The following is a 144,179-nucleotide window of genomic DNA, read 5'->3' on the forward strand; positions in this document are numbered from 1 at the left end:
TAGACACATCAAGTGAACAAATTATAAGATGTGATATTTTGATGAATAAAGAGAAATAAAAAATATAATTAAAATGCCAGACAGAAGAATGACATAAGCAAGAAACAAAGTCATAAAATAAAATAATGTGGGGGCCAGCTCCATGGCGCAGTAGTTTAATCCTCCGCCTGTGGCGCCAGCATACCATATGGGCGCCGGTTCTAGTCCAGCTCTCTGCTGTGGCCTGGGAAAGCAGTAGAAGATGGCCCAAGTCCTTGGGCCCCTGCACCCATGTGGGAGACCAGGAAGAAGCACCTGGCTCCTGGCTTCAGATCAGCACAGCTCCAGCCGTTGCAGCCATTTGGGGATTGAACCAACGGAAGGAAGACCTTACTCTCTGTCTCTCCCTCTCACTGTCTGTAACTCTACCTGTCAAATAAATAAATGAAATCTTAAAAAATAAAATAAAATAATGTGTTCAAGAAACTGAATATCTACATAGGCCATGGTACTATGGTTATCAGGGGGAAAATGGGGATAAGGCTGGAGGGAAAAAAATGAGGGATAAGGCTGGACAAAGAGGTTGGGAGTTTGTATCTCAGGATTCACCAAATTCATCTGCTTAGAGAACCAGAAATTATTTGTAAGCAGAGTAAAAGTATAATCAACTTGTATTTTAGAAAGTTCACTCATTTTGTCAAAAGCATGGAGGTCAGTTTGGAGAGGACCAAGACTGGTGGCAAGATCAGCAAGAAGACTGGTATCATAATCCAGGTAAAGGTGATGACGAGGACTGAAGGCAGAGACAGTGAGAACAGAAAGAGGAATGACTTTTGTTTAAGCTATTTATATAGCATTTGTCATGTGTCTGACACTGCTCTTGGTGCCTTAATATATTTATCCATTTAATGATTATTGATTTGTACTCATTTGAAAAGCACAGTGAGAGAGAGAGAGCCTCAAAGCCATACTGTACTATTGAAACATTATTATCTTTATTTTACAGATACATAAAGTGAGGTAGAGAAGTCAGATAACTGCCCAAGACTGTAGTGCTAACAGTAACGATATGAACCAAGACTGAACCCAGGCAGTCTGTTTCAAAATCTGTATTCATAATCACTGCTCAGTTAAATCAACAGAATCCTTACACTCATGAGATAACAGAAAGAATAAAAAGGTAAATGCTGGCTCTGTTCCCTCACAGACACTTTCTGGCTACTGCTGTATATCATACCCAAGGTTCTGAGTAAATAAAAACCCTTGCCTTCATCGTACCAGGCAGTCAGTTACAGCTGGGAGCAGAATGAGAGGCAACACAGAGATTGAGATAATGCTGGGCAAGAAAGTAAGGCCCAGAGAGTTTCCAAGATGGCAGATTAGGGAGAGAGCTTACTGCTCTAGTCTAGGGGAAGATAGTTTAAGAAAAGTGGAGAGAAGCCGGCGCCGTGGCTCAATAGGCTAATCCTCCACCTTGCGGCGCCGGCACACCGGGTTCTAGTCCCGGTCGGGGCGCCGGATTCTGTCCCGGTTGCCCCTCTTCCAGGCCAGCTCTCTGTTATGGCCAGGGAGTGCAGTGGAGGATGGCCCAGGTGCTTGGGCCCTGCACCCCATGGGAGACCAGGAAAAAGCACCTGGATCCTGGCTCCTGCCATCGGATCAGCGCGGTGCGCCGGCTGCAGCGGCGGCCATTGGAGGGTGAACCAACGGCAAAGGAAGACCTTTCTCTCTCTGTCTCTCTCTCTCACTGTCCACTCTGCCTGTCAAAAATAAAAAAAAAAAAAAAAAAAGAAAAAAAAAAAAAAAGAAAAGTGGAGAGAATGTAATCTCAGAGAAGAGTTAGGGAGAAAACTCCAGAGGAAACTCCACACAAATTAGAGAACATTGTGGACCTGGATGGTGTAGACACACACAACTTAGGACCCCAGCAGCTGAGAGCCTCAGCACCAGCTTTGGAGTGAGCTGAGACCAGAGTGTGGCAGCCCAAATCTTTGGAAATAAAGCTGTGGAAAGAGTTTTGCGGGAGTCTGGCTTGCAGCCCTGTGGGGGACAGTATACCTGCCAACCTAAAGGGAAAAAAAGGAGAGATGTTTCTCCCTCCCCGATCACTCAGCACTGGCATCCTGTATCTAGCAGAGAGAAGGCGGACGCCATTCTGGACATAAGTAAGAGCTGCATCAACTCGTGTCAGCACCCCCAGCAACCAGCAAGAGGAGATGCCTGAGTCTGGCTGGGAGAACTGATGGAGGCTGGGTGCTCATGGCTATGGGAGGCTTGTGTGCTGGGACTGTGAAAACACTGTGGCTGTGTGGGAGGGCACAGGGTGTGGCTGGGACTTTGAGCAATCACTGTGATGGTTCCACACACACAGGGCTCCCTGATACCCTGGTGAGGGTCACTGATATGGGATCCATGCTCAGACCGAGGACTGCGCAGATCTTTGTGTGGTTCTTGTGACAGCACAGATGAACACTTTACCCATAGGGGCTAACCCCCAGGCACTGGTCTCCTTTGAGGAGAGCAGATGAGCGTGAGACTATACCAACAGACCAGAACAAACTTCCCCTCTGATTAAAAAATAAAAGTAGATTTATACACCCCACTTGGGTGTCACCTCAGACACTCCATTCTCCCTAGAGCACTGAACAGAGCTCCCTGACCATACCCAGCACATGCCTCCGGGTATTCACTGAAAGAATGGACACTCCACTAAGGCACAGAGGCATAGTCCAAAGATAAAAGCCATCAAAGGGGGGAAAAAAAGTATTTCCACAAATACCTAATAATAAATGCAGCAATTCAAGAAACAAGAATAAGGAAGACAACATGATGCTCCCAAAAAAACACAACACTGCAATACTAGAATGTGAACATGAAGAAGTTGAAGAAATGCTAGAAAAAGAATGCAAGACATTGATTGCAGGATCACTTAGAAGTAATCAGAAACAAATCCATGAACCAAAGAAATCCATACATGACATGAATGAAAAATGTTCCCATGAAATTAAGACTTTAAGGAGAAATCAAAACAAAATATTAGAAATGAAGAATTCAACAGAACAAATTTTAAAAATGTGGTGGAAAGCCTTAACAACAAACTCAATGAGGCAGAAGAAAGAATACCCAAGTTAGAAGAAAAATCTCTGGAAATTTTATAGTCAGATCAAAACAAAAGAAGAAATAAAAAAAAAAACTAAAAAAGAGTGTTGGAGATTTGAGAAAATATACGGGTCTTAGGAGTTCTTAAAGGCATGGAAAGAGAGAATGGATTAGAAGACATTCCTAGTGAAAGAATTACAGAAAACTTGCCTAATTTGGAGAAAGAAATGGACATGTAAATACAGGAAACACATAGAACTCCTAACAGACATGACCAGAAAAGATCTTTATCACCACACATTGTGTCAAAAAGACACACAGAGGAAACATCATCCACATTCATGGGCCAAAGAATTAATATCATCAAAATATCCATACTACCATAAGCAATTGACAGATTCAATGTGATACTAATCAAAATACTAAGGACATTCTTCTCAGATATAGGAAAAATGATGCTGAAATTCATATGGAAACGCATGAGACTCCAAATAGCTAAGGCAATCTTGTACAACAAAAATAAAGCCGAAGGCATTATCATACCAGATTTCAAGACAAACTACAGGGCAGCAATAATCAAAACAGCCTGGTACTGGCACAAAAACAGATAGACAGAACAATGGAAAAAAAATAGAAACGCCAGAAATCAACCCGCACATCTACAACCAATTTATCTTTGACAAAGGAGCTAAAATCAATTCCTGGAGCAAGAACAATCTCTTCAATAAATGATGCTAGGAAAACTGGATCTCCACATGCAAGAAGTATGAAGCAAGACCCCTACCTTATACCTTACATAAAAATCCACTCAAAATGGATTAAAAAGACCTAAATCTATAACCCAATACCATCAAATTATTAGACAACATTGGGGAAACCATGCAAGACATTAGCATAGGCAAAGAATTCTTGGAAAAGACCCCAGAGGCACAAGCAATCAAAGCCAAAATTCACAAATGGGATTACACCAAACTGAGAAGCTTCTGTACCACAAAGAAACATTTAGCAAAGTGAAAAGGCAACTGACAAAATGGGAGACATTATTTGTGAATTATGCAACTGATAAAGGATTAACAACCAGAATATATAAAGAGCTCAAGAAACTCAACAACAAAACAAACAACCAGTTAAGAAATGGCAGAGGACCTAAATGGGCATTTTTCTTTTTTTGTCTTTTTTTTTTTTTTTAAGATTTATTTTATTTATTTGAAAGATAGAGTTACAAAGAGGGGTAGAGACACAGAGAGAGGTCTTCCATCCACTGGTTCACTCCCCAGATGGCTGCAACAGCTGGAGCTGCGCCGATTCAAAGAAAGGAGCCAGGAGCTTCCTCCAGGTCTCCCACGTGGGTGCAAGGGCCCAAGGACTTAGGCCATCTTTTACTGCTTTCCCAGGCCATAGCAGAGAGCTGGATCAGAAGAAGAGCAGCTGGGACTAGAACCGGCACCCATACAGGATGCCGGCGCCTCAGGCCAGGGCTTTAACCTGCTGCGACACAGCCAGCCCCAAAATGGGCATTTTTCAAAAGAAGAAATCCAAATGGCCAAAAAGCACTTGAAAAAATGCTCAGGATCACTAGCTATCAGAGAAATGCAAATCAAAACCACTATGTGGTTTCACCTTACCCCTGTTAGAATAGCTTTTATACAGAAATCAACAAAAAACAAATGCTTCCAAGAATGTGGGGGAAAAGGTACCCTAATCCACTGTTGGTGGGAATGTAAACTGGTATAGCCACTGTGAAAGACAGTATGCAGATACCTCCGAAATCTGAATACAGACCTACCATATGACCTACCCATCCCACTCCTGGAAATTTACCCAAGAGAAATGAAATCAGCATATGAAAGTTATCTGTACCCTATGTTTATTGTAGCTCAATTCTCAATAGCTAAGATATGGAATCAACCCAAATGCCCATCAACTGAAGACTGGATAAAGGTAGTTACAGGTATATACATCATAGAATACTGCACAGCAGTAAAAATTAAAAAAAAAAAAAATCCTGTCATTTGCAACAAAATGGATAAAACCGGAATATATCATACTTAGTGAAACAAGCTAGTCCCAAAAGGAAAAATACCATATGTACTCTCTGATCTGTGATAACTAATAGAGCACCTAAAAGATAATCCATAGAAGTGAAATTAACACTTCAAGATGCAATGATTTTGAACAGCCTTTGTCTGACTGTTGAGAAACAGTTTCTTTTTTCATACAATTTGTTGAACTCTTAGTAGAGTTAATCATATGTGTATATAGCTAATTGAAAACAGATCTTAGTAAAAAATAAGAATAGAAATAGGAGAGAGAGGAGGAAGAGGGGTGGGAGTCTGGGTTGAAGGGTGGGTACAGTGCAAAGAATCACTATACTCCTAAAGTTGTATGTATGAAAAGCATGAAGGTTGTATTCCTTAAATAAAAGGTTTCTGGGGAAAAATTTTAAGGAAAATAAGCTGTCTTCCTAGAGTTAAATTATCAAATCTTTATTATATCCCAGATTTGGGGGGAGGGAGAAGTTTCTCCTTGTAGAAAGGAAGGCCTCCAAAATATTAAAATTTAAGAAGTAACAATATTGAGGGATTTTGCACTATTTAAGAAACAAAGCATTATTTTCATGTGGAGACGCAGTTGGGTCAGTGAACAAATCCTAGAAGTAAAAAATTAAAAGGAAAAAGGATATGACAGAATACTCCAACTGCATTGAAGATTGGTGACGCCAAAGTCCATCTAAACATTAGGTTCAGCTACCTTCTTTATTCTGATTCATGCTCAAAAAAGGACCTTCCAAATACGATCTGGATTGCCAGATTGCTCTGCCTCAGGAAGAGGATATCACTCCTTAACTCCAGCATTTAATATATCCCACAACAGAATTACACAAAAGTTATCATCCCCTATCCCCTACAAGAGTCTCTGTTCAAAACAAATTGGTCTTTTTATTGCCCTGAATCAAACACACACTACTACAAACGATTTTATTAGGCTTCTTCTTTTCTAATCACACAAAATTCAAGTTGGGCTCAAATCTACCTCCTTTATAATATCATTCTTGGGTTTTCCAGTTCACCATGGTCATGACCCACATCCAACTTTCTTCTGCATCCTGTGTCATTCCTGTTACTTAATCATACAAGGTTTGTTTTCTTATTTCAAGTTTTCATATATTTTACTTTGCAAATGAAAACATAGGTCTTCAATGACAGGGACCTCAAACATTGGATTCTTATACTTTTTTATCTCCTCCAAAGGACCTACCCAATGCTGACAACAAATAGAGGCTAAATAAATATATGGTGAATTAACTTCCTTTACATAATTCCTAACCTACTCATATCGATGTGGGCAAGCTTATCTAGATAACTTTAAGTTCATGAGCTGGAAGCTGCACCTCCTTTGCTGTGTGTTGCCATGTTCAGCTACCTGTCAATCAGGGGACCCCGCCCCAAGAAGTATTTCCTCTTATCCATGATGTGTGGGTGGTCCCATGTAAACACTTTCATTTTTAGAAACTCATAAAAAAGTAAGGTAAAACAGAAATTCACTTTCTCTTCCTCATGGACTCGGGATGAGCAGAGCAAGGTATGGTAATTTCCTTTACTTAGCCCACTTTCCCTAAATAAAGCTCTATGAGCCTATGTATTTTTCTCACTTTGTAAATAAAGTTTATCACACTGCATACCATGTTTGGGCCTGTACTTAGAATTCTCTAAGTAAAAGGCAAGAGTCTGGAAAATTAATTTCGGTCCAATCTAGCCCACAACAATGTAACAACACTACAGCCTTATACTGATGTAACTTTATTACAATTTTATGTAGTCTTTCCAAATATACTTTATATATCCATATATACATACACAAGGATATATGTGTATTGAGATATATATCTGCATACATATATAAATACATATATAAATATGTGTATATACAAACACATAAGCATACACACACACACACACACACACAGACCTACAATCTGTTTTTCCAGTCACTCAGCTATGTGTTACTGAAATATTTCATTGGGTTTTACCTGGTTATGATGGGATCTGCAGCATGATTTGGGCCCCATCGCCCCAAAAGCCCCCGGCCAACCAATCCTGTCCGTCCTGCAGGATTTCTAGAAAAAAATAATAAAATCAATTATATGTGTTTGTTTTCTTTTTTAAAAAGTTATCTTATTTATATTTGAAAGGCTGAGTGATAAAGAAGAGGGAAAGACAGAGATCGTCCATCAGCTGGTTCATTCTCCAAATGGCTGTAGTGACCAGGGATGGGCCTGCCTAAGCCAGGAGCCAGGAACTTCATCCTCGTCTCCCACACGGGTGGAAGGAGCCCAGCCACTTGGGCCATCTTCCACTGCTTTCCTTGGTTGCATTAGCAGGGAGCTTGATCAGAAGCAGAGCAGTCAGGATTCAGAGCTCATAAGCCGCCTGCGACACGGGCTTAACCCACTGCACCACAACGTGGCCCCTATTCATCTTCTTGAATCCAGCTTGCTATAGCCCAAAAGATAGTGCAAACAATAAGAGGGAAATACTCCCTCACAAATCTAGTGGCACTACCACATCTGGCACTGAAATCTCCCACTTCATTATACTATTACTCTATTACTCCATTCTTCTGTGCATGTTTTAAGCTACGGGCATTACCCAGGAGGAAGATCTCATTTCCAAAATGGTTCTACAATAAAATAATTTGTTTCCATTTTCACTTATATTCCCCAATTCAAATTAGAACCTTACTGGACACTTAGAATTCTCTGTTACCTAATCATCTATATCTGTACCTATCATCTCTTTCTCCATCTTTCAAAATATCCACACTTCACTTCCCTTTCACCCCCTCCTATTCCACTTTCTCATTAAGGCAATTTTTGCTAAAATTTTGTTATATTTTCCCTCAATGGATTTTGGATTTTTATTATCAGTTAATATGTGTATTTTATAGCATATAAAGCATTAGTATTATTATTTCACAGATTTCAAGCATAATAAAATCCCACTTTAAAAAAATACCAACGTATTATTTAAACTTACGCTACAACCAGCATTAAAATATGTATCAGCGGGGGCAGGCACTGTGGCGTAGTGGGTTAAACCTCCACCTGGAGTGCCAGCATCCCACATGGGTGCCAGTTGTGTCCCAGCTACTCCTCTGATCTAGCTTTCCGCTATGGCCTGGGAAAGTGGTTGGGAATGGCCCCTGCACCCACGTGGGAGATCAAAGGGAAGCTCCTGGCTCCTGGCTTTGGATAGGCCCAGCTCTGGTCGTTGGGACCATCTGGGGAGTGAAATCAGCAGATAGAAGACCATTCTCTGTCTTTCCCTCTCTCTCTCTGTAACTCTACCTCTCAAATAAATAAGTCAAATCTTAAACAAAATTTTATCAGATAAACATCAACACTCATAACTGAGCAATTTTATTCCAATCAAAATTCTTTAAATGTTCAGCTTTACATTATGGCTTAATCTCTATATAATGCTGTTATCTTGCCAGCATTGTGGCGTAGCAGGTAAAACCACTCACTGCAGTACTGACATCCCATTTGGGTGCCAGTTCAAGACCCAGCTGCTCTACTTCCAATCCAGCTCTCTGTTATGGCCTGGGAAAGCAGTGAAAGATGGCCAAGTGCCGGCGTGGGAGACCCAGAAGAAGCACCTGGCTCCTGGTTTCAGATAGGCCCAGCTTCAGCTGTTGAAGCCATTAGGGGAGTGAATCACTGGATGGAAGATCTCTCTCTGCCTCTCTCTCCACCTCAGCCTCTGACTCTGAAACTCTGCCTTTCAAATAAATAAATAAATTTCTTTTTTTTTAAGATTTATTTTTATTTATTCGAAAGACAGAGTTACAGAGAGAGGTAGAGACAGAGAGAGGTCTTCCATCCACAGGTCCACTCCCCAGATGGCCGCAATGGCCAGAGCTGTGCCAATCCAAAACCAGGAGCCAGGAGTCTCTTTCAGGTCTCTCATGGGCCATCTTCTATTACTTTCCCAGACCACAGCAGAGAGCTGGATCGGAAGAGGAGCAGCCAGGACTAGAACTGGCGCCCATATGGGATGCCAGCGCTTCAGGCCAGGGCTTTAAACCACTGTGCCAAAGCGCCAGCCGCCACCCCCCCCCCTTTTTTTTAAAGATTTATTTTTATTTATTTGAAAGACAGTTACAGAGAGAGGTAGAGACAGAGAGGATAAATAAATCTTAAAAACAAAAAAGCTGTATCTTTTGTTCTTTCAGAACATGAAAGTAAATTAAAAACTTGTCAAAATTACCCTTTTAGCCATTTCTTTTTATACTGTTCTTCCCTGAGAGTGTTATCAAAACAGGGTAACTTTTTATACCATTTTATAATGGATCCACAAGACTTGCAAACAGAGACAGAAATACCTGGGCTAGCTGACAATTCTTTTCAAATTCACAGGAGAGGAAGGGTAGCTAACAACCATTTTATTCCATGTAATTGCATAATCCCAAACACAAATGATCAAAGCCAAAATTGAGATTATTCATTTTTACAGATCCTCAATCCTATAAGGTATAAGCTTAAAATTGCAGAACATACTTTTATACTATCCTATAGTCTAAAGCTTAGCAAGAGTCGGCTTCCAAACTGATGCTGATGTTTAAACCCCAAAGTAGTAAGTTAATGGTACTAAGAGGGTGGAAAATTCTTTTGTTAGTAGCTGAACCCAGAGGAAGGTCCTTAAGTCATGAGGGGCATGCCCCTGGAAGGCAGTTCTCATGACAGAGTTTGTTATAAAAGCCTTAGTGGGGCTCAGCGGCTCTCTCAGCTTCCCGGCTTGCCTGCTCACTTGCTCCACACTCCACCACTGCCACTCTCATCAAAGGCCAAACCAATGGGCCTTGCTGGTCTAGGACTTGAACCCCTGAAACTGCAAGCTAACGAAACCTTTTCTCTTCATAAAATCAGCTTCTCACAGATATCTGTTGTAGCACTGAAAAGCTGACCAATATACCTGATAAATGGAGAAAGTTGATTACAGAGAGAGAAATGAAGACAACATATAGAGCAAAGCAGAAGTGAAACAGAGTCCTGGTGGATGTCCAGTTCTGCTCTTTCTAAAGTTACCAGCATTTATGCTTTGAGTCCCTGAGACAATCCTATAGCCTCAAAACAAACTCCACTTTTTCCCCAGGCAAGCTGGCATTGCATTTGCTAGTCACATCTAAATTCTCTTGGACAATGTCGGACACATACAAGCACTCCAGAAATGTGACCTTCTCTATATTTTGAAGACCATTATTATAAAAGACTCAATTCCCAGTACCTACCTAGGTCTTCCATTTTGAATCTCATACAGGCCATTCTTGCTCTTTCTCTCAACATGCCCATCCTTTTCATTAAATTTGGGAGAAAAGTTAGTTTCACTGCAATGAGAATACCAATGCAAAATTAAGAAATGAATCAACACCATAAATAGCTTAATATTGTGAGTCAATTTGTTATTCATAATAAACAGTGTCCCTGAAACAGTAAAAAATTTTAGGGGCTAGTTTTCACTTACAAATCCATTTTATTCCTTCAAAACAGTTTCTAAGCAAAGAAAAACCTTTTTAACCAAAACACTTTACAACAAAAGGAAGTGTATTATTATTATTGACCATATTAATCTCTCTAAGAAAGATTACTGGCTAAAGAACTGGAGCTCCTCCCAAATACTACAAAAAAAGTCTACACTGTCTATGTGCACAATAGGGAAATTATTGGTTTCCATGTGATTTCAAAAATAATATTCTTTCTGCTATCTTGATGTTTCTACTGTTCCAAAGTAATTTCAGTTTCTTCAAATGTACACTGATTAATATTTTTATCAAGGTGAACTCCAAACAGAGGATTCAAACACTGCATAATAATTATGTAGATTAAAGAGACATAATGTATGCTAGAAATGTTCAAGATCTTTGTAAAGGATGTATTAATGTTAATAAAAAGGCTTGACTTACATGGTGAAAGAAATTCAATTCTTAAAAAATAATCTTTTATTTTATTTTTATTCATTTTATTTAAAATAAAGAAAAATAAGAAAATGTATTCAATCTTCTATTTAAACCATTCGGAACCACTATCAATTTTAACTGTGCATAATGTTATGTATAATAGATGCAGAAATATGTACATTCTAAAATGGGGGAAATGGAGCTCCTTTAAAATCAATAATTTATCTATAGGTTATTATCATGATTATTTAAAAATCCAAATGCTTTCACAAAGTTAAAAACACAGCTTTGGACAGAATAAGGAAATCACGGGTCAAATCAAATCAACTGCATGGTGAAGTTCAACAGTCTCATAAACTAATATTGGATCTATCCAACCAGCAACTTTTTTTTTTTACTTAACAGGCTAAATAATGCTTTGAGAGGACTATCATTTACAATAGGCATACCCATTGTAAATCAAACTTATAAAAGTGTTCTAGAACTAAGGTGAAGAGAGTAGTTAAGAGAATGAATTCTGAAATCAGACCTAGTTCAAGCCCAAGTCCCCATCTACTACCTCTGTGATCACAGGCAACGGACAAACTAAAACAACCCTATCTGGTGTCTAGAATGGTTAAAAGAATAAAATGATGTTTACAAAAAGCATTTAGTATCTAGCTCATAGTCAATACATAAAAACCTCTAGTATTATTCATTATTAAAAGGAGCATAAAGGGGTGGGAGAAATGGACAGATGCTGGTAAAAGAGTACCAGTTTCAGTTATACAGGAAGAATAAGTTCTAAAGATCTAATGTACAGCAGGTGACTACAGTTAACAATAGTATATTATGCCCTTGAAACTTGCTAAGAGTATCTCTTAAATGTTCTCACCAAACACACAAAAAAAACTATGTGAGGTGATGGATGTTAACTGCCTCGATATTGATTGTGGTAATCATTTCACAACATATATCAAAACATGCAATTGTGGTTATACCTTGAATATACACATTTTTGTGAATTATACTTCAATAAAGCTAAGAAAAATAAAAGGAACGGAAAGTGTGATTCAATGCAGAATTTCCATGAATTCAGTCAAAGCATTTTGGCTTGAGTTTCTCTTCCCACTCACTCTCGTGTTCTCTGCTTCCCCTGTATCTATCCCTTGTCTGTTTTTTCACATTGATCTAATTTCATCATCATCCTAATCTGGAAAAATTTCTAAAAATATTTTCACTACTTCAAATACAAGTCTAGCTATATTGGGAAATAATCACAAAAGATATTCTATTGGTAACCCAAACAGGACTCATGAAAACAGAAACCACCAGCTGTTATTTCATGGCAAAATAGATTTCAAATCAAAATAATTTATGTATTTGAAAGGACCTTCCTAAAACTTCTAAAAGAATAAACAAATATGACTGGTTTAGCTTTGACAAGAATTCAAGTAAATATGGAAACTAAATTATAACAAAGTCAAATGTAAATAAAAATGACTTTAAGGAGTCAAAATGATAATTTATAAATTCATCCACCACTTTGTCTAAATGGCTTATGACTGGTAAAGTCGATTTATCTGCTCACCTGATCTGAGGATCTGCCCACATGGGTCCAGCCAGGACAGAGACTGCAGTGTACTCCACAGGGTTATAGTCCTGCCACTCAACTAGCCAGCCCACTTTCTCATTGGGAACCTGGCTTCGTTCAACTTTTGAACCTGGGTAAGGAGATGTTCGGGCCTTGCTGTGGGAATTTCCTTTGATACATTTAGAACCAGACATGATGTTGCAATTAAGATGAATCCAATAGGATGAAAATGAGTTTCTGGGGGGTAGAGAGGAAAAAAAATGTTTTACATAAATGCCAAGAATATACTAATTTAAAAACCTTACTCAGAAGCATATTTCTCAATTTCAAAAACTTTTAAAAGTCAGAAAATTCAAATTTGATGCACTTGGTACAAAGGTCCAATATTCGAGAGAGATTATTTTCAACTACAAAAAATATTTAAATATAGCTAAATTTTATTCACTGAAGGCAACTCAGCAAACTTATTTAAGTTTACATTTGTGTTATCTGTTAGGGAAAGGGAAGTTTACTATAAAAATTTAATAGTAAAAATATAAAAGATAACTTTAAGTCTATGTGAAAGAGATTGGCTTCTTTCATTTAGTCATATCATTTAAGTATGCTCCTTCTCTTCATAGCTTGGTAGCACATTTCTGGATCTGCTAAATTATTAAACAGTGGTAAAATTCTTTGATACTGTTCCTTTTGTCTCTCTCAGGAGCCTTTGCAACAGATACCAGGGATTCGACCCAAATTGGTTGCTTTAACTTGGCTTTTTCTTCCAAGCCAAGTACACAATATCTGGTTCTGAATTCACCTGCTTCACCTAGGGTTCCAGCATTAAAAAATAAAGAATAACTGCCAAGCAACTTTACATTACTCTGGTGGCTGCCAACAAAAAATACCATTAATGACTTCCAGAGAGCACATGCGACAAAAGGAACCAAAACTCCACAGCAAGAAACCAGGACTCCACCAATGAATGACAGACTTTAATCAACTTCAGGAAGATGGGAACTCAGTGGAATCATACTGACTGACAATCAAAACCGAACAAAGTAGAGAGAGGCCTTTCTTGCAAGGGAAGCCCTGAGAGGTGGCGAGCTGGAAGTGAGTAGACGCTAACCACAGAAACCACTCCGGCGTCCTACCCAGCACGAATCCAGAAGTTAGCCCAGGACAGCTACTGAGAACTCTGGTGTCAGAGCACATAGCAGAAACGCACGCTGAGTAATTTCACAAGTCACATGAAGGAAAACAAGTAAGAGAAGCTGCTCCAGCACTGCACCAAGGCCTGAGACAAAAGCGGGGTTCCCAGCTTGCCCATCTGGTATCTGCTCACACAATCCTCAACTGCAACCTTCCAGGCGAGGTGATGGAGCACCAAGAGGCAAAATTCAATAAGAAATGCCTAGTTACAGTAATCAAAACAAATAACTAGATCATCAGAGTTAAATTTTTTTTTAAAGTAACAGAACGACAAAGGAACAAAAGTAAAAAGAACAAGTGACCGAAAGCAAGCAGATTAGTTCTGGAAACCTTGTAAGTTATACTCTAATTATCATTTTATACATCCAAAAGGTTTTTTTATACCTATAAAATAAGGAAACGCTAATGTACCTAGCGCTCTGTTTACTGACTCAAAGAACAAACACTCGAGCTGGAGAGATGAGAAGTAGGAGGCAGTGTGAGGCACCATAAATCCCTCAACTTATCTAGAGTAAGCAAATATAAAAAAAAGGCAGACGAATATCATATTAAAAACAAACACATTACCTACCCTGAAAATAGAGGCGGGAGAGACAGGGATGGTTATTTTATTTTTTGTTTTACATCATTTATACTGCTCAATTTTTTAAAAAATGCATGCAGGTATATATTTTAATGTTTTTATTACTAACCAGAACGAACGCACACGGGGCCACACCATCCCCAAACAAATGTCACTTGAACCCTAGTGATAACGTTGGGAGCTTATGGACGACACCAAATTTTAAAATCAGAAGTCAAGAACGGACCCTGCCACTACTTTCCTCCAAAGGAAGATCAAACGTTCTGGTGCCATTTGGAAACTGTATATTATCATAAAATAAAATTGCGAGGCGCGAATAAACCCCCGGAGTCCGCTTTGCCCAGCCCAAAGCGTCGGGGAAATACCTGTACGCTGGGCAGCCCGTGGACCTGACAGCCACAGAGGCCAAGGCCACAGAGAGAGACACCGTGGCTAGAGCCTTTCCCAGGAAACGTCCGGCCATCAGCGCCCCGCAGGCGGCTTCGTGGATCCGAGTAGCTCTCTATCGGGACTCAGCTCTCGCCCTCCCCACAGCCCGGACCCCCGAAAACTTGAGGGCACTAGGACCGGGCCGCCCTCCCGTACCCTTAAGCAACTACGTCTAACTGTAAATACACACAGAACCAACAGTCCTCCCAAAATAGCAACCCCACGCCACCCCAGTGCGATGATGAAAACCAGACCAGCAGGTGAAGCTTCAGCGACCAGCGCCCAGGTCCCGTGACGGCCTCAGCGCGTGAAGGCGCTTTACGGCAGCGCAGCAAAGCAAAAGTCGTGCCGACTTCCCTGTCCGCGCAGGCACGTTGGGTCCGAGGCAGAGAGATGTGGAACCAGCGCTAGAGAAAAGGGGACGTGTAGGAGAAGAGGAACTGCAAAAGGGCGAAGATTAAGGAAAGGGATTTCAGAGAAGTTTATAGCTCTGTGTTTTAACGACAGGCGGGGTTATAGACCGACGCAAGTCGTGGTCTTAGCTGGAACTGTGGGTCCGGGAAGAAGACGTCGAGGAGGGAATTGAAACCCCTGTATCGCTTCCTTTTGTACCCAGTTCGCCGCAGTTGCCAGTTTGCATAGAGCTTTGCTGGCTGTGGCCCTTGGGAACCCGTGGAGGAGTAAAGACTGTGAAATAGGCGCACAGTCTTGAGCAGAAGCGGAGGGCAACACCCTGGTACGCCAAACTCGAGAGGCGAAATTAGCCAAGCCACCAGAGAGAGTTGGAAACCCAGGTTGTCCAATGCAGTTTGTAATCTTTCATCTTTTATGTTCATGATCTTGTTAATGTTTAACTTTTTAAGTACCTAATTCACACGTTGACTATCTTGAAATCCAGATTAATCGAGGTTTAACAACCGTTCTGAAAACTAACCTCAGCACAAAACGTGGCTGTACGCTGGCCCGGCTTGCAGCAGCCACCGTTAAGACGTCTGCCTGAAAACAAGCGCACTACCAGGAGAATGTGCTGTTTGCCCCACCCCACCCCCACCCCCACCCCTGGTGATAGGCCGGTGAGCCTCTTAGAGCAGATACTTCAAAAAGCTTGCACTTACAAATGCTTTCCCCACCGTTTGGTAATTATCTACCATCCAACACTGCCATGACAGGAGCGCCAGCTTTGTGCAATCAGACATTTTAGGGACATAACTCTGCTTCCAGTCCCTGTGGAAAAGGGGCGCCTCACTGCTTCTTGCACCATTGCGTTCTATAATAGTCTATTTCCCTTCTGTCTAGATGCTAATGAAACCCAGATTGCTTAGTCGCATCCATCAACCCCCTCTAAGAGCCTTCTCTGCTTCTCCCTTAGCTTACAACAGCCTTTAAAAAGTCTCCAGCCTTTTGTTTGCGGGCAATGGAATTGAGTTCATACAGAACTCTGACTATTGCAGTAGCATTACTAGACAGAATCTGTCCTTACTTGGTCAATGTCAAATTTGTTTGTTTCTGACTGCTCTTTTAGGTGAGGAAGTACACAGTTGAGTATCCCTTGTCTGAAATGCTTGAGACCAGAAATGTTTCAGGGTTTTTTTTTGTTTGTTTGTTTGTTTTTTTACTATTTTCAAATATATGAGATATGGGAATGAGACTCAGGGTTAAATATGAAGTATATTTGTATGCACATAGCCTGAAGGTAACTTTATATAATATTTTAATGTGCCTGCATTTGGACTGCAACGTAACTCATGAAGTCAGGTATGGAATTTTCCATTTGTGAAACTGATCATGTCAGCACTCGAAAGTTTCAGATTTTATATTTTTGGATAGGGATGCTTGAGCTGTGTTAAAATATACATTTTAAATATAATTGGCTCCCTCTGATCAGATAAGTTTTGTTCTTAATGTTGACAGCCATTCATCATTACTTAAATGTATTTGGTAGGCTCTGTTTGCAAAGTTAAGCTTTTCCAAAGTCTGCACATAAATTAATTCAACAGAGAGAAAAGGAGTAAGGCAGGGAGTTGCAAAACCTTTGGTCAAAGAAAAATGAAACCTTAAAGTTTGTTTGCAAATCAACCTCTTACTAAAATTAATTCACTAAACTGAGGGAGCAGTACAACTGATCCCAGTGGGTCCCTGATCGTGAGACACAAATCATTTATGACCTGTAGAGATACAGACGTTTATTTTCATGTTTGGTCTTCTTATTTTGAGAGATTTTTCAGGAACCCCAGTCCTTGAGCAAAGGTAATACTCACTTGACTGAAGCCTACTTTGCCATTATCAAAATTCTCCATGGGGCACTGGGCATTTGACTGAACAGTTAAGATGCTGGTTGGGATGCCACCTCACACATCTGTGTGTCTCGGTTTGTGTTTCTTCTCTACTTTCAATTCCAATCTTCTGCTGAAGCAGACACTCCATTGCTTTGCCAAACACCCTGGCACCAAGCCTTTAGCACACAGGCCTTTGAGGAACACTCAAACTAATATCCAAGCCATAGTCGTCTCTGAAATAATAAAGAGCTTGACTGGGGCTGGCGCTGTGGCGCAGTAGGTTAATCCTCTGCCTGCAGCGCTGGCATCTCATATGGGCGCTGGTTCTAGTCCCAGCTGCTCCTCTTCTGATCCAGCTCTCTGCTATGGCCTGGAAAGCAGTAAAAGATGGCCCAAGCCCTTGAGCCCCTGCACCCGTGTGGGAGACCTGGAAGAAGCTCCTGGCTCCTGGCTTCAGATTGGCCCAGCTCCGTCCATTGTGGCCATTTGGGGAGTGAACCAGTGGATGGAAGACCTCTGTCTCTTTCTCTGTGTGTGTGTGTGTGTGTGTGTCTGTCTGTCTGTCTGTCTGTCTCTCTGTCTCTCCCTCTCCCTACCCTCACTGGCTGTAACTGTACTTCTCAAACAAATTAAAAGAAAAGAGCATGACCATGATAAGGAACTGAAAGGTCAATGCACTGAAGCATAGTAAACCACAGGAGTGGTAATCTGCAATGAGGGCGCTGGGGTGCTCCAGTACTATGGCCACAGCTGGCTTTTTCCCAACACTCATTCTTTCTTCCTCATAGGAATATACCTGATTTTAAAATGTACACCCCCAGCCCCCCTGGCTCCCTACAGCTAAAGAAGCCAAGTGGTCTTTTCCTGGTCAATGAGATGAAAATGGGAGTCAGTAGGGTGGGTCTGCTTCTTTTTTTTTTTTTTAAGAGTTTTTTTGAAAGAGTCAGGGAGAGACAGAGAGAGAGAGATGGGGGGGGGGGGTAATCTTCCATCTGCTGGTTCACTTTCCAGATGGTCACAATGGCCAGGACTGGGTCAGCCTGAAGCCAGGAGCATCAACCAGGTCTCCCACATGGGTATCAGGGGACCAAATACTTGGGCCATCTTCTGCTGCATTTCCCAGGCCATTAGCAGGGTGCTGGATCACAAGTAGAACAGCCAGGACACAAGCTGAACCAGCACTCATATGGGATGCTGGTGTCACAGGCAGCGGCTTTACCTGATACGCCACAATGCTGGCCCTAGTGTTGGTCTTACTGCTTCATTTCACAGGCATGATTTGCCTTGGTCATTTTGCCACCCTCCTTGATTCCTGCTTGAAAGGAGGGCACATTTCGTAGATCAGGAGCAGTTCTCTTGAGATCATAATGACTAAGAGCCATTATGTGGATGGCTGGGTATGGTGCAAGGAGACTGGGTCTTATGGCTTCTTCAAAAAGTTGCACCAGCCACAGACACAGCGTCTCTGGAGTATTGAGGAAATAAACTGCTCTTTGGCTAAGTCACTATGTAAAAATTTTGTCACAAGAGCCAGATGGACAGGTATTTGGCACCGCATTTAAGATGCCACTTGGGTATTTCAGGCATGGAAAGCCAAGACACTGTGGCAAAAAAAAAAAAAAAAAAACTAAATGAAAGATCTCTGCGAGTGCGATCCCAGTGGAAAGAACAAGTCATCAAAGAAGGAGGTACCTTTCTCTGAAGGGAGGAGAGAACTTCCACTTTGACTATGACCTTCTCTAAATAGGATCAGAGTCAGCAAACTCAAAAGGCCTCCATAGCCTTGGCAACTCATGACAAGAGCCTAGGGTGATTACTGATGCCATAAACAAGAGTGTCAATTTGTTAAGTCAACAACAGGAGTCACTGTGCACTTACTCCTCATGTAGGATCTCTGTCCTTAGTGTGCTATACATTGTGATTTAATGCTATAACTAGTACTCAGACAGTATTTTTCACTTTGTGTTTCTGTGTGGGTGCAAACTGTTGAAAGCTTTACTTAATGTATGCTAAATTGATCTTCTGTATATAAAGAGAATTGAAAATGAATCTGATGTGAATGGAAGGGGAGAGGGAGCGGGAGAGGGGAGGGTTGCTGGTGGGAGGGAAGTTATGGGGGGGAAAAAGCCACTGTAATCCGTAAGCTGTACTTTGGAAATTTATATTCATTAAATAAAAGTTAAAAAAAAAAAAAAGATGCCACTTGGGATTCCTGTATTCAATATCAGAGTACCTGGGTTCACAGCCCAAAGTTCAGGCAGGCCCCATTCCACTCCCAATTCCAGCTTCTTGCTAAGGCACATCCTGAGAGGCAGTAGGTGATGGTTTACATACTTGGATTCCCACACATGGGAGACCCAGATGTGTTTCTGCCTCCTGGCCCCGCTCTGACTTGCTTACATTTGGGGATTAACAGCAGACAGGAGCAGATGCACTCTCTCTCCCGCTCTTGCCCTCGCTCTAACTTTGTTTCTATATCTTTCAAATAAATAAAGGCAATTTAAAATCTTTCAAAAAGAGACAAACAGATAAGGCCTTCTGGAGTGGTGAGGATTTTGTCACAAGCGTGATGAGAAGCCACTAACGCTCCATCCACCAAACTGTGTCCTTCCCAATGCAGAGAAGTGGGTATTATAAAGGTTGAGACTGGATAAGCGGCAGCCCCTGAGTAGGGGTTGGAGTGGGAAGTCAGGTGGCTAATGACTAATTCCTGACTCTCAGTACTGTCATTTCCCTCCCGCACTGAATCAGCTGGATCAGAAGGAGCTTTCTTCCCCCTCTGTCTTCCCCATGGCAAGGATTTTCTTCTTATCATTTGTGTTCTTTCAGTTAGGGCATCGTTCATAGCTACTCTTGCTTCCTAATGAGTTAATGCATGCTGAAAGAATCTTTGAAACCATTTCTCACATAACAAAGCCTGGCTTTCAAGATCAATTCCTCAGTAGAAACTCAAAAATCCCATTTGACAGTTACCTCTTTGTTCTAATTCATATCTGTCCTTCCCACTGAAACACTGAAACTATTATCCCAGTGGCTGCCATGCCCCAGGGAAATAAGATAACTCAAAATATTTTTTTAAAAGTCTAAAATATTTCAAAAACATAAAAACATTATCCTCATAAAAATTTTCAGCTTGACCATGTAATCAGGGCAAATTGTATAACTTCCCCAAGCCCATTTCCTCACCTGTAGAATGAAGAGATACAATACTCCACATCATACACCTACCAGATTAAAAGTGAAAACTTTTGTAAAATGTAACAAAGTCATAATAGTTATTCTTTTCAACCATTTCCAATAAGGCATTCACTACTTGCTATGTACTTTACACATTTTGCAGCATTTCCTAATGCCAATTATACTCACCCAGGAGGATGAGTACAATTGTCCTTAATTTAGACGGGAGGACTCAGGTTCAGAAAAGTTAATTTGCACAAGTTCACACAGCCTAAGACTTCTTAGAACCAGGTGTGTCAGTGTTCTGTGGCTGCTGTATGCATTACCACCAGTGAGTACTTTAATTAAAACAGCAGAAATGTATTCTCTCCCAGTTTCAGACCAGACGTCTGAAATCAATTTCAGTAAGCCAAAATCAAGATGTAAGTGGGACTGCGCTCCCTGGAGCCTCTAGGAGACAATCAGTTATTTGCCTCTTGTAGCTTCTGGTGGCTGACAGCATTCCATGGCTTGTGGCCACATCACGTAATTCTCTGCCTCTGTGGTCACATTGCCTTCCCATTTGTGTCACATCTTGCTTTGGATCTCTTTTTTAAGAACACTTAAAGGTGATCTCACTATCTCAGAATCCTTGCTACATCTGCAAAGAGCCTTATTCCATATTAGGTCACATTTACAGGTGCTGAGGACTGGAGGCTAATATCTTTTGGAGTCATTACTTGCTATACCAGTCTTCAAATTTATGTTTGGATGATTATAAAACTCAAATTGTTAGCCATGCAACTGCTCACTGAATATTTATCAAATGCTGGCCATGTGTAAGTACTGTGGTAGCTATTTTACATGCAATGGTGAATAAAGCTAATCACCATTGTTTAAGTGGAGGCTGCCTGCATGAACCTCCAAAGTTGGCTGGGGAGGCAAACATTGGTAAAAAATAATCACATTAGTGCCGGCGCCGTGGCTCACTAGGCTAATCCTCCGCCTTGCGGCGCCGGCACACTGGGTTCTAGTCCCAGTCGGGGCACCGGATTCTGTCCCGGTTGCCCCTCTTCCAGGCCAGCTCTCTCAGCTGTGTCCCGGGAGTGCAGTGGAGGATGGCCCAAGTGCTTGGGCCCTGCACCCCGTGGGAGACCAGGATAAGTACCTGGCTCCTGCCATTGGATCAGCACGGTGCAGCGGCCATTGGAGGGTGAACCAATGGCAAAGGAAGACCTTTCTCTCTGTCTCTCTCTCTCTCTTACTGTCCACTCTGCCTGTCCAAATTAAAAAAAAAATCACATTGGCAAATAAATATCAAGTCACAACTACAATCCATATTATTAAGGGAGGTTCATAGGGCTCTGAAAATTTATAATAGGGAGATTTGGTCAAGTCTGAGAAAGATTCACACAAGGGGCGTAAGAATCACTAGACATAAAATAGAAAGGAAACATTCATGATAGCAAGACGTCTAGTGCATGCAAGTGTCTAGAAAATCAAGTTCCAGGGCCGGCGCTGTGGCGTGGCAGGTAAAATCACTGCCTGCAGTGCCAAAATCCCATATGGGCTCTGGTTCAAGTTCCAGCTGCTCTACTTCTGATCCAGCTCTCTGCAATGGCCTGGGAAAGCAGTAAATCGCCCACATACTTGGGCCCCTGCACCCACCTGGGAGACCCGGAAGAAGCTCATGGTTCCTGGCTTCAGATCGGCGCAGCTCTGTCCATTGAGGCCAGTTGGGGAGTGAACCAGCAGATGGAAGACCTCTCTCTCTCTCTCTCTCTCTCTCTCTCTCTGCCTCTCCTTCTCTCTCTGTGTTACTCTGACTTTCAATTAAATAGATAAATCTTTAAAAAAAAGAGAGAGAGAGAAAAAAAAATCAAGTTCCCTCTTTTCACTTCCCTCCCTTCTTTGGGGAATCTACCATACAGCGTGGTGTTTTTCCATTAGATGTAGAACTTCTACAGTGGGGCCATGTACAACTACTTAGGTTTTCCTAAGAGTCTTCCTAATTCACACTCTATGCAACAGGCCATGTAATATCAGCTGGGAGCTGACTCCAACTTCCAGCTTAAGTAATTGGATTCCTGTCAACCACATGGAGAACCGAGATGGAGTGATCAGCTCCCAGCTTCAGTTCCCCAGCTGTTGCCAGCTTTTGGGGAACAAAGCAGCAGGTAGGAGCTCTCTGTCTTTGCCTCTTTAAAAAAAAGAAGAGAGGGCTGGCATTGTGGTGTAGCGGGTAAAGCCACCGCCTGGAGCGCCGGCATCCCACATAGGCACCGGTTTGAGATCTGGCTGCTCCACTTCCAATCCAGCTCTGTGGCCTGGGAAAGCATAGAAGATTGCCCAAGCCCTTGGGCCCCTGCACTCACCTGGGAGACCCGGAAGAAGCTCCTGGCTCCTGGCTTCGGATGGGCATAGCTCCAGCCCCTGCAGCCAACTGGGGAGTAGACCAGCAGATGCAAGACCTCTCTCTTTTGCCTGTGAATGAAATTGCATGCCTTTTCTCCCACTTAATCTTTGTCAGCTTATTTCAGCCAGGGGAAATTTCCCTTTGTCTCTGCAAATGGCAGAGAACTATTTGCATTTAGGAAACCATCTCCTTGCCTGTTATTTGGCCCAAGTAAATATCAAGTTCTTGATCCTGTGAAGTCAAGGGTTCCTGTGACCTAAGCAGGCTGCATTAACTGAATCATGTAGTTAGAATAGCATTCAGGGCCGGCGCCGCGGCTCACTAGGCTAATCCTCCGCCTTGCGGCGCCGGCACACTGGGTTCTAGTCCCGGTCGGGGCACCGGATTCTGTCCCGGTTGCCCCTCTTCCAGGCCAGCTCTCTCAGCTGTGTCCCGGGAGTGCAGTGGAGGATGGCCCAAGTGCTTGGGCCCTGCACCCCATGGGAGACCAGGAGAAGCACCTGGCTCCTGCCTTCGGATCAGCGTGGTGCACTGGCCGCAGCTCGCCGGCCGCGGCGGCCATTGGAGGAGGGTGAACCAACGGCAAAGGAAGACCTTTCTCTCTGTCTCTCTCTCTCTCTCACTGTCCACTCTGCCTGTCCAAAAAAAAAAAAAAAATAGCATTCAGTAGACTCAAGGAAGAACTTTCAAATAACTATCCAGGGGCCGGTGCTGTGGTGCAACAGGTTAACGCCCTAGCCTGGAAGTGCTGTTATCCCAGATGGGCACTGGTTCTAGTCCTGGCTGCTCTCTGCTCTGGCCTGGAAAAGCAGTGGAAGATGGCCCACGTCCTTGGGCCCCTGCACCTGCGTGGGAGACCTGGAAGAAACTCTTGGCTCCTGGCTCTGGATTGGTGCAGCTCCGGCCATTGCAACCGATTGGGGAGCGAACCAGCAGATGGAAGACCTCTCTCTCTCTCTCTCATTCTCTCTCTGCCTCTCCTCTCTCTGTGTAACTCTGACTTTCTAATAAATAAATAAATCTTTAAAAAATAACTATCCAAACTCTGTAAGGTTAATAAGACTTCTTGGGTTCATTTCTTGTTTCTTCTCATGCATTTGTGTCCAAGAGATATCGTTTATGTCTACTGTTTATACATCTATAAGGACTTGAGTTCTGTGTTCACTTTCTGTGGAGTTGTGATGATGAGTGCAGGATTGAATGCCAGCAGAGAGGCAAGCAGAGACTATACCATGTACAATTTTGTGAAAAAGGATAAGGAGTTTGGATTGTATTCAAAGTGCAAGGTAGGAAGGTAGACATTAGCCTATGTGTGTGAGGGTCCCAAGAACAAAAACGTTAAGTTTGTTCAGCCAAAGGAGGGAAGAAATGTAGAGCTTGCCTTAGAAGCAGCAAGCGTTTACACATCAGAAGTCTTTGCCATGTCCCATAATCTTGTAGAAGGGGCCCCTGTTAGGAAAAGGGGCACAGAATAGAGAGGAGGCAGTGTAAGAATTTACAGCCAGATCAAATTTATTCAGAGAAAATAAATTCACAGAGGTGGGTGACCAACTGAGTGCACATTGACAGAACACATGGCAGAAGGCCCCGACCCTCAGGAGCTGGGCCCTTTTATAGTTTAGGAGAGCTAAGGATGGGGGTGGGGTAGGGGACAGCAGGCTGAGGGGAATTCCTGGAACTGGTCTTTCCAGCAACTGGTCTTTCAGATGGCTGTAGGGGGTGGGGTATGAAGGCAATAGGATGTGAGACTCAATTGAAATTCAAGGGCAAGGAATAAATTCCAATGTTTATCTTTTGGGCTATGATCGAGAATGGCTGAGGTTTATGTCTTTGTTCCTTCATCCCCTCCTTTTCAGGGGACACCTCAGGGAACTCTTCCCAGCCTGCACCAGGGAAAATATTAGGTCCAATAACTCTGAGATGATAAAGTCCCAGCAGGAATTCTGGTAGCTTTGGGATCCGCAAGGAGGGAAGGCCTACACTTCCGGGAATGGTGAGGCCTACTTCCGGGGAAGAAAGTCCTTGTCAAGGTCCCTGCGGGTGCCTAAAGGTCAACCAATGAGGATCAGACCCGCCTCAACCTTTAACCCCCATGCCTTGAATCTATAAAAGGAGCTCTCCCAATTTCTGACGCGTGACTTCTCCGGCCCCTGCTCTGTTGCTCTGTTGGGACCGGGGAACCTCGCCCAGGAGCGGAACCCCAATAAAAGCCTGTGAATTAATTGATTCATCTGCCTGGGAAGATTTGTTACGCACCGGACACCTTGCAAATTCCATAAGTTTTATGCCCAGAAAACCCTCTGTCCAGCAATATCCCAGAGGGAGATGGGATAAGAAACACCCATAAAAACTCCAACCTGAATGCAACTTGGGCTCTCAGTTCTTTGCTGAGATGCCTGCAAGGGTTACCAAGTGTATTCTCTTCTTTAAACTTCGCTAGCATGCTTACTGCCAATCTCTGTCTCAAATCTGAGATTCTTTGATGGGAAAACAAGGACCTATGTTCCAGCTATCTTTAGAAGCATACTTTTGGTGAGGTAGCCAGGAGAGATCAAGAGTGGTAATAAGTCTGAGCAACATCACCTACAGGCTTGAGGAATGCTCTGAGTCTACCTACGTCCATCCTTTCTCCTGCTTTGTCAACCTTATTCAATGGCTGTCGCAGGCTCTATTCACCGTACCCACATAGGCACAGGTCCAGCCATTAAATGCCTTTAGGGTGCTCACAGCAAGACACCTGTGGAAGGGTAAACTGAAAGTGAAATGAGGAAGGTCACATTAGGCACCCCACTAGCCTCAAGACAACATCCACTCTCCATAGGCACACTGTGAAACCACACACTTCCCTGAAGCCAGTCCCATCAGCAGTATCTCACAAGAGATACTTTTGTTCAGTAGGTGAGCCCAACATCTGGTCTCGGTCTGCCCTAAGATCTTTACTTACTAATTTTTACTAAAGGAAGCCATATGCTTCATTTCCCCCGTCTGCTTTGCCACTCTTTCAAAAAAAAAAAAAAAAAGCACATAAATAAGACCAAATGTCTGCTAATAACAATAGATAGAATTAAAAAGGAGAGAATGATCCAACATGGGAAGCAGGCCACACAGCAGACTCATAGAATGACAAATGCCATAAAGAACACTTTGGCCTCAGACTCAGCCCTTAAGACATTCAGATCAGGCTTAAAAGCCATGAGAGTATTTCAGGCATGGAAAACAAAGACACTGTGGCAAAAAATGACCTAAATGAAAGATCTCTGTGAGTGAGATCCTAGTGGGAAGGAGGGACCATCAAAGAAGGAGGTACCTTTCTCTGAAGGGAGGAGAGAACCTACACTTTGCTTATGGCCCTGTCTAAATGATGTCAGAGTTTGTGAACTCAAAAGGCTTCCATAGCCTTGGCAGCTCATGACAAGAGCCTCAGGTGATCACTGACATCATAAATAAGAGTGTCAATTGTTAAATGAACAATAGGAGTCACGGTGCATTTGCTCCCCGTGTAGGACCTCTGTCCTTAATGAGTTGTACTATGAGAATTAACGGCAAAACTAGTCTTCAAACAGTACTTTATACTTTGTGTGTCTATGTGAGTGCCAACTGTTGAAATCTTTACTTGGTATACAGTTGATCTTCTGTATATAGTGATAATTAAAAATGAATCTTAATGAAGAATGAGATGGGAGAGGGAGTAGGAAGTAGGACAGAAGGGGGATGGGAGGGCAGGTATGGGGGAAAAACACTATATTCCAAAAAGCTATACCTATGGAATTTATATTTATTCAGTACGGAAGCAGCTTGAGCTCTTGGTTCTTTGCTGAGACGCCTGCTTGGCCTGCCAGGTATGTCCTTGACACTAAACTTGCTAGCTTGCTTACTGCCAACCTCTGTCTCACAGCTGAGATTCTTTGCTTATGGGAGGACAAGGACCTCTGTTCCAGCTGTCTCCAGTAACATAAGGGTCATGAGAAGCCTGGGGTGATTTAAACAAAAGACTGAAGAAATATGATTTTAATTTCAATACATGCATGGCCATGTCCTAAAAAGCAAGACCTGTAATACATCATCAGACTCATCACTGTAGCGTAATTGGGAAAGTACAACAGGAGGTTTTTATGTTTGGGGCACCAAGGGGAAACCCAATAAAACTTCAGAACAGTCATTGTGGAACAAAAATTATTTTGAGCTGAAAGCATTTGAGAATAGACTTTTTTTCTGTGTAGTACCTGCCTAAAAGCAGAAGCTCCCCCGAAGAACTCAAATGTCATAAGCCCTGTCCCAGGGAGTTTTGCAAACAGAGAAAATTGATTCTTGGAGAGAATCCAGCACCATTCTTGTTTCAGTCCATATCCTGCTGCTCTATCAGAATACTGCAGGCTGGGTAATTTATAAAGAAAAGAAGCTTATTTCTTACAGTTCTGGAGGCTGGGAAATCCAAGGTCAGGAAGCTTTGTTGAGGTTTATGGAAACAAATGGGCTCTATAAGAAGGTTAATATAAGCTTTATTCAGGGCAGAATATGAGTGACCTAGACCAAGGAGACAAAAGCTCAATGAGTCTTGGGAAGAGTTCCAAAGGGGTCAAATTTGAGTTTGAATTTATTCCAAAACAGAAATTTTCATCTATCTTTATACAGTAAACACACATTGACTTGGCCCAAAAAAGGCAGGTTTTCGGTGTGAGGGGCAAGTTTCTCACAGGTTGGAGAGCACAATCTTTTTAGAAAATGATTGATTATGAACTGGATGATTTAAAGAACAGTCTGGGAATAGATACAGAATGTATAAAGAACAAAGGATTGTGCAAGGTTGTCCCAGAGGGCTAAGGGGAATCAGACCTTCTGTGTACATCACCCAAATTGACTTGATGGGTAGGATTAACAGCTTTGTTGAAACACTCCCCAGACAGGTCTCAGGAGGTGTTTCTCTTAAACGCTCTGCAGGCTTTTAAGGACAGTTTGTTCTCACTAGTGAGTGAACCATAATATGGTGGAGGTCATTACGTGTTGAGAGAGTGGAAGCATGCTAACTCAGATCTCTCTCCCTCTAACCACTAACACCACCATGGGAACCCCTCATCTAACCCTAATCACCTCCCACAGGTCCAATTGACATAAATTTGGGAATTTGGGGGGACACATTCAAACCATAGCAACACTTAAACAGATAGTGTCACAAAACCATATCTCAGGGTTGGCACTAGACATAGCGGGTAAAGCTGCTGCCTGCAATGCCAGTGTTCCATATAGGTGCCAGTTTGGGTTCTGGCTGCTCCACTTCTGATCTAGCTCCCTACTAGTACAGTTGGGGGGAGGGCAGTGGAGGATGGCCCAAGAAAATGAATGACCTATCTCTCTCTGTCTCTTCTTTTCTTTTCAACTCTGCTTTTGGTTTCTTTCTTTCTCTCTTTTTAAAAATTTATCTATTTATTTGAAAATCAAAGTTATACAGAGAAGAGAGACAGAGAGAGAAAGATCTTCCAACCATTGATTCACTCTGCAGATGGCTGCAACACCCGGGGCTGAGCCAGGACAAAGCCATGAGCCAAGAGCTTCTTCCAGGTCTCCCATGTGGGTAGCAGGGCCACAAGCACCTGGGCCATCCTCCGCAGCTTTTCCCAGGCCATTAGAAGGGAGTTGAATTGGAAGTGGAGCAGGTGGGACATGAACCCAATGGGATGCCAGTATCACAGGTACGGCTTTACCCGCCATGTCACAATGCTGGTGCCAACTCTGCGTTTCAAATAAATGAAATAAAATTTTTAAAGGAGAAGAAAAGCAGCCAGAACTTAGACTAGCACTCATATGGGATGCCCGTGTTGCAGGCAGCAGCTTAACCCACTGAACCACAATGCTGCCCCTCCTTCCTTTATGAGAATGGTATAAAAGTCCCACATTCTGTATCCTTGAGTCATATTTTTCTATGAAATCCTACACACAGCCATATGTGAATACAAATCTGTCTTTTCTCTGGATAATCTGTCTTTAGGCCTTTCAATTCACAGGCCCCCAAATACAAGACTTAAGACTTAGAGGAAAGGTGTTTACTTCCCTGCAGCTAAAAAAATGGTTCAGTAAGAGCAGTGCAGAGGGGCCAGTGTTGTGACACCTTGGGTTAAGCTACTACCTGTGACCACAGCATCCAGTATGGGTGCTGGTTCAAGTCAAGCTGCTCCACTTCCAATCCAACTCCCTGCTAACATGACTGAGAAAGCAGCAGCAGATGATTCAAATGCTTGGGTGGGCTCCTGCCAGCCACATGGGAGATACAAATGGAGTTCCAGGCTCCTGGCTTCTTCCAGGCCCAACCCTGACTGCTGCAGCCATTTGGAAAGTGAACAGCAGGTGTCTCTCCTTCCTGTCTCTCCCTCCTCTGTAACTTTGCCTTTCAGATAAAGGAATCAATCTGCGGCTCGGACAATGAGGAGATTTCTTCTATTTTGCCAGTGGACCCAAGGTCATCAGCTGAGAGTACAGCTGGGAAAGGGAGTGTAGGCAGATTGAGGACATAGGGCAAAGTGTGATAGAAGCCTCTTTCAAAGAGTCAGAGAGGAAATTTCCTCCTGTTTAGTATTTCGTACCCATTTGAACTTTGTGTATGTAAATTTGCTCCATGTGGTTGAGGTTGTTTGATTCAGGAGTGCTCAGCTTCTTGGTGCAAACACAAAGTAAAAGACAGTGGAGATCAACTAGGGATGGATCTTTGCATCAGGGCAATGACTGTAATGAAGAGCCATGGCATCTAAACTGGGTAAGGAGAGGAAGTGTAGAGGCATTTGTATAGAGACAAGACACCAAGAACTTTAACAGGAAGTAGTCTTATTATTATTATCTTTATGCTGGCATAAGACCCAGGTGGATTATATATATATATATATATTATATATATTATATATATTATATATCGCTTTAGCTTTTGTCTCCCTTATATGGCTACATGCATATGTTTGATTGGATATTCTAATGTTACATGGCACCATAGGAATTGATACAATACTGCACATGCGTACATAGTTACTGGTGTTTTTTTTCCCCACACACATACTGAGCTGTACACTGTCTAGCAAGGGTTAACACCATCCCTTGATTAACAAGCAGAAATCCAAGCAGATAGTAACTTCACAGGCAAGCAGATAACAACTACATTTCATTCCCAGCACAGGTTCCTCCCTTTTTTCTTCTTCTGACCTTGGGAAGGCCTCTATCATAACTTTAATCATATTAGAAACAAGTTCAATTAAAAGAGAAAGCCCTCTACCACAGAAGTAGTTAATTGGAGAACACCAGTCAAGCAAATGCTCTAGGCTCATTCAAGTGGGTGAGCTAGAAGCCAAGGGCAGTAGTGAGAGAGGGAGTGGCTCCAAGCTGAGATTAGGATGCAATGTACCAGCAGGAGATATCATGAGATACAACCACAGAAATAGGTGATAAAGAGAACTGAGAAAACTGATAGAACGGGGTCTATCATTTCTTAACCAATCTAATCTCTCTCTCTGCACAATGGTGTCCAATAAGTAACTGTTTTTACCATTACACAATAGAGTCAATTGAACAATTGTCAGAGGACTTAGCTTCGACATTTATGAAAAAAGTAGTGGACTCCCAAAAGTTATTACTGGCAGATACATAGTTAATACACAATACACAGAACAATAATTCACAAGGAGAGATCATAAAGCCAAGGGTTCTGGCAGCCTCATACAGTTCTAGGGAAATCAAAGATTTAAACCCCTTAATGGCTTGAAAACCTGAAAATAAAGTTAGCAAAAAAGAATAGGTGGAAGGCTGGTGTTGTGGCGTAGTAGGTTAAGCATCTGCCTGCAGCGGCAGCATCCCATATGAGCGCCAGTTTGAGTCATGGCTGCTCTACTTCCAATCCAACTCTCTGCTGATGGCCTGGGAAAGCAGAAGAGGCACCAAGTGCTTGGAACCCTGCACCTGCATGGGAGACTCAAAAAAAAGTTCCTGGATCCTGGCTTCGGATCTGCCCAGCTCTAGCCATTGTGGCCATTTGTGGAGTGAACCAGTGAATGAAAGACCTGTCTTTCCGTCTCACCATCTCTCTGTAACTCTGCCTCTCAGGTAAATAAATAAATCTTAAAAAAAGGGGGGTGGGGAATAGGTGGTTTCACCTTATGATGAAATGTACTCAGTAGTAGGAAAGGGGAACAGAGTTAAGCAAATTAACTTTAATCTGGCTTAGTGGTGTATGGAATTTTAGCTTGAGTGATTCCATTTGGTTTGATCCATTGGACTTAGTGAGGAGCTCAGTCCAAACCAGTAACCTCCCAAGATTTTATTTAACAATAGTAATACCTTCCTACTTCAAAAGGTTGTTTTGAGAATTAAATAATACACATGAATTAATTATCCTGTCTCAGAGTTGAAAGAGCTGAGTCACAGTGTGGTCAAGGAATTTTCCCAAAGCCACGTAGTAATAAAGAGCTAGTATGTGAACAAAGAACAGAAACAGAGATATCTTGGGCAAAGGGCTAGCTTTGGGGAAAAGATAAAGAGAGCAATTAGATATGTTGAGTTTGTGGTTGTAAGAAAACTTAGGCTGTAAATGTGCAATGGGAAGTTGGATGAAAGTTATCAAGTTCAGGTGAAAGGGCAAAGCCAGGGCAATGCACCTGTGATCTGCTCATAGAGAGGTGGAAATTGAAGCTATGGGCTTAGGTAAAGTATCTGAAGAAGAGATATTGACATATGAGAGTACTTCCAAAAGCTCATAGAAAATGGAATTAAAAGATAAGTTGATTGGGGCCATTGCTGTGGCATAGTGAGTTAAGCCTCTGCCTGTGGTGCTGGCATTGGGATACAGGTGCTGGTTTGTGTCCTGGCTGCTCCTCTTCTGATCCAGCTATCTGCCATAGCCTGAGAAAGCAGTAGACGGTCCAAGTACTTGGGTCCCAGCACCCACATGGGAGACTGAAAGAAGCGCCTGGCTTCTTGCTTCAGATCAGCCCAATTCCAGCCATTGCTGCCATTTGGGGAGCTTTTGGGGAGTAAACTAGTGGATGGAAGACCTCTCTTTCTACCTCTGCCTCTCTGTAACTCTGCCTTTGAAATAAATAAATAAACTTTAAAAAAAAAGAGAGAGAGATAAGTTTATTTTGGTGCTGGGGACAACTGAATGAATCCCCATGCAAAAGAATTCATTTGGATCATACCCTCACTGTATATGAAAAAAGGGCTGGCATCTGCACAATGGATTAAGCCACTGCTTATGATGCAAACACCTCATAAGTGCAGTTTGAGTCTCAGCTCTGCAGCCATTACATGAAATAGTAAATATTTCATAACAAAAGAAATTGGGGGATGAGAATTTTGGGTGGCAGTTAAGATGTTGCATGGGACACGTCTACTACAGAGTAGAGTACTTGGGTTCGAGTCCCGGCTTTCCTTCTAATTTCAGCATCTTTCTACTGTTCACACTGGGAGGCAGCAGGTAATGGCTCAGGTGGTTGGATCCCTGCCACCCACATTGGAGTCTAGGATTGAGTTCCTGGTGCCTGGCTTCAGTCTGGCTGTGACCTGGCTGCTGTGAACATTAGGGACTGAATAAACAGAAGAGAGATTGATCTCCATTTGTCTGTCTCTCTGACTTAATAAAACAAAACAAAACACACTATGACACAGATAAAACTTATGCTAGCTGAAAGAAGCCAGTCACAAAAGACCACATATTGTATGATAGCTTTTATATGAGATGACCACAACAGGCAAATCTATGGAGGCAAGAAGTAAACTAGTGGTTGCCTTAGGCTAAGGGAGAGAATGGGGAATGACTGTGAATGTATAAGAAATTCCTTTTTAAGATGATGAAAATATTCTGAAATTGATTTGTGGTGAAGGTCAAACAGTTCAGAGATATTTCCTTTTTTCACCTTTTTTTTTAAAAAAAGATTTATTTATTTATTTGAAATTCAGAATTATAGAGAGAGAGAAGGGAGAGACTGAGAGAAGAAATCGTCCATCCTCTGGTTCTCTCTCCAAGTGGCTGCAAAGGCCAGGGCTGGATTAGATCAAAGCCAGGAGCTTCTTCCAGGTTTCCCACGTGGGTGCAGGGACCCAGGGACTGGGGCTAATTTCTACTGCTTTCCCAGGCCATAGCAGATTATTGGATGGGAAGTGGAGCAGCTGGGACTCAACCAGGGCCCACATGGATGCTGGTGCCCCCAGTGGAAGCTCACCTGCCACACCACAGCACCAGCCCCTTCACTTTTTGATTACTATAAACAGAATGTATTCAATGTAGCTTGTGTTACAGTATATTCTGAGAATAGTCTAAGAATCATTGAATTGTGCTCCTTAATCAGGCAATTTTATGAAGTGGGAATTATATCACAGCAAAGCTGTTGAAATAGGAACTCATGGATCTAAATCCCAGCCGTCCTGTTTGCTGTCTGCATCCCCTGGGCCAGGTTGCTTCACATCCCTGTGCTGCCCCTCCTATGTAAATTGGGGGTCTTATTTCCTTCCCATTAGAGATATCTTTCTTCTGTCATTTATTTAATATTTATACATATGGAGGGGCTTCAAAAAGTTCAAGAAAATGCAAATTATAAAAAATGCCTGGATTTCAATATTATTTTCACACCAAATAAACTTAATTTATTTTTGACAGGCAGAGTGGACAGTGAGAGAGAGAGAGAGACAGAGAGAAAGGTCTTCCTTTGCTGTTGGTTCACCCTCGAATGGCCGCCGCGGCCAGCGCGCTGCAGCAGGCGCACCGCGCTGATCCGATGGCAGGAGCCAGGTACTTATCCTGGTCTCCCATGGGGTGCAGGGCCCAGGCACTTGGGCCATCCTCCACTGCACTCCCTAGCCACAGCAGAGAGCTGGCCTGGAAGAGGAGCAACTGGGACAGAATCCGGCACCCTGACCGGGACTAGAACCCAGTGTGCCGGTGCCGCAAGGCTGAGGATTAGCGTAGTGAGCCGCGGCGCTGGCCTTAAACTTAACTTTTTAAGTCCATTTTTTCACAGATTTTTTTTAACTTTTATTTAATGAATATAAATTTCCAAAGTACAACTTATGGATTACAGTGGCTCCCCCCCCCCATAACTTCCCTCCCACCAGCAACCCTCCTCTCACCCACTCCTTCTCCCCTTCTATTCACATCAAGATTCATTTTCAATTCTCTTTATATACAGAAGATCAATTTAGCATATATTAAGTAAAGCTTTCAACAGTTTGCACCCACACAGAAACACAAAATGCAAAATACTGTTTGAGTACTAGTTATAGCATTAAATCACAATGTATAGCACATTTAGGACAGAGATCCTACATGAGGAATAAGTGCACAGTGACTCCTGTTGTTGACTTAACAATTGACATTCTTGCTTATGACGTCAGTAATCACCCTAGGCTCTTGTCATGAGTTGCCAAGGCTATGGAGGCCTTTTAAGTTCACCAACTCTGATCATGTTTAGACAAAGTCATAGTCAAAGTGGAAGTTCTCTCCTCCCTTCAGAGAAAGGTACCTCCTTCTTTGATGACCTTTCTTTCCACTGGGATCTCACTCGCAGAGATCTTTCATTTAGGTCTTTTTTTGCCACAGTGTCTTGGCTTTCCATGCCTAAAATACTCTCATGGGCTTTTCAGCCAGATCCGAATGCCTTAAGGGATGATTCTGAGGCCAGAGTGCTGTTTAGGACATCTGCCCTTCTATGAGTCTGCTGTGTATTCCACTTCCCATGTTGGAGTGTTCTCTCCCTTTTTTATTCTACCAGTTAGTATCAGCAGACACTAGTCTTGTTTATGTGATCCCCTTGACTCTTAGTCCTATCATTATGAACAATTGTGAACAGAAATTGATCACTTGGATTAGTGAGATGGCATTGGTACATGCCGCCTTGATTGGATTGAATTGGAATCCCCTGGAACATCTCTAACTCCACCATTTGGGGCAAGTCCAATTGAGCATGTCCCAAATTGTACGTCTCCTCCCTCTCTTATTCCCACTCTTATATTTAACAGAGATAACTTTTCAGTTAAATTTCAACACTTAAGAATAATTGTGTATTAATTACAGAGTTCAACCAATAGTATTAAGTAGAACAAAAAAATACTAAAAGAGGGATAAAGTATTAAGTTGTTCATCAACAGTCAGGGCAAGGACTGATCAAGTCACTGTTTCTCATAGTGTCCATTTCACTTCAACAGGTTTCCTTTTTGGTGCTCGGTTAGTTGTCACCAATCAGGAAAAACATATGATATTTGTCCCTTTGGGACTGGCTTATTTCACTCAGCATGATGTGTTCCAGGTTCCTCCATCTTGTTGCAAATGACCAGATTTCATTGTTTTTTACTGCTGTATAGTATTCTATAGAGTACATATCCCATAATTTCTTTATCCAGTCTACTGTTGATGGGCATTTAGGTTGATTCCAGGTCTTAGCTATTGTGAATTGAGCTGCAATAAACATTAAGATGCAAACAGCTTTTTTTTTTTTTTTTGCCAATTTAATTTCCTTTGGGTAAACTCCAAGGAGTGGTATGGCTGGGTTGTATGGTAGGGTTATATTCAGGCTTCTGAGGAATCTCCAGACTGACTTCCATAGTTGCTTAACCAGTTTGCATTCCCACCAACAATGGGTTAGTGTCCCTTTTCCCCCACATCCTCTCCAGCATCTGTTGTTGGTAGATTTCTGAATGTGAGCCATTCTAACCGGGATGAGGTGAAACCTCATTGTGGTTTTGATTTGCATTTCCCTGATTGCTAGTGATCTTGAACATTTTTTTCATGTGCCTGTGGGCCTTTTGGATTTCCTCTTTTGAAAAATTTCGATTGAATTCCTTGGCCCATCTCTTAAGTGGGTTATTTGTTTTGATGTTGTGGAGTTTCTTGATCTCTTTGTAGATTCTGGTTATTAATCCTTTATCTGTTGCATAGTTTGCAAATATTTTTTCCCATTCTGTCGGTTGCCTCTTCACTTTACTGACTGTTTCTTTTTCAGTACAGAAATTTCTCAATTTGATGCAATCCCAATAGTTGATTTTGGCTTTGACTGTCTGTGCTTCCTGGGTCTTTTCCAAGAAGTCTTTGCCGGTGCCAATATCTTGTAGGGTTTCTCCAATGTTCTCTAATAATTTGATGGTGTCAGGTAATAGATTTAGGTCTTTAATCCATGTTGAGTGGATTTTTGTGTAAGGTGTAAGGTAGGGGTCTTGCTTCATGTTTCTGCACATGGAAATCCATTTTTCCCAGCACCATTTATTGAATAGACTGTCTTACTCCAGGAATTGGTTTTAGATCCTTGATCAAATATGAGTTGGCTGTAGATGTTTGGATTGATTTCTGGTGTTTCAATTCTGTTCCATTGGTCTATCCATCTGTTTCTGTACCAGTACCATGCTGTTTTGATTACAACTGCCCTGTAGTATGTCCTGAAATCTGGTATTGTGATGCCTCCGGCTTTGTTTTTGTTGTACAAGATTGCTTTAGCTACTCAAGGTCTCCTACATCTCCATATGAATTTCAGCATCATTTTTTCTAGATATAAGAAGAATGTCTTTGGTATTTTGATTGGCGTCGCATTGAATCTATAAATTGCTTTTGGGAGAATGGACATTTTGATGATATTGATTCTTCCAATCCATGAACATGGAAGATTTTTCCATTTTTTGGTATCCTCTTCTATTTCTTTCTTTAAGATTTTGTAATTCTCATCGTAGAGATCTTTGGTTATGTTTCTTCCAAGGTATTTGATTGTTTTTTTGTGGCTATTGTGAATGGGATTGATCTTAGAAGTTCTTTCTCAGCTGTGGCATTGCCTGTGTATACAAAGGCTGTTGATTTTAGTGCATTGATTTTATATCCTGCTACTTTGCCAAATTATTCTATGAGTTCCAATAGTCTCTTAGTAGAGTTCTTTGGATCCCCTAAAGAATCATATCATCTGCAAAGAGGGGTAGTTTGAGTTCTTCCTTCCCAATTTGTATCCCTTTAATTTCTTTTTCTTACCTAATAGCTCTGGCTAGAACCTCCAGAACTATATTGAATAGCAGTGGTGAGGATGGGCATCCCTGTCTGGTACCAGATCTCAGTGGAAATGCTTCCATCTTTTACCCATTCAATAGGATGCTGGCCGTGGGTTTTTCATAAACTGCTTTGATTGTATTGAGGAATGTTCCTTCTATACCCAGTTTGCTTAGAATTTTCATCATGAAAGGGTATTTAATTTTATCAAATGCTTTCTCTGCATCTATTGAGATAATCATATGGTTTTTCTTCTGCAGTCTGTTAATGTGGTGTATCACATTGATTGATTTGCGAATGTTGAACCAACCCTGTATACCAGGGATAAATCCCACTTGGTGTGGGTGGATGATTTTTCTGACGTGTTGTTGTATTCTATTGGTGAGAATTTTATTGAAGATTTTTACATCTATGTTCATCAGGGATATTGGCCTGTAATTCTCTTTCAATGCTTCATCTTTCTCTGGCTTAGGGATTAAGGTGATGCTGGATTCATAGAAAGAATTTTGGAGGACTCCCTCTTTTTTGATTGTTCTGAATAGTTTGAGAAGAAATGGGATTAGTTCTTCTTTAAATGTCTGGTAGAATTAAGCAATGAATCCGTCTGGTGCTGGGCTTTTCTTTGTTGGGAGGGCCTTTATTACTGTTTCAATTTCTGTCTCAGTTATGGGTCTGTTTAGGTTTTCGATGTCTTCCTGGTTCAATTTAGGTAGGTTGCATGTGTCCAGGAATCTATCCATTTCTGATAGATTTCCCTGTTTGTTGGCATGCAACCCTTTGTAGTAATTTCTGATTATTCTTTTTATTTCTGTGGTGTCTGTTGTTACATTTCCTTTTTCACCTCTGATTTTATTGATTTGGGTCTTTTCTTTTTTTAATTAGTTGGGCCAATGGGGTGTCAATTTTGTGTATTTTTTCAAAAAACCAGCTCTTCATTTGGCTGATTTTTTGTAATGTTTTTTGGATTCAATCCTATTGATTTCTTCTCAGATTTTAATTATTTCTCTTCTCCTACTAGATTTGGGTCTGATTTGCTGCAGTTTTTCTAGATCCTTGAGATGCACTGAAAGCTCATCTATTTGGTGCCTTTCCAATTTCTTGATGTAGGCACCTATTGCTATAAACTTTCCTCTCAACACTGCTTTTGCCGTATCCCCTAAGTTTTGACATGTTGTGTTGTTTGTTATCCTCATTTACTTCCAGAAAGTTTTTGATTTCTCTTTTGATTTCTTCTATGACCCAGTGTTCATTCAGGAGCATGTTGTTCAGTCTCCATGTGTTTGCATTCTCTAGGGATTCATGAGTTGCTAATTTCCAGCTTCATTACACTGTGGTCTGAGAAGCTGCATGGTATGATTCTAATTCTTTTGAATTTGCTGAGACTTGCTTTATGGCCTAGTATGTGGTCAATCCTAGAGTAGGTTTCATGCACTGCTGAGAAGAATGTAAAATCTTTAAATGTAGGATTGAAAGTTCTGTGGTATCTGTTAGATCCATTTGGGCTATAGTGTCAATTAAATCTACTGTTTCCGTGTTGATCTTCTGTCTGGTTGATCTGTCCATTTCTGAGAGTGGAGTATTGAAGTCCCCCAGTACTGTTGTATTGGAATCTAAGTCTCCCTTTAAGTCTCTTAACATAGCTTTTAAATAAACCGGTGCCCTGTAATTAGGTGCATATACATTGATAATAGTTACATCTTCCTGTTGAATTGAACCCTTAATTATTATATAGTGCCCCTCTATGTCTCTCTTAACAGTTTTTGTATTAAAGTTTATTTTGTCTGATATTAATATGACTACACCTGCTTTTTTTGGTTTCTGTTGACATGGAATATATTTTTCCAACCTTTCACTTTCAGTCTGCATGCATCTTTGTTGGAAAGATGTGTTTCTTGTAGGCAGCAAATAGATGGGTTTTGTTCCTTAATCCATTCAGCCAGTCTGTTTCTTTTAACTGGAGAGTTGAGGCCTTTAATGTTCAGTGTGACTATTGATAAGTAGTAACTTTGCCCTGACATTTTCCCAAAGATATTTTCTAGTATATGCTTTGAACTTCCTGTGATCTTTTACTGGGAGGTTTTTTTCCTTTACCTTCTTTCATATTGATGGCAAAATGAGTATCATAGTGCTTCTAAAATTTTTTTTCTCATATTTCTTCATTTTTTCCATGGAATTTTTATTTTCAAATTTAATATAACATTTACAATGAATTTACCAGACATTATTTAAAACTCTTCATAAATTTTCAATTTTCTCCTAAATTTATTTATTTGAGATGCACAGAGAAAGATAGACTGAAACAGAAAGAGAGAGAGAGAGACCAAAACAGAAATTTTCCATCTGCCAGCTCACTCCCCAGTGCCCACAGTACTCTAGGTTGGGCCAGGCTAAAGCCAGGAGCCCAGAACTCAACCTGGCTCTGTTACATGGGTGGCAGGGACCGAATCACTTGAGTCATCACTGCTTCCTCCTAGGGTCCACCTTAGCAGAAATTTGGAATCAGGATCCAGAGGAAGGAATCAAACCTAAGCACTCTGACGTGGAACACTGGCCTCTTAACCAGCATCTTAACTGCTGGACTAAATGCCTGCTCCTGTAAATACTCTCAATACTTTGGACAACTCTGTTGGATGAGTATTAATATCTTTTTTAAAAATTTATTTATTTGGAAGGCAGAGCCACAGAGAGGGAGGGAGAGAGAGACAGAGAGAGGAAGATCTTCATCTGCGTTTTTATTCCCCAGTTGGCCATGATTGCCAGATCAGTCGAATATGCAGGCTCATGCTGAGGAAGGCCACTATTTACACACAATAAAGTAAACATTGATCATTGCCTTTAGCTTTCAGGATCAGCTAACAGAAAAGCACAGAAAATGAGGTAGCTACAGAATAACAAATAAATGCTGACAACATGAAAGGAATCATACAAATAATAGAAATTGGGAGGTAAAAGTCTCAAAACACAGAGAGAAGGAGTAAGTTCTATTGTTCCACATTACTGTTCAGTGACAATAGTTCACAATGCCATACAATATATTTTATGAAGAACTCAAAGAGAGAATCTCAAAGACTCCAACATTAAGCAATCATGAGGAACTGGAAATGCCGGTCATCTGATTTGGCCGGCTCCCATTGTGTACATGTTCTGAAATATTACATTGTACCCCATAAAAATGCACACGGTAAAATATTCTGAGGTTATTCCAAAATGTTCATGGGAAAATGGAATTAAAAGATAAATTTATTTTGGTACAAAAATCCATGACTAGTTTTTCCATAGCACACATTTTACATGAACTTTTTGAATACCTCCCCTTCAAGAATTATGTGTTAATCCAAGGTTAAACACATAATTTATGTTGGGAGGTAGAAATGTCCATCTAAGAAAAATATAGGACATCACCTCTTCTTACAAAATAGGAAGCCAAAAGTTGCAGCCTACAGTTGCTGGAAGTAGGCATAAAAGATGTACATATGTTTCCTAAGTTTAAAAATAAAATGAAAAAAGAAATACTAAAGATCCTGGCATAACTACATTGAGAGATAGGGAGAAGGGAGATAGAACAGAAATAAGTGAGCTATATTCTCAAATGCGATAGGAGGAAAATCAGTTCATAATGTCTACAACTGACCAGGAATTAACTCTGTACATGTTCTCCAGAGTCAGGGAGTCCACTCTGCAGGAGGCAGCTAAATGAGTTAAGAGTTGTTGAGCTGGCCGGCGCCACAGCTCACTAGGTTAATTCTCCGCCTGCGGCACCGGCACCCCCAGTTCTAATCCCGGTTGGGGCGCCAGATTCTGCCCCAGTTGCTCCTCTTCCAGTCCAGCTCTCTGCTGTGGCCCGGGAGTGCAGTGTAGGATGGCCCAGGTCCTTGGGCCCTGCACCTGCAAGGGAGACCAGGAGGAAGCACCTGGCTTCAGATCCACGCAGCATGTCAGCCGCAACGCACCAGCTGTAGCAGCCACAACGCACCGGCTGTAGCAGCCACATGGGGGGGGGGGGTGAACCAACAGAAAAAGGAAGACCTTTCTCTCTGTCTCTCTCTCTCACTGTCTAACTCTGCCTGTCAAAAAAAAAAAAAAAAAAAAAAAAAAAAAAAAAAAAGAGTTGTTGAGCTGAAGAACCAGGCAAACATAGGACCTGCTAAAGCCTGTCTCTTTCTCATGTGCCCTGTTGAATTTTATTTATTTATTCATTTATTTATTTGAGAGGCAGAGTTATAGACAGAGAGAGAATCAGAGAGGTCTTCCATCCGCTGGTTCACTCCCCAAATGGCCGCAATGGCTGGAGCTGAGCAAATCTGAACCCAAGAGCCAGGAGTTTTTTCTGGGTCTCCCATGCAGGTGCAGGGGCCCAAACACTTGGGCCATTTTCTACTGCTTTCCCAGGCCATAAGCAGAGAGCTGGATCAGAAGAAGAGCAGCTACAACTTGAACCAGTGCTTATATGGGATGTCGGCACCACAGGCAGAGGCTTCACCTACTACGCCACAGCACCAGCCCCTGCTGAATTACTCTTAAAACAGATGTATTCATTACGTTGAACTCCTACATCCATTCCTTTACAGCCATATATGGGAGCGCAGGCTGATGTGTACCTCCCTCCAGCTCGAAAGTTTCCCCTCAGAGCCAGCTGTGAGGAGTCCATCCCAGGATGACAGAACTTATCAAACCGCCCTCCTTGAGCAGAGCCTGGCAATCACTACTGAATGTTCTTCCTCAGGATTATTCGGAGTATAAGGGACCCTCCTACATTGGCCTGCGTAATTGCGAAGTGTGGTAGCCTTCTGTTCTGAATCTGATGGGATACGACAGAGCCAGCCCTGCAAACAGAGGCCTCTTAGTAATGACTTGCTGAAGTATAGCATTAGCTAACGTTCATGTTCCTGTGTGTTTGTGTGCAAAATGTGCTAGATCGATCTCTATCTATCTATCTATCTATCTCATTACTCTTCATAGTAACCAAACTGCTATCATATCCATCCTGAGGTAACAGACTTCAGGAGAGGTTAAGTAGTTAAGGGGCTATCACTTGGCCAATGAAAAGGTTGGCAGGAATTCAAACACACTGCTTTAAAAGCTGTAATCTATTGCCTGCTTTTGTGTTACCTGGTAGTATGAGAGTGTTATGAATGCTGTAACACAAAATTAAGAATTTTCATCCTGGGGCTGGTGCCATGGCATAGTAGGTTAATCCTCTGCCTGTGGTGCCGGCATCCCATGTGGGTGCTGGTTCTAGTCCTGGCTGCTCCACTTCCAGTCCAGCTCTCTGCTATGGCCTGGGAAAGCAGTGGCCCAACTCCTTGGGCCCCTGCACCTGCATGAGAGACCAGGAGGAAGCTCCTGGCTCCTGGCTTCAGATTGGTGCAGCTCCGGGCATTGTGGCCATTTGGGGAGTGAACCAGCGGAAGGAAGACCTTTCTCTGTCTCTCCTTCTCATTGTCTATAACTCTCTCTCTCAAAAAAAAAAAATCTTTAAAAAAAAAGAATTTTCATCCTTTTGAATTGATTCAGTGATTTGGAGCTGGTTTCACTCAGAAAGAAGGAAATAAAAAAGAAAAAGAAGAAGAAAAAGAAATTTAGTGTAGTAATAATGGCCTAGATTCAAATTCAGCTCTGCCATTTATTTTATGACCCCAGGCAGTTTGCCTAATTTATCTTAATCTTTTATTTCTTCATTTCTGTAATCGAGATTTCAGTTGAACCTACTGCTTAAGGTTATAAAGAAGATAAAATGAAGTGTGTATGCTCATGGAAAATGGGATTGAAAAGATAAGTTTATTTTGGTGCAAAATTTTTTGCTTCCAATTGCTGGGTTTTTCCCTAAATTAATAGAACCTTGGTCAACATAGTGGGTTAAAACTACCCAGTTTTTTTTACACACACACACACATGTAATCATTTTATTAGAGAGGAGGAAAGATTGAGAATAAGACAGAGAATATCGCTTTTCAGCCTTCTGGCTAAGATCCAGTGAGAATAAGAGAAGGGGAGAGAGCGCACACTTCCATCTGTTCTTTCACTCTACAAATGCCTACAACAGCCAGGTCTGAAACCAGGAGCTGCAAATCTAGGCCTCCCACGTGGGTGTCAGGGACCCAACTAATTGAGTCATCACCTCCTGCCTCCCATTGTCTGCATGAGAAAAAGCTGGAGCCAGGAGCTAAAACCAGGAATCAATCCCTGATACTCTGATGTAGGATTTAGGCATCTTAACTGGTGTCTTAATTGCTAGGAAAAACTCCCACTTCTAAATACAATATTAAAAATATAATGGAATAGGAAATGGTGGAGCCAGAGCCTTCATGCACTGACGGTGCTTTGTATCATTGGGTTCTATTCCAATTACAGATTGGAAAAAAATGTTGCATCTGTATTCAACATATACAGACATTTTTCTTGTCATTATTCCCTAAATAATACAATATAGTAACTATTTACATAGCCTTACATTGTATTAGTTATTACAAGTAAACATAAAGATGATTTAAGATATATGGGAGGATGTATGTAGGTTGTATGTAAACACTACACCATTTTATATTTGAGACTGCAACATCCACAGGTTTTGGTATCTGCAGGAGGAAGGGTTCCTGGAAGCAATCTCTCGTGGATGCAGAAGGCCAATTGCATACAAAAGTCAACATATATGAAAGCAAACACACGTTCTGTAGGAGTTGGGCAAAAAGTTTGATAAACACTGATGGTGTGTCTACTTCCAATTATGCTTTTACTCACTGGGTAAACTCTAAAAACTCAATTTAACTAATTAATTTATAGAATAGGGATACAAATATTTTTCTTCTCTACTTCCTGGGAGGCTTTCGAAAATCCAATGAGAAAATATATGGGAGGGGGGCTCTGGAAGCAATAAATTCTCTATGTGTGTAATTTGATAAACTTGGATTTAGAATCTTCACCCAAAAATGCTGCAGATGATATTCAGAATTAAAATAACTCCATGGTAGAGCTGTACTTTCATGGGCTGTTAATACCCTTCCACCCCATAACAATGTAGGACTGTGTCTTAGTCTGTTTTTCTGTTGCTAATAACATAAATCATAGTCTAAGTAAGTTACAAAGAAAAGAAGTTTAACTTGGCTCAGGGTTTCCAATGCAAGGTCAAGGGGCTGCATCTCATGATACCCTCCTGCCATCAGATGGTGAGAGAGAGAGAGAGCATGTCAAAGCCCTGGCCAAATTAGCAGACCCATTCTCAAGATAACCCATGAACCCAAGAATCCATGAATCCATTCATGGAGGCAGAGTCCTAACCTACAAATTTTTCCTGGCCCCTGTTTTATCACCTCAAAATGGGGACCACATTTTAGAAGGGACAAACACAGCAGTCTGCTTAAAGTTAAGAGAGAGAACCCAGCATGAACTATCATTAAACTTGAATTGATTTTGATCTCTCTGGGTCTTTATCATAAAGTTTGATAATTCATCATCCGCATGTTCTCAAGTGCCAGAGTGCCTGAAGCCCAAATTCAATTACTATCAAGAAATGAATTTTTAAAATTGTATGTAACAGGAGCCAGTGCTGTGGCATAGCGAGTAAAGCCATGCTAGCATCCCATATGGGCCCAGGTTTGAGTCCCAGATGCTCCACTTCTGATCCATCTCTCTGCTATGACCTGGGAAAGCAGTAGAAGATAGAAGATGGCCCAAGTTCTTGGGCCCCTGCACCTGTATGGGAGACCAAAAGGAAGCTTCTGGCTTTGGATTGGTACAGCTCCAGCTGTTGCAGCCATTTGGGGAGTGAACCAGTGGATGGAAGACCTCTATCTCTCTTTCTCTCTGCCTCTCTTTCTCTCTCTCTCACAAACTCTGACTTTCAAATAAATAAATCTTAAAAAAAAAAAGTTAAATTATTGAATACCTAAAAAAAAGAGGCTACTAAACCAAAAGTTACATTGGACATCTTTAGACAAAATTATTTTCCTTTTATTTTATTATTCATGCTTGAGGCAGGGATTTATTAAGGTGGATCAAGATAGAATTACTAAAATGGTACGAATTCCTTTAGGTGAAGTTATCTGTATGTACTGCACTCGTGGAATCAATCTCCTCCAATGTAAGTCTTTCTCCGGGGCTTGATTTTATCGTTGTCCTTGAGAGGACAAATTTCCTTGTCCTCCAGAACCCTTACTCCTTTCGAACTAAAACGCGGGAGAAAGTCGTGTGTCAGAACAGTTGGCCTTGGGCGAGCCTTTAAGATAAGCATCTGCATTTGCTTCTGTTATCTAGCGACATGCAACCGTCAACTTTCACCGCAGCAGCTGCGCTGCGGCCAAGGTCGGCTCCGGGAGTCAGAAACAGGCACTGATCACTTTTAGGAACGGAAGCGCGCCACTGGCGCCCCAAGGTCGGCTCGGGCCCGCCGGGCGACAGCGAGCGGAGCACGGCCGCGGCTGCACGCGTCGCCGGGGCAGCGCGAAGCGCAGTAGGAAGCCTGGTTGGCGTGTGGACTTCGTCCCTCCCCGATTGCCCAGCCCGCGAGCGAGCGCTCGCCCGGCACCGCAGCCCGAGCCAATTGCAAAAGCCCTAGCGAAGCCCGGCCCAGCGGAAGGAGCGGCGCGCAGTTGTTTGTTTCTCTTCGCTGTAGGAGCTCTGCCTGGCCCTGGCTTTTACTCGCCCTGGGGTTTGACTCCTCTACCCCCTTAAGCGAGGGTCGGAGTGGTTGGTGGAAGCCGACGAGTCCCGAGCTCGCCGCGGCCAGGATGAAATTCGTTCTGGACATCCTCCTGCTCCTGCCCTTGCTGATTCTCTTCTCCTTAGAGTCCTTCGTGAAGCTTTTTATTCCTAAGAAGAGAAAATCAGTCAGCGGAGAAATCGTCCTGATCACCGGAGCCGGACACGGAATCGGGAGGCAGACTGCCTATGAATTTGCCAAACTTAAAAGCAAATTGGTTCTCTGGGATATAAATAAGGTAACAGCGTTTCCTGTGCTTTACTTTTCGGGTGCCTGTGATCTGGGGACGCGTCTGCGTCTTGCCGGCAACCACCCTTCATGGCATCTCTGTAAAACAGGTGTAAGATTGCCTTGAGCATTGCACAGGTGGGCGGACGCGGATTCATTCATGTTTATGGTCACACGGTGAACAGACCTAGAGCGTGTTTAAGATGCTCAGTTCCTGCCCATCACCCATTTGGTCTTGTAAATTGATTCTCACTTTGCTTTAAAAAATCATTTGTAATCTCTTGAACGTGATTTCACTGGATCACAGGGAAAAAGTAAGAGTCTTAGCTGGTACATTACAAGACTAAGAAGCTTGTGCCTATTAAGAAAAAAGTCCTGCCTGCAGTAGCTAAGTAGTTTAAAAGATTATGCCCAACAGAAAGCTAGGTACTGTGCCTTAGTTATTGCCAAGGGTAATTTTTAAAAAATTTTACTTATTTATTTATTTATTGAAAGTCAAAGTTCCAGAGAGAGAAGGAGAGACACACGGAAAGACGGCTTCTATCCGCTGGTTCACTCCCCAGATGACATCAATGGCCAAGGCTGAGCCAAGAGCTTCATCTGGGTCTCCCACGTGGGTGGCAGGGCCCCAAGCACCTGGACCATCTTTGGCTGCTTCCCAGGCACATTAGTGGGGAGCTGGATTGGAAGTGGAGCAGGCAGGGCAAGAACCCATTCCCATATGTAATGCAGCATCGTAGGCGGCAGATTTACCTGCTTAGCCACAACACTGCCCTTTGTACCCCCAACCCAGCAGTAAATTTTTTAAAAAATTTATTTGAAAGGTGACGTTACAAAGAGAGAGTTGGGACACAGAGAGAGAAGACTTCCATTCGCTGGTTAACTCTCCAAATGGTCACAACCCGCTGGTGCTGGGCCAGGTGGTAACTGGGAGCCAAGAGCTTCTTCTGGGTCTCCCATATGGGTGGCAGGGGCTCAAACACTTGAGCCATTTTTGGCTGCTTTTCCAGGTGCATTAGCAGGGAGCTGGATTGCAAGTGGACTTGAAACCATGCCTATATGGTATGCTGGTTCTGCAGGCGGCAGCTTAACCCGCTATGCCACAGTGCCAGATCCCCCCCCCCCCAAGGAGATTTTTTAAAAATCATTTTTTTAGGGCCGGCACTGTAGCTTAGCAGGTAAAGCCGCCGCATCCCATATGGGCTCAGGTTCGAGTCTCGGCTGCTCCACTTCCCATCCAGCTCTCTGCTGCGGCCTGGGAAAGCAGTAGAATATGACCCAAGTCCTTGGGCCCTGCACCTGAGTGGGAGACTACTGGCTGCACATTGGCGCAGCTCCAGCCGTTGCAGCCATCTGGGGAGTGAACCAGCAGCTGGAAGACCTCTCTCTCTCTTTGCCTCTGTCTCTCTGCCTTTCAAGTAAATAAATAAGTCTTTAAAAAATCATTTTTTTAGTAAGAACCATAGAGTAGGGGTTTGGTGCATCAGTTAAAATGCAGTGTTGGATGCCAGCTTTCCTATCTGTGTGTCCAGATTGCAGTCCTGGCTCTGCTTCCAATTCCCGGCATCTTTCTAATGCGCACCCTGGCCCGCTTGGGAGATCTTGCTTGAATGCTAGTTTGCATAAAATGTTGTTCAGTCTGGAGTTAAGGTGGAAACCAATGAGTCAAGATCAAAAGATGCTGAGGGTGCTGGGAGCCCTGTGCTGAGAGCAATCAACAAATGCAAAGGCTGGCACAGAGTGAGGCAAAGCAGAGAAGTGAAAGAAATGCCTAGATCTGTGCAGTGCCATGGCAGATAGTAGGCACCGGTCCCCTGTGACTGTCAAGCATTTCAAATGTGCCTCGTCTGAACTGAGTTGTGTTGTAGGTAGAAGTCATCCACAGGATTTCAAAGACTTACTGTGAAAAAAAAAATGTAGAACATCTTATTAGGAGTTTTTAATATGTGAAATGATAAACATGTAGATATTAAGTTACATAAAAGAATGGATTGAACAATTTGTCCTGATAGCTCAAATTCTTCAGTTGGTTCTTCAATTGAGAAATTTGTCTCTGCAGGTCGAATACTATGAACCTGTAGGTTGTAGTTAGTACCCATCATCCAGTTGTTCATTTGCACACTGTTGGCATCTGTTCTACCCAACCTTTGCTGCCTATTTTACAACAGAGAGTTCAGCCTGGTTCTACCATGCATGGGCTGTGTGTAGTAATATTCAGCCTCTCCCTGGTTGCCAACTTGCTTAGGTTAAGCACAGTGATTCCAGCTTCTGTTCCATGTCATCACTTTGTGGTCTACACAAAATATCAAATCATAGTTAAAAGTAAAGCAAAGTGCAAGACCACAAGAGAAATTGGTTGTGAAATGTTGGACTGATATTTGGCCAGATTTATGTGGTGCAGTCGGCTTGGAAATAAAACTTGAAATTTCCTTTAGTTGTATATGAAGGCATTTCAAAATTTTCAGGAGCAGGTGTTTGGCTTAGTAGTGAAGACACTGTTTAGGACACCTGCATCCCATATCAAAGTTCCTACATCAAATCCTGCCTGGCTCCACTCCTGATTCCAGCTTGCTGTTAATGTGTACCCTGAGAGGCAGTAGGTGGTGGTTTAAGCAGTTGGGTCCCTGCCATCTACATGGTATGCAAACAATTGTTATACTGTATGGTTTAATAAATAGTAACAAGAAACAACTCTGAACATGTTCAATTACAGGTGCAACTGTCATAGGCCTAACTGCATTTTCTATCTGTTGGTTGACTCCATGGATACAGAATTTACAGAGGACCAACTGTATGAGTACACTGCCAAATTAAATTTTGTACTTTAAAGTGGCGACTAGAAAAAATGAGAATTACACATATGTGTTTCATATTGTGTTTCTATGGGATAGTACTAGTCTAGAGATTTAAGAGAGTTCTAGATTATAAAGTTTCCTGTAACCTATTGTATTTTGGCTTTTACTCTGGAGAGTCAGTAGAGGAATTGGAGACAATTTCTAATCAAGATGATCCTCTTGCCACTGGGTTGAGAAGAAGATGAAGCAGAGACGAGGCTAAAGGGGCAAGCAATGCAAGCAGGGCAGTCAAGATTGATAATGTAATAGATAATGCAAGTAGGAGATGATGTGTGGAAGCTTGTCAGACTAGGTTGGTAGTAACAGTAGTGGTAAAAATGAACAGAAACATTAAGGACAGGAGTAGGCGTTGAGCCTAGCAATTAGGAAGCCTTCATCCCACATCAGAGTGCCTGGGTTTGATTTCACTACTCTGACTTCAGCTTCATGCCAGTGTAGACCCTGGCGGACTGTAGGGATGGCTCCAGTAGTTGCTCTCCCAATGTGGAAGACCTAGCTTGCATTCTCAGCTCCTGGCTCTGGCCGTGGCCCAGCCCCAGCTGTCATGGTCATTTGGGGAGTGAGCTAGAGGAAGGATGCTCTCTTCATCTCTGTCTCTGCGCCTCTCAAATAAACAAGAAAGGAAAGAAGGAAGTTGGGGGAGAAGGAAAGTAGAAAAAGACAATGTAGCTTTTATTAGATTAAATTAGTTTAAGTAAAACATGAGATTACATCCTTTCTACTTTTTGTGGGTAAAAAAATTTATTTTTTAAATTGAAATTACATTGATGGTTATTTTGTTAGTTCTTAGTGTCCATTTGGGAAAATAAAAGGTTGGCAATCCTAGTTCACTGTTTTTCTTGAAATTTTATGGATTTTAAATGCTGAAAATCTGAGAACTAAACCTGAACAGAGAAAGGCAGGGTGGGGTTTTCAAGCAGTCCAGATTGAAGATACCAGAGATGTAGAACCCAGGTTGGTGAATGTGTGGAGAATGAGGAAGAGAGTGAAGTGGAGTTTAGGATTTTTGGATCAACCTGGAAGGGCAGGGATGGAGCAGATCAAGTTCTTATCATAGAGAGTACAAGACAGTTAGTCCCCGAAACAGGTTCTGAGGTTAACCCAAGAAGTGAAGCCAGCAGTGTCCAAATGCACCAAGCTCAGGATGTCGGAGGGCCACTTCTTTGTATGCATCATTAAGGCTGTGAAAGGAATGACAAATCAGGGAAGAATTCCTGGTGGCTTCAGCTTTGTTCTACTGAGACCGGACACCAGGAATTTTTCATTCTGCTTTGTATGGATAATCCGGGCTTTCTTGACCATTCCCATCCCTGTAACCTGATTAGATGCGTTTGGAAAGATAAATTTACAGTAATTGGACACATAGAATATGCACAAAAACTGCTTACTCAGTGAAAAAGTGAATTTGTGGATCAGTGGGAAAAAGAATCAGAAAAGCGTTTAAATGTTTAGTAATGTAAGTGATGGGAGAAAATGTCGCAGTTGTGGAGAGAGAGGGCTGAAGAAGACCCCAGAATTAAAACTTGAGAACTGAATCCAACACAGAAAAAAGTTGCCAGCGGAAATCTTGAATGATTATGAGCAATTCCACATGCTGAGGTCAAAGTTAAAGAGAGATTTGTTCTCCCGCTGAAGCCTGGTTTTTTTTTTATTTCTTACCAAGAGAATGTAGGAGCTGGCTGACAATTTCCCGGAAAGAATTTGCAGTGTAAATTGATTGCCTAGTTCAGAGGGTGTGGAAAGTAGACCTTTGACCTGCATGAGAAAGACCAGGGACACAGGGCTACAGAGCTGCAGCCCTTGTGAGAGAAAGGCCTCTGCTTCCAGCGGTGCACCGACCTGGGTGGTCACAGAAAGCCAACCAGGAGGAAGCAAAGCTCTGAAAAGGAAGAAATGGAAAGTGGATTTTATTGTTAAACTTTGAAGTAAAGAAATTTACTTGTTAAAACTAAAATTTTTTTATGATGAGAAACACCAACGAATCCATACAATTTGCTTACTTTTTTTCAATATGGTAGGTAAATATATGACATACAATTTACCATTTAACCTTTTTTTTTTTTTAAAGATTCATTTATTTATTTGAAAGGTAGAGTTACAGAGAGGCACAGGCAGAGAGAGAGGCAGAGAGAGAGAGAGGTCTTCCCTCTGCTGGTTCACTCCCCAGATGGCTGCAACAGCTGGAGCTCTACCGATTCTGAATCCAGGAGCCAGGAGCTTCTTCTGGGTCTCCCACACGGGTGCAGGGCCTAAGGACTTGGGCCATCTTCTACTGCTTTCCCAGGCCATAGCAGAGAGCTGGATGGGAAGTGGAGCAGCTGGGACTTGGAACAGGCGCCTGTATGAGATGCAGGCACTGCAGGCTTAACCCATTAAGCCATGGAGCTGGCTCCTTAAGCCATTTTTAAATGTACAGTTTAGTGGCATTAAGTACATTCACATTTTTATGCAATGAACTCAGTTTTCTCTCTAGAGCTTATTCATCTTCCCAGACTGAAATCCTCTCTCTCAGCACCCCCTCCTCCCACAGCTAACTGTCTACTTTCTGTCTCTATGAATGTGATATTCACATAAGTGAAATTATATTTATCACTCTGTGTGGCTTATTTCACGTGGCATCATGTCCTCAAGGTTGCGTATATTATAGCATGTGTTAGAATTTCATTCCTTTTAAAGATTGAGTAATATTCCACTGTATATACTACATTAATAAAATATTCTTGTGCTTAGAAGGGGACTGTCAAAAGCTGGCAGTTAGGTACAGGAGGGCAACATAAGGTATACGAGATGTCTGGTGATCCTTAAAGACAAGGGCTTCTCATTAGAGTTATACAACAGTTTGTAGGGGGAGAGTTCAGTAAAGAAAAAACACCTTGTCTATGTGGGAGTTAATATAGAATACAAAGAAATATATATGAATGAAACAGACATCTTGTGATTTGTTGTTTTAGCTGTTTATAATTCTGTGGAACTGTGATCTTTCTACCTTTTACTTGTTGAATATTATAATATATATTATTATATATAATATATTATATATAATTATATATATATATAATTAGTAGTGCATGAAGGCCAGTGCCGCAGCTCGCTAGGCTAATCCTCTGTCTGCGGCGCCGGCACCCCCGGTTCTAGTCCCGGTTGGGGCGCCGGATTCTGTCCCTGTTGCTCCTCTTCCAGTCCATCTCTCTGCTGTGGCCTGGGAGTGCAGTGGAGGATGGCCCAAGTGCTTGGGCCCTGCACCCGCATGGGAGACCAGGAGAAGCACCTGACTCCTGGCTTCGGATCAGCGCAGCGTGGCAGCCATTTTGGGGGCGAACCAACGGAAGGAAGCCCTTTCTCTCTGTCTCTCTCACTGTCAAAAAAAAAAAAAAAAAAAAAAAAAGTAGTGCATGAAGCCTGTGACTATGGATTGGATTGAAATTATGCTTTTGCCAAAAGAAGCAGGAAGGCAGGAGGAGGATTGAGGAAGGAAGAGAGGGAGGGAAATACAGTTACCTTCTTAGAATTGCATCTATGCAATACATGAAATCTGTTCTCTTTAAAGTAATAAAAATTTTTAAAAAAGCATTGTTTCCTCTTAGAATCCTAATGTGAGGAATCAGATGGTTTAATAGGGTGTCTGGAAATTGAGGGTGGAAAATGTTCCCCCAAAAGTTATCTTTAGCAAGGTCAGAAGTGCCTGCCTGACCTCTCCCTGGGAGCTTCCAATCTTATCATGAGACTAGCAAGGGAGTGGCGACTCCACCCTTCTGAGCTCTCAGTGTACTGTAAAACAAATAAGGTATCCCATCCCTGTGATGGCCAGACAGATAGGATAAACGATTGCAAACTAGGTTTTTTGATGGGTTTTGCCCTGCCTTGTAACTGAATGTCAATCTGGTTATCAAGTTTTTTTTAAAAATTGTGCTTAAAAATCCCAGTGTCAGGCTGGCGCTTTGGCTCACTTGGCTAATCCTATGCCTGCAGTGCCAGCATCCCATATGGACACCAGGTTCTAGTCCCGGTTGCTCCTCTTCCAGTCCAGCTCTCTGCTGTGGCCCCGGAGGGCAGTGGAGGATGGCCCAAGTGCTTGGGCCCTGCACCCGCATGGGAGACCAGGAAGAAGCACCTGGCTCCTGGCTTCAGATCGATGCAGCGCCAGCCATAGCGGCTATTTGGGGAGTGAACCAACGGAAGGAAGCGCTTTCTCTCTGTCTCTCTCTCTATCTATATCTCTACCTGTCAAAAAAAAAAAAAAGACCCAGTGCCAAGGGGCCCTTTGGTTTTCTCCTTGCCTGGTATCTTCCTCCATGCCACCCTGGCTGAACGTCTCTGACTCTAATAAATCTTGCTTTTTAAATCTGTCTACTTGGAAATTCATCTTCCATGTGAGACAAAGAACCGAGGTAATAATATTCTCTCCACCATCGCTTCACCTGTAACACTAACAAACTCACTATATAAACTACTAATTTTGCCATAGCTATTCAGATTTGGTTTTTCCATGACATTGCTAACATTAATGTACAGCATTCCACAACATTAATTCACTAGCAGTTTTGTCCATTGGTGTCCTGATTTACCATCCTCTCTGGGTACACATGTAAGCTCTCACAGGGTTTATCTGTGCATTAGTTGACAATTTCTTGGCTTGCAAAGTTCCCAGACTAGACTTCAATCCAATAATTTGAAATAGTCCCTTAAAATAAAAAAACCTGAGTTAGATGTTGTGGCACAGCAAGTTAAACCTTCGTATTGGAATGTCAGTTGGAGTCCTGGCTATTTCACTTCCAATTCAGCTCCCTGCTAATGCATCTGGGAAGCAGATGCCGCTCACGTGGGAGACCCAGATGAAGTTCCCCTCCCACTCCTCCCTCAGGCAGTCACCATTCCTGCTGACTACCTCCAAAGGTGGGTTTCTCCTCTACCTTCTTTCTGTTAATGCCACAGTTCAAGTTCTCATGCCTGAATTCACTGTAATTGCCTCAGTTTTTCTCCTTTCCTCTGGTGTTGCCTCCTAAAATCTTCCTTCCATTCATTAGCTAGAATAATCAATACAACACACACACCTGATTTAGTAGTTTAATCAGTGGTTTTCTGTTCACTTTTTAGATAAAACTTGGTATGACCTGTAACACCGTAATATGGACTCCTGCTAGCCTCGAACATTATGATCCATCCAGCAACACCAGTCCACTAGTGTTTCCCACAGGACTGTTCTGTCCTTGCTTATGCCCTGTCTGATATACTCTTCCACCCACCTTTTCCCTGACTATTCCACTCAACTTGAGATCTAAGTCACATTACTCTTCTTCTAGAATTACTTTGCATGCCCCTCTGTTGTGTTCTCATTGTTCCCTGCATATAACTCTCTTTTTATACTAACCACAATGTATTAGGTTGAACAGTATCGAACCATCAGTATTCACTTATTACCAAAACAGTGGTAATTTTCCATGGCCCTGTTGAAATATTATATTTACTTTATGTTTATTTCTGTTACACTGAGAGTTTTTTGGGTGAGAACTCTTTCTTATTTATATTCCTGTCCACAAGGTCCTTCTAAGGTCAGTAAACATGACCTGTACATTGAAAAGTTGGAGGAAGAAGTGAGTGAATATAGTTAACTGATTACTTATTTGGCAACTACTAATTTGATGCCCATGAGTAATTTTTAATGACATGGAAAAAAGCTTAATGTTGCATTTTAAAAAATCCTGGGGGCCGGTGGGTTAATGCCCTTCCTGAAGCGCCGGCATCCCATATAGGCACCGGTTTGAGACCTGGCTGCTCCACTTCCAATCCAGCTCTGCTATGGCCTGGGAAAGCAGTAGAAGATGGCCCAAGTCCTTGGGCCTCTACACCCGCGTGGGAGACCCGGAAGAAGCTCCTGGCTCCTGGCTTCAGATTGGCGCAGCTCCGGCCATTGCGGCTATCTGGAAAGTGACCCATCGGATGGAAGACCTCTCTCTCTCTCTCTGCCTCTCCTCTCTCTCTCTGTAACTCTGACTTTCAAATAAATAAAAAATTAAAAAAAAGAAAAAATTCTAAAAAAATCCTAATATGGAATGCACACTTAGACATACATTTACAAAATGTGTAAAATTAATAAATGTAAAACTCTGTAATATTTTAAGATTTTTTATCTTTATCTTAAAAAGCACTTTTCAAATTCAATTCCACGTAACAGAAGCTAGTCAGAGTATGGAAATGTGCTCATATCCATGCCAAAAGTGTGTGTCAGTTAAATTCTTGCCTAATTCAAGTTAAAAAAAAAAAAAACTCTTTAATGATTTTCAGCTGTCTATATAGTATGCTCATGCCATTTATTTTGTTCTCTTGCCCGTCTTGTTTTTCATAGCATGGAATTGAGGAAACAGCTGCTGAATGCAGGAGACTGGGTGCCCAGGCTCATCCTTTTGTGGTTGACTGCAGTAACCGAGAAGATATTTACAGCTCTGCAAAGAAGGTAAAATTCAGTTGGAATCTTACTATGTGAGAGCAAAGAGTGTTTTGGAGATGTTAGGAAAAGAATTGCAGATTGGTGCCTCCTCAAAATGTTAGGAAGACAGGTGCAGAATAGAGAGGAAGCCGTGTATGAATTTACAGCCAAACCGAATTTATTCAGAGAAAATAAATTCGCAGAGGTGGGTGGTGGGTGACCAACTGCCTGTGTGCACTTGATGGAACCCCGACCCCCAGGGGCCAGGCCTTTTTGTATTTTAGGAGGGCTAGGGATGGGGGTAGGAGAGGGGGGCAGCAGGCTGAGGAGAATTCCTGGAGCTGGAGCAATTGGTCTTTCAAGTGCTCTTGGGGGTAGGGTATGAAGACAATAGGGTGTGAGACCCAACTGAGATTCCAGGGCAAGGAATATATTGCCCTATCTTTTGGGCAAAGAGCAAGAATGGCTGAAGCTTATGTCTTTGTTCCATTAGGAGATGACCCAGTCCAATTATGATACACACAAGATGAGAAATGTGGTTTTCCTAATGTCGTGTGGCTTGCCAGTGGCAGACCCAGAACTAGAACCTAAAACTGAGGTTCTCAGATTTTAGTATGTTCTGAAAACTACAAAAAATGTACACTATTGGTCCCCCCACCAGATGTTTTCTTTCAGTAGGTTGAGGGCAGCGCCTAGAAATCCACATATTTAGCACCCTGTAGCCACACTGGCCCATGAGTCTGACACAGGTAAATATCCTAGGATGGTACTTGCAGACTCACTGACCGTGTCTTGTGATGCCCATTCAGAAAACTAGGTTAGAAAGTTAGGAGAGGGGCATGCGCTATGGCACAGTGGGTTCTAAACTCCCTCATAATGCCTCTGGGAAAGCAGCAGAAGATGGTCCAAATACTTGGGCTCCTGCCACCCATGAGGGAAACCAGATGGAGTTCCAGGGTCCTAGCTTTGGCCTGGCCAACCCTGGCTACCCCTGCCATTTGGAGAATGAACCAGCAGATTGAAGATCTCTCTCTCCTCTGTCACCCTACCTTTCAAATAAATAAAACAAATGTTAAAAAAGGAAGTTAGAATTAACCTATTCTTTATCAGGTTTTTATCATAGGTAGATCGATTTCTATAAAGCATTATTTGCCTCTTCTACCACTGAGGTGTGCTTTTTATAATGGGATTTCACTGTGGACACATTTGCACTTGTCAACTAATACCCAAATGGAAGAAAGGTTGGCAGCTTTACCTGGGAAAAGTCATTAAAATACTCATTCCTGGGGCTTACCCCCAGCTGTTCTGATGGAATAGGTAAAAGATTCTGACTCATCTAGACTTGAGAACCTCTTTGTTTAGGGAATTTTAGATTTTGGTTCATTTTTAGCTTCTTTTTCTAATTGCTTATCTTTCTTTTTTTTTTTTTAATTTTATTTATTTAGTTGAGAGGTAGAGTTACAGAGAGAGGGAGGGAGAGACAGAAAGAAAGGTCTTCCTTCCACTGGTTCACTCCCCAAATGGCCACAATGGCTAGAGCTGCGCCCATCTGAAGCCAGGAGTCGGGAGCTTCTTCTGGGTCTCCCACATGGGTGCAGGGGCACAAGACCTTGGGCCATCTTCCATTGCTTTCCCAGGCCATAGCAGAGAGCTGGATTGGAAGAGGAACAGCCGCGACTAAAACCAGCACCCATATAGGATTCTGACACCACAGGCAGAGGATTAACCTGCTGTGGCACAGCACCGGGCCCGCTAGTCTTTTATTTCTAATATCTCTTTATTATTATTATTTTTATTTATGTGGTCTGAGCTAAGTCAAAAGAATTAGTAGAAGTTACTTCGATCGAGGATAGAGAAAAACTCCTCATAGCGGGGTTACATTAAGAGGAAGGCCTACATCTGACATTTAATAATCACTATGAGGGGACTTCAAAGAGGTACAGAGAAGTGGAATTATAAAATAAGTTTCTTTTGCTGCAAAAGCTTTTGAAGTGCATGCATAGTTTCTTCATCATCTGCATTGTCCATGAACCTTGTGGAGACCCCTCGTATTTTCCTTAGGTTAACTCTGATTGTACAGCATTAAGGTGAGCATGTTGCATAGTGTGTAAGACCTTGGACTCAGGAGCTGGACTCCCAGGTTTTGATTCTTCCCTTCCAGTCAGTCCTAATTATATGACTGTGAGCAAGTCCTTTACCATCTTTGTGTCTACTCACTTATAAAATGGGACCCACAGCAGTGCCTAACACATAGGGTTATTAATGCGTGTTAAAAGAGTAATGATACAAAGTACTTGGAACATTACCTGGCCCACAGTATGTGCTAGTTTTTGGTATTATAATAGAATTACTTATCTTGCCTATAGATTTTCATTATTAGTCATTATTAGAGGAATCTACTAGCACAACATCCTTAGTCACCTAAATGGAAAACATTCTTTTCCAGATTCATCCAGGAATAGAGTATTCTGGGAAAGATAATTTTATTTTAACCTACTCCATATATTTTAACTATAGAGTTTGTATTGAAATAGTTTTAAGGCTGTAGGCTTAAATAGAGTATATACAAAGACATGTGAATATCAGGTATTTTGAAGTAGGTATGAGTATTTTGAGTGTTTTGATTATCAGCACATTTTTATGGCTCTAAACAATTAAATTCTGTTAGCTTTCATTAGTAAGAAATATGTGAACCAGATAGTCACACAGTAACAAAATAACAGTAGCTCAAGAATGGAAAAGTTCATTATGAATATAAAACAATAATTTTTATTTTGAGGGTTATTAATTCAGAAGCATTGTTGTAGTTTCATCAATTCAATCACATACAATGTTTTAGTTTTCATAATAACTTGGGGACATTATTCTGAATTTCAGTTTTCATATTGTACTAGAGATGTGCATATAGGGATAAATGGTGTTGACCAAGGGCCAAATATCTTAGCTTGACACCTTGCTAATTTAAGCACACCTTGCTGCAGTTCAGTTCTGACAGATGAGCCTGTGGCCTAGCACATTGACACCCTCCTAGGGCAGTGGTAGATCTTTGCATTTTTAGGAGGCTTGTCCTGGGTTCTGAAGTCAAACAGATCTTGGAAACTCAGCTCCATCATTTAACAGTCACATGACATATGGCATATGACATATGGCAAGAAGCATAACTATTCTATGTTTCATAAGAGCTAAGTAAGATGACTACTGACATCGTATAAAATGCCTAACGGAGTGGAAGCCTCTTCTGGGCTCTTCAACACCTTTCCCTCAGTCCTCCAACACACCATAGCACCAGCCTTAGAGAATAACCTTGTGAACAGGAGCTAATATTTATTGGGAACACAATGCATAACAAAATACACTGTGTCTCTTGAGTCTGTCTACCCAAGAATCTTAGATACTCAAAGAAATGTAAACTTGTTATAGAAGATATTCTTGCATTGCTAACACTTAAACTGTGGTACTCCAGTCTTACAAAAAGTAGAGTGTAAGCAGCAAGATTTATGATCTTTCCGACTTGAAGGTAGTGTTACTGAATCATGTGAGCGCAGAAGAATTTCAAATTTCAATAGAAATTTCAAAGAAATTTTATCATCTGTATTTTTCCCCCATTGAGTACAAATGTTCTGTAAAGTTCAATGGATGCTTGAGAGAGAGAGAGAGAGAGAGAGAAAGGTCTTCCTTTTTTCCGTTGGTTCACCCCGCAATGGCCGCCGCGGCTGGTGCACTGCAGCCGGCGCACCGCGCTGGTCCGAAGCTAGGAGCCAGGTGCTTCTCCTGGTCTCCCATGGGGTGCAGGGCCCAAGCACTTGGGCCATCCTCCACTGCACTCCCGGGCCACAGCAGAGAGCTGGACTGGAAGAGGGGCAACCGGGACAGAATCCGGCGCCCCAACCGGCACTAGAGCCCGGGGTGCCAGCGCTGTAGGTGGAGGATTAGCCTTTTTTTTTTTTTTTAATGTTTATTTATTTGAAAGTCAGAGTTATAGAGGCAGAGAGAGAGAGATCTGCCATCCACCGGTTCACTCCCCAGAGGGCATCAACAGCCAGGGCTGGATCAGGCCATAGCTAGGAGTTTCATCTGTGTCTCTCATGTGGTTGGCAAGGGCCCAAACACTTGGGCCTTCTTTTGTTGCTTTTCCCAGGCCATTAGCAGGGAGCTGGATTGGAGAGCAGCCAGGGCATGAACAATTGCCCATATGGGATACCGGTGTTGCAGATGGTGGCTTCACCTACTGCACAGGCCCCATCAATGGCTGTCTTCTATTGCTCTTGGCAGCTAGCCTTATTCTTTTGCTTATACTTCCTCAACTGACCTCATTTTACCTATGATAGCTGCTATGACCTTTGAAATCTGGCCCCAAGGGCTTACATAAACCCTTTTATGTGATCACTTTAATTTCTCAAATGTTTTTCCTCTGGACTCAATACCAAAATTAAGCTTTCATTATCAGGGGCCGGCATTGTGGCATAGTTGATAAAGCCACCACTTGTGACAGTGGCATTCCATATGGGGGTCAGTTCTAGTCCCCACTGCTCCACTTCTAATCCAGCTCCCTGCTAATGTGCCTGGGAAAGCAGTGGAAGATGGGCCCCTGCGTTCATGTGGGAGACTTGGAAGAAGCTCCGGGCTCCTGGCTTCTGATCTGCCCTGTTCTGGCCATTGTGGCCATTTGAGCAGTGCAGCAGATGGAAGACCTTTCTCTCTGTCTCTGCCTCACTCTCTGTAAACTCTGGCTTTCAAATAAATAAATAAATCTTAAAAAAAATTTCATTATCAAGAGGAGACACATACACAAAATACATACTACTAGAAAAATATTCCTATGTATTTTTATATTATTTACTTAATTTATATTTTCATATTAAATACTCTCATAGATACCTCAGGTCAAGAAAAGAACTGTCAGACATGTTAGTTGTACACAGATGTAATGGATAGCTATAGTGATGGGCAGTAATAATGAGAATAGTAGCAGTTGATGATCTATACCAGATTCAGTGCCAGCTTCTTTACATTTATTACTTAATTTGTTCCCATAGCAACTCACAAGGAAGCTATATGAAGGACCTTCAAAAAGTTAATGGAAAATGCATATTATGAAAACACCATGCATGTTTTTCAGACTTGGTTTTGCAACAAAATCAGCTTAACTTTTAATTCTGTTTCTTCCCATGAACTCTAAAAAGTACTGATTATTATCTCTATTTTTATAGAGACAGAAGTGAAGTTTTGAGAGATAAAGTAACTTGTTCAAGGCCCAATAGATAATGAGTGGCAGGCACAGCCTGTACAGGAGCCAAAGTTCACCAAAGATTCCACACTCCTCCCGCTGAGCCTAGTGGAAAATGACTGGAGCTGTAGAAAGAGTGACCAGAAAAATACAGAAACAGAAATAAGGGAACAGAAGATTTAGTCAGCTTAAAACTATAATCAGTTTTACATAATTTTGCGTAAATTGTCCCTGAATTTGCCACTTAACTTTTTTTGCATACCTTTTGAAGTAGTGCTTAAAAATGAATGCTGCTTAGCCACATGCCTCTTGAGTTATAATCAGCTAGCCAACTCCAGAGGCTAAATTGCAAAAGAAAACTTCTGTCTAGTTGATTTGCAGATAGAGCCCTTCTGGACATAAATACCTAAATTTAAAGTTTTTTCTTTTTTTTTTCACATTGTCACATAGATTTCAAAACTACTTTTTTTCCACATTTATCAAAAAACCTATGTAATAGCCATTGCATGCAAACCTATCCTCATAGCTCTTCATGAATATATTTTCATTTTGTTTTTAAAGGTAAAGGCAGAAATTGGAGATGTTAGCATCTTAGTAAATAATGCTGGTGTAGTCTACACATCTGATTTGTTTGCTACACAAGACCCTCAGATTGAAAAAACTTTTGAAGTTAATGTGCTTGCGCATTTCTGGGTGAGTATGATTTCCTTTCTAAAAAATCCCTTTTTTGAGAACCATAAATACTAAGTTAGAAGTGGAGCTTTCAGCAGACATGTGGAAGTATTCAGTCAATGCTAAAGTTTCTTCCAGATCATTTTCATGCTATGACCAAGTTCTACCAATTGTTTCTCCCTCTCTAAAAATAATAATAAACTTCAGGCATTGTGTGTGTATACATATATATATATATATTTTTTTTTTTTGGACAGGCAGAGTTAGAGTGAGAGAGAGAGAGAGACAGAGAGAAAGGTCTTCCTTTTCCATTGGTTCACCCCCAAGATGGCCACTATGGCTGGCACGCTGCGCCGATCCGAAGCCAGGAGCCAGGTGCTTCCTCCTGGTCTCCCATGCGGGTGCAGGGCCCAAGCACTTGGGCCATTCTCCACTGCACTCCCGGGCCACAGCAGAGAGCTGGACTGGAAGAGGGGCAACTGGGACAGAACCGGCACCCCAGCCGGGACTAGAACCCAGGATGCTGGTTGGTAGCTTTGGGATCCGCATGGAAGGAAGGCCTATACTTCCGGGAATGGAGAAGTCCCTACCTGTACTCGAGGAAGAAAAGTCCTTGTCAAGGTCCCTGCGGGTGTCTAAAGGTCAACCAATGAGGATCAGACCCGCCTCAACCTTTAACCCCCATGCCCTGAATCTATAAAAGGAGCTCTCCCAATCTCTGACACACGACTTCCCCGGCCCCCGCTCTGTTGCTCTGTTGGGATAGGGAACCTTGCCCGGGAGCAGAATCCCAATAAAAGCCTGTGAATTAATTGATTCATCTGCCTGGGAAGATTTGTTATGCGCCGGACACCTTGCAGATGGTACCACAGTCAGAGGATTAGCCTAGTGAGCAGTGGTGCTGCGCCCCCTCCTTGTGTATGTTTTAATTCTAAACTAGGTTCTCCTATCTCTGTGTGATCCTGTTTAGAAACAAAGAAAGGGATTAGAGACCAGCTGAGTCTGTAAAGGTGAACCTGGTTTGCTTTCAGATTCTCAAGAGACTCAGGTCTTAAGTTATTTCCTGTTCCCCAACTGCAAGCTTTATTATAAACTTTGCCATTCGAGATATTTAGGGGCAGGCCATTGGCCTAGCTGTTAAGATGCCTACATTCCATATCACAGTGCCTGAGCTCAAGTCCTGGCACTGTTTCCCATTTCCTGATGCCAGCTTCCTGCTAATGTGCACCCTAGGAGGAAGCAGGTGATGGCTAGAGTAGTTGGGTCTTTGTCTCTCAAGTGGGAAATCTGGATTGAGTCCTTAGCTTCCAGCCCAGCCCCAACCTTTGTGGGTGGGCATTTGGGGAGTGAAGGAGCAGTGGATGGGAATTCTCTCTCAAAAATACTACCATTAAAAAAGGTTCATGGAAAATATGTATTATGAAGAAACTATGCATGTATTTCAGTTTTTTGCAACAAAGTAAATTTATTTTAATTATATTTCCATGAACCTTTTCAAATTATTACATCTCTGAATTGATAGATATAGTACATGGGTGTTTTTGAAGTCTCAAAATATTGCCCAAAAAGCTAGTTCCAAAAATGATGCCTCAAAGTTTTCCTGGGATGTGACTTTAGCATGACTATTCTCAAAACGTATTGAGTTGGTAAAAAATGCAGTACAATTTTTGGTTAATGTTTCTAATTTATTGATCTCTATCTTTGTATTAAATGATGTGAAATGTGGGGTATTATATGTTTCTGCATTCCCAACACTTATAGGTGCTTGGTAAATATTTAGTGACCATTTGAAGATTATTGATGGCTTCAGTATTTAAATGATATAGCCAAGCTGTTTTCTTGCAATTTTGCATTAAATGTAAATTCTTTGAGTAACTGGATTATTATCCCTGTCCAATATCTGAGATGATAAAAGGCATCAGTGCTAAGAGATGAGGATCAGCAGACATAAGAAGTTAACAATTTAAATCAGATGGATTCTCCAAGCTTCTCTGTAGTCATTATTTTGCTGGATTTTTCTAATGTGAAGATGCTATCTAGTTGTCTTATGTTGCTGCATTTGAGAATTTAGATTTTTTTCATTTATATGAAGATCAGTGTTAAGCAATATATACCATTGTTTCTAAATATTCCCAATAGCTCTTTGAAATGTCATATTTATATTATAAATGTCATATTTTTTTTCTCTTTAAATAAAATCTAGACTACAAAGGCATTTCTTCCAGCGATGATGAAGAACAATCACGGTCATATTGTTACTGTGGCTTCAGCAGGTGGACATACTGTGGTCCCCTTCTTACTGGCTTATTGGTATGTGAACATGCATTTCCTTCGTTGGTTCCTGTGTGAGATTTCTTATCCTTTCTAATGAGGATTGTCTTTTCAATGACAATGGACTTGAAGTTGCTGAAATAGGCAAAAAGAGTTGCACTAAGCTTTTTGTATAATGGCATTGTCAGCCATTAATCTCCTTTTAGATTAACAAGAGGACTGTTTTATAGGTGGCTGCAGGGAATTTATCCAATGACTAACCAGTCACTTAAAGCATTTCTCACCCCTTTTTTTTTTTTAAGATCTATTTTATTTATTGAAAGGCAGAGAGAGGGAGAGACACAGAGAGAGACAGAGAGAGAGAGGGAGAGAGAGATCTTCTGTCCATTGGTTCACTACCCAAAACGCTGCAACAGCTGGGTCTGGACAGGCCATAACCAGGAGTCAGGTCTCCCATACAGGTGGCAGGGACCTGAGCCTAAGCACTTGAGCCTTCTGCTGCTTTCCCAGGTGCATTAGTAGGGAGCTGGATTAAAAGTGGAGCTGCTGGGACTCTAATCACACTCTGATATGGGATGCTGGTGGCTACTTAACCTGCTGCCACAATACTGGCCCCTCATCTGTCTTAGCAACAAGGAATTATAAAACAAGATCAATATTGCTGTACCAGGAATGAAAATTAACACTAATAATTTTTAGTATCAATAAGAATGGGTAAAGTTTTGTGGGAACAAAATAGTGAAAAGAGAGACAAGTGGGGTGGATGTTGTGGCACCGTGTGTTACACTGCCACCTGGGACACTCACATTCCATATGGGAGTGCTGGTTTGAGTCCTGGTGAATCCGCTTCTGCTCCAGCTTCCTGCTAGCGTGCACCTCAGGAAGCAGCAGGTGATGGCTCAAGTATTTGGGTCACTACCACCCATGTGGGGGACCTGAATGGAGTCCTGGGCTCCTGGTTTCACATGGCCCAGTCTTGGCTGTTGTGGCCATTAGGTGAGTGAACCAGTAGAACTCCGACTCTCACCTTCTCTCCAAATGTCCCTCTCTCCCTCTGTCACTCTGCCTTTCAAGTAGATGAAAAATAAATAAGATAGGCCGGCGCCGCTGCTCACTAGGCTAATCCTCCGCCTAGCGGCGCCAGCACACCGAGTTCTAGTCCCGGTTGGGGCGCCGGATTCTGTCCCGGTTGCCCCTCTTCCAGGCCAGCTCTCTGCTGTGGCCAGGGAGTGCAGTGGAGGATGGCCCAGGTGCTTGGGCCCTGCACCCCATGGGACACCAGGAAAAGCACCTGGCTCCTGGCTCCTGCCATCGGATCAGCGTGGTGCGCCGGCTGCAGCGCACCGGCCGCGGCGGCCATTGGAGGGTGAACCAACGGCAAAGGAAGATCTTTCTCTCTGTCTCTCTCTCTCACTGTCCACTCTGCCTGTCAAAAAAATAAAATAAAATAAAATAAAATAAAATAAAATAAAATAAAATAAAATGAAAAATAAATAAGATAAACTTTTTAAAAAAAGAGAATAGAGAATATTATCTGGAATTCTAAACATTAAAGGCATCCACACAATAGAATTTATTTTTAAAAATTTAGTATTTTTTTTTTAAGATTTATTTTATTTGGTTGAAAGGCAAGTTACAGAGGCGGGGAGAGAAAGAGAGAAATCTTCCATCTGTTGATTCATCCCCCAAATGCCTGCAAGAGCTAGAGTTGGGCTGATCTGAAACTAGGAGCCAGGAGCTTCCTCCAGGTCTCCCACGTGGGAGCAAGGCCCCAAGAACTTAGGTCATCTTCCACTGCTTTCCCAGTCGCATTAGCAGGATTGGAAGTGGAGCAGCAGGGACTGGAACCTGAGTCCATATGGGATGCTGCGCTGCAAGCAGCAGCTTAACCTGCTAGGCCACAGTGCCAGCCCCAGTGATCATTCTTTAAAAAAAATTATGCATTAAAATAGCTGAATAAACAGGCATAGCAAGTGGATCCCTGCCATCATGAGTTCTGCTGCACTGTAGAACATTGATCTATGAGACCACCATAGCCAGGATTCCCTGCCAGTTATATACACTGACAGTTCTTGGCTGTTAATATGTTTTAGCAGATAATAACTTTTAAAATGTCAAATTGCAGTTGTGTACACACACACACTCACACATATAATGCTACAATTCTAAATTTTTTTATTTTTTATTTTTTTTTATTTGACAGATAGAGTTAGACATTGAGAGAGAGAGAGAGATAGAAAGGTCTTCCTTCCGTTGGTTCATCCCCCAAATGGCCGCCACAGCCGGCGCTGCGCCGATCCGAAGCCAAGAGCCAGGTGCTTCCTCCTGGTCTCCCATGCAGGTGCAGGGAGACCTGTACCTGGGCCATCCTCCACTGCCTTCCCGGGCCACAGCAGAGAGCTGGATTGGAAGAGGAGCTACTTGGTCTAGAACCCGGCACCCATATGGGATGCTGGTGCCACAGGCAGATGGTTAACCAAGTGAGCCACGGCACCAGCCCCCTACAATTTTAAATTCTAAAAACAATATCGATATGGTTGTATATGTAGCTATAGATTTGTGTATAAATAGCCAGTCATAGGCATAGGTGGGTAATTCATTTTTATACAAAGTGTGTATGTGTGTGTGTATGTCTGTCTCTGTATCATGCCTTTAAAATGTTTGCTACAGGTGGGGTGGGTGTTTGAAGTATAAGTTACTGTGCTGTTTGGAACACCTGCATTCCATGTCCGAGTACCTGGGTTGAGCATCAGCTACACAACCCAATCCTGTTTCCTGCTAATGTGCAGGAACTGTGCAGACAACAGATCAGGCAGGGTTGGTGCTGTGGTGTAGCAGGTAAAAAACCACCACCTGCAGTGCCAGCATCCCATATGGGTACTGGTTCGAGTCTCTGCTGCTCCACTTCCAATCCAGCTCTCTGCTATAGCCTGGGAAAGCAGTACAAGATGGCCCAAGTCCTTGGGCCCTTGCATCTGTGTGGGAGACCGAGAAGCTCCTGGCTCCTGGCCTCAGATTGGCACAGCTCCGGCCATTGCGGCCGACTGGGGAGTGAACCAGCAGATGGAAGTCCTCTCTCTCTCTCTCTCTGCCTCTGCCTCTCTGTGACTCTGCCTTTCAAGTAAATGAGTAAATCTTAAAAAAAAAAAAAGAAAAAGAAAAAAAGCCGGCGCCGTGGCTCAATAGGCTAATCCCCCGCCTAGCGGCGCCGGCACACCAGGTTCCAGTCCCGGTTGGTCGGGGCGCCAGATTCTGTCCCGGTTGCCCCTCTTCCAGGCCAGCTCTCTGCTGTGGCCAGGGAGTGCAGTGGAGGATGGCCCAAGTGCTTGGGCCCTGCACCCCATGGGAGACCAGAAGTACCTGGCTCCTGGCTTCGGATCAGTGCGGTGCGGCCATTGGAGGGTGAACCAATGGCAAAGGAAGACCTTTCTCTCTGTCTCTCTCTCTCTCTCACTGTCCACTCTGCCTGTAAAAAACAACAACAACAACAACAACAACAACAAAAAACACACCATGATGGTTCAAGTACTTGAGTCCCTGCCACCCTTGTGGGAGACCCTGATTGAGTTCCTGATTCTTGGCTTTGGCCTGGCCAACCCAGTCCTGCCCTAGCTGTTGGCAGCCATTTGGCAAGTGAACCAGTGGATGGGAGTTGTCTGTCTAGCTGTCTCTCTGTCTTTTTTTTTTTTTTTTTTTTTTTACTTTTTTAATAGGTAGAGCTAGACAGTGAGAGAGAGAGAGACAGAGAGAAAGATCTTCCTTCCGTTGGTTCACCCCCCAAATCGCCGCCACGGCTGGCACTGCACCGATCCGAAGCCAGGAGCCAGGTGCCTCCTCCTGGTCTCCCATGCGGGTGCAGGGCCCAAGCACTTGGGCCATCCTCCACTGCCCTCCTGGGCCACAGCAGAGAGCTGGACTGGAAGAGGGGCAACCAGGACTAGAACCTGGCGCCCATATGGGACACCGGCGCCGCAGGCAGAGGATTAGCCAAGTGAGCCACGGCGCTGGCCCCTTTCTCTCTGCCTTTCAAATGAATAAAATAAATAAGCATTTTTTAAAAAATCAAAACGTTTGCAAGGATATATACATAACTATTTTACTCTGTTTCCATTTGCCTGTGTTTTTATTTCTTCTTTCTTTTTTTGTGAACATATATTTGTTTTCTAATATTTTTAAAAATAAATATAGACTTGGATTCAGTTTTCAGAGAAGAGTTGAAATAACTGATGAAGCAGTCATGGTAGGATGTCCAGATTGTCTGTTGCCTCTTTTTTTATTTTTTTTTAAAGATGTATTTTTATTTATTTTGAAAGGCAGAGAGAGAAAGAGAGGGAGAGAAAGAGGTCTCTTACATGGGTGCAGGGGCCCAAGCACTTGGGTCATTAGCAGGGATCTGGACAGGAAGCAGGGCAGCAGGAAATGGGACTGGTGGTCCGATATGGGATGCCTGCAGAGCAACCCAGTGTGCTGCAACTCCAGCTCCCAATTGCACCTTTTAATTTAAGCCATTTAATTTAATCCTTTAATTTGAAGTAAGTTTAGCATGTTAATGAATGTGTATGTTCAACATCATTTTCTTTGTTTTTTTTTTTTTCCTAGAGATTTATGTATTTATTTGAAAGAGTTACACAGGGAGAGAAGGAGAGGCAGAGAGAGAGAGAGAGAGAGAGAGGTCTTCCATCCAATGGTTCACTCCCCAATTAGCCACAACGGGTGGAGCTGCACTGGTCTGAAGTCAGGAGCCTCCTCTGGGTCTCTCACGTGGGTGCAGGGACACAAGGACTTTGGCCATCTTCTAGTGCTCTCCCAGGCCACAGCAGAGAGCTGGATTAGAAGTGGAGCATCTGGGCCTTGAACCAGTGCCCATATGAGATGCTGGTGCTTCAGGCCAGGGCTTTAAACTGCTGCACTACAACGCTGGCCTCCAATGTCATTTTCGATTTCTGTGTGGTGCTTCAGTGGACCATGTGCCACTCTTTGGTTAGTTTGTTGACTTTTGTTGGGGTTTTATTTGTCAGGACTCTTCTGTTGCATGTAACACAAAACACACTTCCCCAGTACAAAAGGAATTTTGTGATTCTGTTGTTAAAGTCTCAGGCACATTTCAGTCCTCCAGTAGCCAATTCACTCCCAGCTGTTCCAGAGGTCTATCCAGGTTCAGCAGGAGAGAGACAGCCCCATCACGTGTGCCTTCATGCCTTCTGGATCTGGAAGGAGCTCAGTTACTAGACCAACGTGGAGCCAGATGCTGTGGACATGGTAACAGTGACAGGACTGGAACAAGGAGAGAGAGAGGCTGATGGTAGAAACCACAGCTGCCCACCACAGACATTATTTAATTTTTTTTAAAGATTTATTTATTTGAGGCCGGCGCCGCGGCTCACTAGGCTAATCCTCCGCCTAGCGGCGCCGGCACACCGGGTTCTAGTCCCGGTTGGGGCGCCGGATTCTGTCCCGGTTGCCCCTCTTCCAGGCCAGCTCTCTGCTGTGGCCAGGGAGTGCAGTGGAGGATGGCCCAGGTGCTTGGGCCCTGCACCCCATGGGAGACCAGGAAAAAGCACCTGGCTCCTGGCTCCTGCCATCGGATCAGCGCAGCGCGCCGGCGGCGGCGGCCATTGGAGTGTGAACCAACGGCAAAGGAAGACCTTTCTCTCTGTCTCTCTCTCTCACTGTCCACTCTGCCTGTAAAAAAAAAAAAAAAAAATTAAAAAAAAAAAGATTTATTTATTTGGAAGGGAGAGAGAGAAGAGAGAGAGGTCCTCCATCTGCCTGGCTAACCCAGTTCATAGCAAAGAGATGGATTGGAAGTGGAGCAGCAGGGACTCGAACCGGTGCCCATATGGGATGTCACCACTGTTAGCGGTAGCTTTTATGCTTGACCATAAATCTTTGGAAGTATCATTGGTTATTTCCTTGGGATTAACACTTAAATATGGGTATGGATATGAGAGCGTCTTCGGTTTTAATGAAATTGATACCCTTTGTCACGTTGCCTTCCAGAAAAGGCCACCAGTTAACATGTGCTTTGGTAAATTGGAAAGTGTGGAAAGTTGCTTCTCATTTTTTTTGGGATTAGACATATTGAAGGCTTAAGAAGAAAAACTACCACATAGCATTGTAGAAAGTGAAAAGACCCTGGTGCTGGCGCTGTGGCATAGCAGGTAAAGCCCCAGCCTGCAGCGCCATCATCCCATATGGGCACTTGTCTGAGTCCTGGCTGCTCCACTTCCAATCCAGCTCCCTGCTAATATGCCTGGGAAAGCAATGAAAGATGGCCCAAGTGCTTGGGCTCCTGAACCCACGTGGGAGACCTAGAAGCAGCTCCTGGCTTTGGGCTGGCCCAGCCCTGGCCATTGCGGCCATCTGAGGAGTGAGTCAGTGGTTGGAAGATCTCTCTGTAACTCTGCCTTTCAGATATATAAAAAAATCTTTTTAAAAAAAGGAATTTTGTTCTGTTTTACTTTGTATTTATCTGAATTACTTCTAAACTATAGCATTTTTATGTACCTATAGCTATTGACATTTTTGCTTTGTGAATCTTCTGCTAATGTCCTTTTGGCTTTTATCTATGAGAATATTGTCTTAGAAAAGTTGCAGTCTGTTAACCCTTGCCCTTGTTTCATAGTTCCAAATGCTTTGCCTGTTTGTCACTGAAGTTACTAAATGTTAGGGAGTACCATATCTGGGTTGGCTTTATTGCCCAGCCTTAAAGCCTGATTCTTCTGTTTTGTTGTGTCTATGGACAAGCACCAGAACTCACTGTTCCTAAGTTTCCTCTTTGATAAATAGGATCATAACTTTCTCGTCACAGGTTGTTGTGAGGATTAAATAAAATAGAACATCCAGGTAACTAAGGACAGTTTGAGATATTCTTTTTGTGTGAGTTTTCAGTGTATAGAAGAGTTCCGCTGTACACCGTTGAATCTGATGACCTTTCTTTTAAGCCTTCATATATATCTGAGCTTTAAAAGAAAGGAGAAAACTTTCCATGGCTTTGCAATCTATTTGGTAATTAATGACACTGAATTTGTATAGTTAACATGGTGAAACTGACAAACTTTATGTTGTATATATTTTAACACAGTTTTAGAAATTAGTAATGTCATATACCAAAAACCACTGAATTTGTAGACTAAGTCAGTGAATTGCATGATATAGGAGTTTATATTTCAACAAAGTTATTTTTAGAAAAAAAACTTGAAAAATAATGTGCATTTAGAGTAAGCAATTTCATGGCTGTTACCAAAAGAAAACACTATTGTAATAGGAATTACTTTTCACTGGGACTCATGGAGTTGACATACTTAATTGAGTACATTCTAAGACCCAAGCACTGGGCCAGGCCCTGGATCTTCACCGATGACCATTATAATCATGGATCTTACTGTCAAGGTGTAGGGGCAGAGGTTTTAAAAATTAGCCCTCAGTGAGCATTTAGTCTCAGGTCTGTGACACGCTGTCATAGAAACCTGAAGCCTGCTATGTATTGAGACTAAGGGCCAGGAGAGGCCTCTTGGAGGAAGTCAGACTGTGACTTATAGAATAGTACTTGTCCATAAGAATTTCCCAGCGAATTCCATGAACATTTCTTAATAAAAATGGACACTGAATTTTACGGAAATAGCAGCAACAAACATGAACACTCCGTCTACTTTCCTCACAAGACTGAGCATCCCGCGTTCTCCCCCTGATAAATGATGCTGTAGAGCAGGAAATGTTTCTTCTGTGTCTCCCAGTTTACCTGAGGCTCTTGTAAAAAACACAAATTCTGACTCAGTGAGACTGGACCAGGGCACTGTTCCTGCTGCTCATCAGAGCACCACATGGAACTGAGGAAGCAGGAGTTGGAATGAAACAGGTGCCAAGTATCTATCAGGAATATCTAAACTCTGTCTGTTTGCAGTTCCAGCAAGTTTGCTGCTGTTGGGTTTCACAGAGCTTTGACTGACGAGCTGGCTGCCTTAGAAAGAACCGGAGTCAAGACGACGTGTCTCTGCCCGAATTTCATAAACACTGGCTTCATCAAAAACCCAAGCACCAGGTAAGCTGAGACAGACGTTCAGACAGATGCATTGGTGGCAGCTATGAAGATCGGTCAGTCTGTGGGTTTTTCTGATTATTTTAATCTGATATTCTATCCCCTTAGTTCAACTTGATTTCAGCTTTTGTAAATTATGGCAAAACAAAATGAGGGGATGTGAGGAGAGGGAGAATTAATATGAATAGTGAACTTGCTAACCCTTCTCTTTTTTTCTTCCTCTAAGCAGTGGTTCTCAGATTTAAATATGCACATAATTCCCCAGGAGTAACTGGGAACCACATGGGGGCTCCAGCCTTGTTTGGTTGGGGTAGGGTCATGTTGAGGAAGGGGTCTAGGACTCTAGGTTTAAAAAGCATCATGGGTGATTCTGATACAGGTAACTCAGGACCACAGTTTGGAAATCACTGCCCCTTGGTAATCAAGAAATTATCCTCCCAAATCAGTACCACCCCGTCATACTCTGCTTGGTTAAAAAATAAAACTGATAAAGGATAATGTTTAGTGTTTCCTCTCTTCTAAGAATAGCTTTCGTGTCTTTGTAAATATGGAGTATACTTAATTTTTTTAAAATTCAAGCATTACAGAAAAATACAAATCAGAAAACTTCTTTTTAAATTTCCCTAATCCAGTGGAAACTGCTCAAGATTTTGATGAGTTTCTAGATACCTCTCCATGTGTAGATTAAATGCTTACAAATTTTTTCTTTTTAAGATTTTATTTATTTATTTAAGAGTCAGAGCTACAGAGAAGAAACATCTTTCATCTGCTAGTTCACTCTCCAAATGGCTGCAATGGCCTGAGCTGGGCCGATCCGAAGCCAGAAGCTTCTTCCAGGTCTCCCATGTGGGTGCAGGGGCCCAAGCACTTGGGCCATCTTCCACTGCTTTCCCAGGCCATAGCAGAGAGCTGGATCAAAAGAGGAGCAGCCGGGACGTGAACCAGTGCCCATACAGGATGCTGGCACCACAGGCAGAGGCTTAGCCTACTATGCCACAGCACTGGCCCAAATGTCTAAATTTTAAATAAATGGCATATATTATACATGAGGTTCTGGAGACATGAAGGAAGCTGCTTACTTGTCTCAACAGTACATATGTTGTGGATCTTTTAATGTCAATAAAGAGATTTGGGATAGGCTGGGCCAAAGCCTGGAGCAGGGAATTCACCCCAGGTCTCCAGCATGAGTGGCAGGGTGCCAGCCACTTGAGCCATCACTGCTGCCTCCCAAGGTCTGCACCAGCAGGAAGCTGGCGTTGGGTGCTGGATCCAGGCCTGGAACCCAAGCACTCTGAGATGCAGGAGTTAGAATTGCTATGTCAAACTCCTTCCCTTAGGCCTGTTTTCATTTAATTTTGCTTTAAATAGCATTTAAAGGACTTTGTTCCCTCCCTTTCATGGCCTTTAGATTTTGTTAGTTCAATTCGTTCATACTCCAAATTATGAAAATATCTCCCCATTTTTTTTGTAGTATATATTTCATGATTGCATTTTTCACATTTAAAATTTTACCCCATCCAAATTTACTTTGATTTAGAAGTGAAGTCATGGTAAATTTTTTCTCCAAATAGTTAATATCTTGCTCTGCAGTTGTTTATTAAATATTACATTGTTTCTCTCACTGATTTGAAATATTTTATTGCAATAAGTTTATATACTTACTTAGATATACCTCTAGATTCTCCATTTTATTTCATTGATGAGTTCTGATGTTTAAGCTTTATTCTGCCTCAAACATTCTCCCTTTCTTACCCAGTTCATCTGCCTTTGAACACATTTGAAATGAATAAGAACTATACAGTGTGTTCACTTGGGAAGATGGTAGGTTTAATACACCTTTGTCTAAGGTTCTCTGCAGGTAGGCAGAGTGGAAAACCAGCATTAGGCAGAAATTTGGGAGCTTTGCAAAGATTTCAAGCCCCTAAGAACCCATTAAATGGTCTTAAAGATCCATTTTTTAAGACACAATTTTGTTAGAAAATGAAAGGGAGAGTGTTTTTTTACTTCTGAGGGCCAAGGCCTCTAGTCATTTACATTTATAAAGAAGACTAATTGGACCCTGAATAGAAGAAGATAAGGGACAAGTAAAAGTGTTTTGAGTTGGGGAGTGAAGTTGAGGAGGAAGAGTGGGAAGGATAAAAGAGCTCAGGGAAACAGAAAGTGAGTATAGGAGGCAAAATCTGCCAGTTTCCTCCTATTTTCAGCACTTACAGACAAAAGTAACACTCCAGTTGGGGTTTTTAATCTCAAACTGTCTTTCAGTAGTTTTAACTGCTTCTTCAAGTTTTAACTGACCTGTTTAAAGCTGTCCCAGAGACAAGGCTGCACAGACAAGGTAGGCAAGAGTGTCCCCTCCTGACAAAACTCTGTCAGTGCAATTACAGAATATTTGAGTATTTCACAATGTTTAAGGAAAAATGGAGTTAAGAGAGAGGTGTGGGGGCTGGCATTGTGCCTCATGGGGTTAAGCCACCACCAAAGTGTCAGTTGGAGCCCTGGCTGCACTGCTTCTAATCCAGCTCCCTGCTAACGAGCCTGGGAATTTATTGGAAGAGTTTTAGCCTGGGCCAGAGCTGTCTGTTGTGACCATTAGGGGAGTGAACCAGCCAATGGAAATTACCTCTTTCTGTCTGTCTGTCTGTCTGTCTGTCTCTCTCTCTCTCTCTGGAGATTTTTTTTTCTAAAACAATTTTACAATCATTTATAACCATGATTATGAAGCTTCCTGTTTGGGGTGGGGGTGCTGGTGAGTGTGACTAGAAGTTATGTGGTTCTAGCCCAATTAAAGGTATAGAAACCTGTCTAAGGAAGGGCCTGGGGCTTGATCCAGCCACCTGTGCCCCTTTGAGGCTAAGCTGGTAGTGATGTGGGTTTCAAAATGGGAACTTGGCACTTCCATTAAAGAGAGAACATACTATGATTGACCACTAAGTAAAATCTGTCATTTTCTAAAACCTCACAGTGATCCTTGGAGGGAGATTTTATTAGTCTTCTTTAATAGATGGGAGTTACCTGAGGCTTAAACAGATTAAGTAGCTTGCCCGTAAGGGGAATACTTGAAATAGTATTGAGATTGGTGCTAGTTTTTTTCATGCTCGTTGGATTATTTCTGATTCAGACTACACTACACAGAACTGAATTTCTGAATAGGTAAAACTGAACCAAGGCCTAATGACTGAATTTCTAACTGGTTTCAGATTGATGCTGGAACTGAAATTTTTTTTAAAAGCACATCTAATATATAGTTATTGGTTCTTACATTTATATGATAGTACAAAGAAGCTGGCTTAAGTGTAATCACATGTTCTGATTAGTCTTTGAAAGCCAGGAGTTATTTTTGTTAAGGTTGAATATAAATAGTTTATAAAAATACTTAATGAAGGGCTACCAAATATCAGAAACCCTAGTAGGTACCTTGCATAAATTGTTTTTAATCCTAGAGGGTCAGATTAGATCCTCTGGCCATTGTCTGACCCTTATAACTACTATGCAAGATTAGTTATATTATCTTCATTTTACAGAGAGAGAAACTGAAACTTGGAAAAGTTAAGAAAATTGCCCAAGGTCACACAGCTCCAAAGTGGTGGTGGAATTGCTACCTAGGTCTCTGTGACTGCAAATGCCTTGCTATTTTTAGTTCTATTTATTTATGTATTTTATCACTTTGAATGGCAGAGAGAGTCAGAGAGAGGTCTCCCACTTGCTGGTTGACTCCCTAGATGTCCACAGTGTCCAGGGCTGGGGCAGGCCAAAGCCAGGAGCTGGGAACCAAATTTAGGTCTTCAACATGGATGGCTGGGACTCAACTGTTTGACCCACTGTTGCTATCTCCCCTGGTGTGCATCAGCAGGAAACTGAATTGGGAGTGGAACTAGGACTCAAACCCAGGCTCTGCACTATGGAATACAATCATCCCAAATAGTATCTTTTTTTGTTTTTAAAAGGCAGAGTGGACAGTGAGAGAGAGAGAGACAGAGAGAAAGGTCTTCCTTTTTGCCATTGGTTCACCCTCCAATGGTCGCCGCGGCCAGCGCATCATGCTGATCCAAAGCCAGGAGCCAGGTGCTTCTCCTGGTCTCCCATGCAGGTACAGGGCCCAAGCACTTGGGCCATCCTCCACTGCACTCCCGGGCCATAGCAGAGAGCTGGCCTGGAAGAGGGGCAACCGGGACAAAATCCGGCGCCCCGACTGGGACTAGAACCCGGTGTGCCGGCGCCGCTAGGCAGAGGATTAGCCTGTTGAGCCGCGGCACTGGCCCCAAATAGTATCTTAACCACTACACCAAATGTCTGCCCTTCCAGCTTTATTTTTTTAATATAAAATTTTAATTTAAATTTTTCCCCTGAGAATCACCATTTTAAAATGCTTATTAAATATTTCATTGGAAATATTTGCATTGCTTTTCTGATAATGTATGATAATCGGAAACAAAATTTAAATACTATAGGAAAAATCCTTCATAAACACTACTCTTCAAACAAAGTAGGTTCCCAGTTACAATTTTCTAATTTAATAGGCTATGTTTCCTTTTAATTCATTCCTCCTGTATGTGGGAACATATGGTCTGTTCTGTCAGCTGCCATTAGGAACCAGCTTTGAATTTCATTGGTTCTCTGTTGTTTTCTGTTCTCTATTCATTTATCTATGCTTTAATCTTTATTTCTTTCATGTTGTTTCCTTAGGTTTGTTTTGTTTTTGTAATTTCTTTTTCCTTTATTTCTTTTTAATATTTGAGAGGCAGAGAGAGACAGAGAGCTCTCATCATCTGCTTTACCCCCCAAATACTCAACAATAGCCAGAGGTGTGCCAGACTGAAGATGAAGGAGAAGCACTCAATCAATCTAGGTCTCCTGTGTGGGGGGAGCAGGGACCCAAGTACTCCAGCCATCACTGGTGCCTCCCAGTGTGCATATGTGCAAGCTGGAATTGGAAGCAAACCTGAAGTCAAACCTAAGTCAAACACCTGTGCTGGATTTTAGTTTATTTAGGTAGACTTTTACATTATTGAGTAGAGATCTTTTTTTACGTGTAGACTGAGCACTGGTTTCACCGCATGCTATAATTCTTGAGATATACTCATTTCTGTTCATCTCAAAGGATTTTCTAATCCCCCAGGTTTCTCCTTGTCTCGCTGCTTATTTAGGTGTATACTGTTTAATTTCCACACATTTGTGAGTTTTCCAGTTTTCTTTCTGTTCTTGATCTCTGATTTCATTCCTTCATGGTCAGAGAAAGTATTTTGTATGATTTCAGTCTTTTAAAACTTAGAGATTTGTTTCATGATCTAATCTATGATCGGTCCTGGAGAGAATTTTCCATGCACTCTAGAGAGTGATTGTATATTCCTCTGTTGGGTAGTGTTTTTTTTTGTTTTGTTTTGTTTTGTTTTGTTTTGTTTTGAAAGGTAGAGCTTACAGATAGTGAGAGAGAGAGAGAAAAGTCTTCCTTCCATTGGTTCACTCTCCAAATGGCCGCAATGGCTGGAACTGTGTCGATCCAAAGCCAGGAGCCAGAATTTTCTCCCAGTCTCCCATGCGGGCGCAGGGGCCTAAGGACCTGGGCCATCCTCCTGGGTAGAGTGTTTTCATGGGTACCTGTTAGTCTAGTGGACTTATAGTATTGTTCAAGACTTCTGTTTCTTGTTGGACCTCTGATTATCCAATACATTGTTGAAGTGAGTTGAAGTTTACAAATATTATCATTGAAACTGTATCTCATTTCAGTTCTGACAGTTTTTGCATCATGTATTTTAGATCTCTTTTGTTAGGTGTATAAGCAATTTTTAATTAAATGTTTTTTCCTGAAATAAGTTCTCTTTACAATTAATTACCTAAACTATGTGGCCTAACTTGAATTTATAAGAATAAGTATAGGGGCGACACTGGCACAGAAGTTTAAGGCACTGCCTACAGTACCAGCATCCCAAATGGACACGGGTTTGAGTCCTAGCTGCTCCACTTCCAATCCTGCTCCCTGTTAATGCACCTGGGAAAGCAGTGGAAGACCAAGTTCTTGGGCCCCTGCCATTCTCATGGGAGACCCGGAAGAAGCTCCTGGCTCCTGGCTTCGGACTGGCCCAGCCCCAGCCTTTGTGGCCATTTGGGGAGTGAACCAGCAGATGGAAGATCTCTCTCTTTCTCTCTTTCTCTTTCCTTCCTCTCTCTCTCTCTCTGCCTTTCAAATTAATAAACAAATAAATCTTTTTAAAATTTTTTTAAAGATTTATTTATTTATTTGAAAGAGTTTCACAGAGAAAGAAGGAGAGTCAGAAGTCTTCCATCCACTGGTTCACTCCCCAATTGGCTGCAATGGCCGGAGCTGCACCGATCCGAAGCCAGGAGCCAGGAGCTTCTTCTGAGTCTCCCACGTGGGTGCAGGGGCCCAAGGACTTGGGCCATCTTCTACTGCTTTCCCAGGCCATAGCAGAGAGATGGATCATTAGTGGAGCAGCTGGGACATGAATCGGTGTTCATATGGGAAGCTGGCACTGCAGGCAGCGGCTTTGCTTGCTACGCCACAGCGCCAGCCCCTAAATAAAGCTTAAAAAAAAAAAAAAAAGAATAAGTATACTAGCGTTCTGATTGGGTTTTCCTGACAGGAATGCCTTGAGCATTCTTTTAGAAAATTGCTCTCCAACCTGTAATATGCATAACACAATGTACTTTTTGTTTTTTCTAAAAATCCGGGAGTTATATATGTATGTCCCAGAAAAACACTAGTTTTTATTGCATGGTAAGAAGGTAGCTCAGAGCCAGCACCACGGCTCACTAGGCTAATCCTCCGCCTTGCGGTGCCGGCACACCGGGTTCTAGTCCTGGTCGGGGCGCCAGATTCTGTCCCGGTTGCCCCTCTTCCAGGCTAGCTCTCTGCTGTGGCCAGGGAGTGCAGTGGAGGGTGGCCCAAGTACTTGGGCCCTGCACCCCATGGGAGACCAGGATAGGTACCTGGCTCCTGCCATCGGATCAGCGTGGTGCGCCGGCCGCAGTGCACCAGCCACGGCGGCCATTGGAGGGTGAATCAATGGCAAAGGAAGACCTTTCTCTCTGTCTTTCTCTCTCTCACTGTCCACTCTGCCTGTCCAAAAAAAAAAAAAAAAAAAAAAAGAAGGTAGCTCAGTAGCATTTGTCTGGTGTAACTGGATAAAACACACGTACATTTCTGTTTCACAGTCCAGTGCCCAGTGTGGTGCTGGTTCTGGATTGTACTCATTCAATGATGTCATGTCGCTTGCTTAAAATCAGCTGTAGTGGGATTACTCATACCAGGGAAATCGGCAAATGCTGCAAAACTGCGGTTTTTGTCCCTTTGAGAGCAAGTTGTTAACCATTTACCAACATACTGCTGCACTGTCCTCATCCTTCAGAGTAAGAAGCAATAAAAACAAAAATTCGAGCCTTGAGGTGAAATGTTTTCTCAAAATCACTCATCTACGTGAGTGACAGAGTAGATCATCGAACAAGGTCCTTCTCACTGAAAGTACTCTTTCTCCCTCAGTATTCCTGCACCCCCACAGCATTGTGCCCTTTTTCCTCACCATCATAGATGGACTGAAAGTGTTTTTGAAAAGTTTTTACCAAATCCTTCACGAACATTTGTTTAACAGGATTTGCAGCTCTCATTAACATTAGAATGTCATGGAAAAATGTTCCCATACTGACATTTTAATGATTATGATTTTATTCTGCCAAGAAATTGAGCTTTTTTTCTTAAAGCCTTTTTTTTTTTTTTTTTTTTTTTTTTTTTTTTTTTTGACAGGCAGAGTGGACAGTGAGAGAGAGAGACAGAGAGAGAAAGGTCTTCCTTTGCCGCTGGTTCACCCTCCAATGGCCGCCGCTGCAGCCGGCGCACCGCACTGATCCTGGCAGGAGCCAGGAGCCAGGTGCTTTTCCTGGTCTCCCATGGGGTGCAGGGCCCAAGCACCTGGGCCATCCTCCACTGCACTCCCTGGCCATAGCAGAGAGCTGGCCTGGAAGAGGGGCAACCGGGACAGAATCCGGCGCCCCAACCGGGACTAGAACCCGGTTTGCCGGCGCCGCAAGGTGGAGGATTAGCCTATTGAGCCACGGCGCCGGCTCTTAAAGCCTTTTCTTTTGGCCCTTTTAAAATCATTTCAATCATTTCAATGAAAAGGTCTCTGTGAGGGAAAAGAACTTTTGGTAAAGAAATCTGGTATGAGGCAGGTGTTGTGGTGCAATGGGTTAAGCCACTGTTTGGGATGCCAGCATCCCCTATTGGGGCACCTGGTTTAAGTCCTGGCTATTCCCGGTCTTGCTTCCCGAATGTGTCTGGTAGACAGCAGATGATGGCCCAAGTACTTGGGTTCCTGACACCCAAATGGGAGACCTGAATGGATTTCCTGGCTCCTAGCTTTGGCCTGGCCCAGCCCTGCCTGTTGAAGGCATTTGGGGAGTGAACCAGGATATGGAAGATCTCTTCTGTCAGTCTACAGTCTATTTATTGCCTTGAAAGGCAATAAATAAATCAGAGAGAGGGAGCGAGGGAGGGGTCAGGTATACCTGATTAGTGGGGTGCGCGGCCACAGCATAGACAAAGGAGTGTGCTGTGCTGTCTACTCAGATGTGCTTTCGTGAAGCTTGGGAACTGACGTCTGGTGACAATACAACTTCACATGCTACATAGTGAATTTCCCCACCTTGGCACCCACACCTGTATGCTAAGGGACTGCTTAATCTTCACTCTCCTTTTGCCTTTGGTTGTTGCCTCCATTTGGCCCAAAGCCATCACTTTCATAATTAGGGCCGTCTCCTGTGACAGTCCTGAGCTTTCCATGTGTGATATGATTGCCCCAGGGTCCTGTGACTGGCTGTGCTGAGAATGAGGGAATCTAATTATAATGCTCACTTCTTTACAAAAAAAAAAAAAAGATTTATTTTATTTATTTGAAAGGCAGAGTTACAGACAGAGAGAGGGAGAAACAGAGAGATATCTTCCATCTGCTGGTTTACTCCCCAAATGGCAGTGACGGCCAGGGCTGGGCAGGGATGAAGCCAGGAGCCAGGAACACAGTCTGAGTTTCCCATGTGGGTTACAGGGACCCAAGTTCTTGAACCACTATCTGCTGCTCCCCAGGGTGTACATCAGCAGGCAGCTGGAATTAGAAGCAGAGCTGTGAGTCGAACCCATGCCCTCTGATGTGGGATGTGGATGTCCCAAGCATCCTCTTAACTGTTGCAACAAAAGCCTGCCCCTAACACCAGGTTTTTAAGAAGCCAGTTTTTAGGGACACCTGCTTATGTAGTTCATTTTCCAGAGTGATTACACAGTGAGGATATAACACAGAAATGATGCCGAAAAGTAAACCAAGATGAGTGAATATATGGAGATCAAGGACTTAGAGCAGGACACAGATGTACCATTTTAATTCTTTGGATACCTCAATATTGTTCTCTAAAGAAGTTTAATAAAACTTGTATAATGGTATCTTATTTCTATCCCAAGGCTACTAAAGTCTTGTTTGCTTTTTAAATTTTTATTTATTTATTGGAGAGACAGAGCAAGCAAGCTCCCCTCTGCTGGTTCATTCTCCAAATAATCACAATGGTGAGGATTGGGCTAGGCCTGGAGCCAGTAGCTAAAAATGCAATCCTGGTCTCCCAAGTGGGTGGCAGGAACCAATCACTTGAGCCATCACCTGCTGCCTCCCAGGGTCCTCTGCACTAGCAGGAAGTTGGACTCAGGAGCCTGAGCCAGGTATGGAACCCAGCCATTCAGATGGAGGACAGGGCATCCTAATCTCTAACTAAATGCCCATCCCCTCTGAAGGTTGAAAGTGAATTTGTGAGTCCTCATCTAGCTACAGTATTTCTGAGTCCTAGTTCTATAATTCTCATTTGTAAAAACCGTGCTTATAATACTGCCTTGGTAAGGTTGTAAAACATCAGTGGGATGATCTGCGACATGTTCATCCCAATGCAGAACATGCCAAGCACTGAATAATTGCTTATTAATACTGCTGATGCTGAATGAGCAGTGCCACGTCTGAGCACCTGTCAGCGACGTTATGGTGCCTCTGGTAGTTGAACTTGTTTAGCACTGAACTAAAGCTGAACCCTCAGTGAGATGTTTTGTTTCTGAAGATCGCTTCTGATTTCAGCCTGGGACCCACCCTGGAACCTGAGCAAGTGGTAAACAAGCTGATGAATGGGATCCTGACAGAGGAGAAAATGATCTTTGTGCCGTCTTCTATACGCTTTTTAATGATACTGGAAAGGTGAGTGGCAGTTATGTTTGACAGCAGTAGTAATGAGTCTTTTATCTATTATATGTTTTTATACAGATTAAAGTCAGACAGTTGATAAGGTATAATTACCTCGATTTCAGTTGGTAAAACGAATAGGCTTTCTTTTGCCAAGTTTTAAAACCACATGTCTGGGCTGGCGCTGTGCCATAGCAGGTAAAACCCCAGCCTACAGCTCTGGCATCCCATATGGGCGCTGGTTCAAGTCCTGGCTGCTCCTCTTCCAATCCAGCTCTCTGCTGTGGCCTGGGAAAGCAGAAGATGGCCCAAGTCCTTGGGCCCCTGCACTCATGTGGGAGACCTGGAGGAAGTTCCTGGCTCCTGGCTTCGGATTGGCACAGCTCCAGCTGTTTTGGACATTTGGGGAGTGAACCAGTGGATGGAAGACATCTCCCTCTCTCTCTCTCTTTCTCTCTCTTTCTCTTTGCCTCTGTAACTCTGCATTTAATTTTTTAAAAAATAGAAAAAAAAACAACTTAGACATGTGTGCAATTATTCAGACCATTTGCCAATCAGCCATGTAAATCTTGTTGTAATGATTAATACATGTGGATTTTTTTAAAAGATTTATTTATTTATTTGAAAGGCAGAGTTGCAGAGGCAGAGAGAGAGAAGGGTCTTCCGTCTGCTGGTTCACTCCTCAAATGGCCACAATGGCCGGAGCTGTGCCAATCCAAAGCCAGGATCCAGGAGCTTCTTCTGGGTCTCCCACGTGGGTGCAAGGGGTCCAAGGACTTGGGCCATCCTCTACTGCTTTCCAGGTGCATTAGCAGGGAGCTGGTTAGAAGTGGAATATCCAGGACTCAAACCGGTGCCCATATGGGTTGCTGGCACTGCAGGCCAGGGCTTCAACCCTCTGTACCACAGCACCAGCCCCAGGATATTTTAACATAGGATGTTTGAGTTGGAAATTCCAAAATATTTTTTTTTAATTTGAGAAGCAATTTCCATCCACTCATTCATACTTGCAATAGCTGCAGCTGCGCCAAGCCAAAGCCAGTAGCCAGTATAAAAATCCAGGTCTCCCACATGAGTAGCAGGGACCCAACTACTTGAGCCATCACCTGCTGCCTCCCAGGGTGCACATTAGCAGGAAGCTGGAATCCAGAGCGGAGCCAGGACTTGAACCTAGGTAGTACAATATGAAATGTAGGCATCCCAGGCTGTGTCTTTCTTGCTAGGTCAAATGCTTACCCCAGAAAGCTGTATTTTAACAGGCCTGACGGAGGAAAAATGCAAGAGATCAAAAGTGTGAGTAGCATCAAGCTTTCTAGCCCCTTGTTCTAGAAAGAGTGGTGGAATATTTATTCTTTGGAGGTTTAGGTAGTAGAGTTCAAGGAACTCCTGGGTAAGAGTTTAAACCCATGAAGTTTGTAGCACTGTACTTGTCATACAAGTAAGCATTCAAGGATGACAGCCCTTAGGATGTAACCCTGAGGAAAGGAATTTTACCTATTTTTCATCAGTGTATTCCATGAGTGACAGTAGGAGGCACCAAAATGTTCACTGTTTGAATAAATTAATTCCAGTTCCTAGACCTTTAACGTAGAGATTCGGTTTATTTTCTGGAGTTGGGTGAAGCTGTGTTTGTGTGACTTGCTCACAATATGAACTCCAACTTCTTTATCAAGTTGAGAGAAATAAAATAACTCATTTAAAGTACTCAATAAGTGGCATATATACCACTTCTTAGTGTCATTGTAACTACCAGTCTTATTGTTACATTGATTTCCCTCTGTGAATGTTTGGTGCTTAACTGCTAGGCAGATCTCTGTATATCCTTTTTTTTTCTTATGAGTGCATCTTTCTTTTTCTTTCTTTTTTTAAATTTTTTATTTATTTGAAAGTCAGAGTTACAAAGAGAGGTGAGGCAGAGAAAGAGAGAGAGAGAGAGAGTCTTCCATCCGATGGTTCACTCCCCAATTGGCCACAACGGCCAGAACTGCACTGATCCGAAGCCAGGAGCCAGGAGCTTCTTCTGAGTCTCCCACGCGGGTGCAGGGGCCCAAGGACTTGGGCCATCTTCTACTGCTTTCCCAGGCCATAGCAGAGAGCTGGATCAGAAGTGGAGCAGCCGAGTCTCGAACTGGCACCCACATGGGATGCCAACGCTTCAGGCCAGGGCATTAACCCACTGCACCACAGCACCGGCCCCTCTGTATATCCTTAAACTGACTTAGATACATTTGGTTTCTATCAAACCTGTTGACTACTTCATAATGGTTCTTACGTATAAGGATGGGAAAAGAAAAGACGAAAACTACTGCATGGCTGTCACGTTCAAAGAGTCAAAGGGAGCACATAAACTAGTCTAGTATCTGCTAACACTAACCGATGGAATAAATAAAGGGGAGAGTGATCCAACATGGGAAGTGAGATACTCAGCAGACTCATAGAATGGCAGATGTCCTAAATAGCACTCTGGCCTCAGAATCAGCCCTAAAGGCATTCGGATCTGGCTGAAAAGCCCATAAGAGTATTTCAGGCATGGAAAGCCAAGACACTCTGGCAAAAGATCTCTGCGAGTGAGATCCCAGTGGAAAGAACACGTCTTCAAAGAAGGAGGTACCTTTCTCTGAAGGGAGGAGAGAACCTCCACTTTGACTATGACCTTGTCTAAACAAGATAAGAATCAGAGAACTCAGAGGGCTTCCATAGCCTTGGAAACTCATGACCGGAGCATAGGGAGACTACTGATGCCATAGACAGGAGTGTCAATTGGTAAAGTCAACAACAGGAGTCACTGTGCACTTACTCCTCATGTAGGATCTCTGTCCTTAATGTGCTGTGTATTGAGATTTAATGCTATAACGAGTACTCAAACAATATATTTCACTCTGTGTTTTTATGGGGGTGCAAACTGTTGAAATCTTTACTTAATGTATACTAAACTGATCCTCTGTAAAAAAAAAAAAAAAAAAAAATTATCAACTCCCAACTTGACTCTCACTGGGATTAAACATGACAATAGGTCTGATCTGAGTTCATCATCATTTAAAAAAAATCATCTATTATTTTTCACTTTATGTTTATGTGTGAGAGCAAACTGTTGAAATCCTTACTTAATGTATACTAAGCTGATCTTCTGTATATTAAGATAATCGAAAATGAATCTTGATGTGAATGGAAGGGGAGAGGGAGAGGGAAAGGGGAGGGTTGTGGGTGGGAGGGACGGTATGTGGGGGAAGCCATTGTAATCCATAAATCGTACTTTGGAAATTTATATTCATTAAATAAAAGTTAAAAAAATAAAAAAAAAGAATTCTATAGTAAAACATTGATTCCTCACAAGAAGACTATGAGGAATTTAAACTTAAAATCAAAAAACTTGTTTAGTGTTACATTCACAACCAAGTGCATTGTCTGTGTTTTCATTTAGCATTCCACCTCCCAGTCTCTTAGTGGCACATTTTAATAACGTTCTAGGGGACTAGCACTGTGGTGTTGTCTGCAGTGCCAGCATCCCATGTGGGTGCCAGTTCAAGTCCCAGATGCTCCACTTGCAATCCAGCTCCCTGCTAATGTGCCTGGGAAGGCAGTGGAGGATGGCCCAAATGCTTGGGCCCCTGTACCCATGTGGGAGATCTGGAAGAAGCTCCTGGCTCCTTGCTTCAGTATGGCCCAGCTCCATCCATTGTGGCCATTTGAGGAGTGGACCAACTGATGGAGAATATTTTTCCCTCCCTATCTTTTAACTCTGCCTTTCAAATAAATATAAATCTTTTTTTAAAAAATATTCTCATTAATAAAGTATAAAATTAACTCATTTTTACTTCCTTGTCAGTGTTGGGTTTCTTTTTTTTTTTTTTTTTAAGCCTTTAGTATCTCAACTGATGGGCTGTGTATGCCACCTCTCTTAGTTCTTTTGAAAAAGATAGGAATAGATTTATTTTAAAATTATTGTAAGTCATCACTACCCTAAAAAAAAAAAAGGATCAAACCTTCCTTCTTTTGAAAAGGAAATGAACTTAGTGGGAAAATACATAATAACTCAGAATTAAAGTCTTAATCTTGTATAGAGTAAACACGCTATGCATCACTATGACCAATTAAGTATTTAAAAAGAAGGTATTTGCTAATGTACTTAGTGTGAGTACTTATTTTGATGTATGTTTCTTTTAGGATCCTTCCTGAGCGTTTCCTGGCACTTGTAAAACGAAAGCTCAACGTTAAGTTTGATGCAGTAATTGGATATAAAAAGAAAGAATAAGTGTCTGGTCTTCCTGAACACTGATTCCCCACATTTAAGTGATTTCTCGTAACATTAATCAGTTTCAACGTTGGAAGTTCCCTTTTTCCTAATTGTCCTTTTTTCTTCAGTATCACCCTGACTATTCTCATTTATCTCCACTTTTTGTTTATCTGAAACATGATTTCCTGTACCACAGAAATGACCATAGGAATTGACTTTACAGAAAATGAGGAAAAGGAACAAAAACAATATGACAGTAATTCCTGGGATTTTGTGGTTCATCTGAAGGCTTTGCAAAATCTGTGCTAAAACTGTCTATTGAAGATAGAATTGCAGTGCAGTTGTATGTCATTCACATATTTCCTTCTTCTGCTCTATATAAAATCAAAAACTTGAACCTCCCTAAGTATAATGAAGGACTCTATCTAGTGGCATTTCACAACAAATCTCATGAGTTCTTAAACATTTCATGCTACCCACGAACACTCTGTTTCCTGAGAGATACCTCACATTCCAATACCAAACATTTCAGCATAAGGGAAACAAGAGTTGGGCAAATGCTGCAAATATGAAGGCATCTGTGGGGCCTTAAGGCAGAGGACTGGGCGACGGTACCATATATGGAAACTGTAATAAATGGATCAAACTTCTGGTGTTTCATCTTTTAGTCTTAAACAGGACATGGCTTAATTTGCAAATTAAAGTAGAAAAGAATTATGCAATCAAAGGTCTTTTCAGGTGTCTGGAAATTTCACATGTCAGGCTTGGATGTCAGGCTTGGATGTGAGGCCCAGTGAGATGGACATTTATGTTCAGGCCTGCAAATTTAAAAAATAAATACGTTTGTTGGGTTTCATTGTGTTCTTAATAATTGTTTCCTTTCTCCGCAATAAAATCCTTCTTCTAGCCATTTAATTTGAAGTTGCACCTAAGGTCTATTTCAGCTCTTTCCTTGGCCTGATTGCCAATTCTTTCTCACCCTCATTTCCAATAAAAAAGAAGTGAACATGGTGGCAGGAGAGTAGGGTGGGAAGCTGTGTTTTTGAAGGCAACCATGGGAATATTCTCAAAGGGAACGAGAGAGGAGCTAGTGATCCCTATCAGTCCCATGGCCAGACATCAGGGTGATAGCAGGTTCTCAAGGAAGTATTTGTGGTTTGTCCAAAGAGCTTAGATTCCCTGCTACAGTCAAGATTTTCTGTACCCCACACAAGAAAGCACTACTTGTCACCAAGGGATCTGCTAAAACTTTAGGACCACAACAAATTGCAACAGTTGGTAGTCAAGAACCTTGTCCCATTTACCCGAGGATCGCATGGCCTCATTGTTTTGGTGTGACCCTCAGAAGTAGCCCTGCTGATGACTGAAATGGATTTTTTCCAACACACAGTTGAGAAGTAGGTTCAGAGTTAGGCTTAAATTATTCAAATAATAATAAAAGTCATAAGAGTAATTGCTTGATGTTGGCGAGTTAGAGCAAGTTTGGTTTTTCTTTTTGTTTTTTCTTTTCTTTTTTAAATTTGAATGCAGAGAACAAGATTCAGAAGGTTCTCAGTGTCTTCCTGCAAACAGGGCTTCAGATTCTCAGGTTCCATTTCTGGATTCCTGCTACTACTGCTATGTTTACAGCTAGTTCAAGTCCTAACCTTCCAACTGCACAGGGTTGCTATGAGATTCATTGGCAAACCTTGTCTGGTACTTAGTTAATGTTCAATAAAAAGGATGGATTACCATTCTGTGAACATATAATCCAAAGAAGTAGTGCTATTTTTCATTATTTTTAAAGATTTATTTATGTATTTATTTGAAAGGCATGGTTAGAGTGAGGCAGACAGAGAGGTCTTTCATCCGCTGGTTCTTTCCCCAGATGGCCACAACTCCCGGAGCTGTGCTGATCCAAAGCCAGGAGCCAGGGGCTTCTTCTGGGTCTCCCACACAGGTGCAGGAGTCCAAGGACTTGGGCTACCTTCTACTGCTTTCCCAGGCCATAGCAGAGAGCTAGATTGGAAGTGGGGCAGCTGGGACTTGAACCGCACCCATATGGGATGCCGGTACTGAGGTGGTGACTTTACCTGCTATGCCACAGTGCCAGCCCCATCCTTTAGGTGTTTGTTTCAAGCTCACCTCCCACTCCATCCTCAGGGATGTGTGATTTGCTCTTCCTGTGAGTTCCTGTTGCTTGTTCTGCTTAACTCTGTCATTGTGCTTTGCTCCAGATAGAGAGTAAAGAAGCAAGGGATTTCTGTCTTGCCAAGGAAATGGGTAGCCAGAAAACCCAGAGGAAATCACTGTAGATTAATGTGACAGTAAACTGTAGAAAACAGGATGGTCCAGCTCTCTGGTATGGCCTGGAAAAGCAGTAGAAGATAGCCCAAGTCCTTGGACCCCTGCACCTGCCTGGGAGACCCAGAGGAAGTTCCTGGCTCCTGGCTTCGGATTGGCACAGCTCCAGCCATTGTGGCCATCTGGGGAGTGAACCAGTGGATGGAAGACCTCTCTGTCTCTACCTCTCTCTCTAACACTGTCTTTCAAATAAATAAAATAAATCTTTTTTTAAAAAAAGAAGACAAGATGGTTCCATTGGCTATTTTTATGAAGAAAGAAATCTAAAAATATTCTAATGCAAAATAGACAGATTCTTTAGTCAGGATAAGATTGGAATTCATAGAGGAAGAAGAATTAGGAGAATAAGGAATAGGAAGGCTGAGGATCAAACCATGAGGATTTTTTTTTTTTTTTGGTTGCTACCTGGAAAGAAGGATTGATAGTGATGAAGCCAGTGTTTCTGTCTTGTTTTGTCTTTTTAAGATTTATTTATTTGAAACAGTTACAGAGCGAGAGAGACATCTTCCATCCGCTATTTCATTCTCCCAGATGCCCACAATGGTCTAGCTGGGCTAGGCTGAAGACAGGAACCAGGACCTTCATCTGGGTCTCCCATGTGGGTGCAGGAACCCAAGAACTTGGGCCATCTCTTCCTGCTTTTCTAGGCATATGAGCAGGGAGCTGAGTGAGAAGTGGAGCACCGGGTACTTGAACCAGTGCCCATATTGGCAGTGGTTTTACCTGCTATGCTACAGCACTGGCTCCAAGCCAGTGGTTTTATAAACCAAAAATATGCAGAAGCTCCAGGAAATTTAAGTTTGAGGTTTGTGTTGCTTGGTTAAAATTTTGTTTGTTTGACAGGCAAAGACAGAGAAACAACCAAAGCAGTTTCCACCTACTAGTTCATTCCCAAAGAACTCATACAAGCTAGCGCTGAGCTAGGGCCAGAGCCGGGATCCAGGAACACAATCCTGTCTCCATTTTGCTGTCCCTGCCTTCATTAACAGAGCTGGGACTCACATCTAGGTACTCCGATGTGCGATGTGGGCATCCTATGTATATCTCTCTTTTTTTTTTTTTTTTTTTTTTTGACAGGCAGAGTTACACAGTGAGAGAGACAGCGAGAAAGGTCTTCCTTTTTCTGTTGGTTCACCCCCGAAATGACTGCTACGGCTGGCGCGCCCCACCTATCCAAAGCCAGGAGTCAGGTGCTTCTCCTGGTCTCCCATGGGGTGCAGGGCCCAAGCACTTGGGCCATCCTCCACTGCACTCCCGGGCCACAGCAGAGAGCTGGACTGGAAGAGGAACAACCGGGACAGAATCCGGCGCCCCGACCGGGACTAGAACCTGAGGTGCCAGTGCCGCAGGCAGAGGATTAACCTATTGAGCCGCGGCGCCGGCCTATTAAATGTTATTCTTAACACACATAACATTGTTAAGCTATGCTCCAAATTATGAAGCTACTGGTTACTCTTCTATCTTTTTCCCATGAACGGTTATCTGTATATAGATAATTATTCCTAACTGTGTAAAGATCATTCAATTTCTGTAACTGACAATCAATCAGATGAGCCTTAAGAGGAACATTAATGAATGGAAAAAGCAAAGTTTAGAAAAAAGTTTAATAAGATTTTTTTTTAGATTTACTTATTTATTTATTTGAAAGGCAGAGTTACAGAGAGAGAGGGAGCGGGGGTAGGGGGGGTCTTCCATCCTCTGCTCCCCAATTGGCCGCAACAGCCAGAGCTGTGCCGATCGAAAGCCAGGAGCCAGGAGCTTCTTCTGAGTCTCCCACACAAGTGCAGGAGCCCAAGGACTTGGGCCATCTTCTATTGCTTCCCCAGGCCACAGCAGAGAGCTGGATCAGAAGTGGGGCAGCTGGGACTCAAACCGGCTGCCCATATGGGATGCCAAAGCTGCAGGCTGGGGCTTTAACAGCTGTGCCACAGCGCCGGCCCCTCCCCTTAATAAGATTCTAACTGCTATGGATAGTTTTAAATTAGTTTAGAAAATTCAACTGAAAGCAGCTCACCCTAAAATCTGATATGAAGACAAATTAACAAGTTCAAGGTACCATCATCCACATCAATAGGAAACAACAGACCTAAAATGTGAGCAGAGTAAACATTTTTACTTGTTACGAAAATCTTTTGAAATGAAGCCAATGATGTCATGAAGATGTACAAACCCAAAGTCTCCAAAACAAAAAATCAGAGGGCATATTGGATGTTTCTGGCATGGTAGAGGCAAGTTGCACCCTGTATTGGATGATCTTGAACAATCTGGCCCTTAAAACAAACAAACAAAATTTAGTTCACCAGGATATCTCAGGAGGTTCCAAATTTCTCAGCATTGAAAACTATTTGAGAGCACTGTTAGCTGTTTTTCACTTTCTCAAAGTTTCCTAATTTTTGAATATGATCGGGGGAGGGGGCCTTCAAAAAGTTAATGGAAATTGCATATTATTTAAAACCTATATATTTCAATTTTTTTGCACCAAAATACTTTTTAGTTCCATTACCTTTTTATTTTTTTATTTTATTTTATTTATTTTTTGACAGGCAGAGTGGACAGTGAGAGAGAGAGAGAGAGAGAGAAAGGTCTTCCTTTTGCCGTTGGTTCACCCTCCAATGGCCACCGCGGCCGGCGCACTGCGGCCAGCACACTGCACTGATCCGATGGCAGGAGCCAGGTACTTCTCCTGGTCTCCCATGGGGTGCAGGGCCCAAGCACTTGGGCCATCCTCCACTGCACTCCCTGGCCACAGCAGAGAGCTGGACTGGAAGAGGAACAACCGGGACAGAATCCGGTACCCCGACCGGGACTAGAACCTGGGGTGCCAGTGCCGCAGGCAGAGGATTAACCTATTGAGCCGCGGCGCCGGCCTATTAAATGTTATTCTTAACACACATAACATTGCACTTGGTACATAGTAAGTACTTAAGTCTTAGTGGAGTCTGAACTGGAGCACTCTTTATTGTTTTATTTATTTTCTGCTCACATGAGGCTAAGATTTAACCTCTCACCATGTCTTTATTTTATTTATTTATTTTTTTTGACAGGCAGAGTGGACAGTGAGAGAGAGACACAGAGAGAAAGGTCTTCCTTTTTGCCGTTGATTCACCCTCCAATGGCTGCCGCGGCTGGCACACTGCGGCCAGCACACCGCACTGATCCGATGGCAGGAGCCAGGTGCTTTTCCTGGTCTCCCATGGGGTGCAGGGCCCAAGCACTTGGGCCATCCTCCACTGCACTCCCTGGCCACAGCAGAGAGCTGGCCTGGAAGAGGGGCAATCGGGACAGAATCCGGCGCCCCGACTGGGACTAGAACCCTGTGTGCCGGCGCCGCAAGGTGGAGGATTAGCCTAGTGAGCCGTAGCGCCGGCCTAGTTCCATTACCTTTTAATTTAATTTTTACCTTTAAAATTCATTTCTTTCATCTTTTATTTCCATCTTTCACAAACTTTTTGAATTACCTTCATATAACTACTCCAGTAGGTACAGTAATCTACGTCCCACTGTAAATTGTAAAGTTACTTGTCAGAAGTTTATCAGTAGTATATGATTTCACATGGTTTTGGTCCTCTGGTCTGGACCACTCTGAGCAAGGTGAGTATTGAAGTACAGACATGCAACCCATAAACATTGCTTTGCTGAATGGCAACTGAGCTTGAGGTCTGATCTAAGCCACTTTCTGTTACTGTCCAACAGAAGTTGCAGCTCCAGAATCATATTTAACTGGGTTCCAATCCTTACTCCACCTCTTAGCAGTTATGAAACTTGCAGAGCTTTACCTAACTTCTCTATTCCTTGGGTTCCTCATCTGTACAGGGCAGGTTATAATGATACCTACCTCCAGTATATTTCCTGAAGATGAAATAATTTGGTCTGTGGAATACAGTATGTGCTTAATAAATTCAAACTGCTAGGGGCTGGCATTGTGGTGTAGTGGATAAAGCCTCTATCAGCAATGCCAGCATCCCCTATGGGTATTTTTGATTCTTGTCCAGCTGCTCCACTTCTGATTCAGCTCCCTGCAAACAGCCTGGGAAAAGCAGCAGAACATGGCCCAAGTGGGAGACCTGGGTGAAACTCCTGGCTTCTGGCTTTGGCCTGGCCCAGCCCCATCTGGGGAGTGAAACAGCTGATGGAAGGTCTCTATCTGTCTCTCCTTCTCTCTCTGTAACTTACTTTCAAATAAATACATCTTTTATAATAAATAAATAAATTCAAACCACTATTCATTTATATAACTACTAATTAAAAAGCCATTTCATATATATGCTCTCTCATTTCATATTTGTATGTGAATGTGTGAGGGAAGGGAGGGTATTTATTTTCATCTCTTTTTCCAGATAAGGAAATTTTAGCATAGAGAGGGTAAGTAGCATTGCCTGAGATCAGTCACACATACATAGCCTAGAGTTTGCTGTTTAAATCATTGCTATATGTGAAGTACTTTCCCATCATCTGCAACCCTCACTACCATCCATCTCTAGTACTTCGATTAGCACACACTTAAACCTGTATCCATTAAACAGTAAATTCTCATGCTATTTATTCCCAGGCTCCATTCACCACCCTTTTGCTTTCTGTGTCTATGTATGTGACTACGCTAGGTACCTCTGATAAATGGGAACATGCAACATTCATGCTTTTGTGTCTGGCTTATTTCACATTAACTTAATGTCTTTGAGGCTGATCCACTTTGTGCCATGAATCAGACTTTCCATATAAAAGGCTGAATGATATTTTACTCTGTGCATACAGTGTATTTTGTTTGTTCATCTATTGATGACATGGGTGTTAGGGCTGTTGGAACTTGCTATAGACTGAATGTGTGCTGTCAACATTCATAATGTTGAAATCCTAACCCCCAAGGGGGTATTGGGTTGATTAGAGCATGAAGTCTTGCCATGGGATTAACATCCTTGTAAAAGATAGCACTGAGAGTATCTTTTGTAAGGACATTATCTTTTACAAGCACATTCATGTAAGATTACAACACCAACACAACCGTCTATAATCCAGAAAGCCAGTGCACATCAAACATGTTATCGGCTGGTATCCTGACCTTGAACTTCACAGCCTCCAGACCTGTGAGATAAGCCCCCCAGGTGTGGTGTTTGTTACAGCAGCCAGAACTAAGAAGTTACACCATTTTTAAGGCTTGTGGCTGCTGGGCTATTGCTCTTTCCAATATGTTCACAAAGGCAACTGAATGCTCTGTTAACTATAAAATATCCCCCATCAAGAGGTTTTCAAGAAATGGGCATCACATGTAAAATGATTAGCAAGTAAGATGTTGCTGCTGAGCTTTCATGAATAAATAAATCAAATATCTAAGCTTGATTGATCCATATTTTAGGTTTCTTTTAGAATATCTATTCTTTCTTATCTGTCCTTAAAGTTTTTTGTTTTTTCACAGAAAGGTATCAATAGGCCATTAACGGCTGCAATATCTGTAGAATTAATTCTAGAGGTGAAATTTCATGCTGAAACATGGTACACGACTTCTTGGATAAGGAAGTCCAGAGCACATTCTCTGTGGTTCCCGTGACCTGTGCTAAGCTTGACTGGCACTTGGCATTGCTTCAAAGGAGTGTCAGACACATCAGACACGTGAACATAACCTGCCTTATCTCTGGCAGTCCCATTAATACCACACACACAGCTCTTCCCTGGAGCCCCGTGCAGAGGGTGTCTCTTTCCTGGGACTAGACAAGGACTGAGCCAGAGGAGGAGAGGCAGAGCCATGAACATCGTCTTGGACATCCTCCTGCTTGTGGTCATCATCATCTACTCCTACTTGGAGTCCTTGGTGAAGTTTTTCATTCCTCGAAGAAGAAAATCTGTGGCTGGGGAGATTGTTCTCATTACCGGAGCTGGGCATGGAATAGGCAGGCTGACTGCCTATGAATTTGCAAAAAGGAAAAGCAGACTGGTTCTATGGGATATTAATAAGGTAACGGCAACTCCTGCCAATCTTTAAAGTCACAGTGTTAGACATATTTTAAACATTTGACTTAGCATCTGCTTATCCTTATATTTTTCTTTTTCAAAATTTGATATTAGCTTTACATATGCATCAAGTTGGCTAGGTGATGAGAATGTAACTGAAAGCTAAGCAGGGATTTTTATGCCATGGTATACAGGTTGATAAAGACTCAGGGTCCTGGTTATTTCCAAGCTGCTTGAATTGGGCAGGTCACATAATTTGGCTCAGCCTCAGTTTTTTGTTTTTTGTTTTTTGTTTTTTTTTTTTTAAGGTTTAATGGTTTGAAAGGCACAGTCTCTCTCATACACACACACACACACACACACACAGCTTTTATCTGCTGATTCAACCCCAATGGCCACGACAGCCAGGGCTGTGTATGGTCAAAACTAGGAGATAGAAGTTCAATCTGATATCCTATACAGGTGACAGGGACTCAATTATATCAGCTGTCACTGCTGCCTCCCAGGTGCACATTAGCAGAAAGCTGGAATTGGGGATGGGCTGGGAGTTCATCCCAGGCACTCTGATATGGAATGTGGGTGTCCCAACCAGCAGCTTAACCACTAAGCCAAGCACTTAGCTAAGGTACCGGCTGGGAGGCAGCAGGTTATGGCTTAAGTGGATGGGTCCTGCCACCTACATGTGAGACTGGACTGTCCCTGACTCCCTTGAATGTGGGCAGTGAATCAGGGGAAGGAATCATTAGGACAATTTTATGTTAGGAAAGAGGTCTTATGCTAAAAGGAAGTTGCTTTGTCCCCCTGTCCTACAATTGTGTGTAAGGTTGGTACACAAACCTTGCCCATTTTCACTTCATGCACATGAAGAGTAAACTATTATAGTCCCTGAAGCAGAGACATACTCTCCCTATGAAAAGTTTTCTCAAATAATGATCATTTTTCCTCTTATTCCTCTTCCCTCCTAGAGGGACAAATTGGCAAAATGTGGCAGCTCACAGCAGACCGTTTTAAATCGCCAGAAGCTTCAAAGTGGTACCTGTTTATGTCTTTGCTGCTCAGCAAATATACATGTAGATGACTGAGTTTTCCTTTCTTTCCGTGATCAAATATCTCCTTCCATAGCACCATAAAGAACAACATCTTTCAGGAGCCGGCGCCATGGTTCACTTGGTTAATCCTCCGCCTGTGGCGCTGGCATCCCATATGGGCACCAGGTTCTATCCCAGTTGTTCCTCTTCCAATCCAGCTCTCTGCTGTGGCCTGGGAAGGCAGTGGAGGATGGCCCAAGTGCTTGAGCCCTGCACCTGCATGGGAGACCAGGAGGAAGCACCTGGCTCCTGGCTTCGGATCAGCGCAGTGCTGGTCGTGGCGGCCATTTCGGGGGTGAACCAACGGAAGGAAGACCTTTCTCTCTGTTTTTCTCTCTCTCACTGTCTAACTCTGCCTGTCAAATAAAAAAAAGAAGAAGAAGAACAACAACAACAACAACAACAACATCTTTCAAGAATCTTCTTCAAGCCTACAAAAGTAGCTGAGTGTAGAGAAACTCTGTAGTGGAGAAGAACCCCAAACCAAGACGATAAACTGGAAAAACATGAGGGCTTTTGTTGTTGTTTTGCCTTGATGCCAACACAAGGGACCTCAAAAAGTTTGTGGGAAATAGGATTAAAAGACAAGCTTATTTTGGTGCAAAATGTTTGAAATCCATGCATAAGAAGTGTCTTCAAAAAATTCATAAAAAACACTGCATGGATTTCAAAAAAAATTTTGCACTGAGATAAGTAAATATTAGCTTTTGATTTCATTTCCCACAGACTTTTTTGATGTACCCTCTGTAGCCAAAGATGTAGGATTTAGGCAAACAGGGTACACTGGAACACCAGCAGAGAATCTGTACCAGTTTCTAAGTGCATGATCTTTTGAGCTTGTTTTGTTCCAGAAAGCTTCCCTTGCAACATCGTGCTCAGAAGAAGCCAGACCACCACAGACAAGGAACTGATAGAGGCTGCGAGAAACTAATTTGAGTCAGATTTTTGAAAATATAATGTACTGGGATGTATACTGCGAGCAGGAAGGCCCCTCTGCCACATTTTCTATGTACTAGGAACCCCCTTAACTCTTGCTATAAAAGCCCTAGCAAACTTCTTCTCAAGGAGACCATTTCTTTTCAGGAACTGTACCTCCTTACTCCTTTCTTTACTTGTTACTGGTAAACAAAGCTTTCCTCTGCACAGCTTCCTCTTAAGACGGATCATTTGACAATACCCCAAGAGAAGAGATCCCTTGTGTTGGCTAACACCTGTGAGCACTCCAGGACAGAAAAGCCAGGCACAATCTCCTTGCAGGTTGGACAAGGAGCCTCTTGGAAGAAATTTTCTTACAAATAAAGGGGCATTTTGGACATGAGCTGTATTTTTTGTAATCATTTCAAACATATTTGCTCTTCTTTTTAAACTAAAGGTTTACTTATTTAATTGAAAGGCAGAGTTACAGAGAGAGAGAGAGAGAGAGAGAGAGAGAGAGAGAATCTTCCATCTGCTGCTTCACTCTCCAGGTGGCTGCAAGGGCTGGGGCTGGGCCAGGCCTCCTACATGAGGGCAGGGGCTATCTTCTGCCTTCCCAGGTGCATTAGCAGGGAACTGGATCAGAAGTGGAGCAGTTGGGACTCCAACCAGCACCCATATGGGATGCCTGCATCACTGGCGATGGTTTAACAACACTGACCCCTGGACATGAATTGTAACTTTTCATGAATTTTAAATGCTTTCTCCTTCAATCTTTCGGAATTTGTTTTTTCCAATTACAGCAAGGTGTTGAGGAAACCGCAGCTCAGTGCCGAAAACTTGGGGTCACCGTGCATGCATTTGTGGTGGACTGCAGTAACAGAGAAGAGATTTACAGTTCCATAAGCCAGGTGAGACTGCGCATCCCAAATCTTCACAGATTTTATATCCACCACCACACATGGAAAATACAAAAGTTCTTTAGGACTGCCTGAGTCAAATTAGATTTTAGGTGCTGCTAAATGAAGTGGGTATGTGGCCAAGGAAGGAAATAGACTCAGCTCTGCCCATCACTGTTCTTTCATATAATCTGCCCATTTCATTCTTTTTTTTATTTTAAAGATTTTATTTATTTATTTGAGAGGCAAAGTTACAGAGAGAAGGAAAGACAGAGAGGTCTTCCAGCTGCTGATTCACTCCCTAAATGGCCGTAACAGCTGTAGCTGGGCCGATTTGAAGCCAGGAGCTTCCTCTGGGTCTCTCATGTGAGTGCAGTGGCCAAAGCACTTGGGCCATCTTCTGCTGCTTTCCCAGGCCATAAGCAGTGAGCTGGATCAGAGGAGGAGCAGCCGGGATATGAACCAGTGCCCATATGAGATGGTGGCACAGTGCCGTCCTCACCCCATCTCCCTGCCCCCTCCATTTCATTCTAATTCGAACTTTGAGCCCTGGTTCAGTATGACTGACAAAGGATTTATTAGCAGGGGAAATCATTCACTTTCTACCTTCCCTTTAGTCCGGTTACTTTTGCAGCAATTCCCTATTTTTTTTCACTTAAATATTTCTTTTGTGAAGTTTTATATATTTTGGTGTTAATCTAATCTTCTGTGGGAAGTACAATATTTATCATTGTTATAGCAATATTCTACAAGTAAATACTAAGTACAATGATCCAAAGACTCCTATAAGCCATCACATTCCTTAACTGAATCCCTACAATAACTTTATTAATATCATTTTACAGATGAGTAAATTAAGGCTCAATGAAGTTAAGCTGGATGAAGGTCATTATAGCTAGTACATAGTAGATTACTCGACTAACACTTAAGAAATATTTGATCAGAATTTTTATATCAGTTGGTCAATGTAAGTGTTTTCACTTTATTGATATGCCTTCAAAATCCATGATGTACTAGGTACTGAAATGTAGATGTTAAATTAAAAAAAATAAGCCATCTTTATGACAGTTTTTCCTTGGCAATCACTGAGATAGAAGCTCTTTCCTGCTTGGCCCCTGAGAGATCTTGCTTAATAAAGAATATAATGCCTGGGTGATAGCAGCCTCAAAACTTTCAGTTTGTGTAACACACCCAGTCAATGTGTTCTTTGCATTTTAAAAGGTAAAGAAAGAAGTAGGTGATATAACCATCGTGGTGAATAATGCTGGGGCAATATATCCAGCCGATCTTCTTAGTACCAAGGACGAAGAGATTACCAAAACGTTCGAAGTCAACATCCTAGGACATTTTTGGGTGAGTGTGAGTCAGACACATTTCTGATTTCTGCATGTCTGACACCTCTTAAGACACAGGAAGTTCATAATAGAACTTATATATTTTTTGGTGGGAAACTGGCCAGATGTCAGCCTTAAATCAAGACTCATCAAGTTTGAGTCAAAGAGCCATGGAGTCCCTGTCAGAAGGCCACACAGTTCAAGAGGACTCAACACACCAGAGTGCAAGCCACTTGGTCTAATTCTTCACCAGGATCTACCTCAAAGCCTGGTTATGTTCCAGGTTGGCAACAAATATTTGCAGAGGCTCTTGTTATGGGTTGTGGACATCTTTTCAAAGCTTTAGAGGAAATATGTACAATGTGCATTCACTGGTGACTTCACGCCAAAGGACATCAGAAGTAACTACTCAGGTGTGTGGGGGAGTTGATGGGACTCTGAGACAAGTTCTAGATGCTGGAACTTAGAGGGCTATACAGACCTCTTTGTAATTGGTTACTTTTGTGGGGGGCAGAAATATACATTTCAAAAGCCTTTTACAGAGCATTTAAAAATGATTTATTTATTTGAAATGTAGAGTTACAGAGAGAGAGAGGTAGACAGAAAGATCTTCCATCCGCTGGTTCACTCCCCAAATGACCTCAATGGTCAGGGCTTAGTTAGCCAAATCCAGGAGGCTAGAACTCCATCTGGGTCTCTCACATGGATACAGAGGCCCAAGCTTCTGGGCCATCCCACTGCTGCTTTCCCATGTGCATTAGCAGGGAGCTGGCTGGGAAGTGGAGTAGCTGGGACTTGAACAAGTGTTCATATGGGATACTGGCATTGCAGGCAGTAGCTTAATCCACTGAGCCAAAATGCCAGCTCCTTATAACATTTATTCAAATGCCTCAAAATTGCATAAAACTTAAGGAAAATCTGGATTCTGGAAAAGGGAAGAGAAAAAGAAATGTGTCCTATTACCTTACCTTGCTCCTTACACATGATAATTTGAATTAGTTATCATAGTCACAAACATGTAGAGACCTCATATATTAGTGACTATGCTTTGGAATCACTTACTGATTTAAAGCAACACTAAATGTGTGTTATCCTGTGAGTCTCTGTGAGTCAGGATTTTGGAGATTGCTTGGGTTGACCATTCTGGATCTATGATTTTATATTGGATCTATAGCATGGGTCCATAAAAGTCTCATAAAATATGATTTATATTTCTCACAAAATAGGAAAGAAAAAGACTTTTTATCTCCTGTGACACAACATGTAACCCATGATATTAACAATAGGGAGATACCAAGTGTACCTGCGAGGATAATTGTTGTGGGTTAGTGTCAAAGTCTTAGCTTATTCCAAGATTCTGTCACAAGATTTCAGATCTTCTAATTACAATGATGAAGCCTCAACCCAAGTATATATCAGATAATCATAGGGGATTCTTTCAGTTCTGAAAATTCTGAATTTCTCCCTTAATAATATTGTTTTTAGGACATATTCAAAAGAGAAGGAAGGAGGAGGACTAAGATGGGTTCATGGCATGCAGCAAACACTGCACAGTGAACAATGCCCCTGAAACCAAACTTTTATCTTTTTATTTCTATCATTTGTATATTTGTATAGAAGTATTCGGGAGATGTTTGCAAGTATTTCATTTTATTGTGAAATTCTCTCAACCATCATTCTGTCTTAATAAAGTTATCTCAGGTGGAAATCTAATGCCTGTGTCAATGTTTCTCTTCTTTCTGCAATGATCTTTCAGATCACAAAAGCACTTCTTCCATCAATGATGAAGAGAAACCATGGCCACATTGTCACAGTGGCATCAGTGTGTGGCCATGGAGTGATTCCTTATCTCATTCCTTATTGGTAAGCCTTGCCAGAAATACTATGTATTTTTGTACTTATTTGGGATTGTTAGACTTCAGAAGCAAAAATAACAGTAATTTGGCTTTATGGAATATTTATAACAGTTGGAATACATTTTTTAAAAGCTTTATTATTTATTTGGAAGTCAGAGTTACACAGAGAGAGGCAGAGAGAGAGAAAAAGAGGTCTTCCATCCACTGGTTCACTCCCCAAATGGCCACAATGGCTGGAGCTGGGCTGATCCGAAGCCAGGAACCAGGAGCTTCTTCCAGGTCTCCTGCATGGGTGCAGGGGCCAAAGGACTTGGGCCATCTTCTACTGCTTTCCCAGGCCATAGCAGAGAGTTGGATCAGAAGTGGAGTAGCCAGGACTCAAACCGGTGTCCATATGGGATGCCTGCACTGCAGGCGGTGGCTTTACCTCCTACGCCACAGTGCCGGATCCTAGAATACATTTTCAAAAATGACTTCTCCTAAAACAAGGATGTTGAATCCCATTAAGTTTCAAATAGTTTTATATTTCTGAAAATTCTTCTATAGAGCAATGAAACAAAACAGTAATGCCGAATGTATTTCTATTGTAACCTGGAATGAGTGAATGTTGACAAAAGAAATAGGAATAGGAGAGGGGTAGGATGACGGGAGGGAGTATAGGTGGAACGGTGGGTACAGTGGGAAGAATTGCTATGTTCCTGAAGTTGTCCTTATGAAATTCCTGAAGTTTGTCTTCCTTAAACAAAAGGTTTTGGGATGGGAGGACGAGAAACAGGAAGCCCACAGAAGCAAAATACAGAGAAGTTAAAAAGAACACACAGCTGCATCATGGTCTGGGTACCTAAGATAAGCCAATTAGAGTGGGCCCTGGGATCCAAACATTTTCCAGCATATGCATGCCATGAAAGTCTGTGTGCATGTATGTGTGTGTGTGTGCTTGTGTGTGCTTGTTTGTGTGCGAGAGAGAGAGAGAGACAGAGAGAGAGAGAATAAAGCCTCTACTGGGTTAAAAGATACGAATACTAGAGATGGTAGGCCCTAAGGATATACTATTTGCAAAATATCCTTTCTTTGGAAACTCTTCTAATGGTATCTCATTTCCTTATTTCTGCTTTGTGTCAACCTCATAGCAAACACTTGAGCATCAGTGGGTGGGCAGTTAGTTGGTTTGTTATTGACTTGTATACATATGTTCAAGGTTAAATTTAGTCATGGGGCACTCTTGCTGCTGAATGCAGTCACAAATGCAGTTAAATCTCACTGTGGGTCAGGGTGTGAAACACCTGTTTAAAGTTGCCTCTATCATCTTTTTTTTTTTTTCTTTTTGACAGGCAGAGTGGACAGTGAGAGAGAGAGAGACAGAGAGAAAGGTCTTCCTTTGCCGTTGGTTCACCCTCCAATGGCCGCCGTGGCCGGCACGCTGCAGCCATTGCACTATGCTGATCCGAAGCCAGGAGCCAGGTGCTTATCCTGGTCTCCCATGGGGTGCAGGGCCCATGGACTTGGGCCATCCTCCGCTGCACTCCCTGGCCATAGCAGAGAGCTGGCCTGGAAGAGGGGCAACCGGGACAGAATCCGGTGCCCCAACCGGGACTAGAACCCGGTGTGCAGGCGCGGCAAGGTGGAGGATTAGCCTATTGAGCCGCAGCGCTGGCTAAGTTGCCTCTATCATCTAACAACACAAATGGGAATTTCACAGATTAAACACTTGCTATTTTCCTAACATTTAGAAATGTGAGAAACCCAATGTGTAATCCCCCTTTTTTTCCCCCCTTCTCCTTTAAGGACACAGTTAGACTAACTTATTGTTCTTACTGTCACTTGGGTCAAAAATACAACTTATATAGAGCCCTAAAGTTACTATGTGTGTGCTATTTTATTTAATCCACAAGGCAGCCTGTATTTTATTATCTGCATTTTAAAGATCAGAAAAATAAGAAGGTAAGTTGTGTGCTGAAGTTTGCACACACACACACACACACACACACCCATACACCCATAGTCACTCTGTCTGCGTTTAAATCCGTATGATGAGATTTAGGAGCCAGATGAACCACCAGTGTTAGGAGAGAAACTGTCAACTCAGTAATGAAGAGAGAGAGAAGAAAAACTAGCTTTATAATATTTCAAATATATTTTTCCTTATTCCTATCTTTAAAAAATAAAAACAGCATTAAAAAACTGGTTAGAAAACTGTTTGAAGATTGACAGTACAATATTATGTGTAAGGTGAGACAGGGAGCATTAAGCCAGCCAATAAAGTCATTATTGTTCTTTTGTTATCATTGCTATTTTAAAAACTTGGTATGTTTAGAATTCTCTTCAGTCATAGAATAGGAATGACCATTTATCCTCTCAGAAAAACCACTAGTCTGGGGTGACTGTTTGGCACAGATGCTAAGATGCTGTCTAGGATACCTGAATCCTATATTGGGGTGTCTGGGTTTGAGTCCTGGCTCTACTTTTGAGTCCAGCTTCCTGATAATGGGCATTCTGGGTGACAGCAGGTGATGGCTCAAGTATGCAGGTTCCTACTACCTATTTGAAGGACCTGGATAGAATTCTGAGCTCCTGGCTATGGACTCACCCCACTCTCACTGTTGTAGGCATCAGGGAATGAACCAGTAGATGGGAGATTTGCTTTCTCTCTCTCTCTCTCTCTCTCTCTCTCTCATTCATTCATTCTCTCTCACTCTCTCCCACACACACACACCATGTCTCCCATTCAAATAAAGAAAAAATTTTCTGGCCGTTATAGTCATCTGGAGAGTGAACCAGTGGATGGAAGACCTCTCTCTCTCTCTCTCTCTCTTTCTCTCTCTCTCTCTCTTTCCCTCCCCCCGCCTCTGTAACTATGACTTTCAAGTAAAATAAATAAATCTTAAAAAAGAAAAGGGAAATCACAAGTCGATAATTTGGGGGTCTTACTTTCTTTCAAACCAAACAATGCAGCCTTCACAGAAGGCTGAGGACTGGGTTCCAGCAGTTTCTTAGCTAATCATGCTTCATACAATTCTCTTACAGTTCCAGCAAATTTGCTGCTGTTGGCTTTCACAGAGCTCTGACATCAGAACTTGAAACCTTGGGAAAAACTGGAATCAAAACATCATGTCTCTGTCCAGTTTTTGTGAATACGGGCTTCACCAAAAACCCAAGCACGAGGTGAGGTCAAAATTAAATTATGGTGCGAATGTGATGTAAGAAATTGCTGTGAAAACCATATGAAAAAATTGTAGGTGGGGCAACTGACTGAACAGAAAAAAAGGGGAAAAAAAGATCCTTGTTCTTGTGCTTGTGTTGGCTTTATGTTGTCACTTGGAAACCAAATGAAAGGGGAAAAACACATTAGGGACTGGCGAGAGCAATCTGCTGCTGAGGAGCTAGGCAACTGGTTACTTATTTTTCCTGGGAAAAGTTCGCACACACTCAGATGCCAAAAGTGAGTGGGCATGTCATGAGGTGGGCTGAAGAACAACCAGCAGCTTCCATGCTGACAGCCACGCCCCCAAGATGAATGGTGTCTAAGATCTGCCCCCCCCCCCCCAGCAGTAGTTCATCCTCCTTAGAGTTTAAGGAAAGGTGAGGGTAGACGCCCCTTTAAATCTTCCACAGCACTGGCCACAGTGCTAACGTACAGTAGTCTACATTTTGCACACTTGCCTGATCCTCAGAATCACTACTTAGGCTTCCATGAAGAGCAAATGTTCAGAGGTGCTTCCTTTTCCAAAACATACCAGGTGAGTCCAGAGGCAAGTTTGGAAAACATTAATATGCTAAATATAACCACGTGCCTTTGGTCATTGCTACCACTCTGTCCTCTAAAAAGGCAAATGTTTCTACAAGCAGCAGTAAATTGAGCCCCTTGCTCCTTAGTCAGGGTGAATTTCTGCAAGAACTTGGTCTCTGATGAGAGTGGCCTTGAGAGAAGAGAGGAGACACTGGTCCTGAAAGAGGAAGAGAAAAGCAGAAATGAGGGGACAAGGGCCCTAAAATTCAGCAATCTGCCTCACAAATGAGCGTCAGTCCTAGTATATGCCATGCTGCAAGATTCCAAGGGACACTAACCTCGCCAATCAGAAAACAATTTGTGGGGCCAGCGCTATGGCACAGTAGGTAAAGGCACCCACTCCTGAGGTATCAGCATCCCACATGGGTGAGGGTTTGAGTCCCGGCCACTCCACTTCTGATCCTGCTCCCTGCTGATGGCCTGGGAAGGCAGCAAACGATGACCCAAGTGCTTGGGCCTCTGTGCCCACACCGGTGACCTGGAGGAAGCTCCTGCCTCCAGGCTTCAGATTGGTCCAGCTCCAGCCATTGCAGCCATTTGGAGAACGAACCAGCAGATGGGAGAACCTGCTCTCTCTCTCTCTCTCTCTCCCCTCTTTCTTCCCTCCCTCAAAAAGAAAACAACAAATAAAAAAGAAACCAATTTGTGACTAGGAGATATATTTGTTAAAAGAACTAACAAATTCTCTTCTGAGCTCAGCCTCCTCTGAGACTATTGATTCAAACTCTGAGTTATCTGTGATGTCCCTGCAGCCAGGGTCACCTCCCCACCCCCAGGCACACACCCTACGCCTGGAGTCCTTAATGGTATCGAACAATAACGTAGGATATGGTATTTAAGTAAATGCTGTGGTACCATTACAACACCATGTCATCATCTTAAGATAGAAAATTGGTCTCCTCCAAAAATCCGCTGGGTAAGATTCAGGCTTGGCTTCGTGCATAAGGAGCTTTGCCAAGAGGACCCTGCCCCTGGTGGGGAAGGTACAACAGGAGAGGGGGGTAAGGATAAAGAGTGTGTGTCTGGAGGCATCCTGAGGAATAGACAGATTCAGACACTGTTGAAGATTTGGAGTTAGTTTCTGGATTCTGAATTTCCTCATCAGGGCCTAAGGCATTGAAATGCTAATGTCATGCTTGGCCCGGGGACTGGGTTCATGGGTCCAGGCAGGTGGAATCAGGAACAGAAGAGGTAGGACCAATAATTGAGAAAAGAGATGATTTGTAGCACTCTTGGCTGGCTTTCTGGTCAACACCGTCAGCACCTCAATCACCTAGCAATCTGCAGTAAACTACAGCATATCTCAGGCTCTGGTGACTTCACTTGTCTAACCACTGACTGTTTAGCCATGCCTAATTATATTAACTTTGATTCAGCTTAAATCCTTCACTGGATAAATTCAAGTGCTAGTTTTCTGTCACGATCTTGCACCAGTGGGCAGTTCTACACTGGGCTTGTGGTTACAACTATTTCTCCAGCACACAGGCACACGATCTTCAGTATGAGGAAGGGCACACCTCCAGTTGTAATAATAGACTGTGCCTATCTGCAGTTCTCATTCAACTGCAAGATACGCAAGTCAGAGGTGAATCTCAAAAACGAAATACCCTCAAAACAATCCAGCTTTATGGAATACTACCATAAGAAAGAAAGGATCCTTAGCTATAGAATATTCTCCTTATATCCAACAGATCTCAAGATGCCAAATGTCTCCTTCCTGTCCTCTGATTAATCCTGCTCACTCTTCATTCTTGCCTGATGCCTCCACTCCTTACCATCTAATGCCACTCCACCATCCTCACTGAATGACCTAAGAAACACTCATGATAACAAAACATCCACATGGGATGTGAGGAATGGGGGAAGGTGGCATTTGTCCAGCAAATTCTGGAACAACTTAAATCCAAAATTTTCAAAAGCAGAGCCAGAAATCAATCTTCCATCTGCTGGTTTACTACCCAAATGCCCACAACAGCTTGGGCTGAGCCTAGGATTCAACCTGGGTCTTCTACAGAGGTAGCAGGAACCCAAGTATTTTAGCAATTACCTGCTGCCTTCCAGGGTAGGCATTAGCAGCTGAGACTTGAACCCTAACACTGTGATATGCAGCCCACTCCTAAATTGTAATTCTAAATTTGGTAAAAGATGGGTTATTTTCCCACCTTTATTAAGAAAATTTTAAAAATTAAATAAAGATAAACTTTTTTCTTTTTAATCACAGATTATGGCCTGTTTTGGAGACAGATGTAGTTGCAAGAAGTCTAATAGATGGAGTACTTACCAATAAGAAAATGATTTTTGTCCCATCATATATCAATATCTCACTAATTCTGGAAAAGTAAGTATAGCACTGAACACTTAAAGTACTAAAACACCTACAGAGCTGTTGCTATATGGAGAGTGTCAGTTTTAAAATTTGCCATGAAAATTGCATTTCTGGGGACAACAGTTACATACTCTGTGTTATTATCTTATTTTTTCAAAAAAAAATTACTCATTTTCTATAGTACATCTACCGTGTTTGCCCAGTCTTTGCTCAAGATTATGCTAATGGGAGGAAAGACCATATAAAAAGAACACAATGTAATGAAATAGTTAATAATAAAGGCTCTTTTTTAGCTGCACCATTAAATATAGATTAGAGGTTTTTGGAAAAACCCAGCTAGTCTTACCCTGGGCAGAGGTTGTCTAGTTGGTCTAGAATCTAGTAAGTTTCCAGAAAGTTTACCTTTGCCTAGGTGATAAGTTCCTTATGTAATTGCAATATAGAATACATAGCTGTTTATATAACAGTCTTTATTGGGAAAAGTGAGATTTCAGAAAATATCAATGTCCTGCCAGTTTAAGGGTACATTGTAGAGCTGAACTTCGAGTTACTGCGCAAGATTATTTTTTTCATGCTGTCATTTGTAATATGTTTTTGTGAGAATCCTTGGGATTAAAGTTTTGGTTAAAAAAAAGGCTCTTTTTAAAAAGTCTTCTGGAATTTTGATTGGGATTGCACTGAATCCATGGATCAACTTGGAAAATTTTGATACAGTAACAATATTAACTCTTCAATCCAATAACACAGTATGTCTTTCTTTTTTATCTTTAAAAATTTTAAGCAATATTTTATAGTTTTTTGATGTTCAAGTCGTCTTGCATGTCTTTAGTCAGATTTATCCCAAAGTATTTTATGGTTTTGATGCTATTGAAAATGTCATTAAGGATTAGGTCCCATGAATGAATGTACTGCTTTTTCAATTTGAAATGATCTAGTTTGTTCTGAGTAGCAGTCTTTGCTTAGAAATCTACTTTTGTGTGAAATTAACAGTCACTGTAGCTTCTTTAGATTGTTATCTTAGTATATCTGGTTCCATCTTTGTATTTTTAACCTTTTTCCTTAATAGTGTATTGTAGTATGTTTCTTAAAGGCAGTATATAGTTGAACCTTGTTTTTTCTGTGTTTTTTTTTTTAATTCGAATTTGATAATCTCTGCCTTTCAATTGGTGTGGTTAGACCATGCACTTTAATATGAGTATGTACGTCAGTATATTTTAAAGATCATCTTGTTTTTCATTTGTTCCTGTCTGTTCTTTCTTCCTTTTTCTGCTTTCTGTGGGTTAACTATTTTCATGTTTTCATTTGATTTCCTTTGTTGGCACATCAACTGTTACTTTAGGATTCATGATGCGCATCTTTATGTCACCACTGTCTACTTTCCTATGCTATTATACCACTTCATGCATAATCCAGGAACCTAAGAGCACTTCCATTCTCCCCTCCCAGGCCTTTTGCTGTTGTTGTCATTGATTTTATTTTCTTATGTTATAAACTCCACATTCTAGCTACTCTTTTTAAAAGGCTCCCACAAGCTCTCTTCTTAGCCTTGTCCTTCCGCCATCCCAGCTGTCCCCTGCCCCTTTGGGCGTGCCCCCATCTTCCAGCACTCCATCCCCAAGAGAGAGAAGAAAGTCCTGCATTAGTGAACAGTATTGAATGATTTTCCACATGACTTTGCAGAGCATGTCACTTCTGCCCCCTGTAGTCACTGCTGCTCTCTCCTTTTCATCTGGCCTCTCACGTCCTGCCCATCACAGTCAGTCATCGTTTTGAAATGTTCCTCCTCTCAGCTGAACAGTAACTCCTCAAATGCAGTAGCTATGTTTAAGTGCTTTGGTTAACCTTGTGTAGACTGTGTGCTACATGTTCAGTAAATACTTGAGGAGAGGTGGAGTGATGACGGAGCGGGTTCTGGTGGTGTCGCTTTGTGAGCTCTTAGCATCAGGATGGATCATTTCAGCAGTGAGCTCAGAGCTTCAGCTTTAGATTATTACTGATAGATGACCTCATGTATGATTTGCTCATACAAATTGACAGGGTGAGAAGAGTGGATATATGTCAGTGTTTTCCATATATTTGCATTTATTTTGACACATACATGGGGCGGTGATGAGACATAATTTAGGTTAAGCTGTTGCCTGCAATGCAAGCATCCCATGTCGGTGAAGATTCAAGCCCTGGTTGCTCCTATTCTGATCCAACTGCCTGTTAATGTGCCTGAGATAGCAGTGAAAGATGGTGCAAGTCCTTGGGCCCCTGCACCCACGTGGGAGACCAGATAAAGCTTCTGGCTCCTGGCTTTGGCCTGACTGAAGGTAAAGTCATATATAGAGAGAAAAAAGGAGAGACAGGAGAGAGAAAAGAGAGAGAGAGAGAGAGAGAGAGAGAGAGAGATCGGTCTTCCATCTGCTGGTTCACTCACCAGATGGCCGCAACGGCCACAGCTGGGTCAGGCCAAAGCCAGAAGCCAGGAACGCCATCCGGGTCTCCCATGTGGGTGGTAGGGGCCCAAGCACTTGGGCCATCTTCCTCTGCTTTTCCCCAGGCCATTAGCAAGGAGCTAGACCAGAAGTGGAGCAGCCAGGACTCGAACCAGCCCCAACATGGGATGCTGGCGCTGTGGGCAGTGGCTTAACTGCTATACAACACTGGCCCCATGAAAGAAATCTTTAAAAAAATAAAATAAAAAAAGACCTACATACAAGAGAGGAAGTTGGAGGCCAACGCCGCGGCTCACTAGGCTAATCCTCCGCCTGTGGCGCCGGCACCCCGGGTTTCTAGTCCCGGTCAGGGCACCGGATTCTGTCCCGGTTGCTCTTCTTCCAGTCCAGCTCTCTGCTGTGGCCCGGGAGTGCAGTGGAGGATGGCCCAAGTGCTTGGGCCCTGCACCCACGTGGGAGACCAGGAGAAGCACCTGGCTCCTGGCTTCGGATCGGCGCAGCGCGCCAGCCGTAGCGGCCATTTGGGGGGTGAACCAACGGAAAAAGAAGACCTTTCTGTCTCTCCACTGTCTAACTCTGCCTGTCAAAAAAAAAAAAAAAAAAGGAGAAGGTGTATGTTCTAGCAGTTCAGAGTACCTGGGGTTGATGCCCATCTCTGGTTCCTGGCCCCAGCTTCTGGCCAATGCAGATTCTTCGAGGCAGCAATGATGATTCAAATAATTTGATCCTTACCACCCACGTAGGAGGCCAGAATTGAGTTCCTGGCTCCCAGATTCCGTCCCAGGCCAAACCCCAGCCTCTGCGGGAATTTGGGGAGTAAATCAGTATATGGGCGCTATCTCTATCATTTGTCTTCATTTTCAGTTTAACGAGATGTGATAGAGAGGGGAGAGAGAAAAGACAGGGGCGGTGCAGGAATGGAGGAGGGAGAGAGGCAGGCAAAGGAAGAATGGAGGAAAATTAAATGCAAGCCAGATAACAGAGCATTTTAACTGACAACCATAAAGGACTCTTGTACCAAGGATTTTAAATTGAGAAGTGTTCATCTCGTCTTTTCTACAGGTTTCTTCCTGAACGTGTCTTGGCAGCTATCAGTCGTATACAGAACATTCAATTTGAAGCAGTGGTTGGCCACAAAATGAAAACAAAATGAAGTGTGCTACAGACGTGCACACGATAATGATGTGAAGCTACGTTTAGAAGCTAAGGGCTTCAAAGCTTTCATTCACCTTTTTTCAGCACTGTCAATTCTTAAAGCACCAGTTTGGCACTAGTAGCAATCAAATAAGCAAGATTAAATTCTTGTCTTTTTATTTCTCAAAACTGGAGATTTATGAGAAATAAATTTATATCATTTATACATAATTCCTAATGCAGTCTGTGGTACTTTTGTGGCAGCAAAATGAACTAAGTGTCTGAGTCACATGGAAAGTTAAATGAATGTGCTTTTGTATTTATGTTTGCAAAGTTGAGGAAATGCGTTATAAAATAAATCACCACATATAGAATTGCTAAGTGGGAGAGTAAGAGCATTAAAATTTTGGACAAGACACTCCCAAAATATCTCCCTCAAAATCTTTGTGATGATACTCTGATAGTGAGTTTCGATATTGCTCTGAGTTTTTTTCTCTGTGGGAAAATTAAATTTTTGTCTTGCTCATTGGCATTTAAGTTGGAAAGGAATACTTTTTCCCTCATATCTTTCCCATGGTATTCAGTATTTCTCACAGCACAATGGTAAATAATGAGGCCATTTTATTTACCTAACTTGGTGAACCAAATATTTACACAGGTTTGCAATTGTGAAATCTCAACATCTGTTCTGCACTTTAAAAAGTCCTTGAACGTATTTGATTTTGGTTTTACTTTATTGGGTAATTATATACCAGCAACTAAAAAATATCATGAGGTGCACATGTCAAGGAATAAAAAATCACTTCAAAATAAATCCCAGTGTTAAGTGCCAAGCAGAGAACTTTCCACTTTAACTCCATTTTTTTAAAAAACAGATTTATTTTAGTTATTTGAAAGGCAGAGTTACTGAAAGAGAGGGAAAGACAAAGAGTGAGAGATCGCTTATCTGCTGGTTCATTACCCAAATGGCCACAACACCCAGGGCTGTGCCAGATGGAAACCAGGAGCCAGGAGCTTCATCTACATCCCCTATTGGAGTGCAAGTTCAAGCCCTGGATACTCTGCTTCTGATACAGCTTCCTGCTAGTGTGCCTGGGAAGGCAGCAGATGGTGGCCCAAGTGCTTGGGTCCCTGCACCCTTGTGGGAGACCTGAATGGAGTTCCTGGCTCCTGGCAATGCCCTGACCAAGACTTGGCTGTTGTGGGCATTTGGGGAGTGAACCAGTAAATAGAAGATCTCTCTCTCTCTTTTTCCCCATCTCTGTCACTTTGCATTTCAAATAAATAAATCTTTTTTTTTTTTTTTAAGAAATACCTGTTAACCAGCATACCAATCTGGTCACCAAGATCCCCTCCCAGAACTGGATCCTGGATGCAAGACATCAGAATGACTGCATAAGTTACAGAATTCCTCGAGACATCTGGTCAACCCTATATGTGGGGCTGGAAAAAGAGATCACCCCAGAGGGGAGAAACAGGGCTGGCAGTGGAAGGGAACTTGGAAAATTTCAAAGAAAGCACTCCGAAAAGCAAAGCTCTCAGATACAGGACTGGAACCAGGCCTCCACTTGCCGGTTCTAAGAGTAGTACTGCAAAGCAATGCATGACTGAAGAGGGGATGTTCAGTCAGTCTCAGATCCAAATTATTTTTGAGAGTTATTTATTTTGAAATTCAGAGTCCAGAGAGAGAGGGAGAGACAGAGAGAGAAAGCGCTCTTCCGTCTGCTGATTCCAGATGGCTGCAACAGCCTGTGCTGGACCAAGCCAAAGCCAGGAGCCAGAATCTTCATCAGGTTTCCCATGTGGGTGGGTAGCAGGGGCCCAAACACTTGGGCCATCTTCTGCTGCTTTTCCCAGGCCATTAGCAAGGAACTGGATCAGAAGTGGAATAGCCGGGACTCAAACCAACACCCACACGGGATATCCACAGCCCCTCAGGGTCCAGATCTTGTCTCTCATAAATGATAATGTTCCCCAAAATGAGATAAACATCTAGCATTAATATACTCCATTACACAGAGCAGTGATACTCAAAGACCCCACCCAGGATTGTTCCCTGCCCTTGCAGCCATGATGTGAAAACATGCTGGTAATGCAACTCCTTGGGATCCTTAGATAATCAGAATCTGTGAGTTTTAAAAAATCATAGGATGGGGCCAGCGCAGTGGCGCAGTGGATTAACGCCCTGGCCTGAAGCGCCGGCATCCCATATGGGCGTCAGTTTGAGTCCCTGCTGCTCCACTTCCTATCCAGCTCTCTGCTGTGGCCTGGGAAAGCAGTACAAGATGGCCCAAGTCCTTGGGCCCCTCACCCATGTGGGAGACCCGGAGGAAGCTCCTGGCTCCTGGCTTTGGATCGGTGCAGCTCCAGCCATTGCAGCCAATTTGGGAGTGAACCATCAGATGGAAGACCTCTCTCCTCCCTCTCTCTCTCTCCCTCCCTCTCTCTCTCTCTCTACCTCTCCTCTCTCTAATTCTTTCAAATAAATAAATAAATCTTTTTTAAAAAATCCATAGGTAACTCACATGTGCATTAGAGTTTGAGAGGCATTGTTATTAAGGACAGTAGCTTTGAAATTAGTATAGCATTATGTGCAGAGGGCTGTTCTGGATATATAAGAATTATAACAATTTTTTAAAAAAATTTAAAGATTTATTTGTTTATTTGAAAGGCAGAGTTACAGACAGAGAGTGGGAGACACAGGAAAGAGATTTTCCATCCGCTGGTTCATCCCCAAATGCCACAATGGCCAGAGCTAAGTGGATCCACAGCCAGGAGCCAGGAGCATCTTCTAGGTCTCCCATGTGGGTTCAGGGGCCCAAGAACTGGGCCATCTTCTGCTGCTTTCCCAGGCACACCAGCTGGGACCTGAATCAGTGACCAAATGGGATGCCAGTGCCACAGTCGAAGACCTAACCCATAGGCCACAGCACCGGCCCCTAATTATAGCAAATTAAACATTTACTTTTGTGTTTAGTTCTTCACAAATTACGTGAGAAACCATAAAATGTAATGCCAACCCCTGTCCAAATGGTGCTCTCACACTTCCTACTTTTAGCTTCCTCTTGTATCTAAAGCTTGTTAAATAGTGTTTGACTTCTTTCTCACCCACTTATAGCTTCAAATATGCCTGGTGTTTTGCTGAAAACCCCTTTGTTTGATTGATATAGTTAATCAAATCAAATTTACTTGTTAGCTACTTGCAGCTAGTATGGGAAATTGTAGGAAAATTAAGTGGCTTGTAATTGATGGGAATAATTTTATATGAATAGTAATCACAGTCAAGTCATAAGTAAAAAGCAATTATACTTGCCTAGGATACAATCATTTTGTTATTCAAACTAGATTCATAAATCCAGTTGCTCTTAGAGGATATCCATAAATTCTTATCAAAGCAGTTATAAAAAGCAAACCTGATGGATTCCAATAATGACACATTATCTCAATAGAGTTTATAAATTTTCAATGTGAGGCTAAGTTGCACAAATTAAGACTTAAATACCCCCAAATATGGGAGTGAGCATTTTAGTCCAGCCTACCTTCCATATTGGACTGACTGGGTACAATACTAGTCTCTGGCTCCTCTTCCAACTTCCTTCTAACACAAACTTTGGGAGGCAGCAGTGATGCCTCAGGAATTGGATTCCTGCTACCCACATGGGAGCCCTGGATTGGGCTCCCTGTTCCAAGCTTCGGCCTGGCCCACAACCAACCTTTGTAGGCATTTGCAGAGTGAACTGGTAGAGGGGGAACTCTTATTTCTCTCTCTCTCTCTCTCTCTCTCTCTCTCTCCCTCTCTCTCTCTTTCTCTCATTAAAAACAATACAGACTTTTAAAAAATCCTCAAACAACTGAAAGCCAAACTGCCTATTCCCATATCTAATTCCAATAACTTAGAATTTTTTCTTTTTCATTTCTTAGCATCATTTCCCTTCTAATGAGTGTGTACTCTAGTTCATAATTGCCCAGTCATTTGTGTGTGTTTAGCCTCCTGTTTATCTTCCATTATAATCTTTGCCTTTTCAGATTCTACCTTTGAAGTCCCAAACCATACCCAAATCTTGTCTGAAAACAGTTTTTCAGTCACCAAAACTATACTATACCACTTACGTAGAAGTAAAAGACCACTCAATGTTGCATTCAATTTGGAATGATATGACTTAAATATTTCAAATAATATTGTAGCTGCTGTTTACCCTTATTTTCTAATAGTATTATGAAATTGAGTATTGCCTTCACAATAAATTCAATATAAACAATATCCAAGGCAAACAAACTGTACCAACTCATATACTTTTTTCAAACCCAAATTTTTCCTATAGTTAATTCAAGAAGAGATATTCATTCAGCATGACTTGCATTGATCAACTTGGCTTAAAAATATACATGATGCCAGGTATAGAAAAATCAGAGATGAAGAAGTGATCTTGTTTTAAAGTTTACAACTAATCAGAGAATCAAACGCATTTGGAAACAAGTTGCTTCCCACCATGAAATAGAGGGCTACTACCTTTGGAAAGTTGCTGATAAAGTGCTTTGTGATGAGACAGCATGCATAATTTTGGATGGGAGGGCAAATCTTTACTGAAGAGATGCAATTGGAGGTATTAAAGAGGAGGATGTACAAGAACACACCACAGAGAAGTGCACTGTGACCTGAAAGAGTGTGTTGGTGCAAAAGTGTGTTATAGGAATTGTCACCACGTCATTTGTAACATGGTGAGTCATCCAGGGTCAACACATGCCTAGAAATATGGGAGAATCAAATGCTTGGGAAAAACGTTTGTGGTCCAGTAGTACAGAGCCTTTAAATCATGTTAATGGACTTGCACTTTATAGTTATATATATATATATATATATATATTGCCTTCTATATATATATATAGTTTATATATATATATTTATAGTTTATAGTTATATATGTATAGTCTATATATGCCATGAATGAATTAATGGCATATATAAACCATAAAGTCAAATTTGTGCTTGAGAAAGATAAAACCACCATTGAAGTGAGGATGGAGCATAGAAGAATATAAATTCTAAAACAACCTCTTTGTAAATAAAAATACCATAATTATACATGTGCTATTGTCAGTACATATACAGTTATAAGATAAAACCATGAAAAATTTCCCATTGCTGTAAGGATATTTATTTGAGTCATGCAATAACTTAAAGATCAACCTTTGGTCTTTTTATTTTAAGTACAGAAAATTAAAAATAACAGTTCATTGAGTATACACAGATTTAACAATTTTTAACATTTTCCCATATTTGCTTCACGTAAACATTAATATACACATATAATTTTTTAAAGATTTTATTTATTTATTTGAGAGGTAGAGTTACAGTGAGAGGAAGAGACAGAAAGAAAGGCCTTCCTTCCACTGGTTCACTCCCCAAATGGCCGCAATGGCCAGAGCTGCACAGATCCAAAGCCAGGAGTCAGGAACTTTTTCCTAGTCTTCCATGCAGGTGCAGGGGCCCAAGCACTTGGGCCATCTTCCACTGCCTTCCCAGGCCACAGCAGAGAGCTGGGCTGGAAGAAGAGCAACCAGAACAGAATCCAGTGCCCCAACCGGGACTAGAACCTGGGGTGCCAGTGCTGCAGGCAGAGGATTAGCCTAGTGAGCTGCAGTGCCCGCTTGAATTTATTTCTATAATATTCCAGTCCTACTCTGTTTTGTGTGACTGTCACAGAACACCAGAGACTAGGTAGTATATAGAGAAAAGAAATGCACTGTTTCCAGTTGTAGGGGCTGGGAAGTGCCAGAGTTTAGCACTGGCATCTCATGAGGGCTTCTTCCTGCATCACAACATGGCCGAGGACATCACACAACATGGAATCTCACCTGCAAGACAGAGAGGGTGGTTCGAGAGGGAGCTCATTTCCATGACTGACCCCTGCTGGGATAATGGCATTCCTCCAGTCATGAGGGTGCAAGCCTCAGGACTTAATGAACCACTTCAAAGTACCACCTCCCAATACCAATGCTCGAGTTTTGGAGAGGCCATTTGAATTTAAGCCATATTCATATTCAGGGCCCTAATACAACATTAAATACACCTGGGTACTCATTAGGCCACATGATGCACAGCTGTGCATCAATGAATGTTGGAGATGTCTTCTAAGAAATGTGTTAGGCAATTTTCTCATTGTCTGAACATCACCCTAACCTTAACCCTAACCTAACCCTAACCCTAACCCTAACCCTAACCCTAACCTTCACCTGCACACACTAACAGGGCTTAGAGAGTGCTAGGCAATCTCATCTTAAGGGACTGCCTCCACATTCGTGGTCCATCACTGACTAAAGCATCATTAGATGGCATGTGACTACGTAATTGAGTGGGAGCCATTATCAAAGAAGAGAAAAGCCTTATTAATGGGTCAAATGTCCAGCATTTTTACACTTAGGGATTTATTTCAGTTATTAAAGCTCACTGTCTCAGCTCTGGCCGCCGTCACCAAAAATACCATAGGCTGGGTGACCTACACAACAAATAATTATGTCTCAACACTTTGGAGCTATGAGGTCCAAGATCAAGGTGACAGCAGATTTGGAGTCTGGTGAGAGCCCACTTCTAGGTTTGCAGATGGCTGTTCTCTCCTTGCATCCTTCCATGGCAGGGGGAAAAAGGGGAAGTGCTGCTTCATGTCCCTTCTCACAAGGGCATTAATCCCATTCATTTGGGCCCCACCTCATGACCTGTTACCAAGTAGGCCCTCTGCAAAGAAGCTGCCTCCTAATAATCACATTGGAGGTTAAGATTTCAACATTTCTGGGGACCCAAACAGCAGTTTATAACATTCACCAATTAGAGGAAGCAAATTCCCCCATTCATGCACCCAAACTGGTAATTTTAGTGATTGTCTTAATGTGACAACTTCAGATATTCAGCAGCATCAGTATTTGCTGAAGAACACAAAAGGGTTTGGCATTGTGCTGTAATGCCACCGCCTGCAAGCTGACATCCATATGGGCACTGGTAGGAGTCCTGGCTGCTCCACTTCCAATCCAGCTCTCTGCTATGGCCTGGGAAAACAGTAGAAGATGGCCCAAGTCCTTGGGCCCCAGCACCTGCGTGGGAGATCCAGATGAAGCTCCTGGATCCTGGCTTTGGCCTGGCCCAGCCCAGCTGCTGTGGCTATTTGGGGAGTGAACCAGGAGACAGAAGACCTCTCTCTCTCTCTCTCTCCCGCTCTATATTTCCCCTCTCTCTCTATGTAACTCTGCCTTTCAAATAAATAAAAGTAAATCTTTAAAAACACACACATACACACACAATTCTCAGGTGGTAAGTACATTTTAGGGAAACAACCTTAAGTTGAAACTACACATTATTAGCTACACCTTATTAACAAATCAGATTAGGCATTTTAAAATCTGTGGGACAGTTGGCAAAATTTGAGTAAGATCTTTAGTTATACAATAAAAACAATGTTCCCTTCTCAGTTTTAATTACTGTGTCAAGACTTATAGAAGATATTGCCATTTGAAGAAACTGGTTGAAGGCTATACTTGTACTTTGTTGCCAGAGTTTTGGAAGTCTAAAATTATTATTTTCTCTTTTTAAAAAATATTTTATTTACTTGAGAAGTAGAGTTACAGAGGAAGAAAGAGAGAGAGAGAGAGAAAGGTCTTCCATTCACTGGTTCACTCCCCAAATGGCTGCAATGGTGAGAGCTGGGCTGATCCAAAGCCAGGAGTCAGGAGATTCTTCTGGGTCTCCCACGAGAGTTCAAGGGCCCAAGCACTTGGGCCATTTTCCATTGTTTTCCAGGCCATTAGCAGACAGTGGGATTGGAAGAGGAGCAGTCGGGATTTAGACCAGCAACCATATTAGATGCCAGCATCACAGGCAGAGGCTTAGTCCATTGCATCACAGCACTGGCTCCCAAAATGATTATTTTTAATTTAAATTTTTTAAGTGAGTGCTAATTTCTCCATACATAACTGACATCTTCTGAGTAAAACTTAGATTTGCCATTTCAAAATCCAAGTTTAATGGTGATTGAGATCACATAATACAGGAAAGTAAAAGCAAATGGGCAATGATCTTGGTCATCTGACATCTGAGCAAAGTAGCAGGGGTTCCGAGGAGTTCCCTGTAGAGCCCCAGCTACCTTTACGATGTGCACAAGAGAGATAGGTGCCAATCATCTGTGACATTTTCATAAGAAAGCAATTTTGTGGGGATGGCATTGTGGCATAGTGGGTTAAGCCTGCAATGCCGACATCCCATATGTGCACTGGTTTATGTCCTGCCTGCTCTACTCCCAATCCAGCTCCCTGCTACTGGCCTGGCAAAAGCTGCAGAAGATGGCCCAGGTTCTTGGGCCCCTGCCACCCACTTGGGAGATCCAGATGAAGCGCATGGCTCCTGGTAGCCACTTGGAGAGTAAGCCAGAAGATAGATGGTCTCTCTCTCTGTCTCTCTGTCTCTCTGTCTCTTTCTCTGTCTGCCCTCAGTCTCTGTCTGTCTCTCCCCACTCCCTCTCTCTCTCTAACACTACATTTAAAATAAATAAATACATATTTAACAAAAAAGATTGTAATTTTTATTTGCAAAGGCCAAACAAAGGAACTTGGAGCTATGTCAAATATGGAGAAAGGGGGGTTAGTGACATTCCATTTATTATTATTATCATAAGAGAAAATGTACAAATTAAATGAACTCCTTTAGTCTTTCTCATAATTATATATAAGTAGATTTTTATAAATTTCTTTCTGATGCTTTCTTTCTATGTACCTGCAAGAGTTTCTCCCAACCTCTCATTGGGTTCAATGAATTTGAGAGAAGACTCGGCCTTTTATTGTGCAATTAAATCATTCATGAGTCTGATATTGAAAACTTAGAGTGGCTATCAATTTCACAGTAGTTATTAACCAGGAATCAGGCACAGGTCTGATTTAAAAAAATAAAGCTCTAGGCCACCGAGCCAGTTATGAAAGCAAGCACAAGGTTAAGTCAATATGACCCAAGGCAAATAGGGGCGCCCAACATCAGTTTCACTAAAGCAGGTAATTTTATGTCACATTGAGTTCCTTTTCCAGCTTCCTAACATGTCAGCGTGTTGAAGACAGAGCCAGCTTCCCGGGTGTACAAGTGATGCAGCTGTACAGGGTCCCGAGGTCGGAACGATGCTGGGATTGCTCTAATGCTCTGCTTTCTTGAAATTCTTAGCAGGTTCTGATGCAGCGTTCCCATTTTCCCAGGGCCCAGCAGATTATGTAGCTGACCCTGGCTGAAGGCCCCTTCAGTACCAACAGCACTCATTCAGGGGAAGCTTTCGCAGACACCAGCGACTCGAATGCCTACCCCTGCCCAGCCTCAGCCCCAGCCCTGAGGTTGTTCATGCTGCTCTGACAGGCACTCAGAGGGTGTTCATTCCTGTCCCTGTCCCTGTCCCTGACGCTTCCCTGCCTCCCCCATCTCCCACTTTCCGTTTCCCTCTTCCCCATCTTGCTTTCCCTTTTCCCATTTGTTCCACTTCTAGAAATGCCACCAGTTCTTCCTGCCTAATCCTGGCTCCCTTCCTCCAGTTCTGAAGTTTCCAGTCCCCAGTCTTTGCTAGCTCCCCTTCTCCCTTCATGTCCTATCTCCACCTAGCCCTACTCCTCATTCAGGGTGAGGCCTCGGAGCAGGTGCCCCAGGAGCCACTGTGATCAGAAGCAAACAGACTCAATTCCTCTGATTCTGCCAACTCCACGTTCCCAGACTGACCAAACCTTTGAGATGTCCCTTGACTTCTCTAACACACACTTCAAACTGTAAATCTTCACCCTCTTAATTCTTTTTTATTAAACCCAAGGAAAACCAGCCTTTTATTTAAAGATGGTTTATATGGCAACTTATCTCTTTGAAATAGTCTGAAAAGAAATTGAAAGGAAAGGAGATAGGGACTTTTCAAGCTCTTGGAGACTTGGCCATTTGGGTAGATCAGGCCGACACTGGATTCCGTTCCATCAGCACAGAGCCACTAATGAGTTTACTCAAGCTTCACCTAACCCAGGCGGCTCCATCTTATCAGGGTCCTCACATGCTTTCATTTTTTCTTTTTCTTTTTTTAAAGATTTATTTATTTATTTGAAAGTCAGAGTTACACAGAGAGAGAGGATAGGCAGAGAGAGAGAGAGAAGTCTTCCATCCGATGGTTCACTACCCAATTGCCTGCAACGGCCAGAGCTGCACCAATCTGAAGCCAGGAGCCAGGAGCTTCCTCCTGGTCTCCCACATGGGTGCAGGGGCCCCAGGACTTGGACCATCTTCTACTGCTTTCCCAGGCCATAGCAGACAGCTGGATCAGAAGTGGAGCAGCTGGGACTAGAACCAGCACTCAAATGCGATGCCGGTGCCTCAGGCCAGGGCATTAATCCACTGCACCACAGCACCGGCCCCAAGGATCCTCATATTCTCCACACAGGGTGCTTTTCTACTTTTCAGAACCTGGCTAAACAGGAAAAAGGTAAGGAGTGGAAATCTCCTCTGGCAAAGCTCAAACAAAAGCAAACACAACCTTTCTCGATGTGGTGCCAAAATAAATGGCAGCAGTCGTTGTTGATTTGCTATGGTCCCTGTTCACGCGATGGGCTAGTGAAGAACTTTGTTCCATTTCAGCAAAGTCAAAACATATGATTTGGACTGAAACATGATTTGGGTTCACACCTTCAGTTCCAAAGATGAGAAATCACTAATCTTACTTTTGATGAGGGGAAAAAGAAGGAAGAAGACACTCAATGTTGCTTTTGTTCTTGATGTTTAAGGGACTGTAGTTTTCTAAAAGCAGAGACATTGTGCACAGAGAGACAGAATCACTATTTTGTGGGATCAGGTAATCAAATGTATGAGTAGCTTGATATATTTGAGAGGGTGACACACGCTGCAAATCCCAAATTTTCAGTGGTGAGTTAACACAATGAAAGCTTGTTTCCTACTCACATAAAAGTAGCTTCCATGGTCATTCCAGGATGCGAGGGCATTCCCTCTTGTAGCTCGGCTGCCTCCTAGGACCTCAAAAGTGGACTGTGCAGAGAATGGAGAAGCTCACCTATTTCTCAACAGTCAACCCAACCTAAATGTCCATTGGTGATGAGTGGGTAAACACAACGTGCACTGGAATATTATGCATCCTAAAAAGGAAGGAAATTCTGATGCAGGCTACAATCTGGACACGCCTTGTAGACATTATCCCAGCTTTCTTTGTGAAAGAAACCAGACGTAAAAAGACAAATACTGTATGATTACACTTCTAAGAAGTCTCTGAAATGGCCAAATTCTTGGTGAAAGACAGAAGGAAAGTTATCAGGCTCCAGAGAAGGAGAAAAGGGGAAGCTATTTTTTAATGAGCACACTGTTTCAGTGTGGGATGACAAAATTCTGGAGAGAGTGGCGAAGGTTGCACAACAATGTGAATGGACTCAATGTCCCTGAACTGTACACTTAAAAATGGTCAAAGGGCGAGTGTTATGTTATATATCTTTTACCACAGAATTTTAACAGAACAAACAAAAACCCTCTCAACCCAGAAATAATTGAGAGTGTCTGGGAATCAACAGCCCCCTTGGGGCGTGGGCTTCCTGCTAATAACTCCCACTGAGGCCCAGCGAGCACAGGGCTGTGGTAGACAGCAGGCCTTTACTGCCCCAGCTGGGCAGGCCGAGGGGAACACCCTGAGCGGGGATCCTCGTGTGCCACCCCCCATTCAAATCAAACCTATCATGGATCTGTAGTTGCTTTAATGTTAAGAGTGTATCCTCACTTTTTCAAACATTTTATCCATACAGCTAGCATTTATTGAACTCTTATCATAACCAGGTAGTGTTATACATGCCCTGTGCATATTACTTAACCACATTAAAGCCTTTATATGATAGATACTCTCATTCTCCCTCTCTTAACATAAAGGACCTGAGACAAAGAGATATTACATAGTTAGGCCAAGATATGAGTTACTGAATGGCACAACCAGGAATGACCAATTGTCTGATCCTGGAGCCCAGTTATTTAACCACTATCCCATACTGCTTTCTGGGAAGCTGTAGTATATTGTGACTAAGTCATAACACATGAGACCGAGACAGTGGTCCAGCTGTGTTTAAGTGCTGGCTTACATGAAAGAAAAAGTTTATTTGTCTCAGTTAGTCTAAACTATCAGGTGGTCCAGAAGAGGCCATCCCTGCCTTATAAGGTCTCTTAGGGACCTGGCCTCCTTCTCCTTTTATTCTATCTTCTCATAGGGTGTATCCCTTATCTGTCATCACATCCTTGTTCTAGCCCGAAGGAAGTTGGAAGAGGAAGTGGAGGATGAGTAGCTCCCTTCTAAGTTTGTGAGCTGGAAGTGGCACACTCATTTCCACTTACACAGCTCAGTCATACTTAGCAACAGAGCCACACAGAGCTACAAGAGACCTGGGAGTGTAGAGTCTATCCTGGCAGCCAGGTACACACCTGAACTCAGGAGAGACTCATATCAGCAATGCCTGCCATGTGTGGTATCATTTAAGGCTCATATGCTTAATCATCGGACCAGAGGCAGCAGCAAGACTCCAGAAACGGAGAGTCATTATCAACAAGTTGTAGAGAAGGCAACTTGGAAAGGCCTTCAGTCATAGCGATAAGGTAACAAATAGCCCATGGAAATGGGTAAGTAAAACTTGGCAATGGCTGAATCCTGATTTTGGATTCCTGAAAACCCTGGGTCGAATTTGATTCCTTTGTTTACTAGTGTGGCAGCTTGAGAGATTTACTTAGCTCCTCTCATCCTTGTTTTCAACTGACAGACAAAATACTTCCTTTCAGAATTATTTTGTCATTCAAAATTAGATAACGTATGTGGTGTCTAAGAAATATGTTCAGTGTGACATTTCCAAACCCTGCACTTCTCACACTCCTCCCTATCATAGTAGATGGCAACTCTGTCTTTCACTGACTAAAATCTTTGGAGTTGTCATTGAATTTCATTCTCCATTGTCAAATCTTAAATCACCGGTTGGGGCCGGTGCGTGGTGTAGTGGTAAAGCCTGCAGTGCCAGCATCCCATATGGGCGCCGGTTCAAGTCCCGGCTGCTCCACTTCCAATCCAGCTCTCTGCTATGGCCAGAGAAAGCAGTAGAAGATGGCCCAAGTCTTTGGGCCCCTATGCCCACATGGGAGACCCAGAGAAAGCTCCTGGCTCCTGGCTTCAGATCAGCGTAGCTCCAGCCGTTGTAGCCAATTGGGGAGTGAACCAGTGGATGGAAGACTTCTCTCTCTCTCTCTCCGTCTTTCCTTCTCTCTCTGTGTAATTCTGACTTTCAAATAAATAAATAATCTTTTAAAAAATCACCAGTAGATCATGTCACACTTTCTTTCCCCAAACTGTGACCACAATTCAACGACCACTGCCTGTCCTGCTGCCCCCCTGGCCCAAGTCATCATTTGCTTTGCCTGGATTATTGCAATAATCTCTTAAATGTTCTCCCTGGGTCTAATACAGTATTCTATAACTCTTTGCAAGGAAACACGTATTCATCCTGCAGAGCCTTCCTTAAATACTGCCCCCCCCTTCTCTCTCACACACACGCACTCTGGGAAAATCTGTGCATCTTCTGTCCATGGCCCTTTGAGCAGAACTCGTCTTTATTTCCAGTTCAGAAGTCATTCCTTTGTAAATACTCCAGCCCTTCTGTGGTCAGATCCCTGAGCAGGTGCAGCTCTGTCACCGGAAGCCACCCATGGGAGATCAGGAGGAAGCACCTGGCTCCTGGCTTTGGTCACCATGCATAGATGCCTGGACTTTGTCTGGTGTCTCTGACATTGTGGACTCTTTTTCAACATCATCCCAGTTCCCCCACCATGCAGGCTCAGCGAATCACCATTTTGCTTTGTTGTTCTATAAATTTGTCTTGTCTAGATTTTACATATAAGTAAGATATGAAGGATTTGTCCCTCTGCTTGGCTTATTTTGTTATGCCCGGTTCAGTCATCCCCAAAGACCACCAAGGAGCCAATACCGCTGTAAAGCACATGAGAGTTTTATTGCAGGTCCGGGCCTGGTCTCTCAATCAACACCGACGCAGCGGGTCTGAATTGAGAGCCCCGACCCTTCAATTAACAGGGTTTTTATAGGGTTTTCAGAGACATTTTATACATCATGGTACCATTTAGCAAATCATCTCATCCCGCGGGAAATTCAAAGGACATCTCCTAGAATTGATTAGTGCATCCAGTGGTGGGAACGGACCTACTAAAGGTGGTTAGATGGCTTTGGGGTTGATGTCTTTTGAATTGATTGGCCGAAGCATAGGGTCCGAGCTGCTGGGGTGTACGTGCCCAACTGCAGGGTCTCAGGTAGCTATCAATCACCCTATCTGCCCTTCGAAGACACCAGAAACTCTAGGTATTTCTCTGTTATCTGCTAATCGGCTGTTGCTAGGAGAGTTTATCACAAGGGGAGTTCATTTATTTACTTTTAGAAGCTTCTGGCTCAGAGTTCAGGGCCTGGTCAGGCCCAAGTTACAAGATGGAGGCCTAATTAAAATAGTTACACCTTGATCCAGGCTCAGGTCTCACAATTTCACTTACCATAATCTCTTTCAGGTTTGTCCACGTTGTTAGTTACCTGATTTCCTTCTTTTTTTCTTTTCTTTTTTTTTACAGGCAGAGTGGACAGTGAGAGAGAGACAGAGAGAAAGGTCTTCCTTTTGCCGTTGGTTCACCCTCCAATGGCCGCCGCGGCCGGCGCTCTGCGGCTGGTGCACCGCGCTGATCCGAAGCCAGGAGCCAGGTGCTTCTCCTGGTCTCCCATGGGGTGCAGGGCCCATGGACTTGGGCCATCCTCCACTGCACTCCCTGGCCACAGCAGAGAGCTGGCCTGGAAGAGGGGCAACCGGGACAGAATCCGGCGCCCCGACCGGGACTAGAACCCGGTGTGCCGGCGCGGCAAGGTGGAGGATTAGCCTAGTGAACCGCAGCGTCGGCCCTGATTTCCTTCTTGCATAAGGCTGAATAGCATTCTGTTGTGGACAAATGTCTATACAACATGTTGTTTATGCACTCAGCCACTGGTGGATACTGAGGTGGACCCATATTTTGCTGATTGTGGGTAACACTGCGATGGACATAAAAGTGCAGACGTTTCTTTGACACTGTTCAGTTCTTTTAGATATGGATTCAACAGTGGGATTTCTGGATCATATGGTGTTTCCATTTTTCATGTTTTGAGATCATCCATACCATTTTCTATAATGTTTCTTATGATTTGCATTCCAATCAGCAGTGTACAATGGTTTCAATTCAGGGTGAACATTTGGTGCAGTGACTAACATGCCACTTGGGATGCCCACATCCCATAGGATTACCTGGTTTTGAGTCCAAGCTCAATTTCTAATTCCAGCTAAAATGCACCATGGGAGGCAGCAGGTAACAATGGCTCAAATATTTGGGTTTCTGTCACCCTTGTGGGACACTCAGATTGTTTTGAATTATTCTCATTGGTTTCCTCTCTGTATTCAACTCTTAAAAGATTTATTTACATATGTATGTATGTATGTATGTATGTATTTGAAAAGCACAATAAGAGAGAAGATAGAGAAAGAAATCTTCTATTTAGTGATTTACTGTCAGGGACCACGCAGCATGTGGCCTCTTAGTGGAAAACTAGTGAGGCAGGACTAGACAGCCCAGGCCGGATAGTACTGATAATGCAACCTTGTGTGACCTTGTGCCTTAAGACCTTGTAACCTTTCCCCTACTTGCACAAGCATTACAGCTACAAAATAAGCTTCCCCTACTTCCCCTACCTGACACCCTACCTTTATGATATATAAGTGTGTGGTTGAAAAATAAAAATCGCAGCTTGATCAGGACTTGTCTTGCTGCCATCTTTGTGTCTCCCGTCCCTTTCATTTCTCCTTCTAGGTGCTCGGCCCCAGTTGCTGTCCCGCAGGATGGGACAACTGGCGCCCAACGTGGGGCTCGAGTGCGGCCTTTGGGGTTCAAGTGCCTGTAAGATTGGAGGAATGCCGCCTTCCAGGAGGAAAACTTGGATCCAAGTGATTGTGCGACCGGCTCGGAACTGCCCACCCGAGATCATTAGCATCGGTCGATGCTGCGGAGTGAAGATGGCGCAAGGTAAGTGACGGCCATGGGACAGGCATCATCATCACGGGAAATGTTCATTTCAGGTCTCAGGGAGGCCCTCATGACACGAGGAGTTCGGGTTAAATATAAGGACCTAAAGGCATTTTTTGAATATGTAGAAAAATTGTGTCCCTTGTTCCCCAAGGAAGGAACAATTGACGAGGTCAAGTGGGAAAGAATTGGAAGTTGTTTAAAGGATTTTCATGAAACCTTTGGCCCTGCAAAGGTGCCTATTATGGTTTTTTCATATTGGAACCTGATTAATGACATTCTAAAAACCCGTCACCTAGATAAGACTATTGATGCCCTAGTAAGGGATGGTGAGGAGATGCTACAGCAGTCCTCCCCACCCGCATCTAAATGCCCATCTGCCATTCTGGATATACCCTCCACTGATGATGACCCCAAAGATAAAATTAAAGAGCACATTTTAGCCTCTACCAACAAAACGAGCCAACTATATCCTGCCATCCGAGACAAATTAGATTCAGACGAGGAAGCTGCCCCAGGGGAAGAGGTCATGCACTACCATAATTCCGATTGGCCCCCAAATGTTAAAAATCCCCCACTGTACAATACTCACCCTCACCCTCCCATTTGTGTCCCGGCTCTCTATGACCTTAACCCTCCCGTGCCTGACTTGTCGGCCTTGCAACAGTCACTTCAACACAGACGAGAGCACATCCAGCTCCTTAAGGAAATAAAATCCCTCGACGAGGCGCTCCGCCACCTTGCCTTAGAGCAGCCCCTTACAAAACCTAAACAAGGTAAAGTCAGGTCCAAAACCCAACCCCTTCTAGCTTTCCCTGTAACTAGGAGGCAAGCTGGAGGTCGCTTTGAGCCTGCTGCTGATGGGGAAAATGAGGCTGAGGAAAATTTGCCCCACCACTCTGGGGAAGATAGGAACCTGGGTCGGAGGATGAAGACCAGGACCCCAATCAAGGACCTGGTAATGGACAACCGCCACCCTATAAAAAACTTAGTCTCTGATTTATTGAAAAACTTAAAACTGCTTGCACCCAGTATGGTCCCACTGCCCCGTATACTCAGGCCTTACTGGAAAGCCAGAATACCCGATGGCTTACACCTAATGATTGGAACTTCCTCGCCAGAGCCGCTCTCAACGGAGGTGACTACGTTCTGTAGAGGGCTGACTATGTTCAAATTTGCAAAGAAATAGCTCAACAAAATTTTGCTAAAACTTCATCTAAAAATTGGACCCTCAAAAAACTTTTGGGAGATGCCCCCGTATAATTCCAACAATTCACAAGCCCAGTTCCCTGATGGACTTCTGGCGCAAATTAAAACTGCCGGAATAGGGGCTTGGAGAAAACTTCCTCAAAGGGGAGCAGACACCACCTCTTTGGCTAAGATTCAGCAGGGGCCCGACGAGCCTTATAGTGATTTTGTCTCACGCCTTAATGTTGCGGCTGAGAGACTAGTTGGAAAGATATTCTTCGTCTTCATAAACATAAGGGTGATCTTTCAGAATATGTAAGGCTCTGCGCTGGTGTGGGATCGGCCCACGCCATGGGCTTGGCAATTGGGGCCGCACTCAAATTGACCCAAAATCCCTCCAAGGGAACCTCCACTTCCTACAATTGTAAACAGCCTGGACATTTTGCCCGAGAATGTCCAACCGCCTTATCAAACAGGCCCATGGCCCAAGGCACGGCTCCATCTCCCCCAGGCAGGCCGCTTCCCTCCACCCCATGCCCCCAATGTCATAGGGGTTATCACTGGGCAGGTCAAAGACTAATTCTTCGGGACAACCCCTCCCTCCTCGCATGCCAGGAAACTCCCAGAGGGGCCAGCCCCTGGCCCCGGTATCTCAAAGGACAAACCCTGGGGCAGTACGGTTTGTCCCCTCCCAGCCTCAGGCTCAGCAAATGCCTAAGCAATTGCCTCCCTCCAACGAGCAACCCCAGGTAGCGCAGGATTGGACCTCTGTGCCACCTCCGATACCATATTAGATTCCACCCAGGGCCCACAAATTATCCCTACAGGGGTGCGGGGCCCCTTGCCTTCGGGTACCTGTGCTTTTATTCTCGGCCTAGCGTCAGCCACCCTTAAAGGCATTCAAGTTTTTCCCGGTATTATTGATGGTGACTTTTCTGGGGAGATAAAAATTCTGGCAGCCGCTATTAATGGAGTAGCTGTCATTCCACAGGACACCTGTCTAGCACAACTGGTTGGTTCTTCTGCCTTTAATTACTAGAAATACATCCTCAGTTTCTTCCAGACCCTGAGGCATTACCCCTTTGGGCTCCTCGGATGCTTATTGGGTCCAGCCAATTACAAAAGATAGGCCTGTGTTAACCCTTACTATTGAAGGAAAGGATTTCAAGTGCATTTTGGATACAGGGGTGGATGCCACAGTCATATCTCAAGATCATTGGCCCGCCCATTGGCCGCTGACAGCATCTCTCACCAATTTGCGAGGTATAGGCCAGTCCAATAACCCCCAAGTCAGTTCAAGGGTATTACACTGGAAAGATAAGGAAGTCAATCAGGGTACTGTGACTCCTTTTGTTTTACCAGGCCTCCCTGTTAACCTGTGGGGATGTGACATTCTCTCCCAAATGGAAGTTATCCTGGGCAGCCCTAATGCTGTGGTCACACAACAAATGCTGCGCATGGATTATGTGCCTGGCACAGGACTTGAAAAAATGAGACAGGGCGTAACTCAACCTATTATAGCCCCCTCTAAAACAGATAGACATGGGCTCGGATATTCGGATTTTTAGTAACGGCCACTGGCCTTCCTGTACCCCATGCAGATAAAATCACATGGAATACTCAAACTCCCGTTTGGCTGGATCAGTGGCCGCTTACTCAAGAAAAGCTAAATGCCGCTACAGCGTTTGTACAGGAGCAGCTCGCGGCTGGACACCTAGAGCCTTCCAATTCTCCCTGGAATACGCCCATTTTTGTCATAAAGAAAAAAATCTGGTAAATGATGCCTTTTACAGGATTTGCGCGCCGTCAATAAGGTCATGGCACCCATGGGAGCCCTCCAACCTGGCATCCCGATCCCTGTGGCCATCCCAAATGGTTATTACAAAATAATTATAGATCTCAAAGACTGCTTTTTCACTATTCCTCTACACCCTGATGATCGTCCTTATTTTGCCTTTAGCCTCCTCCCCCCCACCCTGTGTTAATTTCCAGGGACCGATGCAAAGATTTCATTGGAAAGTCTTGCCCCAGGGGATGGCCAATAGCCCCACCCTTTGTCAAAAGTTTGTGGCACAGGCAGTGGACCCAATTCGTTTACGCTGGCTGCACATTTATATTTTACATTATTTGGATGACATTTTACTGGCGGCTCAAAACAAGTCAGACCTACAAGATTGCTTTACAGCACTTTCTAAAGCCTTTCTTGCCCTTAGTTTACAAATTGCTCCTGATAAGGTCCAGTTTCAAGACCCCTTTACCTATTTGGGTTTAAAATTACAACAGAAATTGGTTTTTGTGTCCCGCATCCAGTTCCGTTTGGATTGCCTCCATACCCTTAATAATTTTCAAAAACTTCTAGGAGATATTCAATGGCTCAGGCCCTATATAAAAATACCTAATAATGTCCTTTTTACCCCTCAATGACATTCTGCGAGGAGACCCGGATCTCCCCCCCCCCCGCCCCCGCGAGCTCACCCCTGCTGCGGGAGATGCTGTTAGAGTCGACCGCCCTAAAAACGTCTCCAAACAGCAAGGGGAAGCTTTATTGATTATCCAGCATGCTGGGGCTGTCTGATCATACATGAGCAGAGCAGCCCTGAATAACCAAAGGTTAGGGTTTATAAAGGCAAAAACTGCAAAACCGAGAAGGGGGAGAGAATACATGGTTGCTAAGCGGTTGCTAATATCTTACAATCAGCAATTATGATCTTAAGACATAGACAAATTACATTTTCATTATTAGCTCAGGTAACCCAGGTGTAACCTTTTTATTTTTAAGCTTGAGCAATCATGCTAGGGGGGTTTTGTGCATTGCCAAGGGTGATGTAGTGCACTGCTATTGTCCAACTATTTGAGATCATAGTTTCAGACCAGAGTCTCACGGTGGGGGGGGGGGGGTTGCTTTCCCAGAATGCAGTCTCAAGTGCTCCAAAATGGAGTCCCTACTGTCAAGGTGCTACTTTACTCTGTCTTATTTTTACAGCTGCACCAGGAAGGTTTAAACCTGTAAGCTTAAGCTTAACTTTTTACACCCGCACATATACAATTTTAACTCTTCAATGCATTAAACCAAGTAGTGCAAGCCATTAGCCAACAGTTTGTCTCGCAAATTTCTTACACTCTCCCCCTACTTTTTGTAGTTTTAGCCACACCACATATGCCCACTGGAGTTTTTTTGGCAAAAATCCCTCATGCCCAATAAAAAAGGTCAACTTCTTTTCTGGGTCCATCTCCCCATTTCCTCATCCAAAGTAATTGCAATATATTTGTCTCAGGTTGCTTCATAATCATCAAGGCTCCTTTCCTTTCCCGCCAATATTTCAGAAAAGACCCTGATGTTGTAGTAGTGCCATATACCCGAGAACAGACCCAGTTCCTTCTTCAAACTTCTGATGACTGGGGAATAGCCATGTCAGGATTTATGGGAACCATTGACAATCACCTTCCTGATGACCCTGTGTTACAGTTTGCCCAATCCTATTCCTTTATTTTTCCAAAAATACAAAAAACAATCCCATTCCAAAGGCTGTTACAGTATTTACAGATGGGTCGTCCAGTGGGATGGCTGCCTTTGTGGCAGACAGCCGTTCCCATGTTTTTAAAACATCTTATCAGTTGGCCCATTTAGTTGAGCTGTATGCCATACTTCAAGTCTTTACACAGTTTTCCAGTCAGACTGTAAATATTTATACTGATAGTGCATATGTAGCTCACTCCATTCCGTTGCTTGAAACTTCTTTTTTTAAAACAACTTCCAACAATGCTACACCCTTGTTTATACAAATTCAAAAGCTAATATGAGAAAGACAACAGCCCTTCTATTTGGGACACATTAGGGCACACACAAGCCTACCAGGGTCACTCTCAGAAGGTAATGCCCAGGCAGATGCTGCTACAAGGTTTACCTTCCCCGTAATTGTGGGATCAGTGCAGGAAGCTCAAAACTTGCATAGGTTGCATCACTTAAATGCTCAGTCTCTCTGTTTGTTTTGTAAAATTTCACGAGAACAGGCTCGTGAAATAGTCAAAGAATGCCCCTCAAGCATTACAAGCCAACCTGTACCGCATTTGGGAGTCAATCCACGTGGTCTTCTCCCTAATCAACTGTGGCAAATGGATGTCACACACTTCCCAAAATTTGGCAAACTAAAGTATTTTCATGTCTCTATAGACACCTACAGTGGCTTTATCTTTGCCTCCCTCCATACAGGAGAAACTGCTAAGGATGTTATCTTGCATCTTATCACAGCCTTTTCTGTACTGGGAAAACCTGTTAAAATTAAAACAGATAATGGTCCTGCTTATGTCAGTACTAAATTTAAACAATTTTGTGAAGCACTCCACTGTTTTTGTATGTAGGGATAATTTAGCTTATACCATTTTACAACGAATTGGACCGGTAGTTGCATGCATGCTATACTTTTTCCTGATGTAGAGATTATTGATGGGAATACCCCTGTTCCTATCCCCTCTCTTGATTATATTGCAGGGAGACAAAAGCGAGCTATTCAATTTATTCCTTTATTGGCCACATTGGGAATTTCCACAGCTGTGGTTACAGGATCCACAGGGCTAGGGATTGTGGTCCAAAAATACAGAGAATTGTCCCAACAACTTATTAATGATGTACAAACCCTATCCACCACCATTCAGGACCTTCAAGATCAAATTGATTCCCTAGCGGAAGTGGTTTTACAAAATCGTAGAGGCTTAGACTTGCTTACTACTGAACAGGGAGGCATTTGCTTGGCTTTACAGGAAAAATGTTGTTTTTATACTAACAAATCTGGCATTGTTCATGATAAAATCAAGACACTTCAAGAAGATCTGGAGCATCGTTGACGTGCCATGGCTGAAAATCCCTTTTGGACAGGATGGAATGGACTGCTTCCCTATTTGCTACCACTTTTAGGCCCCATTATTGGTTTACTTGATACTATCTGTAGGTCCTTGTCTTTTCAATAAGCTGATGACTTTTATCAAACAGCAAGTAGATAATTTAGCAGCCAGACCAATTCAAATACATTACCAAAATCTGGCCATGGAAGATCCCCTGGAGAACATTATCTCTCTCTGGCCAGTGAGGTCTGGCCGGTGAGGTCATGGTCCCTCCAACAACTGACTCTCCCCTTCGGTCTGCCGCTGCCCCAGTCAGGAGCCCAGGAAGGGCCCCAGGCCTATCAATAAGACAAGCGGTAAGCCAACAACGGGCACCTTCCCGGAACCTCACCCACCTAAGACAGGAGTCCTTGGGGACTGGCAAGGATGTCCAATGATGGGTAAGAGGTGATGGAGCCCTGGGTCGATTCCTAAGACAGGCACTGCCCACTCATCATGCTTGGCCTAACCGGTAGCCATTTCTACTAATTAATAAAAAAGGGGGATATGTCGGGGACCACGCAGCATGTGGCCTCTTAGTGGAAAACTAGTGAGGCAGGACTAGACAGCCCAGGCCGGATAGTACTGATAACGCAACCTTGTGTGACCTTGTGCCTTAAGACCTTGTAACCTTTCCCCTACTTGCACAAGCATTGCAGCTACAAGATAAGCTCCCCCTCCTTCCCCCGCCTCATGTCCTGCCCTCCTAAATGCCCCTCCTTCCCCCACCCGACACCCTGCCTTTATGATATATAAGTGTGTGGTTGAAAAATAAAAATCGCAGCTTGATCAGGACTTATCTTGCTGCCATCTTTGTGTCTCCTGTCCCTTTCATTTCTCCTTCTAGGTGCTCGGCCCCAGTTGCTGTCCCGTGGGACGGGACAATTTACTCTTGAAACAGCCAGGTCTGGGTCAGGCCAAAGCTAGGAGCCAGGAATTCCACCCTAGTCTCCCTTATGGGTGACAGGAACCCAATTATTTGGACCATCTACTGCTGCCTTCCCAGGTGCATTAGCAGGAAGCTGGATCAGAAGCAGAGCAGCCTAGACTTAACCAGCACTCTGATATGGGGTGTTGGAATTGCAAGTAGTGGCTTAGCCTGCTGCATGATAATGCCACCACACTGGAACCTCTGTCTCTGATTTTGAGAGAACCTAATTACCACCTACTGCAAGTCTCTTCCTTATTACCACCCAATCTCCTCCTTTTCAAGATAATAAAAAGTTGTTGAGGGGCCGGTGCTGTGGCACAGTGGGTTAAATCCCTGGCCTGAAGTGCCGGCATCCCATGTGGGCACTGGTTCTAGTCCCGGCTGCTCCTCTTCCTATCCAGCTCTGCTATGGCCTGGGAAAGCAGTGGAAGATGGCCCAAATCCTTGGGCCCCTGCACCCACGTGGGAGACCTGGAAGAAGCTCCTGGCTCCTGCCTTCAGATCAGCGCAGTTCTGGCTGTTGCAGCCATCTGGGGAGTGAACCAGCGGATGGAAGACCTCTCTCTCTGCCTCTGCCTCTCTCCGTAACTCTGTCTTTCAAATAAATAAAATCAATCTTAAAATAAAAAGTTGTTGAAATTGACTTGGGAATCAACAAGGCCCTTAGACCAGATCCAGCAATGGCCTGGTTTTGTACTGCCCAAATTTGAGAAGGTATTTACGTTTTACAGGTGTTTTTTAAAGATTTATTTATTTATTTGAAAGAGTTAACACAGAAAGAGAAGGAGAGATCTTCCTTTCACTGGTTCACTCCCCAGTTGGTGGCAACGGTCAGAGTTGCGACGATCTGAAGCCAGGAGCCAGGATCTTCTTCTGAGTCTTCCACGTGGGTGCAGGGGCCCAAGGACTTGGGCCATCTTATACTACTTTCCCAAGCCATAGCAGAGAGCTGGATCAGAAGTGGAGCATCTGGGTCTTGAATCAGCGCCCATATGGGATGCTGCACTGCATGTGGCGGCTTAACCCTCTATGCCACAGTGCTGGCCCCCCAGAGTTGTTTAAAAAACAATATGCAATAGAGACTTTGGTGCCTAAAATACTCCCTAAATATTCCTAAATTGTTTTCTACTACTGTTTGCAAAAACCATTGCTATCACATAATTATGCTATCACAATTCTAAGACTAACTCCAAGCTCCGAGGCCTGATTCTGTTTTATCACTGGGCAGAGAGTGCATAGCTTCACTCATACATATGTATGCAGCCCACATCTCTCCTTAGTCTTGGATTGCGTATCCAGCAGCTCTGTCTTTTTGTGTCTGTTATAGCAAGGTGCTTCATACTTAACATTCTGAAAACTCAATTTAGGGTCATCTCTGAACTTGATAGCTCTTTCAGTTCTCCTTCCTATCCATGAATGGTTCAAGTGTCCAACCAGAAACACAAGTCAGCAACTTGTGAACTCTGCCTGACTCATTCTTCCCGGGAGTATTCCAGTAAACCCACACAGTTTTAATCATGGAGTCTCTTGAGCCTGTCTGCTGCTCCATCTCTGCTGGTCCTCCTACAAGCTTTCATTAACCACGGTTCTAGAAGCTGGTTCCCCTCCAGTCCACTTTCTACATCACACCCAGAGTGACTATTTTGAAATATGCCTCAATTACAGCACACTCAATTTCAAGTGCAGTCCTTACTTCCCTGGCCCATGAGGTGTCATATTTCTCATGGATCCCCATGGCCTTGCATGGTCTTGCCCCTAATTTAGCCAGAGTTGCCCTATCCATTCTCTGTTTGTTTGCAGATGGACTGGGTTCTTTCAGTCCTCTGCTCACGTGCTCTTCTCTCCGAGTATTTAAAGCCTGGCCCCTCTTCCCTCTCCTTTTTCATATCTAAAGGTGCAAATCCTCGGAGCTAACATGAAGCTGATCTGGTGGGAGGGGTGAGGCAAATTGTCCTTTTTGATGGTGTTCCCATTGCACCACTTTTCATGGTCACCCTCACAATTATAATTTCACATTTATTAGAGTGGTGACTACACAAGTGACCATCTTCTGTGCTCGTCTCTTGCATTAGGACTTCCACTCCTTTCTCCGTGTTACCCAGTATGTTCCATGGTACAAACACTGAGAGTTTGCAAACCAGATCTTCCTCCTGGTGGGGCAAGTTGTCTGTCCTTGAGAGGAGGTACAAAGTGCCAATGGTGGGAATTTTTCCAGGGTAGAAAGTGCGACCTGAGAGTGGCTTTGCAATACAGTGGGCTACAAAAAAAATGCCTTTGTTGGGTGCTGCAAATTGGTCATCCAGGTGTCCAGCTCAGAATCTGGTGGGTGCCATCTCAAATATGGAAAGGGATGAAGTCCTTAGAAGAAGGCAATTGGACACTGAGTGTGACAAGACTACAAAGGATGACAGGTAATTAAGAATGAAATTATGACTACTTTGATAAAGTTTTCAAAACTTGATTATTTCTTGAGTTCTAACTAGATTCATAGGAAGTTCCCTTCCTTCTAAGGGATGTCTCCTTAGGTAGCTTCAATCCCCTCTGGAAATTTCCTCCCCTTAGTATACTGTTGATTTGTATAGATAGGACACTTTTAAGGTAACTGCCCTCAGTCTCATTAGTGACTTTTGAACTTAAGGATTTATGGTGGTGGCATATGCAAAACTACAGATGATATTTTAGGTGGGTCCCTTTAACCAGTTGTTCAGATGCTGTAACTACACAGGGGATCCTAGACCCTCTCCTAGCCAGGATGTAGCTCTCTGGTACTTGTACTTCACTGAGTGACGTGAACTTCCTGAGACACTTGGCAAACTTCTGAAGGTCTCATTTGCCCTGCATGGGAAATGTGTGCCATTATACAAGTATTATGCTACTGAGCACTGTCCCAATCCTGCTTGTCTGTAAACTCAGAAGCATTTCTCATAATAAGACATCTCACTTCTGAAGTTTTTTGTTTATTTTAGAAAATTTTGAGTTTATACAATTAATGTGATAGGCCATTTAATATTTGCAATGGCAAATGAAATATTTAGACATTATTAAAATGCCAAAATAATTATACCAATTAAATATTTTAGATAGCCACTAGTGATTATAATTAAAAATGTGTGTTCAGGTTTTCCTTGAACTGCTTGGCAAATTTTCTAGTCATCTCATGGGAAAGGATCTGATACATTTTTTTTAAGATTTATTTATTTATTTATTTTTCAAAGGTTAAACCCATTATTCTTTTTTTTTATAAGATGTATTATTTATTTGAAAGTCAGTTACACACAGAGAGAGAGAAAGTCTTCATTCTGATGGTTCACTCCCCAATTGGCAGCAACGGCCAGAGCTATGCCTATCCAAAGCCAGGAGCCAGGGGCTTTCCCCAGGTCTCCCATGCGGGTACAGGAGCCCAAGGACTTGGGCCATCTTTCACTGCTTTCCCAGGCCATAGCAGAGAGCTGGACCGGAAGTGGAGCAGCTGAGTCTCAAACCGGTGCCCATATGGGATGCCAGTGCTTCCGGCCAGAGCTTTAACCCACTGTGCCACAGCACCGACCCCAAAGATTTATTTATTTATTTGAAAGGGTTACAATGAGAGAAAGTGAGAAAGACAGAGATGGAGAGATCTTTCATTCACTGGTTCACTCCCCAAATGGCCACAACAGCCAGAGCTGGAACAATCCAAAGCCAGGAGTCAGGTCTCCAGGTCTCCCATGTGGGTGTAGGGGTCCAAACACCTGGGCCATCTTCTACTGTTTTCCCAGGAGCATTAGTAGGGAGCTAGATTGCAAGTGGAGCAGTCAGGGCTTGAACTGGAAGCTTGATCAGAAGCAGAGGCAGGACTCCATTTCAGGTACTCTGAGACGCAGGCATTCCATCTGATGGCTTCACCCACTGCACCTCAGTGCTTGCCCCCCAAAAAACTCCTTTTCAGTGCATTACTTATTTGATTTGGGCTCCACTGTATCAGATCTGTAACTGGCTTAGCAGTATGCTCTATGGTGTTTTGTAGCACAGCTGGGTGACTGTGGTTCCCGATGATGTACAATGTTCTGTATCAAGAACCAGAAGAGAGAAGCTGCTAGACTCCAAACACAAAGGAAAGATGAAGAAATGTAAAGGCTGATTGCCTGTTAAGGTCAATTTAATTTTGTATGTGTGTTGAAAATTTGCATTGTGTACCTTAAAAATGTGCAAATATTAACATGTTCATCCAAAATTATAACAGAAACACTTTAGAAGAAAACCTAAAATGAACTGTTTCGGTTTCTTGATGGTGCTCCCAGAGAAACATCCCGGAGAACTTTTCAGATGAAATTCATTCAGTGATCAGCCAGATCACAGCTAGTGTCATTTCTGCTGCTGTTGGGAGTTTCTTGTAAGTATTATACAGTTTGTCTTTGACTTGAGTTTGCTTGGGAAACAACAAAGCTACTGCTTCAGGACTCATCCCTGTAGTCAGTGTTTTCTTAATGATCAGTGCCATGTGGTTTAAATGGGAGATAAGGTATTAAAATGCACAAGTAATGTGGATGTGTGTTCCAAAAAGCTCAGAAGTGCTGAAAAAGAAACAGTATTTTACAAAACATACTCTTAAACATTCTATGTAATAATTCCTTTCACTATTTTTATTTTCTCCACATTATTGTATATAACACAACTGTAACTATAATTTTGACTTTCTTTTTGATCTTAGTCCATTTCTCAAAAAATTTTAAAAAGATTTATTTGAAAGGTAGAGATACAGACAGAGAGAGGGAGAGACAGAGACAGAGGTCTTCCATGCACTGGTTCACTCTCCAAATGGCTGCAATGGCCAGAGCTGGGCCAATCTGAAGCCAGGAGCCAGGAGCTTTTTAAGGATGTCCCATGTGGGTGCAGGGGCCCAAGGTCTCCTGCTATTTCCTCTGCTTTCCAAGGCCATAGCAGAGAGCTGGATCAGAAGAGGAGCAACTAGGACACAAACTGTTGCCGATAGGGGATGTTGGCACCACAGGCAGAGGCTTGGTCCACTACGCCACAGCGCTGGCCCCCATTTCGCAAATATTTAACAAATTCCTACTGTGTACTAGACAGTGTTGGGCACTGGAATATAGCAGTAACAGAAGCAAGATGTTAACTGTTTTGTGGCTTGTGTTTACATTCTATCATATGATTATATGTTGCTCATTGCAAATATTTTTAATATTTTCTTCTTAAAGAAAAAAGTTGAATTTTGAAATAAAAATGAAGAGCCCAGAATTTTCTGTACTGAAATAAATTTCTGTTGAGGAAATTAAACTGGTTACTAGAGACCAGGATAAACTATCTTTTCTAACACTGAGTAGTTCAGTATGTCTCCTGAGAGAGACCAAGAGGATGGTTTTACTTTTGAAAAGTAATGTGCTTTCATGGTCTTACTCTCAGTTTAGATTCATCTGATCTGCTGATTCATGCAAAGATTGGGTTGTTGCTGAAAAACGGAAAAGTCAAGACCACCACTCACCACAGATGCTGAAGAAGTCTACCTTTGTTCATTGACCACCACCACCCACAAGGTAAACATCATGATGGCCTCCAAAATTCCTGTCAAGGACTGATAAAGAGCTGTGGAAAATAAAATAATTATTATTCTCAGATATGATTTTCCTGAAACTAAGTCAACCATAGTTGATATGTTTTCTTTTGTTGGTTAATTTTTAGATGGGGAAAATGAACTTTACACTTTAATGACTTGTGTGTAATTGTCCCAGTTTGTGGGTACTTGTTTGACTCACCATGGTGTTAACATCATGCACATCACTGAGTTCATGAAGCAATGGATGTTTCTGTCTTTTTCCCTATAATTGAAAACTCTTGAAATAATTCTTTTATGTTTTATAAAATCAAGTCTTACATGACAATGATATATTGAAATGTTTTAAATTGTCTTAAAATATTTTGATATTGGTGTGATATTAATACAGGTAAATGATTATTAGAATCACTTCTGTACTCATATAGCAAATGATTTCTTGCCCTCGTACTCAGTGATAGGGCCTAAGGACACAAAAGTTAGGTAAGTCTTGATGTGCTTTGATTCATAGGGTTAAATTTTGGTTAAATCCTTTCCTAACAATACACTTAAACTAAACATCATTGTAAAAGAACAGATATTGTTTGGGATTGGTGCAGTTTGACAAATATCAGATTGCAGTAGCTTTGTACACTCTTAGCCTTGTTGTCAGCTTCATTTTTTAAAAAAAGATTTATTTTATTTATTTGAAAGGCAGAGTTAGAGAGAGAGAGGCAGGGAGAGATAGAAATTTGTCTTCCTAGATTGTCACTTTATTTAAAAAGACAGATAATCACCCGACAAGACAGCACTGTTGCCATCATGGAGAGAAGGAGATCACCTTCCTTACAGGTGCACCTTGGCCATGCTCCGTGTGTTCACAGGGCTTGCCTAAAACCTTGGCAGTCTGCTTAAAGGAGACTGTGTCTGTTAAGAATGCAAAAGCTTTACATTTCCAGAGTGACAGCTTATGAAGATAACTGAGTTCTGAAAGAAAAAAAAAAAAAAGGACTGTTATTAAGTGGCTAGATTTCCTTGTTAGAATCCTAAACTGTGAAAGTCCAAGAGACTGGGCAAAGTTGTTGCCTGAATCTTTTCAGACATCTTATTGTGGATTTGTAAAGGGTTTTCATCCATGAAGAAAAATCACTTAAGTGCCTTTCTTCATTCAAAGCAATATTATTTCCAAGTATATTAATTTACTGGAAGACTTTCCCATAGGAAATGTTGTCAATTATCTGTACTGTAACAACTTATTTATGTTCCGTATTCAAGGCTTTCTATGTGGCTATAAACCACTCTCACTTGTTCTCTGCAGAAGGCATTCGATAGGTATATACAACAATTGGGGGCTTTTATATAAAAGTGGGATGAGAAATGCTTGCCTAACATTTTTCCTTGGCTATGTTTTGTCATTAACTTAAGAACAGCAATTGAAGAGACATCTTACACGCTGAAGAATTTTCACTTTAAAAAATAACATTGGTTACCCCAAAAGCAATGAGCCTGCCATAAAATTATCACTGATGACCGGCACTAAGGGGCTTGCGCACTCCTGTGCTTAGCCTTGTCTGCTGGTGGACCTAGATCTACTACAATGGAATTGTCCTGTGCACGTATCTCCAGAGGATAATGTGGCACTCCCTGGTTTATTTGACTGTGGAATGTGTCATGCTTTGTCCTCAGCACAGGTAACAATTCCAGATTTGTTTCCTATTCAACAACTCAGTGCTTTTCATTGTATTGTTTTTTAATAAGACCTTGATGATAGAACAATGAATTGTTTGGAGCCCTTTCCCCTAGCTCTCTACCTTGTATGTGCAACTGGAGAAGGAGGAGGAATGTTTTTGCAGTACTAAGCTGACACAGGTTTTAGGAACAGTGCTTTGATATCGTGCCAAAGAGAAAACTGTCCGACTTAAACTAAATTAACTGGGGTGGCTAAAAAAAAAAAAAACACTGGAAATTATTTTTCTCATTTTCTCTTGGTGGGATGAAGGGAATGACACTACAGTATACAGAGTTATCGGTGTTATGTGATGCACAGAATATTTGGATTATTTGAATAATGTTAACTTTTAATCAATCTGCGCCTTAATAGTGGCTGGTTATCTGTAAATATCGAACAGATACAGACTGTATTTTTGTGTGGGTTTTTGTCCTTTTAGTGACTTTTTTAAAAAATGAGAGATGGAATTAACATTGAAAATGGGAATTTTTTCTAAACTAATCAATTGTTAAATGCAAAATAAATTTATATAACCCCTTTAAAAAAAAAAAAAAAAAGACATTTGTCTTCCAACTGCTAGTTCACTCTGCAAATGGCCAGGGCTGGAGCAGGCCGAAGCCTGGAGCCAGGAGCTTCATCCAAGTCTCCAATGTGAATGAGGAGTCCAAGCACTTGGGCCATCTTCCACTGCTTTCCCAGGCCATAGCAGAGAGCTGGATCAGAAGAGGAGCAGCCAGAACTCGAAGCAGTGCCCATATGTAGGCAGCCTTTGGACAAATCAAGGCCAATCTTGACTTATGAAATTCCTAGGATAAGAAAGTCACATACTCCCATCCTGAAGGAGGATGATAATCAAGAATGCTCTGTTAGGTACCTTTCTCTAAAGGGAGGAGAGAACTTCCACTTTGACTATGACCCTGTCTGAATAAGATCGAAGTCAGCAAACTCAAAAGGCTTCCATAGCCTTGGCAACTCATGACTAGAGCCTAGGGATTTTACTGACACCATAAAGAGTGTCAAATTGTTAAGTCAACAACAGGAGTCACTGTGTACTTACTCCTCATGTGAGATCTGTCCTTAATGTGTTGTCCAATGTGAAGTAATGCTATAACTAGTACTGAAAACAGTATTTTATACTTTGTGTTTATGTGTGGGTGCAAACTGATGAAATCTTTACTTAATATATACTAAATCGATCTTCTGTATATAAAGATAATTGAAAATTAATCTTGATGTGAATGGAATGGGAGAGGGAGTGGGAGATGGGAGGGGTGCGAGTGGGAGGGAAGTCATGGGGTGGGAGCCATTGTAATCCATAAACTGTACTTTGGAAATTTATATTTACTAAATAAAAGTTAAAAAAAAGAATGCTCTGTTAAAATTATCTGTGCTACCGGAGGAGGCCCCGATAAGTTGCTTATGTACATTGTTATCTTTTGTGCTTTCTTTGTGCTTCTTTGTTCTGCAGCTGGTTGTGTATAAATACCACCGAGACATTAGAATAATCGAGCCTTGATCAGCCTTGTTGTCTTGGCTCCATTCTCTGTGCCCTTGTCCCTCTTTTCATTCCCACTTCCTCCTTCAGGTTCCATTCCAGTGGTGCAGCAGGCCCGCACATAGCACTACAGGCGGAGGTTTAACCTATGCCCCAGTGCCAGCCCCAGCTTCATTTCCCTCATGTACTTATAAACCATGCTTATTCCTTTGCCTTCATTAATGTGGTCACCACGTATAATCTTCCTATTATCACTTATTTTTTCAAGTTTAGTTTGAGAGAGACTTCTACAAAGCCTTTTTTCTAATCTCTATCCTAAATGTTATCTCATTTTGTAATAATTCAGTTTATTAAATGCTTTGTATTAGACATTCTTCATAAGCTCTTTATGTCTGTTAACCCATTTCACCTTCACCACACGTAGTCTGGATCCATTGATTCAAAAGTTCGTATTAAGCATCTATAATGTGCAGATAGTGTGTGTGCCAAGTGTCAGGATGACTGACACAAAATCCTGGCCTCTCTGGAGCTCTGTTCTTAAAAAAAAAGAGAGGGAAATATATGGCAGAGGCCCATGAAGTAACCAGCCAAGCCCACTTAATTGTGTCGTTTTTGGTCTTTGTGATCTCAGCCAGATGAAGCATGGGAGATAACGCACAAGTAATGTGTGTGTTCCAGAAAACATGGCAATGCTGGAAAGGAAAGACAAAGTATTTTACAACAGGCATTCTTGAATGTTTGATGCATTTTTATTTTTATTTTCTATACATTATTGTATGTAACACATCTGTAGCTATATTATTATGACTTTCTTCTCAATCTTAATTATAAGATCTTTTTAAAAAAAGACTTATTTATTTATCTGAAAGTTGGAATTACAGAGAGAGAAGGAGAGGCAGAGAGAGGAGAGAGAGAGAGAGAGGTCTTTCATTTGCTGGTTCACTCCCCGATTGGCTGCAACAGCCAAAGCTGCACTGATCCAAAACCAGGAGCCAGGAGCTTCTTCCAGGTCTCCAATGTGGGTGCAGGGGCCCAAGGACTTGGGTCATCTTCTGCTTTCCCAGGCCATAGCAGAGATCTGGATAGGAAGTGGAGCAGTTGGGACTTGAACTGGTGTCCATATGAGTTGTTGGCACTGTAGGCAGAGGCTTTAACCTGCTACACCACAACACTGGCCCCAGAAGATCATTTTAAAAGAACAAATGCTGTTTGGGATGAGTTATGTTTAGCAAATACCAGATTGTGTTACCTTTGCACACACTTAGGCTTATTGCCAGCTATGTTTCCTTTATTTACTTAAAAATCATGCTTATTCCTTTGTTTTCATTGATACGGTCACCAGTTCTATCTTTCTTCATGTCATAATCAGTTTAAGGCAGGCTTCTAGGACGTCTTATCTAATGTTTAATTGTTACCTCATTTGGCAATAATTCAGTTTATTATTAAATACTTGGTATTAGACGTTTTTCTAAATTCTGTATCTGCTCACTCATTTAACCTTCCCTTGTATTAAGCAAACACACATAGTCTGCATCCATTCATTCAAAAACTGCACATTAAGCATCTATGAATGTGCAGAGTAGTGTGTGCCGAGTGCCAGGACGACTCGCACAAAGTGCAGGCCTGGCAGAGGCCCATGAAGTAACCAGTCAGGCCCATTTAACTGTGCCATTTTTTGGTCTTTGTGATCTCAGCCAGATGAAGCCTGGCTCTGACCCAGCTGTGTGCTTGCTGAGAGCAGAGGGCCAAGGCTTCTGTTCTTCACCCCTCAGTGCCGGCCCAAACAGTGCCAATATTGAGTGGAGGGTGCAGTCAGTGCAGCAACCCCATGCCCCAGAGAGGGGAGGTCACGTAACAGGTCCAGTGGCTGGACAAGAGCAGTCACAGGTGTGTTTTCCTAAGAAGAAAATGAATTATACTCACATGGAAGTGAGTGACGTAGAGCCTAAAGCCAGGGTTCCAGACAACGTCAGCTGTAGTGTACAGTGAACACTGGACAGATGAAAAGCTTCAAGTGAATTCTAGGACCGTTCCTGACCGCTAGCATCTGAAACATGGGTTAAGAATGAAAGCAGAAATAGAGCCTTAGGAGAAACAGAGATGAGCATTCTGGTCTTCTTTTGGGAAACATGATTGCAAATCTTTATGAGAGTGACTACGTCCTAGCTCTAAAGACAGATCATTGTGCCTCCACCCCTCCTCGACTTTGGGGGCTGATGTAATCCCATACAACTCTAGCTTTATAAAAAAAAAACAAAAGAGGAATGTTAGCAAAATGGCATAGTCTTATATGTGGCACCATCTATGCCCCAGACGCCATCTTAGGCTCTGGCCCTTGTAACCACCTTGCACAGTAGGCCTTAGTCCTAAGTCCCATGGTCCAACCACCAGTGTCAGCTCCATCCCACACTAATGGGACTCCTACTTCTCTACCCAAACCCCAACAAAGGTGTAATAGGACCCATTTCCCAGACGTGTCCTCTTTTCCCTTCTTCACCCCTTCCCTCTGGTCTGTTGGGTTTGTCCATCAAGAAACCTTTCCCTTAAAAAAAAATGACTATTTCCAAAAACATTAAATATCCTTCTACTACAAGATGACAAGTAATAAAATAAATTCTCTTCTAAACTGGCCAGTAGCAACATTCTTACGTATTAAGTGATAACGCTTAAATGCCCATCATCTCTGTCTGTCTGGCAAGTAAAATGATCCTATCATCACTACTTTTGTGATAATTACAGTACTTC

The 144,179-nt window shown here is 42.7% G+C and overlaps 3 protein-coding genes across 11 annotated transcripts in view; 2 read left to right on the plus strand and 1 right to left on the minus strand.

Annotated features, from left to right (window-relative positions):
- Window positions 1–15,810, minus strand: part of NUDT9 (nudix hydrolase 9) — a 33,243-nt gene extending 17,433 nt beyond the window's left edge. Inside the window, exons 1-5 of one of the 9 annotated variants that reach the window (XM_008267621.4) lie at window positions 15,065–15,102; window positions 14,210–14,304; window positions 12,605–12,844; window positions 10,369–10,464; window positions 7,109–7,195 (exon numbers count right to left, since the gene is read on the minus strand). In XM_008267621.4, coding sequence (XP_008265843.2) covers window positions 7,109–7,195; window positions 10,369–10,464; window positions 12,605–12,801 — 380 coding nt within the window. In that variant the 5' untranslated portion in view covers window positions 12,802–12,844; window positions 14,210–14,304; window positions 15,065–15,102. Of the gene's footprint in view, window positions 1–7,108; window positions 7,196–10,368; window positions 10,465–12,604; window positions 12,845–14,209; window positions 14,305–14,490; window positions 15,269–15,744 lie in introns of those variants that run through there. The other 8 variants (XM_008267622.4, XM_002717030.5, XM_070047880.1 and 5 more) reach the window with 8 other exon arrangements.
- Window positions 15,811–44,985: 29,175 nt separating this feature from the next.
- HSD17B11 (hydroxysteroid 17-beta dehydrogenase 11) lies at window positions 44,986–86,359 on the plus strand. Its single transcript, XM_002716969.5, has 7 exons — window positions 44,986–45,575; window positions 54,764–54,871; window positions 60,633–60,764; window positions 62,947–63,053; window positions 70,918–71,055; window positions 81,168–81,284; window positions 85,434–86,359. The coding sequence occupies exons 1-7, from the start codon at window positions 45,366–45,368 to the stop codon at window positions 85,519–85,521; spliced, it is 900 nt and encodes a 299-aa protein (XP_002717015.1). The 5' UTR covers window positions 44,986–45,365; the 3' UTR covers window positions 85,522–86,359.
- A 7,127-nt stretch (window positions 86,360–93,486) lies between these two features.
- Window positions 93,487–109,800, plus strand: HSD17B13 (hydroxysteroid 17-beta dehydrogenase 13). The gene is made up of 7 exons (XM_002716970.5): window positions 93,487–93,793; window positions 96,596–96,703; window positions 97,913–98,044; window positions 99,782–99,888; window positions 102,906–103,043; window positions 105,890–106,006; window positions 109,498–109,800. The coding sequence occupies exons 1-7, from the start codon at window positions 93,584–93,586 to the stop codon at window positions 109,586–109,588; spliced, it is 903 nt and encodes a 300-aa protein (XP_002717016.2). The 5' UTR covers window positions 93,487–93,583; the 3' UTR covers window positions 109,589–109,800.
- Window positions 109,801–144,179: the final 34,379 nt, after the last annotated feature.

This window comes from Oryctolagus cuniculus, chromosome 8, assembly GCF_964237555.1.
Source record: "Oryctolagus cuniculus chromosome 8, mOryCun1.1, whole genome shotgun sequence".
Lineage (NCBI taxonomy): Eukaryota > Metazoa > Chordata > Mammalia > Lagomorpha > Leporidae > Oryctolagus > Oryctolagus cuniculus.

Excerpts from the sequence above, each read along its gene's own strand:
- HSD17B11 (XM_002716969.5), top strand. The coding sequence starts at position 45,366 with ATGAAATTCGTTCTGGACATCCTCCTGCTCCTGCCCTTGCTGATTCTC. Across the intron at positions 45,576-54,763 it reads TTCTCTGGGATATAAATAAG|CATGGAATTGAGGAAACAGC; the intron begins GTAACAGCGTTT and ends TGTTTTTCATAG. Across the intron at positions 63,054-70,917 it reads CCCTTCTTACTGGCTTATTG|TTCCAGCAAGTTTGCTGCTG; the intron begins GTATGTGAACAT and ends GTCTGTTTGCAG.
- HSD17B13 (XM_002716970.5), top strand. The coding sequence starts at position 93,584 with ATGAACATCGTCTTGGACATCCTCCTGCTTGTGGTCATCATCATCTAC. Across the intron at positions 96,704-97,912 it reads TTTACAGTTCCATAAGCCAG|GTAAAGAAAGAAGTAGGTGA; the intron begins GTGAGACTGCGC and ends GCATTTTAAAAG. Across the intron at positions 106,007-109,497 it reads ATCTCACTAATTCTGGAAAA|GTTTCTTCCTGAACGTGTCT; the intron begins GTAAGTATAGCA and ends TCTTTTCTACAG.